A 131,213-nucleotide genomic window follows, 5' to 3' on the forward strand; every position below is an offset into this window, starting at 1 on the left:
TATGTATTTACATCTACCGCACATCTCAGTTTGAACTAGTCCCATTTCAAGTGCTCCATGGCCACCTAACTGGACGGTTCTAGTATGAGGCAGATCTAGGTTCAAATCCTCTCTCAGCCCAAATTTTCTCATCTGTGAAATGCATATCATGGCTATCTGCCATGTAGGGTAAAGTTCCTGGTGCATAGCAGGCCTCTAATCAATGGTGGTTTTTATGAAGGGAGGGGAGAGCTTTGGGTGGGAGGCAGTGGAGATGGTAAAGAATGGTCGAAGATTTTGTGTTTTCTTGAAAGATAGTAGAGGCTTGGTATGTTTTTAGGCTACAGGGAAGTTGCTGGTAAAGAGGGAGACAAATGGAAGAAGGGATAAAGCAATGCAAAAAGTTTGAGAAGATAACAGGGGGAGATGGAATTGAAAATTAGCCTTAAACCCTAGCTGGGCACTTTTTTTCTCTGAGAACAAAGGGAAGGAAGCCAGGGTGGTGCTAACCATTCCCCAGCGCGTCCCGTATGTAGGGCACTCTGCGTTGTGTGCATTTTCCCAGCCCGTCCTCCCAGCTCCCCTGAGAGGTGGGTTCTGCTAGTGATCCTGATTGCAGATGAGGAGATGGAGGCTGTGAGGGTAACTTTCCCACGGTCACAGAGCTAGTGGAGCTAGCGTTTGAGCCCAGGAATCTTTTTTTTGAGTGTATACGTTTTTATTTTTATTTATTTATTTATATTGTTATTGTTATGTTAAGCACCATATATTACATCATTAGTTTTTGATGTAGTGTTCCATGATTCATTGTTTGTGCATAACACCCAGTGCTCCACGCAGAACGTGCCCTCTTTAATACCCATCACCAGGCTAACCCATCCCCCCACCCCCCTCCCCTCTAGAACCCTCAGTTTGTTTCTCAGAGTCCATCGTCTCTCATGGTTCGTCTCCCCCTCCGATTTCCCCCCTTCATTCTTCCCCTCCTGCTATCTTCTTCTTTTTTTTTTCTTAACATATATTGCATTATTTGTTTCAGAGGTACAGATCTGTGATTCAACAGTCTTGCACAATTCACAGCGCTCGCCATAGCACATACCCTACCCAATGTCTATCACCCAGCCACCCCATCCCTCCCCCCCTCCTCCAGCAACCCTCAGTTTGTTTCCTGAGATTAAGAATTCCTCATATCAGTGATGTCATATGATACATGTCTTTCTCTGATTGACTTATTTCACTCAGCATAACACCTTCCAGTTCCATCCACGTCGTTGCAAATGGCAAGATCTCATTCCTTTTGATTGAGCCCAGGAATTCTGATGCCAGAGTCCATATCCTAATTTCTGGTAGAATGTTCTTTATTTTGGCTTTGCCTTATGTTTCTTCCTGATCAGATTCAGTGTATGCATTTCTGACCGGAATACTACATAAGTGACACATCTTTCTCAAGCATCACATCAGAAGGCACTTGATGTCTCTCTGCCCTTCAGTGGTCGCTCTGTCAAAGTGCATCCAATTTCCTCATTTCATAGTATCTTTTCCCTTTCAACTAACAAGCAATTTGAGTGGACACTTTAGATTTCATTTACCTATCTATCTAAGAGAGAGAGGGCGAGAGAGCATGGGGGTGGGGGGAGGGGCAGAGGGAGAAGCAGACCCCCTGCTGAGTGGGGAGCTTGACATGATGCAGGGCTCGATCCCAGGACCCTGAGACCATGACCTGAGCTGAAGTTAGACATTTAACCAATTGAGTCACCTAGGCGCCCCCTGAGTGGACACTTTAAAACCTTATCCTGAAAATAAATAAATAAATAAATAAATAAATAAATAAATAAATAAATAAATAAACAAACCTCATCCTGGGCACCTGGGTGGCTCAGTTGGTTAAGCAACTGCCTTCGGCTCAGGTCATGATCCTTTAGTTCTGGGATCGAGTCCCCTGTCGGGCTCCCTGCTCGGTGGGAAGCCTGCTTCTCCGTCTCTCACTCCCCCTCTCATGCTCTCTCTCTCCCTTTCTCAAATAAATAAATAAAATCTTAAAAAAAAAAAAAAGAAGAAGAAGGAAAACCTCATCCTGCTCCTCATCATGTTTCCTCCTAAATTTAGCCTCCATGGATGATTCTTGTCCATTTCACTGTGATGGCTACAAAACTCCCTCCTATACCCCCTGTTCGGCTCTCAGTGTCATTCCACTTGAGCCAGAGCCCTCCTTTCTCTCCTCTTTCAGGACATGAACTCATTGATTCTGATTTTTTTCAATGGGGTATAATTTATTAATGCCTTAATCATTTTGGTGCCTAATATCCCAGATTTGGCTCCGGGCAGCCCCTTCAAAGCTGGCTCCTTTATCCTGTGACATGCCTCCTACTTTTTTTTTTTTTAAGTACTTTTTTACTTTTTGGCATTAACACAATGTTCCAGGCTCCTCATCTCATATCTACAATGCCCCGGCCCTGGAATCAGCCATTTCTCTAAAAAAACCCTGATTCCAGGGCGCCTGGGTGGCTCGCTCAGTTAAGTGTCCGATTCTTGGTTTCAGCTCACGTCGTGATCTCAGGGTCATGGGATCAAGCCCTGCGTTGGGTTCTCTGCTCAGCACGGAATCTGCTTAAGACTCTTTCTCCCTCTCTCTGCCCTTCCCCACCTCTCTCTTGCTCTCTCTCTCTCAAATAAATAATCTTAAAAAAAAAAAACGTGATTCCTTTTAGGTGGGAGTGGTATTAGAGAACAAGATCTCAGGGCAAAATGTGCTTATTGCTAATGTAGTGGAATGTGATTTTAGGCCCTTTTAGCAGACAGAGCTGAATATACATGCATACATGTATATATACACATATGAATGTACTCACCTATACATATTCTAGAAATCGTGAGTCCGCACTGATGTCTCCAATTCCAATCCATTGTCACAGTTTTTCTTGTTTCCCTCCATGAAATTGTGTGTTTCTTCTTCCGGCTTGAGAACCCCCACTCTTTTTTTTTTTTAAAGATTTTATTTGTTTGACAGAGAGAGACACAGCGAGAGAGGGAACACAAGCAGGGGGCGTGGGAGAGGGAGAAGCAGGCTTCCCGCGGAGCAGGGAGCCCGATGCGGGGCTCGATCCCAGGACCCTGGGATCATGACCCGAGCCGAAGGCAGACACTTAACGACTGAGCCACCCAGGCACCCCGAGAGCCCCGACTCTTAACATCAACTCCTGTATTCATTTGCTCAGTCATATAATACATCTAAAAGAGTTTCAGAATCATTTTGCTAATACCAGCACATAAACAAACCTACTAAAGATAGTTCAGAACTTGGTTGAATCTCTCTTCCTACCCGCCCCCCCCTCCATCAGTGCCCCACCAGCACCTTCTTCACCATCACATCCTAGCAAGGTTGTTAGCTGGCAGGGTAATGGTAACAGGGAGGGGCAGAGCCCTTGAGGAAAAGGAGGGGGTGTAAAATAGCCCTGCAAGGAGGAAGCTGAGGGAACTTCAGTTTCAGAAGCAGGAAGTTAATTTCAGAGGCTGGAGGGGATCCATGAGCAGTGGCCCCAGTTCACTTGAGGGCATGTTTTCTTGCAGCCATCTTGACAGCCTGGGTGTAGGAGTAGAGAAGACAGATGGTTGGGATGGCTAGACTGATCCAACATTGGGGAACTACCAGGTGGATGTGGCAGAAGGACAGAGAGCAAGGACTCCGGGGTGCTGGCAAGAGAATGGTTGACATATGTGCCCTGCAGTCTGGGCTGAATGGGGGAGGAAGTGAAGCCAAGAGGGAGAAAGAGTCACTGGGATGTGGTCTGGGCTGCGAAGGGGTTTATTGAAGTAATTGCTGGTCACTGAATCCCACGGTCTAGGAGTAGCCAGTTCAGGGGACTGGGAGGAGAGATGGCTTGGACCAAATCTGGCTGGGGGCAAGATGGAAGGGGCTGGACTTCGAGCAACCAAAGAACCTTTGTTTCCCCAAGGAGCAGAGGCTGAGAGAGAAGACCACCCTGGCCCGGCCTGAAGAGGGAGGCTGTCTCGGGCACAATAGTGTCTGATCAACAGCTGTGAGAAGTGTTAAGATAAATGCGATTTTGTAAAAATGAAGAGACCTTGGAGATTATTTTCCCAGGACAGTCGCTTCACTTTAAGGGCAGGAAACAGGTCCACACCTCCTCCCCCCGCCCCAGCCTGGGTAGGGTTCAGACCAAGGGGCTTTAAATTTAAGTTGGTGGCTTTCTTTAACCCACCACCACGTTCTGAAGATAGCAGAATGTCTTCCCGACTGGTTTGTTGTAGCGCAGAACGAGTCTTGGTTTCCTACCTGGGTTTGAAGCACAGGGGCAGGAATGGTGTTCCCACGTGTTGGTCACTGCTTGGTGCATTCTTTTTGATGGATGAATCGGTGGGAAGAGTGCATATCTTAGGGAAGAAGGATCCCAGGGAGTCCGAATTTCCTGGTAGCATTCTTTCTTTTCTATATTCTTGGGGATCTTCCTTTCTTTTGACTCGTATTAAAGCAAGCATTGCTCTGGACATGTGGTGTATGCTTTGTCACCAGAGCTTTGTCTGTAAGATGTACTAATTAAAACAATGCTTTTCTCAACCCAGTTTCACAAGGAAGCTTGTTTCTTGAAGACCATGAGCTGCATAAAGTTAAGTTGGAACCCACTTAAAGGGGAAAATTAATTCAGAGCTTCCTTTTATTTGATCAGGCAGCATCAGGGTGAGGAAAAGGGGACAAAGATGCTGGGCCTCAGCAAGCATTAACAGAGGCGGGCTTATCTTCCCCAGGAATATTCCACTAAGAAATAGAAAGGTCCCTGATGGAATGTAGCTCAGCTAAACCTAGCCATGCCTTACAGTTTGCCTTTGTAGTTTAAAGGACAGAGTAAGCTTGTCGTGTCAAAGGCATCCTGTGCAGAAGGTGCCAAGTCTCTGAGCTCTGGAAACATCTCTGCTATTCTAGGTAATGAAAGCAGAACTAGTCTGAGAACAGCCTGGAAAACCAGAAGTAGCAGTTCTGTTTCTGTAAAGTAGAGCCTTTTGTGTGGCATTTTTGCTGAAAGCTGGGATCAGCATTGCTGACAACATAACTAAACCGGAGATCACTGGTACAATCGGAGTGGCCAGGTACTAGGAGATCTCCAAAATCCTTGCACCTTTTTATTTTTTTATTTTTTTTAAAGATTTTTTTATTTGAGAGAGAGAGAATGAGAGATAGAGAGCACGAGAGAGAAGAGGGTCAGAGGGAGAAGCAGACTCCCTGCTGAGCAGGGAGCCCAATGTGGGACTCGATCCAGGGACTCCAGGATCATGACCTGAGCCGAAGGCAGTCGCTTAACCAACTGAGCCACCCAGGCACCCTCCTTGCACCTTTTTAATCACCAAAAAAAAAAAAAAAACCCAAAAAACAAAAAACCTATTTTTTTTTTCAAGGAGACTATGTCCATACAGAGTTCCTATATCTAATGTTCCATCAGAAACTCACCTTACCTGTTTGGACGTGTTTCTGCCACTTTCAAGAGGTGTTGTCACTTCTCCAAAGACAGTGGAGGTGCTCTCCACTGAGGACAGCAGTTGTGACCACACGGTCCCAAAAGTAAGACTGCTAAAGAAAATATGTTCACCTGAAATCCATCTTGAATCTTAAAAAATGCTATCAGTGACCATGCATTTGATTTATAAAGAAAACAGAGTATGAAATACATTGTTTCGGGGCACCTGGGTGTCTCAGTGGTTGAGCGTCTGCCTTCTGCTCAGGTCATGATCCCGGGGTCCTGGGATCGAGCCCCGCATCGGGCTCCCTGCTTGACGGGAAGCCTGCTTCTCCCTCTCACGCTCGCCCTGCTTGTGTTCCCTCTCTCGCTGTGTCTCTCTGTCAAATAAATAAAATCTTAAAAAAAAATTTTCATTATTTTTCCCTTTTCCCTTTAAAAATATGTATACATTTTAAGTAATCTCTATGCCCAATGTGGGGCTCAAACTCAGGACCCTGAGGTCAAGAGTCGCATGGTCTACCGACTGAGCCAGCCAGGCACTGCCCCCGACCCTAACCTTTGTCGACAACTGTTGAATGTCAAGTTGATCTTGGCCTCTGACCTGACTAAAATGCTTTTTTCCCCTTTTCCCTGATTCCATTCTCACGATTCACTCTTAGTGATCAAGATGCTTTGGGTTGTTTGTCCTGCAGCAGGAGATTTGTTATGTCTACACAGAATCAATTATCTTAGTTTGTCATTTTTAAAAAAAATTTTTAAACTATTTTTTTAAAGATTTTATTTATTTATTTGAGAGAGAGAAAGCACATAAGGGGAGGGAGGCTCAGAGGGAGAAGCAGACTCCCCGCTGAGCAGGGAGCTCGCCGTGGGACTCGATCCCGGGACTCCAGGATCATGACCTGAGCCGAAGGCAGTCGCTCAACCACTGAGCCACCCAGGCGCCCTTAGTTTGTCATTTTAAAGTTTCCAGCTAGAGGCACCCCTCTCAGCCTCCTACCAATAGCACAATGAGGGGCACCTGAGTGGCTCAGTCGGTTAAGCATCTGCTTTCAGGTCCTGGGATCGAGCCCCGCATCAGGCTCTCTGCTCCGCAGGGAGCCTGCTTCTCTCTCTCTCTCTCTCTCTCTCTCTCTCTCTCTCTCTCTCTCTCTCTCTCTCTCTCTCCCTCCCTCTGCCTGCCACTCCCCCTGCTTGTGCTCTCTGTCAAACAAATAAATAAAATATTTTTTAAAAAAAAAGCACAATGAGAAATGACAGGCACTCTGACTGCTAGACGCTGTAGCATGTAAATGCGGGGTGGGGCACTTCTCCCTAATCCCCGGAGCAGGAAAGCTTGCCTCTCTTCTAAGGAAAACATACAGCTGCTCCTTTGCAGGTCTGTGAGCTGAGCAGGGCTCAACTTGAGCCACACCACGTTTGGGCGACTACCAGATGTGGAGGCTGTGCCTGGACTGCGTGGATTCTCTCCCTTTTGCCCCTTCAATATCTGAGCATCCAAACTACATCTCAGGAAGCTTCCCCCCTGCCCCCATCTCAGGAAGTTTTTTACTTTCAAAAAGTACTTAAAGGGGCACCTGGGTGACAGTGAGTTAAGCGTCTGACTCTTGATTTCAGCTCAGGTCATGATCCCAGGGTCCTGAGATCAAGTCCCGTGTTGGGCTCTGTGCTGAGCGTGGAGTCTGCTTGAGATTCTCTCCCTCCCCCTCTGCCTATGATCATAACCCCACAGATCTTGATTGCTTAAGCAGGCAAAATTTTATCAATCCATCACTCCAAAGAGTTTAATGGGTGAAGTACAATAACCATTTTATGATTCTTTTCTATACATTGTCGCCAACTCTTACCAATCATCTCAGACCATAAATCCTCAGTGTTGAATATAAAAGGGCATGTTTTATGAAAAATCTCGTAAATTTGGGGGAAGAATCTGATCACATATTGATTTTTTTAAAGATTAACTTATTTATGTTTTAAGATTTAATTTTTAAATTTTAGAGATAGAGAGTGCATGTGAGATGGGGGGAGAAGCAGAGGGAGAGGGACAAGCAGACTCTGAGCTGAGCGCAGAACCCGAAACAGGGCTCAATCCTACGACCCTGAGATCACGACTTGAGCTGAAATCAAGAGTTGGAGGCTTAACCAACTGAGCCACCCAGGTGCCCCTGCATATTCTGATTTTTTATTCCAAAAATATCATCATACTGGGGTACTTTTTATAAACTTTATCCAAAATTATTTGAAGCAAAAACAAGTATTTCCGAACAACTTTCAAAGGTTTGCCCTCAGCAGTAAACCTTTGAAACAGTAACTGTTTAGGGATTTGTCTTTGAAAGATATCCTCTTTGGGACAAAAAGTGGGGTTTTGGCTGTGTGCTTTCTAGATACTTAAAATGCTGAGTTTTCTGGTGTGAGTTTAGGTTTTAGGGTGTGAGTAAGGTATGGAATAGGGGAAGGGCAGAGGCTCGCTTTGGCAGCACATACACTAAAGTAGTTACAGATACTGAGAAAATTTAGCATGGCCCCTGCAGAAGGAAGACACGGAAGTTCATGAAGTATTCCCTATTAGAAACCAAACCAAACAAACAAAAAAGAGCTCAGGCAGGTATCATCACCTTTAAAAAGACTCATGCAGTGTGTGAGGCAGGATGTGGGGTGGGCAGTATTTGGGAATTCTCTGTACTGTGTCCTCAATTTCTCTATAAATCTGAGACTGTTCTCAAAATAAAGTCTATTAAAAAAAAAAAAAAGGGACACCTGGGTGGCTCAGCTGGTTAAGTGTCTGCCTTCTGCTCCGGTCATGATCCCAGGGTACTGGGATCAAGCCCTGCATCAGGCTCCCCGCTCGGCCAGGAGCCTGCTTCTCCCTCTCCCTCTGCCCTTCCCCCTCACCCCCGCTTGTGATCTCTCTCTCTGTGTCAAATAAATAAATAAAATATTAAAAAAAAAAAGCACAGATGCTGGACTTGTACTAAAATTTGTGTTGCCATGTGGTTCTAATCATTAGTCATCCAGGTCATGGTGGTGGCTGACGGAGTTTACAAGTGATAGTGAAAAATACACCGGGAAACTTTCAGTTCGATGTGATAGGAAGAGGGGAAAGTGAAAACAGGAGGCCTGGCATGAACTCAAGTGACCCTTCTTCAACATGACCCCAGCATGTGGACATGGCAGGCTGCAGTTGCTGCTCGAGAGAAAGCTAAAAATACAAAACACCTGTTCACGTAAGGTGATGCAGTTAACCGATCAAAGGAAACAACTGGCTAGAGAGAAAGAATTTTAATCAGTGGGTTAAAAAATGTACGTAACCGTGTTGAACATAATATATGTCATACTAAACTCCGGCTAATACATGAATTGTTTTCTCTATGTGGTAACACCTTAGCATGAGCAAACCTGAGAAATCATTGACCATTCATTGCTAGAAAGCTTTGACAGAAGACTTTTTTTGAACAAAGCACACTCCCAGAATATGTTTAAAATAGAATTTGAACTCTTAAAATTGATTTGCACATAATTTTAGAGAGAATGTCTACTGGTTAAAATGTATATCTGGGCTCTAGGTTCAGGAGCACACACTTCAATTTCTGACAAAGGAAGCTTTTCTATACATCATAATAAAATTTTACTTTGTGAAAAAAAGTAATCTAATTCATGAGGTATGTATCGTGAGGGCTTGCACGCAATGTGAGCACACAGTGTAAGGTCAGTGCACGATGAACACACAACACAGTACACCGCAAGTGAACGTAGCTCCCAATCATACAACTCCCCTCATTACAGAATGTGTCTGACCCAAAACACGGCAGCCTACGGGTATGTGTATATGTGCAAGAATGGGTACACCGTCATGGTGGTGCGGCCTCTCCTTGTGGCAGGATATCTGTTCCTGGACCAGTTTGGCTTCATATCTGGAACCGGCTCTTGGCTGGGATTTGTGCTTCTCTTTGGAGAGCATGACACTATGAATCCTGGCTTCTCTGTCTGTGCAAACAAGATATAAAAGTTGAATCATTTTAGGTTGCAATTTCTAAAGTTATAGTTAGGGTTGGGGTTGGTTTTACAAGGAGTTAGAAGTATTTGCATTTCCCCCCAAATACCAAAGTACAAAGTAGTTGATGTGGTTCCAGGGCAGAGGTGAATCAAGCATTTGCCCTAGGCCTTCAGAGAGCTGAAGAAAGGTCCTTAATGGCCCTGAGTTCAAACACTGCATTTCATAAACTCTCTAGAGACCTTACACAAAGAGAACTTAATCTACAAGATTGGAGACTGCCCCACTGTTTGTGACTCTGCTTATCTATGCCTGTGAGTTAAATGCCTATGTCTCTGCTAGAGAAATGTTCCGCCCGAAAATGGAGGTGGGGGTGCCTGGGTAGCTCAGTTGGTTAAGCGTCTGCCTTCGTCTGCCTTCAGCTCAGGTCATGGTTCCGGGATCCTGGGATCGAGCCCCATGTCAGGTTCCCTGCTCAGCGAGAGTCTGCTTCTCTCTCTGACCCTCCCCCTGCTCATGCTCTCTCTCTCTTAAACAAATAAATAAAATATTAAAAAAAAAAAGAAGAAGAAGAAGAGGAAGAAAATGGAGGCAAAGGTAAAAGCCTGGATGGCATTCACCTGCTACATTGGGTTTAACTGAATCCCTGGTTACATGTTGCAGCCTAAGAGGTTCCAACTGTGGCATGTGGCTTGAGCAAACTGGGGATGTCCTGCAGTGAATACCTCCGAGGAGAGGGGGCAGCTCGTGGCTCACCTGCCTGTCAGGACAGAAATCCTCTTTGATTTGAATTTACCTACACCTGTCTTCCCACTGCTCTCCAAGCTCTGCAGTGTCATGGTGAGTGGACTCTATCTTGCCACCCCTCCTAGAGGACTGCTGCTTAAGGGAGGGATCATGTCTTACAGTCCTCAAGGGGCCCCGCATCTTGTAGGGTCTCCCTAAGATACGGATGGGTAAATGGGAGCACCGATCTGAGAAGTCCCGAACAACAGCCTTGGGAAAACAGCAGGGACCTCCCCTTGGGAGAACCATCCATTCTCTCTAGTATACCCATGTTAGTCCAGTGGTTCTTAATCTTTGTTCGCCCTAGGCGCATGTGAGCAGCACCCTTCCATAGACTCCCCAGGGCTGACACGACAGCTGACTAGCTGTTTCTCCACCTCTTTTTCCTCCTTCTCAGGAAAGAAAATGCAAATGCAAATGAGCAAGAGAGATGTTATTAGAGGGATAAATACTAACTCATTCTAACTCCTTTAAAAAAGCAAACCATTCACAACATTCACAAACCTTGGTATTGAACAGTCTCTGGGACCTCTGGACGTGAGGTACCTCACTACTGATGGCGGCACCCCGGTTTGTTGTTAACATCTCCGAGGGCTGAGAACCGCTGCATTATTCACTATCACTGTTACCTCAGCTGCTGCCACAGACTTACAAAATAACAGCTGCCTAACAAATGCCTGCTAAAATGAAACTAAATTCTCCAGGGTAAGCTTTTAGCTCAAGGTGGGATTCCTCCCATCCTGCGGCACCTTGTGGGGCTGTGTCCCTTGGTAGTCAGGTGGCTTAGACATGCTCCTGAGCGGAGCAAATCCTAGAAGGTGAAACTGTGGACTGTGGATCACTACCCCTCCAGATCACGTCATACCCTTGAAAGCCAAATCAAATTAGTTGCTGGCATACATGTATACATCGTAGGTGAAATACCTGCATTCTCTCTTTATTCTTCGTCAGGATCAAGGAGGCCATTTTTGATGGGTCCAGGGAGGTGCCCTTGTCTCTCCCACGTAGCTGTGACGGAGATAAACGAACACATTCTCACTAAAGTTCCCACTTGCACAAGTGTGATTACACAGAATAGACACTGAGGGTTTTTTATTCCTGCATGTTAAGTCATTACGGTACTGTAACACGGAAAGAGGCAAGCCACAAATAAATAATAACTTGAAGAAAAGACGGAAACTAATATTCATGGAGTGCCTACCATATGCCAGGCACTTTACACAGTTTCACATCTAATTTTCTCAACAATGTTTATGATGCATGTATTATTACCCAGAAACTAAGTCCCAGAGTGGTTAAGTAACTCATGAAAAATGATAGTGAGGCTGGAATTTGAACTCAAGACGGACTTGAAAGCTGTGCTCTTGCAGTCATCACACTAGACCCCAAATGACGCTCACTGTGGGCCGTGCTCTGTGGGGGTTCTTCAGTGTAACACAGTGGTACCGCATTATATCACTGCTAACCACAGGGTAGCATTCTGCATGAGAAGGGCCTATTACGCACCCTATCCACTAAGAGTTATCTTAAGATATTTATTTTTAAGATACTTATTTTTAAGATACAAAACTTATTTTTAAATTTTTTTAAACTTTATTTTTATTTTTAGTAATCTCTACACCCAATGTGGGGCTTGAACTCATGACCCCAAGATCAAGAGTGGCATGCTCTTCTGACTGAGCCAGCCAGGTGCCCCACCAAAACTTATTTTTATACATAAAAAAACCAAAGGGGCACCTGGGTGGCTCAGTCGATTGAGCGTCCAACTCTTGATTTCAGCTCAGGTCACGACCTCAGGGTTGTGAGATCAAGCCCCACATCAAGCTCTGCGCTCAGCAGGGAATTTGTTTGAGATTCTCTCTCTCCCTCTCCTTCTGCACCTCCCCTTGCCTCTCTCTCTCTCTTAATCTAAAATAAATAAATCTTAAAAAACCCAACCAAAGATTTTATAGCCACACAATTCCAAAGTACTAAAAAATGACTGGGCACATTTCCTCTGTGTTCCTACTTCATCCTACTCTGTGATGTAATTTCCTGCTTCCTTGTTAAAATCCCCAGTAGACTCTAAGGTCCCTAAGGCAGAGATAGTGTTTTGTTCAATGTTGCATTCCCAGCACGCAGTAGAGGGTGTAGCCTGTAGTGGTTGCATAGTTCAATTTGTTGAATGGAGGGATGTGCCGTGATCGTATAGTGGTTAGTACTCTGCGTTGTGTTGAATGGAGGGATGGACAGATGATGCAGCCCCTGTTCTTATGTTCTAGGTGTAAAATCACAAATCAATGGTTGTCAGACTTCAGTAGTGTCTAATCCAAAATAGTGTCAATGTCCCCAGTAATTTTAAGGTTCCCCTGCTCCTGGTGGCACCAAGAGGAGGGTGACACAGATAGAGGCCTATTGTATTCTTCAGCCTATGGAAGAGACATATTAATTGGAAAAATCAGAGAATCTGCAACAAAGAGTCAAAGATGGAACAGGATAGAGAGCTCAGAAATAAACTCATGCATATATGATCCATTAATTTTTTACAAAAGAGTCAACATATACAATGGGGAAAAGATCGTCTCTTCAATAAATGGTATTAGAAAAACTAGATATCCACATGCAAAGGAATGAAACCATACCCCATCTTGTACCACACACTAAAGTCAACTCAAAATGGATCAACAACTTAAACTTAAGACCTGAAACCATAAAACTCTGAAAATAAAACATAGGGGATAAGCTCCTTGACACTGGTCTTGGCAATGATTTTTTGGATTTGACACCAAAAGCAAAAATAAATAAGTGGGACTAGATCAAACTAAAAAGCTTCTGCACGGCAAAGGAAATCATTAACAAAGTCAGAAGGCAGGGGTACCTGGCTGGCTCAGTTGGTAGAGCATATGACTCTGTGAGCTCAAGCCCCATGGTGGGGGTAGAGATTACTTAAAAAACATCAGAAGAAAACCTATGGAATGAGAGAAAATATCTGCAAATAATGTTATTCAGTCTTAAAAAGAAGGAAATCTTGCCATTTGTGACAACATGGATGAACCCGGAGGGCATCATGTTGAGTGAAAGGAGGCAGAGAGAGAAAGACAAATACTGCATGGTATCACTTAAATGTGGAACCTAAAATAAAAGATCAAATTCGTAGATACAGAGAGCAGAATGGTGGTTGCTGGGGAGTGGGGAAATAAGGAGAAGATGGCAAAAGGGTATAAACTTTCAGTTATTAAAGAAAAAAAAGTAACTACCTGAGGTGGTAAATGTGTTAATTAACTCAGTGCTGGGAACCCTCTCACTGTGTGTAAATATATCAAATACCACGTTGCACACTTTAAATATATTACCCAAAAAAAGTTCTGATAAATTTTCTATGAATGAGTTAAAAAAAAAAAAAAAGGCAAGCAAAACTACTACCTCATTCAACCTTGGTTTGTCATTTCGCATCGTGGAAGAACTGGCATTCTCTGAATTTCTGAAAAAGGTAGGCTGTTTTTGCAGAGTAGAAGCAAACCCTGCCCTTTCCTGGAAGGAATGAGTGCAAAGAGAATATTTTTCAATTGATCCATTGCAATTACTCTACTCATAATTGACCCAATTCGCTCAACAGTAAAATCTCTACGTCTGAAAGCATTTTCATCATTAGGAAGCAGGGGGCATGGAGTGGGGATGGCAGCTGGGAGGAGACTGGGAAGGAGCCCAGCATCCCTATACTGGACAAGGCCGGACACCTGAGCTACCCAGCAAACCTGGACTGGCTCCAGCCACCACTTCTCCAGTAACCACCATGATCAAAACCCATGCCAGAGTGTAGAACAGAATTGGTGGGCCAAGGCTGAGATCTGCTCAGAGATGTCCAGAGGACTCACGGAAGAGCTAAAAACTCAAAATAGCTTCCTTCTACCCCATTCCCCATTCCCTTTCTGGTTTAGAGTAAACTTTATCCCCTTGTCCTGCTCCGTCCATGGAATGCTCTTTGACCAGAGCCTTCTTACCGGGACATCTTCCATTAACTTTAACTCCCTCATCAAATTATTTTTCTGATACTGTTCATTTCGCTGTTTCCTCGTCTGAAGTGGCTTCTTTTTTTTCTTCTTATACATCTTCTTCTTTTGATTCACCTATTCCAGAAAGCACAGAGAAAGTCATCATTGGGGATTCCAGAGGTACACCCACCCACATGGAGCCCTTTTCCATAGGACACTCAAGCCACAATGGCTAACCCAGTACATGGGCCCCATGGTGCTGACCTCCTGCTGGTTTGGGGAATAAACAGTTCAGGTACCTCCATAGCAGAATCTACTCCCCATTTAACATCCCCAAATCCCACTACTATAGGTATACTGCCAAAGGGGCAACTACACCAATAACCAAGTATCTGTGTTTCAAAATATAAAACCAGGTAAGTCGTGGCAATAATGTCAGGTACAGATAATACTGATCATCAGGTGTGTGGTTAAAAGATGCAGTTTGGCTGGGGCACCCAGGCGGTTCAGTCAGTTAAGCGTCTGACTCCTTTGGCTCTAGTCATGATCTCAGGGTTGTGGGACTGAGCCCCTCATTAGGCTCTGTGCTGTGGTGTGGAGGAGCCTGCTTAAGATTCTCTCTCGGGCGCCTGGGTGGCTCAGTTGGTTAAGCGACTGCCTTCGGCTCAGGTCATGATCCCGGAGTCCCGGGATTGAGTCCCACATCGGGCTCCTGGCTCAGCGGGGAGCCTGCTTCTCCCTCTGACCTTCTCCCCTCTCATGCTGTTTCTCTCTCTCTCTCTCTCTCTCAAATAAATAAATAAAATCTTAAAAAAAAAAAAAAAGATTCTCTCTCTCCCGCTCCCTCTGGCACTCCCCTAACCCCTGCAACCTGCTCACCCTCTCTCTTTCTAAAAAAAAAAAAGACAATTTTTTAAAAAATTTAGAAGATTCAGTTTGGCTATTACCACAAGGTGGTTTTAATAATTAAGCAAATGAGGGCGCCTGGGTGGCTCAGTTGGTTGGGCGACTGCCTTCGGCTCAGGTCATGATCCTGGAGTCCCTGGATCGAGTCCCGCATCGGGCTCCCTGCTTGGCAGGGAGTCTACTTCTCCCTCTGACCCTCCCCCTTCTCATGTGCTCTCTCTCTCTCTCATTCTCTCTGTCTCAAATAAATAAATAAGATCTTTAAAAAAAATAATTAAGCAAATGAAGTTCAGGACTAATTATCCAGGGACCTATGGTGTGGTGAAGCTTATACCAATGTAAATCCAGCTGAAAAACTTATATGGTCCAATCTCATTTGGCTGGCTCCACCTGGCACAGCCTTAAGCTCAACTTATGATGGAGATATTTCTTAATGCAACTAGGAAATCATGTGCATAATGAATTATAACAAATATTTTGTTGTTCCTAAAGCTTTTATATCATCTACATATGAAAAAGTCTGTGAACAAGATGAGGCAAAAAAAACACTTAATATATGGAAATACAAAAAACTATGACTACATGAATAAAGAAACACTTTTTAAAAACGTATGGGTCAGGGTGCCTGGATGGCTCAGTCGGTGGAGCATGCAATTCTTTTTTTTTTTAAAGATTTTATTTATTTATTTGAGAGAGAGAGAATGAGAGACAGAGAGCATGAGAGGGAAGAGGGTCAGAGGGAGAAGCAGACCCCCCGCTGAGCAGGGAGCCCGATGTGGGACTCGATCCCGGGACTCCAGGATCATGACCTGAGCCGCAGGCAGTCGCTTAACCAACTGAGCCACCCAGGCGCCCTGGAGCATGCAATTCTTGATCTTGGGGTCGTGATTTCGAGCCCCATGTTGGGTGTAGAGACATAAGTATAAAAATAAAGTCTTAAATAAATAAATAAGTATGGGTCATTTTTAACAACCTCTATCTCTTAAGATGGTTTTCACTTTTTTTTAAAGATTGTATTTACTGGGGCACCTGGGTGGCTCAGAGGTTAAGCGTCTGCCTTCAGCTCAGGTCACGATCCCAGGGTCCTGGGATCGAGCTCCGCGTCGGGCTCCCTGCTGAGGGGAATCTGCTTCTCCCTCTCTCTCTCTCTGCCCCTCTCCCCTCTCATGCTTGCTCTCTCTCAAATAAATAAAATCTTTAAAAAAGTAAAAAAAATAAAGATTGTATTTATTCATTTGACAGAGAGAGAGAGAGCACAAGCAGGGGGAGTGGCAGACAGAGACAGAGGGAGAAGCAGGCTCCTCACTGAGCAGGGAGCCTGATGCGGGGCTCCATCCAGGACCCCAGGATCATGACCTGAGGCGAAGGCAGATGCTTAACCGACTGAGCCACCCAGGCGCCCCTTTTCTACAGATTTTAGCTGGAACGTTCCACCAAATTATCCAGGAGGGTCATACTTTCCTTAAGGCTGCTACTTCCTGGGGCTGAGGCTATCCCATCTTACCTCATGTGCTATGTTCAGTAGGTGAAGAGGGAGACCGTCTGAGAGGGAACTGTCAGAACCACTGGTGCTGTTTCCAGAAGGAAAGAAGAAAGGGAAACAGCTGTTATTAATGTCTAGGAAGGGGAACATTTACCAGACCAGCAGCATGGGATTAGGATATTCAGGCTGCTACTTGCCCCCAATGCCTGCATTTCGATGACCAAGAATTCTTTTTTTTTTTTTAAGATTTTATTTATTTACTTATTTGAGAGAGAGAGCACGCATGAGAGAGGGGAGGGTCAGAGGGAGAAGCAGACTCCCTGCTGAGCAGGGAGCCCGATGTGGGACTCGATCTCAGCACTCCAGGATCATGACCTGAGCCGAAGGCAGTAGCTTAACCAACTGAGCCACCCAGGCGCCCCAATGACTAAGAATTCTTGACAAGCACATTCATTCATTCATCCTGAACATGTACTGCACGCTAGGCAGTGCATCAAGCACAGAGATGAATGTGGCAGAGCCCCTGACCCCACGGAGTTTGCAATCCATGTGGCAAAATAAATACTGGCCAGGTGGGCCAAGCTGCCCTTGGCAGCAACCGTGACAGGCTGGAAGATTCTTAGTGTGCAGCCCTGGACAAGACCAGGGGACTGTGATTTGTTTGAAAGCAGGGTTTGTTTCATTCATTCCTGTCTGGCCAGTACCAGTTCAGACAGCAAGGATCCTACCAGGTACTCTTTAAAACTGCGTTGAATATACACATAAACATATTTGATAACAAGTATTCTGTAGGTCGGAGACCAGAAATACTACTTTCATTATCCCAATTCCTGCTTCAAAAGTTGTGGATGCGTGCCTAGACTGATCTAAAGTCTTCCCCCACAAACGGGCAGCCCTCCTGCAAGGGCTAGGATGAACTAGGGCTGAACAAGGGCTCAGATAATCCACCCTTGCTGCTTCCATCACATCCATCGTTCAAGTGTTACATTGTATTTTCCCCTTTCCTGGAGTGTGGGGGCTAGAACTGGGAACTGTGCTCCACCACATGGCCACATGGCCTCCATATATAAACAAATGTCTCAGGCACAAAACTCAGATCTCCTGGGAAAAGATGGCATTTCAAACCATTCTTTTGCTTACGCCTTTCATCCTGTTGTGAACTCCACCTCCCTTCCTTTGGCGCACAATGAGGAACCCCACAGTAAGACAGCAGGAAGAAAGCCCTCTCTTCTCTGATCTAATTCCCAATTCCCTGTTCTCAAAAGGCTTTTCTAGTCTGAAGAGTAGCTTTTGAGGCCATTGGATAAGAGTCTCTGAAGTCCCTTTCGGAGATAACGGAAGACTTTAATAAACAGGATAAAAGCATTAGATGCAGTATGCCCCAGAAAATGTTGGAGACCATGTAGGTGCACACACAGGGCACACTCAAACTCAGCTTGGACACTCACAGTCTGCTTTTCTGCGTCACGGTGGGAGTGGACAGGTGGAGCCCCATGGAGGCTTGTGACAGCCGGCTTCCTAATGCAGATGCTGGCAAGCTGGTTTCGGTAATTCTTACCTCACGGTGTCAGGGTACCCCTAGATACTAGAATTCAGTCTCCCTGTTTCTGAGGTGACTTCCCCTGGGCGCTATCCTAATGGGTTGACATTCAGGGGCATTTTGTTGTTGAGGCTGAAAGTGAAGCATGGTTCCTGCAGTGGTCCTGGAGAGCTAGGCAGAGAATTCTGGGAGAGTGGAGGAGGAAAAATGGTAAATGGGCACACTGCCTGGCCTGATGCTCTGATTTAAGGTTCTTAAGGAGACATTTGGGAGACTCAGAACTGCAGAACGGCTTCAGGGCGCAGATACCGATGTGCCACTTAGAGTAGGAGGGAGACCAGCCCCTTCGCCCTGTCCACCGCGGTCTACAGTGCCACCTCTGGCCGAGGACTGCCATGTCCAGCCCAGAAACCTGACTGAGGGCAGCTGGGGCAGGCTTGAGGCACCTTGGCCAGTAAGCTGGAGTAGAAGGTGTTCTCGCACACCTGTAGAGACACCCACCCACCTGCGGGCTTCCTAAAATACTTGTGGAGATTATGAGTGTGGGGCTGAGATCCTACCCACTAAGTTAATTCAACAAATATGTACTGAGCTCTCCCTATAGGCTGGGAACTGTTCTAGGTGCATGAGATACAGAGGTGAACAAAATAAAGATCTCTGACCTTGTGGAACCCATATCTTTGTAGGGGGAAACAGACAATAGATAATAAACACAATAAAGATGTAAATGACATAGAAGGACAGAGGTGATGAAATGCTTTGGGAAAAAGGAGAGCACCTCAGAGGGACAGGGACTGAATGGCAGGGAGGCCAAGGCTGGGGAACAAGTGGTAGTAGTAGAGTAACAAGGGTAGGCCATATTGAAAACGTTGACATTTAAACAAAGACTTGAAGGAGGTGAGGGATGAGCCATGTAGATATCTAGGGGAAGAGCATTCTCAGCAGCTGGGACTGTTAGTGCAAAGGCCCTGAGGTAGAAGAGGGCCTGGCAAATCTGAAGAAGAGGAGACCAGTGTAGCCATAGCGGTGTGTGAGAGGGTGAGGGTGGAGGTTATAAGGTTATCAGGTGGCTAGATCCTATAGCCTGGACTTTTTACCTCATTTCCTGGCTCCTCCTTACCTCTGTGACCTCTTAGAGCTGTGGTACCCAGCTTAGACTTGGACCTTCTCTTTACTCTAGCTGCACTTGCTCCCTTGGGATCTCATCTAGTCTTAAGGTTTATTTATCTTTTTATTTATTTTTTTAAAAGATTTTATTTATTTATTTGAGAGAGAGAGTGCATGCATGTGAGTGGAGAAAGGGGCAGAGGGAGAGGGAGAGAATCTCAAGCCAACTCCATGCTGAGCATGGAGCCCAATGTGGGGCTTGATCTCACAACCCTGAGATCATGACCTGAGCCAAAACCAAGAGTCAGATGCTTAAATGACTGAGACACCCAGGTATCCCTAGTCTCTAGGTTTAAACATCATCTATCCAATGATGACCCTATTTGACCTCTCCACTGAACTCCAGACTCATATATTCAACTGCCCATCCACTATCTCCATTTAGATGTCTAATAGACATCTCAGAATGAATGTGCCTAACACTAGCCTCTGGATCTTCATCATTCCCCTAACCTTCTCCATCCCCTTGATCTTCCCCATCTCAGTAAAAGCCAACTCCATTCAACCAATTATGGACTCATTCTCTTTCTCTCAGGCTCCATATCCAATCCACAAGAAAGTCCTAATGTTTGAGACTTCAGAATATATCTAGAATCCAACCAATTCATACACTCCCAACCACTACAACTACTCAGGTCTAGACCACCGTCTGTATTTACCTGTATTATTGCAAGAGCCTCCTAATGAATGTTCCTGTTTACACACCTTCCCTCTCTACAATCTATTTTCCACATAGCAGCCAGGCTATTCCTACTGAAACTAAAACCCAAGTCAGAACATGACACTTCTCTCCTTAAAACCTTCCAAAGGCTTTCCACCTCCCTTGGAGTAAAAGACAAAGGCTTTACAATTGCCTAAAGGCCCCACACATACTGCCTGCCCAACTCCGTAACTTAGAAATGAGGCTGTCAAAGAACAGGCACTCAATACACAGTTGTTGAAGAAATGAAATATATTTAAGTGTGCCATGATTTATTCAATATTTTGCACCTGAGGTTCAAAACCAATGAAACAACAAGAGCAAACAAAAATAATAATAATAAAATAGAACTTCTCTGGTTTTTCTTTGAAATGAAGTTTGTTACCTGGATTCAATGTCAGACAAAGAGATGTCACTCCAACTTCCTTCTAAATCCATATCTTGTCCAAGTTCATTGAATTTCTTATGGATCTCCTGTTGTAAGAGCTCTTTAAGCTCTGCTAAACACTGCATGAACTATGGAAGTGAAAAAAAAAGAACATTTTTTATTATTCATTTATTTACTTATTTATTTATCAAATATTTACTAAGTATATACCGAAAGGCAATTTATTTATTGCTGGGGACATAAAGATGAGTGGGCTGTCACCTCTGCTAGTAAGGACGTATTAACATATAAATTACATGAGCTGTAGTAAGAGTCTGTAGGGCAGAATATCACTGAACACTGCTTTAGGCACTTTTCTCTGGCTAAAGGCAATAATAAACTTCTTAAATAATGCAAAGGTCTGATTTATTTTGTTTTTTTGAATAGCAAGGAAGGAAATGTTAGAGTGGGGTTGTTCAGATTTTGGCCCACGGCAGATGTGATTTAACAGGCCACGTTGTGGTCGCATTCTCCTTTAAATATGTTTTATTAAGCAGTTGCATCCAGAGCAGTCTGTATCAGTATCCCCAGGGCCATCTGAGAGGGGGCATGAGAGAGGAGCGAGATTGAGCCCATGAGCACAGACTCCCTTTTGAGAAGCTAAGCGATGAAGGGAAATAGAACTATCCTCCTGACTCTGCTGAAGAAACAAGGCCGAAGGAGACCCGTGTACGAGTCAGGACGGGGGCAGCTAAGAGCACGTGCAGTTGAGAAGTAAGAGGACGAAAAAACTGAGGACACAGAAAAGGAGGAGGGAATGAATGAGGCCAGACCTTAGGGAGGCCATGGAGTCGGGGGCTGGCAGGTGCGCAAAGGGGTTCGTTTTGGAAAAGAGAGAGGACTCCTGCTTTTCTGAAAAGCAAAGTGAGGGAGAAGTGTGCTGACAGAGAGTCGGCATGAAGGCTTCTACCTTCTTGGCAAGTTATGAGGTCTTGCCATTTGCGGAGAGCGTGCAGCCTGGGGGCTTTCTTACTTTATTGATAATAAAAACTTCTGAACAATATTAAGAGGAAAATAAAGACCACCTATAATCTCACTGGGCTGACCCTGACCCCATGTGAAACTGATCCCAGTAGCATCACACTGTTCCTGAAAGCCCACTCTTACCTTGGTTCGGTCAGGATCACAGAAATCCAGAAGGGTGTCACAAACATGGTAACCTAGAGACTTTAGATCCTCAGTGGTAAAGTGAGTATCTCTTTTATGGCCTGGAAAACAAATCCATAAACATTTATTATTAAATCCTAATGAGCAAATGCAATCTAATTTATGAAGAATTCCTTACCACCACCACCTCTGATTCTAGAATATTGTGCTTCTGGACAGGGTCTTTCTCCCTCTAGTTCTGGTTTGGTTTAGAAGAATCTTTGGCAATGAATAAGTCTGCAGTCATATGGCTATAGTTACTGAAGTTTTACTCTATGGTAGGTGCTATGCCAAGGGCTTTATGTGCATTATCTCATTAGGTGGGACCTACAAGGCGGGTACTACTGTTATTGTCGGTTTAAAAAAAAAAATGAGGTTCGCAGAGTTAAGTAACTTAGCCAGGATCACACCACTTGGAAATGGAGCTGAAAGTCAAACCCAGATCTGCCTGATTCCAGGTCTTGAGCAACAGCCATGCTATATTGCCCTGTAAAGTATAACATTTCACCCTGAAATTGAGCTTGGTCAAATTCAGCAGAAGGCACAGTTAGGAATATCCTCTAGGTCAATCATCTCTCCAGCCTTCAAAGGGATTTCATGTCCTCCGTGCTTTGCTTGGCCTCCCCTTGCCATGCTGACCTATGATACACAAACAAGAGCTTACCCAGGGTGGACCCCCCAAAGGTAGACTCCATGGTGTAGCTGTTGAGGATCCCCATGCGCCACATCACAACTCGGCCCGTTCCTTCCTTGCACTTTTGCACCTTAAAGTTACAGCTATGAAAAGAGAACTAAAGAGAAACCCAAATCCTCTGTTAAACATAAACTGGCAAACGTTAAGATGCCTAAGATTCATTACTACAATACAAGAATGGTTTGCTGGGGGGTCTATATATTATTTCCCAACATATGTTCCATAAAATAGTAATTTTACAGGATGTTAACAGGTATTACAGAGGAGAAAATGAGTTCTGTGGTCATGCTGGTCAGAAGAAGGAAGGACTAATAAAATTACACAGACTTCCTATGCAGGATCTCTCAGAGCATTTATGTTACTGTCGACTGTGAGTCTCCAAAGGGGAGAGAGTAGATTCTGTTTCTTACTGCCTGTGACCTTTTCTTCCCTTTCCCACCCTTCCTGGGGACATTTTGCAGGACGAGGGTGCCTTGAACTCCTGGTTGTGAATGCTGGCTTACTTTGCATTCAAGACACTTTTCTAAGGTTTATTTCTACCCCTCCCCAACTTGAGCCCTTGGATCCAGTTGGGTTTATCCTCTATCTGTGATTCAGGTATGCCTCACCCCTGTAATCTCTGCCTGGAATTCTCACTCCCTCTTACTTAATGTTCTTGGCTTGGAGTTCAATATCCTCCATTGTCTTTCATGACCACCCCAACCCTCTTTCCTTACTTGGGGTTTGTAACATACACTTGGCACCCATCCAAACCTACCATATCCTGCTGAAAATGCATTACAGTTGGAAGGTATCTCACCACTTAGCAGTTTTTAAGTTGTGCACCCTGGAATCCAGGGGTTCTATTGAGGAGCCTCAGGCATTCCTGCCACAAAGGACTGAAGGAGGCAGAATGGGCAAGGTTCCAAGCCCAAGCCCTCTATCTGTCTTCAATTAGTGTAGCTCTGCTTTTAACTGTTTTAGATACTGAGTTCTGGATATCATTTTTTTTAAGATTTTTTATTTATTTATTTGACAGAGAGAGATACAGCGAGAGAGGGCACAAAAGCAGGGGGAGTGGGAGAGGGAGAAGCAGGCTTCCCGCCGAGCCGGGAGCCCAATGTGGGGCTCGATCCCAGGACCCTGGGATCATGACCTGAGCTGAAGGCAGACGCTTAACGACTGAGCCACTCAGGTGACCCTGGATATCATTTTTTTAAAAGATTTTATTTATAGAGCACCTGGGTGGCTCAGTCGTTAAGTGTCTGCCTTCGGCTCAGGTCATGATCCCAGGGTCCTGGGTTCAAACCCCACATTGGGCTCCCTGCTTGGTGGGAAGCCTGCTTCTCCCTCTCCCACTCCCCTGCTTGTGTTCCCTCTTTACTGTGTCTCTCTCTGTCAAATAAATAAATAAAATCTTAAAAAAAAAAGATTTTATTTATTTATTTATTTACTTATTTATTTATTTATTTAAGAGGGGGAGAGAGAGAGAGAGAGAGAACACAAGCTGGGGGAGGGGCAGAGGGAGATGGAGAAGCAGACTCCCCGCTGAGCAGAGAGCCCAACTCAGGGCTTGATCTTGAGACTCCAGAACCATGACCTGAGCTGAAGGCAGGTGCTCAACTGACTGAGCCATCCAAGAACCCCTGGATGTCACTTAAAAATGTTTTTAGGGGCGCCTGGGTGGCTCAGTTGGTTAAGCGACTGCCTTCGGCTCAGGTCATGATCCTGGAGTCCCGGGATCGAGTCCCACATCGGGCTCCCTACTCAGCGGGGAGTCTGCTTCTCCCTCTGACCCTCTTCCCTCTCATGCTCTCTATCTCTCATTCTCTCTCTCAAATAAATAAATAAATAAATAAATCTTAAAAAAAAAAAAAAGATTATCTACTAAGAGTTTGAACCTGTGCCCAAACAAAGCAGCCAGGCAATTTTTAAAAATCATCTTTATTGAAGGGCACCTCAGTGGCTCAGTCGGTTGAGCACCTGACTCTTGATTTCGGCTCAGGTCATGATCTCAGAGTCATGAGATCTAGCCCGTGATGGGCTCCACGCTGGGAATGGAGCCTGCTTAAGATTCTCTCTCTCCCTCTGCCCAGCCCCCTCTAAAAAAATCATCTTTATTGAGATATAATTCACATATCATAAAACTCATTTATTTAAAGTACACAATTCAATGATTTCAGTATATTTACAGAGTTGAGCAGCCATCACCATAATCTAAGTTTCGAACATTTTCATTACCTCCAAAAAGAAACCCAGCACCTAAAAGCAGTCATGCCACCCTCCTCCTCCCTGCCCCAGGCAATCACTAAACAACGTTCTGTCTCTACAGATTTGCCTCTTCTGAAGATTTCATACAATGGAATCATATAGGGGCGCCTGGGTGGCTCAGTCGGTTAAGCGTCTGCCTTTGCCTCAGGTCATGATCCCAGGGTCCCGGATCGAGCCCCACATCGGGCGCCCCGCTCAGCAGGGAGTCTGTTTCTCCCTCTCCCTGTCCCTCTGCCCCTCCTCCCACTTGTGGGCATGTACTCTCTCTCTAAGACATAAATAAAATTTAAAAAAAGATGGAATCACACAAAATGTGGCCTTCTGGGTCTGGCTTCTTTTGCATAGCATGCTTTCATGGTTTACCCATGTCTTAGCATATTCATACTTTTTTTTTTTTTGCCCAATAACATTCCATTGTGTGTATATACCATGTTTTATTTATCTGTTTCTCTGTGGATATACAGAGTAATTATTTTTTTATTTGACAGAGAGAGACACAGCGAGAGAAGGAACACATACAGGGCGAGTGGGAGAGGGAGAAGCAGGCTTCCCGCTGAGCAGGAAGCCCGACGCGGGGCTCGATCCCAGGACCCTGGGATCATGACCTGAGCTGAAGGCACACACTTAACTGACTGAGCCAACCAGGCACCCCAGTAATTTTTTTTTTAAGATTTATTTATTTTACAGAGAGTGAGAGAGGGCACAAGTGGGGGTAGGAGCAGAGGGAGAGGGAGAGAATCTCAAGCAGACTCCCTTCTGAGCATGGAGCTCAATGCAAGGCCTGATCTCATGACCCTGAGATCATGACCTGAGCCAAAATCAAGAGTTGGACGCTTAACTGATTGAGCCACCCAGGCGCCCCTACACAGAGTAATTCTTAAAGCCACACCTTTCTAAATTCTTGAAGTCCCTTTCCAAAGAAGACATACAAATGGCCAAAAGACATATAAAGAGATCCTCTATATGTTAAGAAAAAAAAAAGAAGAAGATAGCAGGAGGGGAAGAATGAAGGGGGGGAATCGGAGGGGGAGACGAACCATGAGAGACGATGGACTCTGAGAAACAAACTGAGGGTTCTAGAGGGGAGGGGGGTGGGGGGATGGGTTAGCCTGGTGATGGGTATTAAAGAGGGCACGTTCTGCACGGAGCACTGTGTGTTATGCACGAACAATGAATCATGGAACACTACATCAAAAACTAATGATGTAATGTACAGTGATTAACATAACAATAAAAATTTAAAGAATTAAAAAAAAGGATGTAAATAAAGAACGAAGGCTTAATGTAAAGAAAAAAAAAGATCCTCAACATCACTCATCATCAGGGAAATACAAATCAAAACCACAATGAGATATCACCTTACACCCACCAGAATGGCTAGAATCAAACACAAGAAATAACAAGTGTTAGGGAGGATGTGGAGAAAAAGGAACCCTCTTGCAGTGTTGGTGGGAATGTAAATTGGTCCAGCCACTGTGGAAAGCAGTATGGAGGTTCCTCAAAAAATTAAAAATAGAATTACCATATGATCCAGTAATTCCACTACTGGGTATTTACCCAATGAAAACAAAAACACTCATTCAAAAAGATATGTGCACCTATATGGTTATTGTAGCATTACTTATAATAGCCAAGACATGGAAGCAACCCAAGTGTCCATTAACAGATGAATGGATAAAGCTGTGGTACAGATCTACAATGGAATAAGACTCAGCCATAAAAATGAATGAGATCTTGCCATTTGCAACAACATGGATGGATCTAGAAGGTATAATGCTATGTGAAATAGACAGAGAAAGGCAAGTACCATATGATTTCACTCATATGTGGAATTTAAGAAACAAAACAAAGAAAAAAGAGACAAACAAAAAAAGTAGAGTCTTAAGCACAGAGAACAAACTGGTGGTTACCAGAGGGGGGGGGATGGGTGAGATAGATAAAGGGGAGTAAGGGTACACTTATCACGATGAGCACTGAATAATGTATAGAACTGCTGAATCATTATACTGTAAAAACAAAAACAAAACCAGAGTAAATTCTGGAGGTCCAGGTTGCTGGGATTTACCTAAGAATGAAAAGAGATGCAAAGTGGCATATAGGATGCAGTGAGTTCTTTTCTTCCTTAGTCAATGGATGAGAAATTACCTTATGTGCTTACCTTGTCTGGTGCATTTTTGCTTAACATTAAAGGAAAGACGCGCTCGTGAAGCCAGTACTTGCGATCGTTGCTATTACAGCCATACAAGAAGATATTATTTTTGCGGCTGTGGCCATGGAAATCACAATACAAGAGAACCTCCCTTTCTTCCAGAAGCCTATTGAGGGGGGCAAACAAAGGACTCAGTGGACATCCAAATGATTGACAATAATCTTTTATAGTCTCTTCCTTAAGTATGTCTGTTGCTACCGTCCCTCTAAAGAAAAGGTCAACCCCTTCAAAGGACCCGATGCCCATCCTTAGCCACTGCTGTAAACACGCTACCAGCACTCCTCGCCCCTGCCAGTCGCAGGGACTTGAGATGAAAATGTGCGGATGTGGAAGGGGATTGTGGGTACACCTTGTGTAAGCTGACAAGGAAGCGGAGGAAATCTGTGGAAAGAAAGCCCACCCGGAGGCAGCCCTGGGGAAAGAAGGACGGAAGTAGAGAGGCTGTAAGTGTTGGGTTGAAACTGAGAAAGAAAGCCTGGGTCCCTGACTTTCCAGGGCCAGTTCCTGTAAGGCTCAGCTCCTCTGTTTCCTCCTCACCCAGGCATCTACTCAGTCTTCCAAACATTGTCACCTTCTCCATGATGATGATGACAGGATGAAGAGGAGGGCAGTAATGCCACACACTCACATCGTGCAGGGCACTGTGCTAAACAGATGATGTGGATCCTCCCATTTTCCTCACACCTAACCACCTGAAGCAGGCCAGCTTAGCCCCACTCTACAGATGGGAAAACTGAAGCACAGAGAGGTACAATCACTTCAAGGTCACAGAACCGGCCCGTAGCAACACCAGGTCTCAAAGTCAGGCCTGTCTGACTCCCACGCACATGCTCTTAGCCATTTTGCCTGCCAGCCCCACATGACTCCCACCCCCTCACACAGATACGGTTACGAAGTGTGTGCGTCCACATATTCTTCTGTGCTGTGGCCCCATTTCTGGTAAAGTGGTTGCCATTACACCATAGACTTCAACTGCTTTCACAGAAGCTTGGAAAATATTAACTGATTTATTTACTATTCTTTCCTTACGAGAGGCAATATAAGAGGTAATAAAGAACTCAGACTCTGGAACCTGAGAGCCTGTTTTCAAATATCTACTCTGTCGCTTTTTAGCTCTATGACCTTGGGCAAGTTGCTTGACCTTTTGGGGCCTTAATTTCCTCACCATTTACAGACTGGAGATACTGATTGTGCCAACGCCAGAGGGTTAATATGAAGACTACATGGGCCCCATGTGGAAAGCACTGAGAGTACTACCTGTCCCCTCTACACAAACACTACCTAATTGTTAGGTACTGTTATTATTACTACACAGGCCTCATGACGAAGGCCTAGGAACTTCTCTGACTTCTGAACTCTCTATTCCATTGTTTCACTAATAAGTGAAATGCCTCTAGCTGAAATGTTGCCTGTTCAGGTTCAACCCAAAGATAAAACAGGACTTGGGACACCTGGGTGGCTCAGTCGGTTAAGCATCTGCCTTCGGCTCAGGTCATGATCCCAGGGTCTTGGGATCGAGCCCTGCGTCGGGCTCCCTGCTCAGCAGGGAGTCTGCTTCTCCCTCTGTAGTATTATTCCCCTGCTCGTGTTCTCTCTCTCTAATAAATAAATAAAATCTTTAAAAAAAAAAAAACAGGACTTAAAAGTTTGGAACTGACCACACCCACGTGACTGCAAAAATGAGGGTAAAGATAGTCTCCAAAGCCACGCCCAAGTCCCACATAAGCAGAGCCCTTGCACCCATCAGACAGTGCGCACAGCATTCGGAGGAAGATCAGCAGATAAAGGGGCTCACCTTTTGATCATGTTCCTGGTGTACCAGATGCAAGGGAAAGACTCCTTCAGAATGGTTTTATAATGCCTGTTCAAGTCCCGTCCCGCCAGTGAACACCGGTAATTCCCCACGATCACTCCATCTGGATTTAACATAGGAACCACTTTGAAGACGAAGATATCTCTGAGGAGCTGGGCATCTGGAGAGTTGCTAAGGATGAAGTCCAAAAAGCCCTTCATGATCCACGAGCCATTACTTTCTCCGGGGTGGACGCGGGCGCTCAAGACCACGGCTTTCTTGGCAGCTGCCTCCTGCGGGGTCCGGGCTGGGTTGGTGATGGTGAGCAGGTATACAGTATTTCCTGCTAGGCTCCTGCATAAAGTTCGGAGTTTGCAGAACTGAGACTGGACGGGGTTGTTCGCCACTGACAGCAGGTAGCATTGCAAGTCAGTGTACGTATATGGGTAGAAGTGTGCAAAGAAGCAAGTGTCCTGGTCGTGTGGAAACTGAATGGTCCATGTGAGACAGTAAAAGAGCTGCTGTCCATCATCCCTGTTGTTCTTATAGTACCTGATTTCATTCCCTTCTCTCCTCCAGCCAATGTTGTGGGTGCTGGCATCCAACTGGGAGTACATGAGTGGCTTCATCCCTATAGTGTAAAGACTCTTGGGTTTGAGCAAGTTGACGATGGTGAAGCGGTAGGTGGCATCTTTTCTAGTGTTCTGAACACGAAAATAAAACCACTGAGTGTGTTTGTTTGTGTAGAGGTCAGTTCGCAAGGTGAGTTCATACTCATAGGTATCTCTGTAATGGAGAAAATAGAAGAGTATCTCTGTCACCTCACACCCCCCACCCCGCAAAAAAGAAATCTAAAAAAGTGTTGTTTCCCCCTGGCAAAAACAGATCTTATTACAACAGGAAAGTCTGCTACTTCAAGCCTTAATTTTCTAATTTACATAGTTCCCCAACTCATACTATTAGGCTGGCAGAAATTTGGGTAAAGAAAGTTTATTTGGGGGGCGCCTGGGTGGCTCAGTTGGTTAAGCATCTGCCTTGGGTTCGGGTCGTAATCCCGGGGTCCTGGGATCGAGCCCTGTGTCAGGCTCCTTGCTCAGCCAAGAGCCTGATTCTCCCTCTCCCTCTGCTTGCCACTCCCCCTGCTTATGCTCGCTCTCTCTCTCTGTCAAATAAAATGACTGAGACACCAGGGCGCCTGGGTGGCTCAGTTGGTTAAGTGTCTGCCTTCGGCTCAGGTCATGATCCTAGGGTCCTGGGATCGAACCCCATGCCGGGCTCCCTGCTTGGTGGGGAGCCTGCTTCTCCCTCTCCCACTCCCCCTGCTTGTGTTGCCTCTCTCGCTGTCTCTCTCTGTCAAATAAATAAATAAAAATCTTAAAAAAAAAATGACTGAGCCACCCAGTTGTCCCTAAATAAAATCTTTAAAAAGAAAGAAAGAAAAAGAATAATATGAATTATTAAAAATAAGGAGATAAATCTGTGGTACTTCCATAGGAAAACATCTAAAATTTATTAAGTGGCAAAAAGCAATTTGTAAAACAGTATGTATACTGTTATCCTATAAAAATAAATAATTTCTGGGGCACCTGGGTGGCTCAGTTGGTTAAGCGTCTGCCTTCGGCTCAGTTCATGATCCCAGGGTCCTGGGATCAAGCCCCGCGTCCAGCTCTCTGCCTGGCAGGGAGCCTGCTTCTCCCTCTCCCTCTGCTGCTCTACCTGCTTGTTCTCTCTCTGTCAAATAAATAAATAAAATCTTTTTAAAAAATAATAAATAAATAAATAAATAAATTTTGTATATTATACATACACAGAAAAAAGAGGGGGAAAATTATCGCACATATACTGAACTGTTAACAGTTGCTGTATCTGGGGAGGTATGATTATAAGACTTCATTTTTTTAATGTTATGCATTTTTATTAATACAAAAAAATTTTTAAAGGGTTTTGATTTTTTAAAGATTTTTATTTATTTGTCAGAGAGAGAAAGAGAGCACAAGCAGGGGGAGCAGCAGGCAAAAGGAGAAGCAGGCTTCCCACTGAGCAGGGAGCCTGATGTGGGACTCGATCCCAGGACCCTGAGATCATGACCTGAGCCAAAGGCAGACACGGAACCGACTGAGCCACCCAGGCGTCCCTAAAGGGTTTTATTTATTTAAGTAATTGCTACCCGCAAGGTGGGGCTTGAACTCACAACTCCAAGATCAAGAGCCACATGCTCTACTGATTGAGCCAGCCAGGTGCCCCTATTAATACAAATTTTAAATGAGCACTAAAATCATTCACAAGCAAAAAAAAACCAGTGTAGATAAATTTTGCCCTGGGGGAAAATAAGTCCCAGTTATTCCATTCTTCTTCATCCTCATGACCATTTCTCACCACTTCTCTCTTTTTCAAAAGCACTCCTGACTCCTAACATGACTCCTGAAGACATGGGTCAGTCCCTCCAGTTACCGCCTCTTCGGGAATTCCCGTTACTCACACTCTGACAGCTTTTTGCAGATTCCCGCTCTCAAACCTTGACTCAAACAGGAGAGTATTATCCTCGGGTCCCTGCAGCGTGACAGCAAGCTCCCTGATAATCCCTCGCTTACCTCCCACTCTGGAACTGGTGAAATAGGAACCTTCAGTGGGCACTGCGGATGAGACAGACATATTTAGGGCGGGTTCCACTTAGAATCCATTCATCCAGCCAATATTTATTGAGCTCCTCTGTGTGTTCGATGCCATTCTAGGTTAACAATAATGAATATTCAGATTTTCAACTGTCCTTGCTGAGATTTTTAAATTTTATTTATTATTTTTTTTTAAAGATTTTATTTATTTATTTGACAGAGACACAGTGAGAGAGGGAACACAAGCAGGGGGAGTGGGAGAGGGGGAAGCAGGCTTCCCGCCGAGCAGGGAGCCTGATGCGGGACTCGATCCCACTGGGATCACGACCCGAGCCGAAGGCAGACGCTTAACGACTGAGCCACCCAGGCGCCCCGAGATTTTTTAATTTAAACATCGGATTTCTTTGAAGACCTTTAAAGGTGGTGTAGAGCACTTCCTTTTGCTGCATGGCTGTGCCTTTGGCATCTCAGATACTGTTTGTACCCACTTAAGCCCTAATTTTAAAGCATGTGGACAAATGATTTACATATAGAGCATCTGAAAACATTTACAATCTAAATTCTAAAAAAAAAAGCACGTATTTATTAATTTTAAAAAAGGGTAAAGGAGAAAACAAAAAAGAGAGAATAAAGTATACTCCATATAATTTTTTGGTATATCCTTCCAGATTTAAATATAAAAAAATTAGAAGTTTGAGAAGAATTGGCATGGGTGAATATGGGTGAATGGAACAAAAATAGTAATTAGAGAAAAGAAAAGGTTATGATTGAAATTTTATCTTTAAAGTGATGCTAAAACAAAAAAATATAAAATTCATTTTATTTAATAAAAATTAGATTATAATCACCTCTATCTATCCTATTGGTGGGGTTGCAACTTAAAAAAATATATTTATTTGGGGAGGGGGAAGAGAGAGAGCCCTGCAGGAGGGGCAGAGAGAGAATCTTTAAGCAGACTCCCTGCTGAGTGCAGAGCCCCACATGCGGGCTCAACCCCAGGACGCTGAGATCACAACCTGAGCGGAAACCAAGAGTCAGACACTCTACCAACTGAGCCACCAGATGCCCTTGTAATTTGTTCTTAAAGATTTTATTTTAAGTAATCTCTACTCCCAACATGAGGCTTGAAATTATAACCCCAAGATCAAGAATCACATGCTCCACTGATGAGCCAGCCAGGCAAATTCAATGAGACTCCTATATGACATCTTTGATTTTTACAGTTACTTTTGCAAAACTATTTTAGGGCTTCATAGTTTTCCCAAGGACTTTGTACCACAATATTCTTATCATTGTGTCTAGAAGAACCTGTTTTGTCATCTTTTGTTGATTTTCTCTTTGTTAACTGAAAATAAAATTTCTAGATTCTCATTTGTCAGTGGCTTTGCAAGTGATTCAAGCCAATTCTTCAACATTCATCAACTTCATAAAATCCTGCATGTCTTGTAAGGATAATTTCACTTTGCAACTGATTTTTACTGTACTTGCATTATATTGTCAGATATTAATAATATCCACCAATGAGCAAGTGACTGATATCAACAAAGATGCTGACCATGGGGCAGGGTAGATGCCAGCATGAAAGAGTAATATGCATGGGGGCTTATTTTATTAGTCAGTTCATTAGCAAATATCTTCATTTATGATGACTTTTGCTTTGATAGGCAAGTCTGTCACTGTCGAGACTCAGGTAACAAACATAATAAAGGAGAGCAAAAGAGAAAGCAAACATGTAAGGAAGCACATAATAGAAGAAAGCAAACACAGAGCAGAAGAGGTCCCAAGTATACACATAATCGGGGCGCCTGGGTGGCTCAGTCAGTTAAGTGTCTGACTTCGGCTCAGGTCATGATCCTGGGGTCCTGGGATGGAGCCCCAGGTCTGGCTCCCTGCTCTGCGGGGAGTCCGCTTGTCCCTCTCCCTCCCCCTGCTCATGCTCTCTCTCTCAAATAAATAAATAAAATCTTTTTTACAAAAAGAAAGAGTACACATAATCCAATTAAAAGCTGGGGACCCACATGGGCGCCTGGGTGGCTCAGTTGGTTAAGCGACTGCCTTCAGTTCAGGTCATGATCCCAGAGTCCCGGGATCGAGTCCCGCATCGGGCTCCCAGCTCAGCAGGGAGCCTGCTTCTCCCTCTGACCCTCACCCCTCTCATGCTGTTTCTCTCTCTCAAATTAATTAATTAATTAAAATCTTAAAAAAAAAAAGCTGGGGACCCACATGGTCCAGTCTCTTCACAGAACCACAAAGTATAGACCAGCAACCAGATACAATTAATATAGGAGTTTTGACATTCCTTTGAGTCTCTCAGGCAACATTAAAGATGATCCGATTCATAGCCCACAGTAACATTTGCTAGTATTTGGGGTTTTTAAAAAGATTTTATTTATTCATTTGAGACAGAGAGATACAGAAAGAGAGAGAGCAAGCACAAGTAGGGGGAGAGGCAGAGGGAGAGGGAGAAGCTGACTCCCCACTGAGCAGGGAGCCTGACACGGGGCTCCATCCCAAGACCCACAGACCATGACTTGAGCAGAAGGCAGACACCTAACCATCTGAGCCACCCAGGCGCCCCTCTTTGCTAGTATTTGGTTGAGGACTTTTGTATTTATATTCATAAGGAATACAGTTTTCCTGTGATGTCTTTGTCAGCTTTGAATACTGGCTTTGTAAACAGCTGGAAATGTTTCCTCCTGCTACTATTTTCAGAGTTTATGAAGGATTAGTACTATTTCATCTTTAAATGTTTGATACAATTCAAACAAACCCTAACCCCATCTGGGCAAGTAATTTCTTTGCAGGAAGATTTTTTTTTAATTAATTTATTTATTTTAGAGAAAGAGAGAGAGAGAAAAATCCAAGCACAAGTGGGGGAAGGGGCAGAGAGAGAGAAGCTCAAGCAAATGCCCCACTGAGTGTGGAGCCTCAGGTGGGGCATAATCATATGATCCATGAGAACATGACCTGCACAGAAACCACAGTTGGACACTAGCTGACTGAGCCACCCAGGCACCCTTTTGCAGGAAGATTTTTAATTACTAATTCAATGTCTTTGTTTTAGTCTATTCAGACTTTTAAACTTTCTCCCTGAGTCAGTTGTGGTAATTTGTGTTTTCCTAACAGCTTTTCCCGTCCATCTATGTTGTTTAATTTGTTGGCATTAAGTTGCACCTTGTAATTCTTTTGATTTTTGTAGATTTGCTGTTTCTGTCCCCTCTCAATCCTGATTTTGATAATTTGTATCTCCTCTTCTTTTTTCATGGTTGGGCTAGCTAAAGTTTTGTCAATTTTGTTGCTGTTTCCAAAGAACCAACTTTTGGTTTGATTTTCCAGATTATTTTCCTGTTTTCTATTTCACTGATTTCCATTCTTATCTTTTTTATGTCCTTCCCTCTGGTTACTTTGGACTTAGTTTGTGCTTATTTTTCTAATTTATTAATGTGAAAGCTCAGGTAATTGATTCGAGATCTTTCTTCCTTTCAAATATAGGCATTCAAAGCCATACATTTATCTTGCAGTGCTTAGCTGCATCCTTTAAATTTTGATATGTTGTTTTATTTTCACTCAGTTTAAAACATTTTTTAACTCTTCTTATGATTTCTTTAACCCATGGGTTACTTAGAAATGTGCTGTTCAATTTCCAAATATTTGTATATTTCCCAGATTTCATTCTGCTGATTTTTTTTTTTAATTTTTAATTTTAAGTAGGCTCCATCCCCAGCATGGAACCCAACGTGGGGCTCAAACCCATGATCCTGAGATCAAGACCTGAGCTGAGACCAAGAGTAGGATATTGAACTGACTGAGCCACCTAGGCGCCCCCTGTTGTTGATTTCTAATTCAATTTTGTCATGGTCAAAGAATATATTTTGTATGACTTCAATCTTTTTAAATGTATTAAGACTTGCTTTACAACCTAGCATATAGTGTATCCTGGGGAATGTACCATGTGCCTTTGAAAAGAATGTGTATTTTGCTATTGTTGTTGGGTACAGGGTTCTACAAATTTTTTAAAAAGACATGTATTCTACCTGTAGGAAGCTTACAAATTAATGGAAATCAATTAAACCACATAGTAAATGATAGTCATTGCACATACTACAAAGTACTCACTAAAGTACATACAGAGATGGAGAAAAGAAGAGCAAGTTCCCCGAATATCCAATATCGGATTTTTAGGAAGGAGAATGACACAGAAGAAGCTCTAAAATGGGCTTAGAACTATTAAGACAAAGTACCATCATTTAAAAAAAAACAACTGAAATTTTAAAGCTGATTGGCCATGAATATCAGGGTTCCTATTCAGGTTGGTCTAGAAAGACAGTTTATCACTAAACTACAGATTTTTTAAAAAACACTGTTATTATAGAAAATATGTTTATTATAATTTTATCATGATTAATCACCAACTGTTTAGTATAATAACGATACCTGAATCTAATTGATAGACAACTGTGCCTTTTTCTTCTCCTACAATTTCTGGTAACTTTTCATTTCCTGTAGGTTGATAGAAATATTCTGGTTGAGGTGGAACCCACTCTGAAAGAAAACATTAAACAAGCATAAAATAAGAAATAATATAAAAGGTTCTTTATCCAAAAGTAATATACAATTATAATAATTATTATTCAAGTGACTAGTTTGGTTGAATCACATCAAATTCCCACTCTAAGTTTCCAATTTGTTTGTAAATTAATTATGTCTTCCTTCTTTCCATAAAGACTATCAGATTTTTAACAAAAAGCATATATAACAGAAGTATAAACTTTAAATAGAAGACTTAAAAATAATCCAGAAAGGTCAATATAGTTGCTATAACAACTCTTCAAAATTTAGCCCTGAGCTTCTTTTTATTTATTTTTATTTTTTATTTTTTATTTTTTTTAAGATTGTATTTTTAAGTAATTGCTATATCCATCATGGGCCTTGAACTCACAACCCCAAGATCAAGAGTCGCATACTCCACTGACTAAGCCAGCCAGGTGTGCCAAGCTTCTTTTTAAAGTCAGGAAAATATGTTTAGCTATGTACTTTTTTTATTACCATAGAGGAAAAAGTATATCAATTATTTCGGGGGAAACAAAACTTTTGCATTAACACTCAATTCTAAAAGATTTTTTTTAATTTATTTTTTTTATTTGAAAGAGAGAGAATGAGAGAGAGAGAGAGCATGAGAGGGGGGAGGGTCAGAGGGAGAAGCAGACTCCCTGCTGAGCAGGGAGCCCGATGCGGGACTTGATCCCAGGACTCCAGGATCATGACCTGAGCTGAAGGCAGTCACTCAACCAACTGAGCCACTGGGCGCCCCTAAAAGATTTCTTATATGGGACTTGGGCAACTTCTCAGTATCATTTTAAGTATAGGAGCCATTGATGAACACCAGGGGCACAGAAAGACACAAGGGAAATTCAACAGTACATTAAAAGGATCATATACCTGATCAAGTGGGATTTATTCCAGGGATGCAAAGATGGTTCAACCTCTGCAAATTAGTTAATGTGATATACCACATTCACAAAACGAAGGGTAGAAATCATATAATCATTTTAATAGATGCAAAAAAAAGCATTTGGGAAAATTCAACATCCATTTATGATAAAAATTCAACACAGCGAGTACAGAAGGAACCTCAACATAATAAAGGCCATATATGATAAGACCACAGCTAAAATCATACTCAAATGTGAAAAGCTGTGAGATGCCTGGGTGGCTCAGTCAGTTAAGCATCTGCCTTCAGGTCAGGTCATGATCCCAGGGTCCTGGGATTGAGTCCTGCATCTTTCTCTTTCTCTGACAAATAAATAAATAAAATCTCAAAAATAAAATGTAAAAGCTGAAAGCCTTTCTTCTAAGATCAGGAACAAGGCAAAGATGCATCAACTCTTGCCACTTTTATTCAACATAGTATTGTAAGTCCTTGCTAGAGCAATTAGGCAAGAAAAAGAAATAAAAGGCATCCAAATTGGAAAGGAAAAAGTAACACTGTTGGGGGCGCCTGGGTGGCTCAGTCATTGAGTGTCTGCCTTTGGCTCAGGTCATGATCCCCGCGTCAGGCTCCCTTCTCCACAGGAAGCCTGCTTCTCCTTCTTCCACTCCCCTTGCTTGTGTTCCCTCTCTCGCTGTGTCTCTCTCTGTCAAATAAATAAATCAAATCTTAAAACAAAACAAAAAGAACCACTTAAAAAAAAAAAGTAATACTGTCAAACTGTTACTATTTGCAGATGACTATATGTAAAAAACACTAAAGACTTGATCAAAAAACTGTTAGAACTAATAAATAAACTCAGTAAAGTTGCAGGATACAAAATCAATACACAAATATATGTTGCATGTTTATACACTAGTCATGAACTATCAGAAAGAAATTAAGAAAACAATCTCATTTACAATTGTATCAAAAGAATAAATACCTAGGAATAATTTAACCAAGGAGGTGAAAGACTTGTATATTGAAAACTATAAGACATTAATGAAAGAAATTAAAGAGGACACAAATAAGTGAAAAGATATTCCATGCTCATAGGATTGGAAGAATTAATATTTTTTAAATGTCCAATATCATTTTTCACAGAAATAGAACAAATAATCCTAAAACTTCTATGGAGCCATAAAGACTCTGAATAGCCAAAGAAATCTTGAGAGAAGAACAAAGCTGGAGACTTCATGCTCCCTGATTTTTTTGGAATTTATTTTTTTTCTTTTTTTTTTTAATATTTTATTTATTTATTTATTTATTTGAGAGAGAGAATGAGAGAGAGTACATGAGAAGGGGGAGGGTCAGAGGGAGAAGCAGACTCCCCACTGAGCAGGGAGCCCAAGGTGAGACTCGATCCAGGGACTCCAGGATCATGACCTGAGCCGAAGGCAGTCGCTTAACCAACTGAGCCACCCAGGCACCCTTTTTTTTCATTTTTTTAAAAAAGATTTTCTTTATTTATTTGTCAGAGAGAGAGAGCACAGGCAGGGGGAGTGGCAGGTAGAGGCAGAGGGAGAAGAGGGCTCCTTGCTGAGAGGGGAGCCCAACGTGGGACTCGATCCCGGGACTCTGGGATCATGACCTGAGCTGAAGGCAGATGCTTAACCAACTGAGCCACCCAGGTGCCCCTGATTTTTTTTTTTTTTATGTAGGCTCCATGCCCAGCATGGAGCCCAACACAGAGCTCCAACTCACAACCCTGAGATCAATAAAAGAAACTAAATGAAAAAAAAATCTATAAAAAAAATTACCCCCCCCAAAAAAGACTAGAAATAACAAGTGTTAGCGAGGATGTGGAGAAAAGGGAACCCTTCTGTTGGTGGAAATGTAAATTAGTGCAGTCACTATGGAAAAATAGTATGGAGGTTCCTTAAAAAAATTAAAAATTGAACTACCCGACCACCAATTCTACTTGTGGGTATTGATCCGAAGAAAATGAAAATACTAACTCAAAAAGATAAGTGTACTCCCATTGCAGCATTATTTACAATAGCAAAGATATAGAAATAACCTAAGTGTTCATCAATGAATGAATGGATAAGGAAATTGTGGTATAAATATACAATGAAATATTATTCATCCATAAAAAAGAATGAAATCTTGTCATTTGTAACAACATGGACAGGCCTTGAGGACATTATGATAAGTGAAATAAATCAGAGAAAGACAAATACTGTATGATCTCTCTTACACGCTGGATTAAAAAACAAACAACAAGGCCAAAAAAACAAGCTCATTGGTAGTTGCCAGAGGTGGGTGGGAGAAATGGGTAAATTGTTTTTATCTTTTCAGTTTAAAGATTTATTTATTATTTTGGGGGGGAGGGGCAGAGGGAGAAAGAGAATCTCAGATTCCCTGCTGAGCACAGAGCCTCATGTGGGGATCAACCCCACAATCCAGATCATGATCTGAGCCAAAATCAAGAGTCGGACACTCAGCTGATTGAGCCACAGAAGCACCCCTGTTTTTTCAGTTTAAATAAACTTGAATTTAAAAAAAATAACTAGCTCAAGGTCATACAGCTAGTAGGTGGTGGATCTGGGCCTAGAACCTCATTGGAATTACTCCAACATCTGTCCTTAAAATTTTCTTTACTCCTTCTAATATTATCTTCTGATTGGTTGAACTTAAAAAAAAAAGAAAGAAAAAATAATAAAGGCACAGCTCAGTAATAAAACAATGCTAATTTCTTATCTTTAAGGTGATAGGAAGTGATGAGGCTGTCAATTTGGTCGAAACAATAAGGTGCTTGTTATTAAATTTCCTTGAAATTAAAAAAAAAAACTTTTTAAAAGATCTAGCGCTGGGGTGACTGGCTGGCTCCATCAGTAGAGAATGCAACTCTTCATCTTGGGGTGGTGAGTTCAAGCCCCACGTTGGGCATAGAGCTTACTTAAAAAAAAAAAAATCTTGTGCTTTACCATTACTACTGGTTTTAAATTCCAGTTTCCCACTTTTTTTCCTCTCTTGGAACTGAGTCCAAAATCCTCACGGGAATTTTCTTTGCCTATCAACTTGGACTTTTATCTAAAAATTGTACAGGGCAGGGACAAACGCTCTTAGGACTTCTCAGCTATTGTGCCAACTCAAAATGCCACCCCTCCCCCACATTTCCAATCACCTGAAGAGCAGTTCTGTGCCCAGTTAAGGCATTGAGCACATCCCTATATTTTCAGCTTTAGCTCTTGTCTTTCATGTTCCATGCTCCCTGGTTGCCCAGACATGCCATGCTCTTTTTCCACGTCCTCTAACTGGAATACTTTCTTTGACCCTCTCAGATGGATCACTTGTAACTTATCATCAGACCTCAGCTTACATGTCAACTCCTCTTGGAAACCCTCCCTAAACTTCCAGGCTCGGGTTAAGTGTTCGCAGAGGGACCAAACTCTATGCAATTGCCTTGTTATATCAGTATCCCTACCAGTATGTGAATTCTGGGTGTCTCCATCTTGTTCATCATTATATCTGAACCAAGTACTGTACTTACCATATGGCAGAGGCTTAGTAAATACATACTGAATGAATATTGTAAGAGCGAAGTGTGAAAGTAAGAAACATCCAGTTGTTTATCTAGCAGTCTAAAACAGAGACACAATGCCTGATAGACACAAGCATTCCAGCCATTAGAAAAGTCCCCATTTTTCAATGGAACCCACTTCTGAAATGCCTCATGTAATGAATGCTAAAGATTGTATCTGCACCACCAATAGCTCAAAGATAAAACCAGCAATCTCACAAAAATAGTCCCCACGATTCCAATAAAAAAACTCCAACAAACTCAAAATACAATTAAAAACATTAAACACTATGTTCTGGTACATATAGTGTTCATCAATTATACCAAGGCTGGTAAAAATACAACTCATAAAACTCAACCAAGCATATTAATACTGAGACAGGAATACTAGAAAACAGATTTAAGTATTGATATATTTTGGCCCCTAGAAAGATATCCTCGCATTCCAATGACCTCAGAAGCATTTGAGTTTACACAGTACTGTAACTTTTTACCTTGACCAGTATGTATCAGTTTCTCAGGGCTTAATCAGTTCAGGATGAGCTAATATACATTGTCCTCCTTTGTACTCCAGTATGCTGGACTTCAAAAGTTCTCATAACAATGTCTGTCAGGGGGCACCTGGGTGGCACCTCGGTGGCTCAGTCATTAAGTGTCAGACGCCTTCGGCTCAGGGTCATGATCCCAGGGTCCTGGGATCGAGCCCCGCATCGGGCTCCCTGCTCAGCGGGAAGCCTGCTTCTCCCTCTCCCACTCCCTGCTGCTCCCCCTGCTTGTGCTCTCTCTCTCTCTGTCAACTAAATAAATAACATCTTTAAAAAAAAAGACAGTCTCTGTCAGAACAGCAGAACCACGACACATAAGTCACATTACCAATATGATGAAGGTTTTCCTTGATGACCTCACATTCTATTGGCCACCTGGGAGCCTGCAGGGGCCCACTGCTGGAGAAGGCAGCAAAGAGATCTCGGGGTTCTCGAAGACATGGGTTTACTTCACCAAATTCATCATGAAGAAGTTGTCTGCTCTTAAGAAGTGGTGAACCAAGCATGAGGGAATCTGCAGAGGGAAAGGGAATGAGTGAACAGCTTTCTTTTCCTCCTTGGGGACTTTGCAGCTCGATGTGATGACTAACTTGAAGCACTGTATTAGAATATGAGCACAGGGGCACGATCCTAGACACATGTCTCCTTCAAAAAGAAGATTCAGTCCAGGACAATAGCATCAAAATTACGAAAAGTTGGGGCACCTGGGTGGCTCAGTCGTTAAGCGTCTGCCTTCGGCTCAGGTCATGATCCCAGGATCCTGGGACTGAGCCCCACATCAGGCTCCCTGCTCAGCAGGAGGCCTGCTTCTCCCTCTCCCACTCCCCCTGCTTGTGTTCCCTCTCTCACTGTGCCTCTATCTCTGTCAAATAAATAAATAAAATCTTTAAAAAAAATTACGAAAAGTTACATTAAGATTCTGTGTAATCTATTAGTTAAATGTAAAGCTTTTTTTTTTTTTTTTAAAGATTTTATTTATTTATTTGAGAGAGAGAGAGAGAATGAGAGATAGAAAGCACGAAGGGAAGAGGGTCAGAGGGAGAAGCAGACTCCCTGCCGAGCAGGAAGCCCGATGTGGGACTCGATCCTGGGACTCCAGGATCATGACCTGAGCCGAAGGCAGTCGCTTAACCAACTGAGCCACCCAGGCGCCCCTAAATGTAAAGCTTGAAGGAAACTGTCTTTTACATCAAATTATGTCATAGTTTTGCTTAGAGAGAGGCAAAAGAGGAAACTTTCATTTCACCCATTAGCATTTTAGAGAAAAGTACCTAAGGCTTTATTAACTACAGTGAAACAATCTACAAATCAACTTTCAAGATCAAAAAACCGTGACTGGGAGGACAGAGACACTAATGAGGGGACCAAGGGGAGGGCAGAGGAGTGAGTAGGGCAGGAGAAAGAGATGAGCTCTTGGGAAACAGAATGAGAAAAAAGGGAGGAAAAGAGGCTTGCAGGGCAGAGAACAAGAAGGGAAATGAGAGGAAGAAGGAAAAGAAAGGAAAGGCAAAAAAAAAAAGAAAAAAAGAAAGAAAGAAAGGAAAGGCGGAAGGCCCCTGGGTGTGGTGAGCGCGCCACGTCTGGCAGGGAGAGCAGTGAGTGAAGACACCTCCTGGAAAGCAGTTTGAGTTTTCAGGTCTGGAAGGACGCCGAATACCTCTGCTCACAGCCTCTAACTGTCTGTGCACCGTTGAACATAGACAGGTGGGCCCTGGAAAGAGGAAGGAGAAGGCTTGGTTTGTCCTGGGGATCTGTGACTTTCTTTTCTCTGCTCTCTTTCCCTGTCCCTTTCACCGCCCCCCCAACCCCCAGTTAGGGCCCCATTTTTCCTTCTTTCCTTTTTTTTTTTTTTTTAAGATTTTGTTTATTTATTTGAGAGAAAGAGAAAGGTAGAGAGTGAGAGAGAGAGCGGGGGGTGGGGTGGGCAGAGGGAGAGGGAGAAGCAGACTCCCTACTAAGCAGGACCCTGGGATCATGATCTGAGCCAAAGGCAGATGCTTAACGGACTGAGCCACCCAGGCGCCCTCTTTCCTTCTTTGTTTTTCTTTTAAGATTTCATTTATTTATTTATTATAGAGAGAGAGAGAGAGTGTGTGCTGGGGGGGGGGGAGGAGCAGAGGGAGAGGGACAAGCTGACTCCATACTGAGGGCAGAGCCCAAGGCGGGGCTTGATCTCATGACCCTGAGATCATGACTTGAGCCAAAATCAAGAGTCGGAGGCTCAACCAACTGAGCCACCCAGACACCTGTCTTTTCTTTAAAGAAACTTTTTTTTTTTTTTAATTTCAGGGCCCTATTTTTTTTTAACTCTTAATCTTTTCCCTAGATTAATGGCGGGAGGGGACAATAAACATTTGAAAAGATGGTAAAGCTGCTCAATCTCACTCATAAAGAACTAGAAACCAGTATGACAAGGAGATACTAATTTTGTACCTGACAGGAAAAACATTTATGTGTTTTCACATTCATCCTGGCACAGGTGTAAGTAAACAGGTACTCTCAGAACCTTCTGGCAAGAAGGCAAACTGGTGGGGCATCTGGGTGTCTCAGTCAATTAGGCCACTGACTCTGGATTTTGGCTCAGGTCATGATCTCAGGGTTGTGGGATCAGGCTCCATGATCAGTGGGGAGTCTGTATGAGATTCTCTCTCTCCCACTGCCCCTTGTGCTCCTGCTCTCTCTCTCTCTCTCTCTAAAATAAATAAATAAATCTTTTTAAAAAAATGCTTTGCTGGGGCGCCTGGGTGGCTCAGTCAGTTGAGCGTTGGACTCCTGGTTTCAGCTCAGGTCATGATCTCAGGGTCCTGGGATCGAGCCCCACATCAGGCTCCATGCTGGGCATGCAGTCTGCTTGAGATTTTCTCTCTCCCTCTCCCTCTGCCCCTCCTCCTGCTCATGTTCTCTCTCTAAAATAAAAAAAAAATCTTTAAAAAAAAATGCTTTGCTACAAAGATGATGAAAACATGTCTTCTTCACGCCAATGATCAAAACAGGAATAAAAGAAGTCCTATCATCAATTACATGCTAAAATTCATTCACATTGTGTTACCTCTACCAGCAGATTTTGAATTTCCTGGTGTTTATGATATTGAGGCTGGCAATTGCTTCTTACTATCTTAAGCATCAGTAAATGGGGCACGAGGAAATGGAAGGGGGCATTCATAAGCCATCCCACTCAGATGAGTTTCCTTTGCTCAACCCCTGCCTTTCTATTCCCTGCCAGGAGCTGTGGGACACAGAATGGAAGAGTCTTCAGGGCACTGGGGTGTGAGCAAACATCTATCTGAAAATGGAATTATTGCACCAAGGGTTATGCACTGTATTAAATTTCCCAAATATCACCAAATTGCCTTCCTAAAATAGTCTACCTATTCACAGCCCTAACAGCAGTTAGGAGAGTGTTTCCCCCATACCCTGACCTATATGTACTAGGTGTAATTAAAAAGTTTTTTTTGCCCAAATCCCATTAATTTAAAAAATGGTACCTTGACATTTTGATTTGTATCTTTAATTAAAGGTGAAATTGAACATCTTTTCATAGGCTTATTGACTTGTCTTTTTTTAAATACTTATTTATTTTAGAGAGCGAGCTCCCACTCATGCACATGCACATGCAGAAGGGGCAGAGGGAGAGAATCCCAAGCTGACTCCCCATCCAGCATGGAGCCTGTCTCAGGGCTCAATCCCATGACCCATGAGATCATGACGTGGGCCGAAACCAAGAGTCAGACACCGAACCAACTGAGCGACCCAGGCACCCTGACTGTGTTTGTTTTTATGAAAGGCTTGCTCATGTCTTTTGCCCATTTTTGTATTTGGCCATCTTTTACATATTGATTTTTAAGAGTTACTATGTTAAAGAAAGTAATCCTTAGAGATATTTGTCATAATCTTTTTTTTTTAAGTTTGTTATTTTGCTTTATTAACGGTATTTTATGGCTTTTGGGTTTTGTGTCATTCAAAGGTTTTAACTAGAAAAAGGACACAATCAGATTTGCATATAAAAAAGAATAATGCTGTGTGAAAAATGGATTGAGAGGGGTTAGCATGAAACAAGAGAAGAATTCAGAAGACCAATTATTAAGGCTCTTTCAATAGTGAAAAATGAGGGGCGCCTGGGTGGCTCAGTTGGTTAAGCGACTGCCTTCAGCTCAGGTCATGATCCTGGAGTCCCGGGATCGAGTCCCGCATCGGGCTCCCTGCTCAGCGGGGAGTCTGCTTCTCCCTCTGACCCTCCCCCCTCTCATGCTCTCTCTCATTCTCTCTCTCAAATAAATAAATAAAATCTTTAAAAAAATACTTCTTGGGGGCGCCTGGGTGGCTCAGTCGTTAAGCGTCTGCCTTCAGCTCGGGTCAGGATCCCAGGGTCCTGGGATCGAGCCCCGCATCGGGCTCCCTGCTCAGCGGGAAGCCTGCTTCTCCCTCTCCCACTCCCCCTGCTTGTGTTCCTGCTCTCGCTCTCTCTCTCTCTCTCTGTCAAATAAATAAATCAAATCTTTAAAAAAAAAATACTTCTTAAGCACCATTATTAAAAAAAAATAGAAATGATGGTAGCTTGAACTGGGATCAGGGAGGATATGGGGAAAAGTGAATTGATGTTTGGTTGGTTATGTAGTGAGGGAAAAATTCATCTGTACTCCTGACCTGAGATTCCAGAAGGAACATGTGAAATCCTTATGAAAAATTATTTTTTGGGGGGGTTGCCTGGATGGCTGAGTTGGTTGAGCGTCCAACTCTGTTTCAGCTCAAATCATGATCTCAGAATTGTGGAATCGAGCCCTGCTTCGAACTCCAATCCCAGCAGGGAGTCTGCCTGTCCCTCTCCCTCTGCTCCTCCTCTCTCTCTGTCTTTAAATAAATAAATAAATTTTACAAAATTATTTTTGCTTAAGCTAGCTAAAATTAATTTCCACCACTCTTACATAAAGTGCCTTAACAATATACCTGCCAAAACTGTGTAAAAATCAATGTGTTAGTCTTAACCACAGAGTCTTAACAAATTTTCCAAGAATTTGAAGAAAAGTAATCCAGAATGTATAGTATTTTAATTTAAACCTATAATCCAAAGTGGATCTAGATATAAGCTTTTTGAGTGATGTCAGAAACTGGCCAAGGCTGTTCCTCTGGCTTTTGCCGTGTTAGGCCATGTTCTCCTGAATACCCCAAGGAGTGGCTCAAGGCAGTGAGGTTTCTGGGGTTCACACACACTGATCATTACTCACAGAGTAGCTTCTCCTTTTGCAGCGGATCTGGTATCACATCCTCTCTTTCCCCAAAAGAGCCACTCAGCAGGTAGCGAGGATTATTCTTCCAAACATGCTGGTGCGTGGCTGAGTTTGGTAAACTGCCTCTCTGAGCTACAAATATGCAATGTAATGAAAGGTGCTGGAAGGCCGGTTCATCTCCTGTAACATCTAGGTCAATACCAAAACCACTAGTACTACCCAAATTGCCAGTACTTCTGTTAACCACCCATCACCACCACAGGCCTTTCCAATGAATATATCCCATTTTCCAAAGAGCTTTCATATTCCAATTTCCATGAGTTAAGCCTCATTTTCCCCATTTACAGTGAGGAGAGACTTGAGAAGCAGCATGGTAGGGTGGAAAGAGAAAGGCGCCCAAAGCTGCTTTGTCTTGAAGGCTCTGTTGAATCTGGCAAACTGGAAATTCAGTTTTCAACAAATTAGGAATGACTTTAAAAATGAAATAGTTAGTAAGAAAATTTAATAAGGTTGATAGAAAATCAATATTGAAACTTAATTTTATTTCTAAATACCAGGACAAAGTTAGAAAATCAAAATATAAAGAGATACCATTTATGGTAACATGACAATATGAAGTTCCATGAAAAAATTATAAATCTTTATTGGGAGACATTAAGCAAGATCTATGAGAATGAAGAAACAGAGTATATTCCTAGGTTGCAGAACACTCCCCCAAAATAAAAATAAAAATAAAAATAAAAAAGAGATTGCAGAACCCAGTATTGGAAAACTCTCATTTCTTGTGACATTTGATCTATAGATACAATGCAATCCCAATTTTTTAAACATCACAAGCTAATTCTAAAATTACATGGAAAAAGCAAGAATAGCCAAGACACTTCTGAAGAACACAATGGAGGACATGTCTTCCCAGATTATCAAGACTATTTTAATGCCATATAGTGTAATTAAAAAATATTGGTACAAGGATAGACAGACCCTGTATACACAGGCACTCAAAAGAGGTGACATAGCAGGTCAATGGGGAAAGGAAGTACTTTTCACTTCCCTTCATCTTTCCCTCATGGTGCTAGAAAAATCTGTCATTAATTTATCCAAGTGTAACTCTCCAGTTAATCTAACCATTTACTCCATGAAGGCAGGAAAGGTGATGCTAGGTAAGAATGTGCTATTACCTTTAAAGTAGCCATAGTATTGAAGATGATGGTACATAAAGTCTTCATAGGGATCAGGAAGAGTCTGTGAAAGGAAAAGCCCTATCGATTAGGAAAGTCCTTTCAAATAATACTGACCTCTCAACAAAAGGCACACAAGAATTGTTGCAAAGGACAACAGTTCTTGAGTTCCTGAGCACTTCTGTAAACAAACCAAGTGAAAGACATTCATGCAAATTATTCTATCTTGGGGATCAAGATCTCCTGCCAGAAAAAGGTGCCACCGGAATATACCTTCTGATCTAGTAGTATTGGATTTCTGTGGAGTTCCTGGAGAGGGGAATGTACCGACCTCCTGCTTTAGTTCTGTTTCCAATGCTGGGAACATGTTACTTCCGCATGGTATGCTGAAGACAAGTCAGTGACACCGGCATCCAGCCACAACCCCTGCCCAGTTTCCAAAAGGGCAGCTGATTACACAGAAGCTAAAAACCAGAACAGGACAACTGAAAAACACTGCCGATTTCACCCCACCCTCCTCCACTTGCACGGCTCTCACGCTCCCTCTTCCCCGCCAATCCAGCCTCTCAAACATGCAAGCACTTGGCTGCTGGTTCCTACTCTGAGGCCCAGAGGCACACCTGAGGAATGAGGGAGGGCGGCTTGTCTTCCAGTCTGGGCCTCCCGAGGCACCTGGACCCTTGGGGCTCCCATGCTTCCCTCTCGGAGGGAGATGCCCACCACCAGGACGCAACAAAAAAGTGAAAGAACTGGCGATGGAGGGATCCAACGGAGTTGCCTCGGAGTAGATAAGAAAGGTCAGGGGCCCGGAGAGTGGACCCTGAAAATGGAATTCAGGGGTTCAGGGCTTCCTGGTGCCGGGGAAGGTGATGAGAGGTAGTTACCCTGAAGAGTCGGAGAGGGGGCGTAGAGATTTCCTAGCAGGGCAGAGGGAAGGGTGCGATTCCCATCCGCTCCCCGGCCCGTCTGGGGCAGCAGGGGTGTGCGCGGCGCCTGCGGCGGCAGAGAGCCTAAGCGAGGCTGGAGGCCACCGCACTGCAGGGACAGCAGCCGAGCCTCGCAGCCGGCAGAGAACACGCTCCCTGCGCTCGCCTGCCACCGCTTTCTGCGGGGGCTCCGGTAGCCTAGCAACCGCGAGGCGGAAACGGGAGGGCAGGGAGGCAGGACGCTTCCGGGGAACGAGGCCCCGCCTCTCGGGCACGGGTGGGACCCTGGGAAATGTTCCCGGGTGCGGCCCGCCTCCGGTTTTTCAGACGCATTGCTCCTTTCGTCCGATGTTGCAGCCCCGCTTCTGGGGCACCGAAACTGGATTGGTGAATACAATGCCAGTTAGTGGTCCTCAAAAATATTCCTAACTTCCTTAAGCATCCGATTCTTGGCTTGGGCTCAGGTCGTGATCTCAAGCCCTGCCTTGGCTCGGGCTCCCAGAGGAGTGTGCTTAGAATTTTCTCTCCCTCCCTTTTGTGGTCTCACTAAAATAAATGTTGGGACGCCTGGGTGGCTCAGCCTTTGGCTCAGGTCATGATCCCAGAGTCCTGGGATTGAGTCCCAAGTAGGGTTCCTTCCACGCTGGGTGCCTGCTTCTCCCTCTACCTGTCACTCCCCCTGCTTGTGCTCACTGACAGATAAAATCTGTAAAAAAAAAATAAATCTTAAAATTCCAAACTTCTTTGCCATTCCTTAGCTTTAGGTTAACTGTCAGGTATTGCTCAAAGGGAGCTGTTTCCCCTCTCTGACCTTGTATCTCACCACCCCATAGCGATTGGAAAAATTACAAGAAAACTGAAACCACACTTTTTGACCATCAAATTGTCAGACTCCAAAGCGCTCCATTCTGTTAAGATGGTAACAAAGGGTGGCTCAGTCATCATCCCAGGGTCCTGGGATGGAGCCCCACATCCTGCTCAGCCAGGAGTCTGCTTCTCCCTCTCCCACTGCATCTCCCTCCCTCAGTGTTCTCTCTCGTTCACTCTGCTAATAAAAAAAGGAGAGAAGACAGACAGTGACAAAGGTACTGGTGCTCTGCAATTCCTACAAGTCTAGAAAACGGCTAGACAGTTAAAGCAAAAGCTTTAATTGCTAGTTGGTATTTCTACAAATTTCCTCTAGGCAAATTACAAGAAAAAGTTTGCATACAAAATGTCACCCCAACCTGTATAATGGGTAAATAAAATTGAACACATTGGTATACATGACAGCGAGAGTAGGTAAAACTTCTCAATTACATGCATATAAATAGATTAAATAAAATTCAAACTATTGTTATCTTTGGTTAGCTTTCTATGAATGGAACCAAGGTAGAGATTACCTTTATAATCAGAGAAAAAAGCTATCTTCAAAACCACATTACATCATTTCCAGGATTTTAGGTCAAACCTAATATTATAGAGTACAAGCTCCAAAATTTAAGTCATAGAACCTTCTGGTGCTGGAAACCTGTTTTCTCACCCTGTCCCCACCCCCACATTCACCCCCACTGCTGCTCTTCTTTTTCCTGAGAGCTGTTCTTCAATGTTTACACATGCCTTATGCTGTATATGGTAAGAAAAAACAAGACTGGCCTTAAAACAAGTCTTGATGACACAATCATGAAATAACAGCCTTAGAAGAGTAAAAGGATAACCAATCAGAAGTATAAAAAAAGCTTTATTAGAGCATATATACAAATTTACAAGGCCAGAAACTGGAGAAATACAAACAGCTTTAAAACACAATTTGCCATTTCTTCAGTTTAAAGTGACTTTTACCTGATTGTGATACAATAGAAAGTACAGAACAGTAAACTGCTTTTTAAATACTGGAATTTTATGGAGAGTACATTCACATAAAAGGGAGCTGAATTTTGGAACAAGGTTAAGACAATGGAGACACATTAATACATACAGTGGCTCTTGTTGTATTTCCTGCCACATAGATGAGGGGAAATCCTCAAACTTAAAGATAGGATCACCTGCCGCTGCCTGTACGGAAATTTGAATCCGCCACTAGTGTGTGAAATGACTGAGCTACCGGTTCTAGAAGGTGTGAGAAAGAGCTCTCCAGAGTGTGTGGCTGTCTGTCAGCACAAGGGAAACGCCTCACTATACCTCAGCACTTGAGGGATGGCAGGCTGAAGAGGTCAGAGATTCCGATAGTCCCAGTTAAGCGAAACAATACAGAGCTGCCTTCTTAATTGCACTTGTTCTGGAGTAGAAGTTAATGAGAGCAGCACTAGGAACTAGGTGAGCCTCTATGAGACAGAAAATCCTTCACTTTTTGTCAGTGAGTCCTCTGCCGAGGTATCATACTCCTGAATCACACGTTCCAGATCAATGAGGTTAATGTACCTGATACGTTGAGTTTGCCAGTGTGAGAATAAAGGCAGCCATGTAAAAGCATTCGGTCAACCTCATCCTTCAGCAAAACAGAAAAATTACATTTCACAAATGTGAAAACTCTGTACGTGTATGCTTTTGCCCAGGAAATTCATATGCTCTCCCTCATAACATTTATAGTTTATTGACAACAGTAAAACTGGTGAAGACTCTGAACTGAATGCAAAGAAGAAAAAAATCAGTAATAAAAAACCCCCCAACCCCCCACAAAACTATGTGTTTGGAGCCATTTTCCTCCTCTTCAGTCTTGCTCGCCAATCCTCAGGAAGTGCTTCAAAATTAGCATTCCTCTCTGCCATGCCACTGTGAAAACAACATACAGATTACTTCACTGGGAAGAAAAAGGAGGAAACGGTTCACAAAAACCAGTACCTGACCCTGAAACTCTGATCTTTGTTCATGAATGTACTTCAAAGTTTCTCAACTACCAATATACTCATCAAATTTAATTCTGACGCATCAAAGACACACATGCTCTCTCTACAGTTGTATGAACACGTAAATGCATATTTTCTTTTATCTATCTCCTGTAACCATTAAAGCCACACTGAAGGAATACAATTCTTTTTTTTTTTTTAATTTATTTATTTGAGAGAGACAAATAGTGACAGAGAGCACAGCAGGGAGAGCAGCAGACGGAGAGGGAGAAGAAAGCTCCCCGCTGATCAGAGAGCCCGACGCGACACAGGGCTCCATCCCAGGACCCTGAGATCATGACCTGAGCCGAAGGCAGACGCTTAACCCACTGAACCACCCAGGTGTTCCAGGAATACAACAAGTCTTGTGAAAGTTTATCTTGGTCCCGAAGAGTTCTAATTCTTTAGGAAAGATATATTTTAACCCTCAACTTACTGTCAGGAAGCTTTGATTTTTGAAATTCTCTTTTGAACAGTTCTATTTGTAAGGACTGATACCTCATGGCTTATTCAATTATCATTTTTTTAAAGATTTTATTTATTTGAGAGAGAGAGAATGAGAGAGAGAGAGCACGAGAGGGAAGAGGGTCAGAGGGAGAAGCAGACTCCCTGCTGAGCAGGGAGCCCGATGTAGGACTCGATCCCAGGACTCCAGGATCATGACCTGATCAGAAGGCAGTGGCTTAACCAGCTGAGCCACCCAGGTGCCCCTCAATTATTTTCAAGATAGATTAAGCTCAGATTCTATCTTACAATAACTAGAATGGATGCATTGGACCCTTTTATAAATCTAAAATAATCTAATTACAGAATCTTTGTGATTCCCCACCTATCATCTTGAAATGGTTTGCTATTTCATTATAGGAATCAATCATTACTCAATTCCCAGCAATACTAAAAAAGACAAAAAATAATAAGAAAACCAAACAATGGAATCACCTACAAGGATGAGGCAAAAGTGCAATAAACTGTCACTAATAGTACCCCTCAGTTATTTATTTATTTATTTATTTATTTGACAGAGAGAGACAGCAAGAGAGGGAACACAAGCAGGGGGAGTGGGAGAGGGAGAAGCAGGCTTCCTGTGGAGCAGGGAGCCCGATGTGGGGCTCGATCCCAGGACCCTGGGATCATGACCTGAGCTGAAGGCAGACGCTTAACGACTGAGCCACCCAGGCGCCCCACCCCTCCGTTTTCTTATTGTGCTGCCCCAAATAAAGAGTATACAACCTTTCAAGGTAGTTAAAAAGTCTGGAGACAACATCTTCATAGTCCCCTCCCATTCCAATATTATTATTACTATTTTTTAAGTAAGCTCTATGGCTTGAACTCACAACTCCAACATCAAGAGTTGCATGCTATAGCAACTGAGCCAGCCGGGTGCCCCCACCCCACAAATATTAGACAAGCCAAAAGATAAATGCAAACAGACAAACAGTGGCATTGTACATTCTAATTATGATGGTAAAACTTACTGGGTAAGTAAAATTTCAGACTATGGGTATTAAGAGGACCATATCCTAGAAGAATTTTCTCAAATTTGAGATTGATGAGTGAAGAGTATATATTTTTTTAATTAAAGATTTTATTTATTTATTTGACAGAAATACAGGGAGAGAGGGAACACAAGCAGAGGGAGTGGGAGAGGGAGAAGCAGGCTTCCCGCTGAGCAGGGAGCCCGATGCGGGGCTCGATCTCAGGACCCTGGGATCATGACCTGAGCCGAAGGCAGACGCTTAACAACTGAGTCACCCAGGCACCCCTCACCTCTTTCTTCTTAATACCAAAGCTAATTAGCCCCCCTGACAAAGCACTGCAACACATTTCCCAAACTGTCAGGCTCAAGTCTGTGGTTCTCCAGTCCAGTGCTTCTCAGGCTTCACTGCACATGACAGCTTTAAAAATTCTAATGCCCAGGCCATAACCTAAAACCATTAAATCAGAATTGGGGGAGGACGGAGTCCAAGCATCTTTTAAAGATCCTTTAGTGGTTCCCATGTGCAGCGAGACTGATGCTGCTCTAGTCCGTCCCCCTATTTTACTTATTTATTTGACAGAGATAGAGACAGTGAGAGAAGGAACACAAGCAGGGGGAGAGGGAAAGAGAGAAGGCTTCCCGCTGAGCAGGGAGCCCGATGCGGGGCTCGATTCCAGGACCCTGGGATCATGACCCGAGCCGAAGGCAGACACTTAACGACGGACCCACCCAGGCGCCCTGGAAGAGTGTATTTCTAAGAATTAAAAAGGAACAACATCAGGGCGCCTGGGTGGCTCAGTTGGTTAAGTGGCTGCCTTCAGCCCAGGTCATGATCCCAGGTCCTGGGATCGAGCCTTGCATTGGGCTCCTTGCTCAGCGGGAAGCCTGCTTCTCCCTCTTCCTCCCGCTCCCCTGCTTGTGCTCTTCTCTAATAAATAAATCTTTAAAAAAAAAAAAAAAGCCTTTAGGGGTGCCTGGGTGGCTCTGTCACTGGGCGTCTGCCTTCGGCTCAGGTCATGATCCTAGGGTCCTGGGATTAAGCCCCACATCGGGCTCCCTGCTCCGTGAAAAGCCTGCTTCTCCCTCTCCCAGTCCCCCTGCTTGTGTTCCCTCTCTGTGTCTCTATCTAAATAAAATTTTAAAAAATAAAAAAAAGGAACATCATCACCCAATTATTTTGTAATGAGAACGAGGACTATCTCATTTCCCTAAAATGACACATGATAGGAATCTTCCAGGTTTTACGATGCTGTATGCTACAATTTATTTCATAGGGTTCTGAGGTAGACAAACGCTAAAAGCAGGTATGTATGTAATAACTGGAGAAATGGACATTTTAGAAACAAAAAAATTCCTTACAATGACCATTCCAACTGGTATTTATATATCTAAAAATAAAAATGTTTTGAATTTTGAAACAAAAGATGGTGATCCTCTCCCAAATGTTTTCATTGATGTTGCAAGTGTGAGAACCAGAAGTAATGATAAGCTAGAACCTATCTGAGACAGATGTGAAATACAGTAGCACTACTTGTGAGTATGTTGCTCAGAGTTTACTCTATATACCTTCAAAACCAGGAAAATAAAGAAAAATATTTGAGTTAGCTATGTTTAAATTCTTAGCAGAATCTCTAATGGAGTTTTCTCCCCCTCCCTTTTTAAGTAAGCTCCGCAACGCAACGTGAACTCACAACCCCAAGATCAAGAGTCCCATTCTCCACGGACTGAGCCAGCTGCCCTCCTTTTAACTTCTGTAAATTATTGTAAAATAATTTTTTAAAAAGTTATGAAAGGGTCTATTGGATCTACATGGTAAAAGGGACATCTGTTTTTCCTGGTATGCTCAGAGTTAAAGACACTCCTTTGCTTAAGAGAAATAATTCGTAGGATAAAGTGTTAAAACTCTGGTATTACTAATTTTGAAAAAGGATAAATCATAATTTTTACAGGAAAATAAACATTACTGTGAGTTATAAACCTTTAGATAGGTTTGTAAAAAAAATACCAAACATTTAAGGATTGTGATTCAAAGACTATGACGAGGGTGCCTGCCTAGGTGGCTCAGTTGGTTAAGCGACTGCCTTCGGCTCAGGTCATGATCCTGGAGTTCCAGGATCGAGTCCCACATCGGGCTCCCTGCTCAGCAGGGAGTCTGCTTCTCCCTCTGACCCTCCCCCCTCTCATGTGCTCTCTCTCTCATTCTCTCTCAAATAAAATAAATAAAATCTTTAAAAAAACAAAAACAAAAACAAAGACTATGACGAGTGGTCTGAAGCCACCAGCACAACCCACTCATCTGTGGTCTCTGTACCTGACCAGCTGCTGCTGCTTCCACTCTTCGATTCGCTTCTGTGCGGTTGATTCCCGGTCCTCTTCACTGGAACTAGAGTTCTCCTCTTCATCTAACTCACGCTGGATACTCTGCCACTTCTTTACCAGAGATGGCATTTTGGTTTTACTCTTCTTTGTCTAGAGCAAAGGTTAAAGGTCAGAAAGAAGATAATACATAAAATATGGAAATGAAAGCCACGTAAGATCGAGATCCCTTCTTAGGTCTAAGGAATAAGGGGACTTTAAAATCAAAGGGACAGAAACACAGAAAATAAATATAAGTTCCTGCCAAAAATTTCTACCAACTATACACCTAATGCGTGGTTGAAAATCTAAAAACTGTAAAAGAGAAAAAAAAAATCTAAAACTTTAAACATATTTTTATTAAATCGGGTCAGAAAAATTTCCTTTTGCCTCATTATTCTATGGAATTCAAAACTGTTGCCCTTAGCTCAGCTCAGAATTACAGTGTTGCCTTTGGCAAATTTTAAATAGATGCCGTGTTCACATCAAGTGAAAAATAGAGCTGAGAAATAAATGGCCAGCTTTTCTGTAAAGAGCAACATAGTCAATGGCAACAAAATATAAAAAAACGCAAGGAGATGGACATCAAAATATTAGTAAAATCAGTTCTAAGAGGAGATTTTATTTTTGTTCTTTTGGCTCCTCTTCATTTTCTAAATTATCTATAATATGTACTTTCATAGTAAAAAAAAAAATGCTGGTGATACTTAGAAAAGTAGAATTATGTATGTCCAACATGGTTTGCTCTGTTATTACCCTCAGGCCTCTGTCCAAAGGCACTCTAGCCTCTTTGCTAGACCAACCTATCTGAAACAGCACCACCTCCCAAAGACCACTTTTTGTCCTCTAACACTGCTTGTTTTGTCTCATTTTTTTTTTTAAAGCACCAAACATGCACATACTTGCCTATTTGTCTCCCCATTCCCCCTTCTTGTCCAGCTCTCCAGAAGGGAATCTCCACAAAAACAGGATTTGTCTGACTCACTATCCCAAGCTTCTAAGGAGAACGCCTGACAAATTGTATGCGTTAAAAATATTTCATCCCTGTATTTTGAAGAGCAGAACTGTGTTTGAAGACCTGACCACGCCACACACCATAAGCACGACAAGCACGCACGCGAGTGGTCAGGTGTGATTAACTGCAGCTGTGCTCACGGTGGACTGGGTACAGGGGCCCAACCTGTTCTTCCTGCCTGCACGTGAGACATTCTTAAGCCTTCAAAAATCTGAGAAAACAAGTTTCATATTTTTAGTCTTTCTTCTGTTACTTATCTCCCTAACTCGATACCCTACTTTGACTTAATTCAGAGTTCTTAACTTTCTGGGGAAACAAGGGCCCTTCTGTTGTGCTTACACCTTTAGCTCCACACACCTTCCCACGACCTAGTCTGTCATTTCACCTGTGGTACAGCCTCACACACTGCATACACAGCCTTCCAGCAAGCTCTAAAACAGACCATTCTGGCTTAGCATGGAACCAACTGAATAAAAAGTAACATGAAGTAATAATGGTCACACGTGCACAGAGGGCTCACTGAGGTACAACCTTACACTGAACATTGGCAAATGTCATTAAAAAAAAAAAGGTCTGGGTAGTCACTGTGGTTTCATTTTGACTTCTATCGGGATTTGTGAAAAAAATCTTATCACATTTGATTCCTATCAGTCATGGGAAAATTAGTTATGCTTTAGAAGTTATTTATTGCCAATCACATTCAAAACCATGGATATAGAGTTGCACTGGCTGTTATGCACGTTTTCATAGGGGAACACTGCAGTCAGATGAATAAAAACTGAATGGTTAGGACTTATTTTCTAGTTTATTTTCTAGTAAGCTGCACACAAAACTCTTCAGCAAAAAGACTGAAAACACGTATTTCAAGTATTCCTGAACATGAGGCATTAAGTATACTATTTTATATTTTTTTTAAAAAAAGATTTTATCGGGGCGCCTGGGTGGCTCAGTCAGTTAAGCATCTGCCTTCGGCTCAGGTCATGATCCCAGGGTCCTGGGATCAAGCCCTGCATCGGGCTCCCTACTCCGCGGGAAGCCTGCTTCTCCCTCTCCCACTTCCCCTGCTTGTGTTCCCTCTCTGTCTCTCTCTGTCAAATAAATAAAATCTTTTTATTTTTATTTTTATTTTTTAAAAATATTTTATTTATTTATTTTAGAGATAGTGTGTGGTGTGGGGGAAGGAGCAGAGGGAGAGGGACAAGCAGACTCCACGCTGAGGGCAGAGCCCAAGGCAGGGCTTGAACTCATGACCCTGAGATCATGACCTGAGCCGAAATCAAGAGTCAGAGGCTTAACCAACTAAGCCACCCAGGCCCCCCTTCTTTTTTAAGTAGGCTCCATGCTGGGCATGGAGCCCAATGTGGGGCTTGAACTCATAACCCTGAGCAAGACCTGAGCTGAGATTAAGAGTTGGACGCTTAACCAACTGAGCCACCCAGGTGCCCCTATTTTTTTTAAAAGATTTTATTTATTATTTTTTTAAACAATTTTTTAAAAGATTCTATTCGTTTATTTGACAGAGACACAGCGAGAGCAGGAACACAAGCAGAGGGAGTGGGAGAGGGAGAAGCAAGCTTCCCGAGGAGTAGGGAGCCCAATGCGGGGCTTGATCCCAGGACCCTGGGATCATGACCTGAGCCGAAGGCAGATGCTTAACTGACTGAGCCACCTAGGCACCCCTATATTTATTTTAGAGAGAGAGAAAGAGCACATGCATGGGGGGAGGGGGAGAGGGAGAGGAGGAAGAATCCCAAGCAGAGCACGAAGCCCCATGTAGGGCTTGATCTCATGACACTGAGATCATGACCTGAGCTGAAACAGAGTCAGACACAAGTGACTGAACCACTCAGGCACCCCTATTTTATATTCTTTTGAAATGGCCTGTATACAACACAGAGATAGGCCATCATTTGTTTTAACATCAAGTATGTAAAAATGGTATATTACCAAGTTAGAATTCTGGATTTTCCAAACTATAAGACCATAAAAGCATGACTAGCTAAAAAATTACTTACTGCATGAAAAGAGGAGGAAGGAATTATCTCTGGCAGGTTGGAAGAAAAGGTCAAGGAAGGCTTTGAAAAGAAATGATTCCCACGAATTGGCTGTCCTAACATTTAACTGTGTAAAGAACAAGTATTGGGACTGGTGGACAAAGTAAAGAAATGGAGAAGGTAAACAGTATTTTAACTCAAGAGAACTGTGTATACTTTGGTATACAGCTTCACATTAGTCTACTTTACACATTATCTTGTTTTTTTTTTTCTTGTTATTATTGACTTCTATGATATTCGCTTCATTTCCAGATAATTTCTGAAATCATGGTATCAACTTGGACAAGTGGTTTAACCTGGAAACACTGTCTATTTGGTGTGAATGCATAATCCATTCAAGAAGATTCCTTGAAACACGGTAAGGCAAATGAATTTGCCCTGCTGACCCCCAGGCCAAAAGATTACAGTTGAGGCAAAAGATGAAGTGCTAACACAGAGGAGAAAAGCTTTTGTGGGTGATCAAGACATTCAAAAGTGCCCATGAGTGTGACATGACGTCAGAATGATGGCAGACTATGAAGCTCCAGGCCCTGTTTCCTCACAGAAACATTATTGTGAATACAGACTTGACTAAAATGACTTTATGGGAACTCTGGAAATGAGCTGAAGAGCTACAGCAACCAAGAGAACACTCAATCAAGAAGCCACACTTGGGGCGTGGCTCAGTAGATAGAGGATGAGACTTTTGATCTCGGAGTTCTAAGTCTGAGCCCCAAAGTCGGTGTAGATTATGTAAAAATAAAATCTTGGGAAAAAAAGTAGTAAGAAATAGCAGCCCCACTCAAAACAGCAAGAAATTCTGTGGCATGTCTGCTTGCCCTTGCACCACCCTCTCCCACGTGGTTGGGGTGAAACAGCCAATTCTCAGTTCCCTCCTTCAGGAGGGAAGGAAAAGGGTGACATGTTCCACCCTGTCTGTGGCTGCCTGAAGGACTGGTTTCTGTATACTGCCTAACTTGGAGCTCAAGCAGGAATGGCAGTATGTTTTGGATCTCAGGTTGGAAACCATGAAAGGCAATGGAAGGCACTGTGGCATGTGAAAACCATAGGGAAACTGCAGTCATGTGGATAACTGGGAGCAAGAGATTACGGGCAGAGGAATACTATACAGCATGTAAGGCTCCTAGGAGAAAAACAGGCGTAAGACTCAGGAAAATTAAAATTAAATGTATACAGGGGAATGGGAAAAAAAGAAAAGCACAAATCCAAGGAATACAAATGCCCAGAAAAAGCCAAAGTAAAGATCCTGAGCCTTCATGCGGGGCTCATTAATGAAGCTCTTTCTACAAATACAGCCCGGCTGCAAAGACCAGGAGAGAAAGTTGTTTTCTCAAATGCCTAATTTTCAACAAAGAAAAAACAAAATACACAAAGAAACTGGGAAACACACCCATTCAAAGGACAAAAAAAAATCTCTAGAAACCAACCATAAACACATGCTGAAGACATCCTAAAGACTTCAAAACAGTTGTCTTTAAAAAGAAAAAAAAAAAGATTTTATTTATTTATTAGACAGAGAGCGCAAGAGCAGGAACACAAGCAGGGGGAGTGGGAGAGGGAGAAGCAGGCTTTTCGCCGAGCAGGGAGCCCAGTGTGGGGCTCCATCCCAGAACCCTGGGAGCATGACCTGAGCTGATGGCAGACGCTTAACTGACTGAGCCACCCAGGAGCCCCTAAAACAGTTGTCTTAAATGTGCTCAAGGAAAATATCAGCAAAGAACTAAAGAAAATCAGGAAAATTATACATGAACAAGATGAGATTAACAAAGAGATAGAAAAAAATCCAAACCAGACAGAAATTCTGAAGTTGAAAAATGTGAACTGAAAAACTCATTAGTTCAAGAGCAGACTGATAGGCAGAAGAAAGGATCAGTAAAATTCATGGTAGGTCATTTGAAATTATTGAGTATACAGAGGAAAAAGAATGAAGTAAAGTGAACAGGGTGTAAGTGACTTATAATACACCATTAAGTGGCCCAATATATGCATTATGGGAGTCCCAGGAGGATGGAAAGAAAAGAGCAGAGCTTATTTTAAGAACGGCCATGGGGTGCCTAGGTGGCTCAGTCACTTAAGTGTCTAACTCTTGATATCATCTCAGGTCTTGATCTCAGGGTCACGAGTTCAAGTCCTGCTCTGGGCTCCAAGCTGGGTGTGGAGACTACTTCAAAAAGGGGGGGGGGGGTTGCACCTGGGTAAGTCAGTCGTTAAGCGTCTGCCTTCAGCTCAGGTCATGATCCCAGGGTCCCGGGATCGAGCCCTGCATCAGGCTCCCTGCTCAGGGCAGACTGCTTCTCCCTCTCCACCTCCCTGCTGTGTTCTCTGTCAAATAAACAAACAAAATCTTTAAAAATATATGTATATTTTTAAAAAATTTTAAAAATAAAGAGAAAGAAATAATAGCCAAAAACTTCCCAAATTTAAGGAAGACATGGATATACATACCCAAGAGGCCTAACAAACTCCATGTAGGATCAAAAGACCACACTGTGACATAACCTGTCAAAAGCCAAAGGGGGGCGCCTGGGTGTCTCAGTCGCTAAGCGTCTGCCTTCGGCTCAGGTCATGATCCCAGGGTCCTGGGAATGAGCCCCGCATCGGGCTCCCTGCTCCGCGGGAAGCCTGCTTCTCCTTCTCCCACTCCCCCTGCTTGTGTTCCCTTCCCTCTCTGTGTCTCTCTCTGTCAAATAAATAAAATCTTAAAAAAAAAAAAAAAGCCAAAGAGAATCTACAAAGCAGGAAAAAAAAAGTGACTTGTCATGTAAGGGATCCTCAATAAGATTATCAGAGGATTTCTGGCAGAAATGGCGTAGGCCAAAAGACAATAGGATAATATATTTAAAGTTGTTAAAGTTAAAAGAAAAGAAAAAATAAGAGAGCCAATTGAGAATGCTATACCAGGCAACATTTTCCTCCAGAAATGAGGAAAAAATTAAAATGTTCCCAAATAAACAAAAGCTGACGGAGTTCATTACTGCCTGACTTGCCTTATAAGAAACACTTAAGGGAGTGGAGTCCTTCAAGTTGAAATGAAAAGATGCTAGAAAGTAACTTGTCATACAAAAATATAAAGTTCTGGGGCGCCTGGGTGGCTCAGTTGGTTGAGCGACTGCCTTTGGCTCAGGTCATGATCCTGGAGTCCCAGGATCAAGTCCCACATCAGGCTCCCTGCTCGGCGGGGAGTCTGCTTCTCCCTCTGACCCTATTCCCTCTCGTGCTCTCATTCTCTCTCTCTCTCTCTCAAATAAATAAATAAATAAATAAAATCTTAAAAAAATAAAGTAAGTTCTCTGATAAAGATAAATACATGGACAAATATAAAAACCAGTACGATTATGATTTTGGTTTGTAACTCTACTCTTTCTACAAACTGAAAAGACAAAAGCATAAAAATAATTATAAATCTATATTAATAGGTACAAAATATATAAAGATGTAATTTATAACACCAATAATGGAGTGGGGTGCAGCTGTATAGCTTTTGTCTGCAATGGAGTGTGTAAAAGTTTAAAACAGATTATTATAGCTTTAGCACATTATATACAATACCCACAGTAACCAGAAAGAAATAAGCATAGAAGGTGACAAGGGAATCAAAATGTGTCACTGAAAAAATTCAATACAAAAGGCAGCAGTAAGGGAAAAAATGAGAACAAAAAAAGCCTTTTAAAATATACATAAAACAAGTAACAAAATGGTAACAGTAAGTCCATCCCTATTAGTAATTACTGATAATAAATTTAGTAATTTACTGATATAAATGAAACTATCCAATTAAAAGTCGTACACTGCCAGAATGGATTAAAAAAAATAAAATTGTGGGGCGCCTAGGTGGCTCAGTCGGTTAACATCGTGACCTAAAGACAGATGTTTAACCGACTGAACCACCCAGGCGCTCTAAAAAAATTTTTTAAATAGAAACTTAGACAGATTTACTATACCTTATCTTTCTTTCCTTTTTTGGTCTTCTCAGGTGGTGCCATTTTGGGAACTGGTGGTGGTGGTGGAGGAGGAGGAGGAGGAGGTGGTGGTGGTGGTTCAATAATGGCAGTGGTAGGCACAGCACCTCGGGCCTGGACTGGCTGCAATGTGGGAGCAGTCACTGTCATTGGGACAGAACATTCAGCATAGCTCATAATTGCAGGAGCTGAGGCCAGTCCTAGGTAATTTGACTGTAGGCTCATTCCTCTAGCTTGATGACCCATTCCTGTTGCTGGATGGCTAACCGATATTGCCTGGTGTCCAATCCCTGCAGACTGGTGTCCAATCCCTGCTGCTTGGTGACCTAACATGGAAAACATAAAATGAAACTATAAGAAGGACCTTGTAAGGGGCGCCTGGGTGGCTCAGTCATTAAGCATCTGCCTTCGGCTCAGGTCACAGTCCCAGGGTCCTGGGATCAAGCCCGCATCAGGCTCCCTGCTCGGTGGGAAGCCTGCTTCTCCCTCTCCCACTCCCCCTGCTTGTGTTCCCTCTCTTGCTGTGTCTGTCAAATAAATAAAACCTTAAAAAAAGAAGGACCTTGTGACAAAGCAAAAACAAGGAAAAGACGGAAAAGAGACATGGGGGTTAGATCACCTACAAAATGTCAGTACACCTTTTCCTCAAAAAATACAGCCACGGGGCACCTGGGTGGCTCAGTCAGTTAAACGTCTGACTCAGGTCATGACCTCTGGATGGTGAGATGGAGCCCTCCACTGGGCTCCACGCTCAGCAAGGAGTCTGCCTGAGGATTTCTCTCACTCCCCACTCCACTCTAAATAAATAAATCTTTAAAAAAATATATAGGGGCGTCTGGGTGGCTCAGTCGTTAGGCATCTGCCTTCGGCTCAGGTCATGATCCCAGGGTCCTGGGATCGAGCCCCACATCAGGATCCCTGCTCCACGGAAAGCCTGCTTCTTCCTCTCCCACTCCCCCCTGCTTGTGTTCCCTCTCTCGCTGTCTCTTCTCTGTCAAAATAAAGTCTTAAAAAAATATATATATGTATATATATAGATAGAGAGAGAGAGAGAGAGAGAGAGAGAGGGAGAGAGAGAGGGAGAGAGACAGAGAGACAGGGGCGCCTGGGTGGCTCAGTCAGTTAAGCATCCTTTGGCTGAGGTCATGATCCCAGGGTCCTGGGATGGAGTCCCACATTGGGTTCCCTGCTCATCGGGGTGTCTGCTTCTCCCTCTGCCCCTCCCATCACTTGTGCTCTCTCTCGTTTGCGCGGGATCTAAGAAATAAAACCCTTAAATGTAGATAGATAGACAGACAGACAGACAGATAGATAGATAGAGACACATTTTCTGGGAGCAAAACGTTTCTGAATACTTTAGCAATAAGGTACTTTTTTTTTTTCTCCCCTATTTCTTTAAAGTAAGCCCTACACCCAACATGGGGTTTAAATTCATGATCCTGGAACACGTGGGTGGATCATTTGGTTAAGCATCTGCCTTCGGCTCAGGTCATGATCCCAGGGTCCTGGGATCGAGTCCCGCATCCTGCTCCTTGCTCAGCGAGGAGCCTGCTTCTCTGCCTGCCGCTCCCCCTGCTTGTGCTCTCTCTCTGACAAATAAATAAAATCTTAAAAAATAAATAAATAAATAAACTCATGATCCTGAGTTCAAGAGTTGTATGCTCTACTAAGCTAGCCAGGCGCTCCAGCATTAAGGTACTTAAACATTAAAATTACTGAAATCATGTAAGTGCACAGAAAACAATTTGGAAGGATACATAGTAGTTTTTAGTAACTGGAAGAAACATGTATTTTAAAATGAAAAGCTTTTGGGGCGCCTGGGTAGCTCAGTGGTTAAGTGTTGGACTCTTGATCTCAAGGTTGTCGAGCTGAAGAACCACACTGGGCTCCACACTGGGTGTGGCACCTACTTAAAATAATGAAGAGCCTTTACATGACATCTAAAAGCCTTTTATGAAATCTAGTTCTGAAAACAAAGATGTAACACACTGAGGAAAACATTTTAATCACAGTGTTTACCTGTAGCTAGGGCTGACTGGCTGTAGAGTACCGGAGAACTACCAATGGTAGCTGATCTCTGAACTACTGCAGTACTAAGTTCTGTAGCTTTTCTTTTTATCGCTTTAGTGGAAGGAGAACTAGAGACGGTAGAATCAACTGAACTCTGAAACACAGAGAATCTAGTTAGTGGCTGAAAGCCCTGATTAAACATCCTCTTCTAAAATAAAACACAGTGTCAAATCATGCCCCAGTCCCCAGAAAGTCTTCAAAATCCCCAACAGTATTTCTCACCTGGCTAGTTACAACTGTGGTTTGTGTCGAGGGTTTCAATGGAGTATCCTCCTCTGTTCCTGGGGCAGGAGGCTCCTCACTTCCCTCATCCTCCATCTCTACCTCCTGGATCTCACCATCTTCTACAGGAGGAGGGGGAGGGGGAGGGGGAGGAGGGGATTCTGGGGGTGGAGGTGGGGGTGGTGGCATTTCCAAAGGTAATGGAGGTTGAAGCACAGGCACATTTGACTGAAGGAGGGTCCAGAATGGAGTAAGTGGCATGAGCGATGAAGAAGAAACTTGGCCAGAAAAGGACTCTTTACAAAGAGAACCTATGAAAACAAATAGGAGTCAGAGAAAAGGCAAGACAAAAACTCTGTGGCTTACATTCACAGCAATGTTCAAGTGACTAGTGAGACAAAATCTGACCCACAGGCATCATCTACTCTACATTGAGGTCATTGAAATAAGCAATTCAGTTCAAAAATGACTACCATGGAAAGATGAATTTATGAACCTCACAGTTAGCACTTGCCCCAGCTATGTTATATACTAGTCTTGTTCTTTGGGTCCAGATTTATGGATGAATAAATGAAGCACACCACATCAACTCAATGAGAAATTTGGTCATTTGAACCTGAAGTTTTTTATTTCAAATATTCACAGTTTTAACACACAACTAGAAGGCAACACTGTGGGTCTTTTTTATTTCAAAAGAGAAGAGGGGAATGAATAATGTGCATCTGCAATACTGATTCCATGTTATTTTATTTTTTAGTGAGCTAGATGACTGACTGGGGATGACCCAGAGAGTACTCATTCACACCTATTTCGAATTCTACCTATTTTAATTAATTTGAGTTACTACGTTTTAAAAATCCATTTGCAAGGTGCTCTTGTCAACTCTATCATTCCTTTGCACCTTTGTATAAATTACATTTGCTAAATCACAGCAACACAAATCAGGAAGGTAATTTTTTTATTTCTGTAATGAGAAAAGGGAAATTTAGAATAACAAATCTTCAAGGTAAATGATAATGAAGACACACACAAAAGAGGTGTTTGAAGATGCAGAGGATGTGAACTGATGCTGGAGTCTGAGTTAAGAAATTATAGCTAAAAGGTTGCAGAATCAGTTTTCCTCAAATTCTGCAGAACCCAGTTAATTACTGTCCTTTCTCTCCTGGGAAAAGCTTTAAGGATTAGAGAAAATAGGAGCATATACTTACTTGTAGCCTTCCCCATCCCTCTTTATCGTCAAAAGGGAAGTTTCACAATATATGGGACTATTAGATATATATCCCAGGAATGTTGAAGGGAATTTTCTCCCTAAAAATCATAGAATTTAGGAGTAGAAGAGACATGAGAAATCATCTAGTTCAACTCCCTCATTTCAAAGGTAATGAAACCCAGGAGGGAAATGATTTGCCCAAGATCACACAGCTCTCAGTGGCCAGGTCTGAATCCTAGTCTAGTGCTATTTTACCAAGTAGTCCTGGTGAAATGCCAGGGGTCTAAGACCTTTAGAAATTACAGTTGAATAAATCTCACTTCTCATGGAGCAGAGATCCAAATGCAATCACCTATTAAATTTCATGGTCAAAAGTGGTGGATTAAATAAGGGTGCTATTATAAAAGGCTCTCAACAATGATACAACCGTTTACCTTGGTTGCTTCAAAAGACACCACACTGGTTCTCGACAAGGTAAAACCAAAGCTACCATAAACCATTTGGCTTTTAGGATAGCTTTAGTTTTTATGGAGCAGATATATACTACTGTAAAAGACTTTAAGAGGATTCATTCACATGGTTACTATAATTATTTTGAAAAATTGCTTATTAAAGGCAAAGAGCACTGAAAAAATATTCACCAGAAAACAAGAATGCCGTTTTCCAGCTAAAAGACTTCAACTGCCTCATTTAACTTTTGTATTTGGTCATATCTAATATGAATTTACACACTAACTTTTAGATGAATAAAGTCTGGGTATGACCAAGCAGTCTACTTCATTACATAATAATAGAACATCAAGATTACATCAGAACTAAGGTAATAAATACCAAGAATTAATAACTTCTCAAACTTTCTTCTACTAAACTTTCAACAACATTTGGTAGGTAAATTAGTAAGTTGAATTTTACATAATCTCATCTAGAAGCATAATGCAATACAGATGTTTATGATGCTGATGTGCTGCTATGCAAAGCAACTCAAGGAAATATACGTTCAAGGTTAATAATGTGGTTTACAACTTCCAACAAAGATAATCAGAATTCTAGCTAAACTAGACTTGATAAATTTAGCAGCAAACAAGAAGCATTTCTGGGGCGCCAGGGTGGCTCAGATGGTTAAGTATTTGCCTTTGGCTCAGGTCATGATCCCAGAGTCCTGGGATCGAGTCCCAGGCTCCCTGCTCCTTGGGAGCCTGCTTCTCCCTCTGCCTCTCTCTCTCTGTCTCTCATGAATAAATAAAATCTTTAAAAAAAGAAAGAAAGAAAGAAAACTTAAAAAAAAAAAAAAAGCATTTCTGGTTAATATCTCAATTCCATACTAAGTTTGCTCAAAACACAAAAGCTGTGTCTTAATACTGATAATTATCTCCTTTGGCTTAAACACAAAGAACTTAAGAAATCTCTGAGTATCCATGGATGTCCTATTATGCTTCTCTTTGTTTCTAAATATAACCCCGTTGGTGGTATTATTTTGCCACTTAAGACAACATTTAATTCTGAAGTCAAGAGATTAAAGGTAAACACAGCTTTTATTATACGCTAATAAATTTGAAAACTACAGGCTTAGGGCGCCTGGGTGGCTCAGTCGGTTAAGCCACTGCCTTCGGCTCAGGTCATGATCCTGGAGTCCCGGGATCAAGTCCCGCATCGGGCTCCCTGCTCGGCAGGGAGTCTGCCTCTCCCTCTGACCCTCCCCTCTCTCATATGCTCTCTCTCTCTCTTTCATTCTCTCTCAAATAAATAAATAAAAATCTTTAAAAAAAAAAACTACAGGCTTAGAATAGTGTGGGGACACAAATTTTGAGCTCTTCACGAACCTATTTTTTCTATGCATTTTTGTTTTTATTTGAAGGCAGGCTTCCTTTACTGTTTTCCTATATTCCTCCAAAGAGAAAACTTTTTTGAACCAAGAGGCCAGTTTAGCAATTTAAAGCAAGAACTTACTATACAAAAAATAGCTTCACAGACTTTTGAAAAGCAGCTAAATTTAACCTAAGTGACAAAGTCTAATAAGACAGACATATTAGGTTCTTCAAATATCACTTGTCTTTAGAGACATGATGTTAAATTCGAACAATGAACAAGGATTAAAAATGAACAGAACTTGGAAACTTCCCAGCTCCGCACAATGTAGTAACTTTTCGTCTTTAAAAGATGGTTATTAACCATTGCTGAGATAACAAATGGAATATATTAAATAAACTTTCTTTATAGGCTTAAAATAGTGATCAGAAATACTCTTAAATCCCAAAGACCTTAGTACAAGATTTGGGTTTTATTTAAATCAAGTTTTAGTGGCTCTCATTAAAGAGGCTTAAGAATATATAAGCAGGGGCGCCTGGGTGGCTCAGTCGTTAAGCGTCTGCCTTCGGCTAGGGTCATGATCCCGGGGTCCTGGGATCGAGTCCCGCATTGGGCTCCCTGCTCGGCGGGGAGTCTGCTTCTCCCTCTCCCACACCCCCCCGCTTGTGTTCCCTCTCTTGCTGTCTCTCTCTCTCTCTCTCTCTGTCAAATAAATAAATAAATAATCTTAAAAAAAAAAAAGATTAAATACACTTAAAAAAAAAAAAGAATATATAAGCAGGTTTATCAGTGGCTTTTTCCTACAGCATAATTAGTTTTGTTTTAATCAGACAGGAATGTCTCCAAGTCTTCCCTTTGAGGAATCTAGTTCAACTCTCTCATTTCAAAGGCAATGAAACCCAGGAGGGAAATGACTTGCCCAAGACCATACAGCTCTCAGTGGCCAGGTACCCTTTACCACACAGTACCCAACTGTGTTTGTCATCAACAAACGGAAAAAATAACTTTAAGGTGTTCACAGAACACTTAAAGAGTTGGTATTTCTAGAATATTCAGCTCTGTAACATACAAGGGACATTAGACAGTGGTCAGGTCCAGGGTGGAGCCTCCTTCCCAGAACCACCATCAAGCCTCTTCAGTTCACTAACTACTGAAAAGCAAACAAATGATAAAACCAACTTATGAGATATATTTATCATTACTACCAAAAGGATGAGGGGGGAAAAAAAAATCAAAAGAAAATCTCTTCGTGAAAATGTCAAGTAAAATACCCTATAACTTGAGAAAATATATTTCTGAAATATAAAATAGAATAAAAACATCCTTTTGCTATGTGCAAAATTATCACTGCAGCCAAATATGGTTTTTTATTCAGTGATCTGATAATTATCCCTAGGCTATTTAAGAAATGAACAAATCATTTGGCAACATGACCACCTTCATTTGGTACATTATCAAAACTTTTTGATTGGTTCAGGGAGCCAAATGAATACAAAGTATCATTTTTGATAAGCAGAGGACAAAAAAAAAATTCAGCTCCTCACTTCCTACATTACCAACAAATTCCATGTCTTTATCTTCAAAGGTTTTTTCTTTTAAAAGCCTATGGCGGGGCGCCTGGGTGGCTCAGATGGTTGAGCGTCTGCCTTCGGCTCGGGTCATGATCCCAGGGTCCTGGGATCGAGTCCCGCATCGGGCTCCCTGCTCCTTGGGAGCCTGCTTCTCCCTCTGCTTCTCTCTCTCTCTCTCTCCTCCTCTGTCTCTCATGAATAGATAACTAAAATCTTTAAAAAAAAAAAAAAAAAAAAAAAGCCTATGGCGCCTGGGTGGCTCAGTCGGTTAAGCGACTGCCTTCGGCTCAGGTCATGATCCTGGAGTCCCGGGATCGAGTCCCGCATCGGGCTCCCTGCTCGGCAGGGAGTCTGCTTCTCCCTCTGACCCTCTTCCCTCTCGTGCTATCTCTCCTCTCTCTCTCTCAAATAAATAAAATCTTTAAAAAAAACAAAAACAAAAACAAACCATAGGCTCTTGCTTTATCTATCATTTTAACAAATAGCTACCAGTTTTTTTTAGATCAAAACAGGTGCTGATCATAGTCTTGACTATGCTTCACTATTCACTTATTTTTGTTATTTCAAGAATGGTGGATTTAGAGGGGGAAAAATGCATCTTCCATAATGTGGAAATCAAACCACTTCTTAGAGAAGCTCTCAGATTCTCAAGAGTAACTGAGGAACTATGAAAGCCTTTTTGTAAATGTATACAACTAAAGACCTCTATGAAAACTTTAAATACGCTGAGAGCCATCCTGATTGTTTTATACTAGAGTATTGTTGGCAATTTCCACCCCATCAATTATTCTCTTCTCTGAAATAATGGTCATAGTTTCATGCCATTTCTTCCAAACATTTTAATTTGTAGCAACCATACGTCTTTAAGACGAGTGGGGTGAAAAATGAGGCTGCAGTATCAACAAGGTTTTCTGTAGAAAGGCAGAACAAATCTCCTATTATCACCCCACACAGACATTGACAATTCAGCTACTAGTTCCTTAACTTTAATTTGCATTCCTGTTAGTGGACACACAGCTTTGTCTGTAGCATAAGAGTGGTTACAGGACAATCCTTATGTTGTTGTTGTTAAGATCTAATTGGCTTTATTAAATGATGCATGAATCGGGAAGCATCCCATCTAACAAGTAGATGGGAGCACCTATGGGACACTCTTTTAAAATCAAAATATATTGGCTCATCATTTCACATTTTAGCAAAGTCTGATATTAATAGTATGCTGATTTCCAAGCAGTCACTGCCTTAGTCTTCTTCAGTATTAACTTGCAATTTTATGTCAAGCCACTATTTTTTAACTAGAAATTTATATTATGATTTGAATTATTTTCTTTTAGGATATCAAGTCTTTTTTTCTCCAAAATTATTTCTCTCCAATTAGTACAGGGTAAATTGTCCCACCTGTGGAATTCTCAGAGGACTCTGTAGAATTTGAATCAGTGCCAGTTTTGTCTTTCAAGGTCTGTTTAGGAAGAGTCTCGTCTCTACTTTCTTGTGCTTGGCTTTCTTCCTCCTCCTCCTCACCATCTGGAAACTCCCACTGAGACTCGCCCGACTGTTCGTTTACATAGAAATATCGTCTATGATCCCTAAATTACAAGAAAGAAAACACAGGTTTTAAGACCCATTCTCCTACAAAGACACTTCCATTTGGTCCTGTCCCAGGACAGCAGTCTGCTCTCACAGGGACGAACCTCTTCTTAATGGACTGCTATTCACAAAGGCAACAAAGAGCTTTGACAATTGAGGATGAAGAACCAAGGATAATTCAAAGCTATTTGCACTGCCAGCAGCTCTGTGAATACAGCCCTTAGCCCTCTCATTCCAACAGATGACTTAGGAAACACCTCTCACACTTTTTTTTTTTTTGCCAATGCTTAACAGGGTTTCAAGTTTCATTAACGGAGGGACTCAATCTCCTAGAACACTAATTTCCCTTCCAAAGAAGAGAACAACGAAGTTTGCGAAAGGTGACTCTTCCCCTCTTGGACCGTGGAATTCACATTTCATACTCTTGATATCAAACACAGTGAAAGCTAAAGAGAGGGAGAGGTTCTGGGAGCTGAAAAATAAAAGAGCAAAGATTTCAAATAACGAAAAAAAAAATCAAGAAAAGCCAAATATAAAAAGAAATGTTTTCATCTGACCTGCTGGCAGAAGATAGTAATCTTGTTCTTCATTCACATCTTCAGGCACGAAGCTTTCCTTAACTTCACCGAGGTTAATCAGGAGTAGTTGCTTCCAGAGGTCCTGTAAAGCGCACAGAGCTCTCGCATGCGCTTAACCCCCAAGCCCGCCCTACTCCGTGCAACAACACTCTGGAGAGTAAAAACCAGCTTTGTCCATCTTGGAAAAAAATCCGTTACATGGAACACTTTAAACATTGCTTTTTGTTTCTCCGTGTGGCTGGCCCAAACTCTGTAAGTGCTTGCGGTGCTTTGCCTGCCCAGCACCGCTAACCGCAGCTGCTCTCAGTCTCCAGACAGGCTGTCATGTCGTCAGGTGGTGGTGATCACAAATCATGTCTGAGATGTCAAAGGTGAAAGGTGAAAAGGGGAGAAGAGTGCGTACCTGTCCCAGTGGCAGGACCAGCCTTTAGGAGTGGCGTTTATTTCATACTGTTTTAGTTGTTCTGCTGCATCCTGAAGCTTTCGTTTAAGGTAGTTTCCATTAAGAGCCCCTTCCCTCCAGTCTGCAATCCGAGTCTAGAATCAAGAAATGGAGAAATAAGTTAAAGACTTCTTGTTATGTCAGGAAAGAGAAGTAAAAGGAACATATCTTCTGGTCCATACTGTATTACTGTATCCATTACGGTATTCTCACAAAAAGAGAGTAGACTCTCCCCCCCGAAAAAAGAAAGAAAAGAGAAAAAAGAAATCCCATTTTAATTTCATAAAAAATCTTGTTTGCTCTGCAGAATTCTGAAAAACTAGACTGGACTCCAGTACTTTATACGCTGCCAACTCTCCAGTACCTGTGAAAATGAGCAGCAGTTTTGTTTTCCCTTTTGGACTATATTAATTCCCTAGCAATTTTACCTTCGCTTGGTAGATAGTTCATTCAGTTCAGTAATGTTCTTCATCAAAAACAAAGGTTCGGTCCTTAGGGAAGTCAGTTTCCTACAGGAGATTCCTACTCAATTGTAACCTGCCATGCTGTAAACTATGCAGGTTACAAATAGGACTCAGAACTTTTTTTTTTTAAACATTCTATTCATTTACTTGGGGGTGAGGGGGGAGCAAGCGAGCACAAGCAGGGAGAGGTGCAGAGGAAGAAGCAGACTTCCTGCGGAACAGGGAGCCCAATGAAGGACTCGATCCCAGGACCCTGAGATCACAGAGCCAAAGGCAGATGCCCAACCAACTAAGCCACCCAGGTGCCCTCAGAACTTTTCTTTTTAAATAGATTTATAATCCTGTAGCACTTACAAAGTCTTTCAACATTACATGGCCTCATCTGATCACTATCAATAGAATTTTGTTAGAAAACAGGTCTACATTAAAATATATGCCCATTCATAGCCCGTGGGGCATGCAACTCTTGATCACAGGGCCTTGCGTTTGAGCTCCACGTTGGGCACAGAGCTTACATTTAAAAGAAAGATTTTCTTTCTTTCTTCCTGTCTTTCTTTCTCTCTTCCTCTCTCTTTCTTTCTTTCAGGGAGAGGAGGAGAGAGACAACAAGTGGAAGAAGGGAGAGGGACAAGCAGACTTGATGCTGAACGCTGAGCCTGATGTGGGTCTCAATCTCACCACCCTGAGTTCATGACCTGAGCCAAAATCAAGAGTCAGATGCTTAACTGACTGAGCCACCCAGGTGCCCCCTCCAAATTTTTTTTTTAATAAAATATATGCCCACTGAAGGTGGTATCAACACACACAGAATCTCAGTATTTATCTTCATAATTTATATTTTGTTTTAGCTAATACAGTTTTATTTCGTGGGCTGGTGGTTCAAATATGCACCAATGTTAAAAATTTAAATTTAGCATCAAAACAAATAAGACAGGGTGCCTGGGTGGCTCAGTCAGTTAAGTATCTGCCTTTGGCTCAGGTTGTGATCCCGGGGTCCAGGGTCCTGGAATCGAGTCCCGCATCGGGCTCCATGCTCAGCAGGGAGTCTGCTTCTCCCTCTGCCCCTCCTCCCTGCTCGTGATCTCTCTAATAAATAAAATCTTTAAAAAATAAAACTAATACATTATACGTTAACAAAAAATAAACAAAATGAAGCCTCAAAAAAAAAAAAAAAACAAAACCCAAGTAAAACAAATGCCTCACACATACAGCATTTTACTCAAAAACCAACTATACCAAAAATGGCTAAATTACCTCAGTCTGTAGGAGCAGCACATGAAAGTTGGAGATGGACTGTCTATTAATGCCTAGGAATTCAAATTTACTTGTCAGGGTATTTGCCAGTTCTCCAATCTGAAACTGTAATGCAAGGAAAAAATAAAATTGAATCAGCAATATTTTCTGTATTATGTTAAAATCTTTAATTTATTCTTAAATATGCTAAAAAAAAAAAGGGTCTGCCTAGAAACAGCCCTTCTTGAACAGCTGCATCTAAACAGTTATGTAGAGAAGACAAGATTCTAAGTAAACTAATTCATATAACAGGGGATAAATAATGACAAGTCTAGAGAAATTAAATGCATATGTACTCTGAGACAACACAGGATTCAACAGGTGTAAACAGATGTTAAATGATACAACTCCCAATAGTGTCCAAACTATCATTTATGCATTACTAATTCCTTTTACTACCTACACACTGAGCAAAATTAATTCTCCCAGTCCCTTTCACATGGTTGTAAACTAGTCAGTGACTGAGTAAACTCTTTCAGGTCAAAAAAAATGTGCTAAATAGTTTTTCCAACAGACCATCCTTAAAGAGCCTCATACTTACATGGTCCAATTCTTACAATATTAGGCTTGAAATAAAACTGGAACCAAATTTACTTTTGTGTTAGGACAAGTAGTTCACAGAGGAATTAAATTTGTGACTTTTAGGCTCTTCAGTACTTCCAAACTAGAACTACATTTGATAAGCTGTTATTGCTTTCCAATGAAGGCTTAACTTTTAAGAAAGCAATTAAAGCATTTAGAATTCTAGGTAATTTCTCTGAAACGAGTCTCATAATTCAATGTTTCAGCCTGAAATATGACCTTTTCACCTAACTATATACATAAATAGTTTATAGATGGAGATAAGTAAAGATCACTGTACTTGAAGAACGGTTGCCCCCTTTAAAGCCCGTATTAAAGAATATACATACTTTCAAATCCTGCTCTTCTTCTTTAGGTGCTGTTTGTACTTTTAGCTTCTCTGGAGATTCTTCTACTTCCATCTCTTTGTCTGAATTCTCATCTATTTTTTCTGAAGTGTCAGCACCAATTACTACAAAAGAAACCATGTGAAACTAAAGGACCAATAATAACCTAGCATCCCCATATATATTTTCTTACCCCTGTAGCAGAGATATGTGAAAAGTTATTAGTTCTTTTCCCTTTGCCTGCTTTCCTTATTAAAAAAACCATAAAGACTTATCTATCTACTGTCTTTATAAAGCCAAAGAACTTTATTCTTTATCATTACCTTTCTTAAAATGTCTATAAATAACTGTTTTACATTACCCTGTAGTCTCTGCTTTCCCTTTCTCCTTCATCTATTTTTTCTAATCTTCTATTCCAGAACACCATCGCTTTAATTACTTTTTTTTTTTTAAGATTTTATTTATTTGAGAGAGGGAGAGAGAGAAACAGCATGAGAGGAGAGAAGGTCAGAGGGAGAAGCAGGCTCCCCGCTGAGCTGGGAGCCCGATGCGGAACTCGATCCCAGGACTCCGGGATCATGACCTGAGCCAAAAGCAGTTGCTTAACCAACTGAATTACTTTTAAAGGCTACATATCGGGGGGCACCTGGGTGGCTCAGATGGTTAAGCATCTGCCTTCTGCTCAGGTCCTGATCCCAGGGTCCTGGGATCGAGCCCCACATCTGGCTCCTGGCTCAGCGGGGAGCCTGCTTCTTCCTCTCCCTGTCTCTCTCCCTGCAGCTCTGTGTCTCAAATGAATAAATAAAACCTTTAAAAAAATAATAATAAAGGCTATATATTGGGCGCCTGGGTGGCTGAGTTGGTTGAGCGACTACCTTTGGCTCAGGTCATGATCCTGGAGTCCCAGGATTGAGTCCCACATCGGGCTCCCTGTTCAGCGGGGAGTCTACTTCTCCCTCTCATTCTCCCCCTCTCATGCTCTCTCTCTCTCACTCTTTCTCAAATAATAAAATCTTAAAAAAAAAAAAAAAGGCTACATATCAAACTAGAATATATAAGGGTTCTTTATGAATTGGGTTTTGAAAAAAAAGACTTTCAAAATCAGAGGAACATTAATTTTAAACTAACTGATAACCTTATTTCTAAACTGGTTAAGACCTGCGGACAATCTTTAGTGGACCCACCTACTCTTCTGGTTGGTGATGTCTGCTAGTGGGAATCTTCAAAAGAGAAGAGGCTTACCATCAACTTAAATGGAGTACAGATATGAACTGTTATGTCTGCTTACCACCTGCTTACCAAACTAATCCACATATACAATGTAAATCATTCTGTCATGAGGTTATCAGTCATTTTTTAACAAAAATAACCAAATTTAAGTTTTTTCTTGACTCTGGTTAAGCCTTGATCTAAAGAAGTAATGTGACTTTTTAATATCACTTTCAATAGCTTTTATTAGCCTAAAAGTTTATCTTATACTTAACCTCATCATATAATGGCCTTGCTCTTAATCATTAATATTCCTTCTGCATTTTCAAATTGAAACCAACTTCTCTCTCACTTATTAGTTTGTAATTAATTGGTATATTAGACATCTGACATTTGGTGCTAGGTACAAGAATTTAACAATTTATAGCACCACTAGAGCTCTAAGACTAGAATATATATATATTTTTAAAATTTTTATTTATTTGAGAAAGAGAGAGCATGAGCAGGTGGAGGGGCAGAGGTAGAAGGAGAAGCAGACTCCCCATTGAGCAGGGAGCCCGATGCGGGGCTTGATCCCAGGGCCCTGAAATCATGACCTGATCCGAAGTCAGATGACCAACCAACCACCACCCAGACACCCCTAAGACTAAAATATTTTATTTTTTTAAGGATTTTTTATTTATTTGATAGACACAGCGAGAGAGGGAACACAACCAGGGGGAGAGGGAGAGGGAGAAGCAGGCCTCCCATTTAGCAGGGAGCCCAATGCGGAGCTCGATCCCAGGACTCTGGGATCATGACCTGAGCCACCCAAGCGCCCCAAGACTAGAATATTTTAGAGGGCAATTAGGATCTACCAAATTAAATTGTACATACCCCCCCAAAATAAATAAATAATAAAATAAAATGTACATACCCCTTGACCTAGCAATGTATCTCTAGGCATCTATACTATAATGACGTTAAAATCTACAAAAAGATATATATATACCAGGATGTTTGTGTTTACTATTAAGTATCATAACAAATATAAAGAATGAAGTAAGCACTCAGGTAACTACAACCCAGCATTATGGAGGACTATCGCTGGCACTTCTGAAATTCACAGTGCCTCTGCTTTCACATCTACACCAGACATAATCTCTACCCTAATGGTTTAAGTACCTTCCTTTAGTTTCATCATGGATAGATCTTCTAAGCACAGTATTTCTGTAGCTTTTTAAATTCAACACTACTGTTTGTTAAAATCATGTTGATGCATATTAACTGTAGATCATATCATGTTTAGTGTTCAATTGCAAGAATACATTAGAATTGGGGCACCTGGGTGGCTCAATTGGTTGGGCATCTGCCTTTGGCTCGGGTCATGACTCCAGGGTCCTGGGATTAAGCCCTGCATCTGGTTCCCTGCTCAGTGGGGAGCCTGCTTCTCCCCCTCCCTCTGCCCACCCACTCTCTGCTTGTGCTCTCTCTGAAATAAATAAAATCTTAAAAAAAAAAAAAGAATACACATTTGAATGGCTTATAGGTATTACTGGGTAACAGAAAGGCAGTATTATTTTATTTTACTTTTTTAAAGATTTTATTTATTTGACAGAGAGAGACACAGGGAGAGAGGGAACACAAGCAGGGGGAGCAGGAGAGGGAGAAGCAGGCTTCCCGCGGAGCAGGGAGCCCGATGTGGGGCTCGATCTCAGGACTCTGGGATCATGACCTGAGCCGAAGGCACACGCTCAATGACTGAGCCACCCAGGTGCCCCAAGGCAGTATTATTTTAAAGAGTTAAACATGAACACAACTTAAATCCCATTGATGAGAAGAATTAAATGAAAATATATATACCATTTAGTAGTTAAAACAATAATTTTAAACGCTTTAAGTGAATAAAGCATGTCACCTAACAACCATATGGTTAATCTCGTCTATGGCAAAAATTACATATGCACATGTATACATTACACATACATACACAACTAGAAAATGAATATAGAGGAAAAGGTCTAGAAAAACATAGTTAAATAAAGGACAGAGAAAATAGACTTCAGGGGTAGGGAATGAGAATAGGGAAAAGACGAAGGGGGACTTCTAGATTTCTACTTCATATTCTTCTATATTGTTGATTGAAAAGAAAAAATTCGGGCGCCTGGGTGGCTCAGATGGTTAAGCATCTGCCTTCGGCTCAGGTCATGATCCCAGAGTCCTGGGATCGAGTCCCATGTCGGGCTCCTCCCTGCTCCTTGGGAGCCTGCTTCTCCCTCTGCCTCTCTCTCATGAATAAATAAATAAAATCTTTAAAAATAAATAAATAAAAGCTATAAATAAAAAAATTAAAAAATTCAAACAAGGATGTTACATTTACTTATTTCTCTGTTTTTTATTTGTTTTTTTTTAACCATAGCTATAAAGATATCTTCTGTTAGGTATGCACAACTAAGGTTTGGTGCTCAAATCTTATTGCTAATTTTCCACTACAGAATTAGGGACAAATAGAGATTAAGGTCTTAGTTCCTTTTTTTTTTTTTTTTTTTTTAAAGATTTCATTTATTTGAGAGAGAAAGTACAACCCGGGAAGAGACAGAAGCAGACTCCCCGCTGAGCAGGGAACCCCATCTGGAGCTTGATCCCAGCACCCTGGGATCATGATCTCAGCAGAAAGCAGATGCTACCCAACTGAGCCACCCAGGTATCCCAAGATATTAGTTCTAATAGACTGGAAAGATGCATCAGGGTCTCTTCTACATTACCATGAACAGAGATAAGTTGGGTCCTTATGAAAGGACCTATCCATCTAAATTAACCAGAGGCTGGGCAACTTGTACACAAAGAGAGAGCAGAGATGAGGCTGGGCTTGACAGAGGTGGTCCTTGCCTGCCTTGCTTACCAAGTGTAAACAATAAGCTAAGGAGAGCCCATGGGCTTAATACAGATCAAGACTACTGTAGCAGGATTTTTTAAAAAAGAGGAGTCAATCTTGCTTTTCTGCTTTTGAGGGAGAGGTAGTCCCCAATCAGTAGTGAATCTACAACCCAATTGATGGCAAATCTTAACTCTTACTCCTCCATTAGAGGTGAAGTAGGAAAAGGAGAGAAATGAAAGGAAGCTTCCTTTCCAGCATTTTTGCTGAAGAGGGAACCAAAAAAGGGAAAGGTTCCACTCTCTATCTTTCATCCCTGAAAGTTTAAAGTAAAACACGAATTACCAGTTTCTCCATTTTCTGGAGTCTCCCGTCCAGTTTTGCTAGAACTCCGACTGGTAGATTCTGGACTTGTAGCTCGAACGAACATCTTCCATTTTCCCCTTTTAGACATAAGTCTACGCATTCCATCCTGAGACGCTGGCTGGCTGATGTCAGAACATGGACTAGACCCTGACACACTACCATCTCCTTCCTCCAAGGCTCGTAACTCTGCCTAGGATGAACACGACAAAAAAGTTAGAGTGTCATTAGCTGTTTATCAACATTTAAGCATTTGTGAATACCAAGAGTGATAACCACATATTATGAGAATTAAAAACCTTTGAGGACAGGAAGTTTTTCTTAATACATTTCCCCATCACAGCCAAGCATTTTGCTTGTATTTTTTATCAGTATCCAGTAAATGCTTATTCATGATTGTAGTTAACAAATACTGATTTGAAGGGGATAAGTCTTAGAGATCCACCAAGAGAAAAATTTTCCAATATATGAACACAGCAGATAAAGTCTAAATTAGCTTGTCCCTCTCCATAGCTTCAAATTTTTCAAAATGGGGAAAACTTCAAGAAGATACTGCTGTTATTTGTAACACCCATTAAGATTTTGTTTCATATTCAAAGTAGCAGTAGATGAAACTGTTCCAAGAAAAATCAGGGCAGAAAATAGGTAAACATCAATTTCTCAATCAGGAAAGTTTCCTGTGGACCATCTTTTTTGAAACGAAAGCACATGACATTATTAGTTCCTCTTAATCTTACAAAACCCATTTAACTATGTGATCAATCCCACAGGTGCTCAGTGGAAGTCAACCCGTACTTTAACTGTTGGGTTAAAAACCAAGTTATCACCAAGAATTTACAATGCTCATTTGTTAAGAAGCTAAATAAAAGAAAAGTTATTCACTGTATTCAGCTATCTTTAAATCAGAGCAGTATCAATCCTTATTAGTTGTCAACTATCAAAAGCACCGTCAGAAACCAAAAGAACTGTAACTCCACAGTTCAAGTTTTTATTGCATAAGCTTAAACATATCTAGACAAAAGATTAAGAAAAACAAAATCCCAATAATGGCAGTTAACTGAGCACAATGATCCCAGAGTCTAATAGTATGCAAGGGAGAAAAGGCATATAACAAAAGCTTCAAGACCTTACTTTTTTTCTTTCCAAAACAAGTTCCAGCTCAAGGGTATCTTGTTCCTCTTCTTCTTCACTTTCTCCAGATTGAACAACACTGCAAAGATCCTCCTGAGAAGGGTCTTCCATGTTGTCCAGTGTAATTTCCTGTGGTTTTACTATAGTTGCTGCTTCTTCTGCTGCTGTACTTGTTTCTTTCACTTCTGAAACTGGCTCTGCTTCTTTACAAATTACTTTTCTTCTCCATCTCTCTTCTTCCTCTTTTATTCCTTCAGGCAACAAAGGAGCAAGCAGTGATGCTGCCACCCCTTTCTTCTCCTCCTCACTATTTGAGAGAGCCTGAATTCCTTCATTTACTTCCTATAAAGAATAAAATAATCTTTTAACTAAAAAAAAAAAAACCCTCACCTGAATATATATTCAATTTGTTCATGCCAAAAAGGACTATATTTTTCAATCACTGGATATTCTTTTTTTAAAAGATTTTATTTATTTATTTGAGAGAGCAAGACAGAGCATGAGCAGGGGGGAGGGGTAGATGGAGAGGGAGAAGCGGACTCCCTGCTCAGCAGGGAGCCTGATGCAGGACTCAATCCCAGAACCCTGGGATCGTGACCTGAGCCAAAGGCAGACGCTTAACCAAATGAGCCACCCAGGCACCCCTAATCACTGACTACCAACAGATTAGTACATAATGGTTGTATCATTTTTCTTACGTGAACATAATGCAAACATTGTTACTTTAGAAAAGCAGCATTTGAACTAGAACCTAGTTCTGGGTGGAATTCACACATATCCTCCCCCCTATTCTCAAAGTCTAAAGGCACGTTAGCAGAAGCAGAATTTAAAAATTAAATAAGATCGGGGCACCTGGGTGGCTCAGTCGTTAAGCGTCTGCCTTCGGCTCAGGTCATGATCCCGCGGTCCTGGGATCAAGCCCCGCATCGGGCTCCCTGCTCAGTGGGAAGCCTGCTTCTCCCTCTCCCACTCCCCCTGCTTGTGTTCCCTCTCTGGCTGTCTCTCTCTCTCTGTCAAATAAATAAAATCTTAAAAAAAAAAAAAATTAGAATTAAAATTAAATAAGATCTGAATTTTGTCAACTCAACATACGACTGAATAAATCTCCACTCTTCTGTAGTATGCTAGAAAGGTGATTTAGAGGAAAGAGAAATAATTCTAAAATGAAATGTGTGATTAAACTTAAAGTGCTTCTTTACAAAATACTTTTGTAAAGTAATTGGGGTAATAGTTGCTCTACTTCCCTCCTAGAGTTATAAAGACCAAATAATTCTATATGTGTGTATGTGTGTGTATTTTTAAGTAGGCTCCACACCCAACGTGGAGCTTGAACTCACAACCCTGGGATCAGGAGGTGAATGCTCTACCTACTGACTTGAGTCAGTCAAGCGCCTCCTGAAAGTACGTTTTACTATACTCCCCATTTAAACCCATCACTTAGGGGCGCCTGGGTGGCTCAGTTGGTTAAGCGACTGCCTTTGGCTCAGGTCATGATCCTGGAGTCCCGGGATCGAGTCCCACATCGGGCTCCCTGCTCGGCGGGGAGTCTGCTTCTCCCTCTGACCCTCTTCCCTCTCGTGCTCTCTATCTCTCATTCTCTCTCTCTCAAATAAGTAAATAAATAAATCTTAAAAAAAAATAAACCCATCACTTAAAATTCAAGATAAATTAAAATTCAACACACACACACTATAGAATACAACTTTGTCTTACTAATGAGACTACAGAAATGCTCATTTTACTAATAATAGTTTTTAATTTTTAAGGTAGCTTATTTTTTTCCAAAAAAAAAAAAAATCTTACGTGGGGGTCCCAAAGTAGAGCTATTCTGAAGTGGAGAAGAAGATCTGAAGCCCTGCCTGCTGCTCCCCCATCCTTCACAATGACCCAAATGAGCCTCTGTGGCATCCAAAAGAACCAACGAACTGGATAACTATTATAAATGCTACATATTAAACATAAACATTAAATTAAATTAAAGCTTTCACAATCAGCGTTTATCCTATTTCACATCTGGTTAAAGACAGTAACAGAAAGCATCTATACCTGTGCCAGAGTAACAGTCAAGTTCTTTAGATCTGAAATAAGCAAATGAGAGAAGTTGTAAAACTGACCTTTTTAACTTCTCGCTTGGCTATGACTGGTCCACTTTTACTACTGGAAACAGAAATGTTTTTCTCCTTAGTATACACGTCTGTATTCACCACAAAATTACCTTCAGCACCTGTCACAGAACTAAAAACAAAACAAAATCTATATATATATATACACACACTCACATATATACTTAGCAAAAAAAACAGAAGGCAAATATTAAAAACAAAAGATAAGATTCTAACTTCCTTCTTAGGTAGTTTCTTTTTCAAGTCTATTCTTACCTGGGCTGATAATGTTGCAATCCCTGTACCTGGGTGGCAAGATACTGGGGTAACTCCCAAGTCACTTCATTTGTTTGTGTGTTCCAATAATAATAGCATCCTGTGTTCTCATCCCAGACTTCTTGCCAATCTCCCATCTCAATTTCAACTAGAAGAAAATAAAATTTTAAAATACAAAATTCTCATCAACAGAACTAAAAACAACCTACTAAATGGGGGGAGATGTTTGCAAATGACATATTTGATAAAGGGTTAGTACCCAAAATATATTAAAAAAAAACTTCTACAACTCAACACCCAAAACCCCAATAATCCAATTAAAAATGGGCAGAAAGGGCGCCTGGGTGGCTCAGTTGGTTAAGTGACTGCCTTCGGCTCAGGTCATGATCCTGGAGTCCCGGGATCAAGTCCCACATCGGGCTCCCTGCTCGGCGGGGAGTCTGCTTCTCCCTCTGACCCTCTTCCCTCTCGTGCTATCTCTCATTCTCTCTCTAATAAATAAAATCTTAAAAAAAAAAAAAGATGGGCAGAAGACATATGAGCAGACATTTCTCCAAAGATGACATACAGATGGCCAACACATAAAAAGATGCTCAACATCACTCATCATCAGGGAAATGCAAATCAAAACTACAACAAGGTATTACCCCACACATGTAAGAATGGCTAAAATAAAAAACACAAGAAACAGGTGCTGGTGAGGATGTGGAGAAAAAAGAACCCTCTTACACTGTTGGTAGGAATGCAACTGGTGTAGCCACTGTGGAAAACAGTACGGAGGCTCCTCAAAAAATTAAAAAATAGAACTACCCTATGATTTAGTAATCACACTACTGGGTATTTATCCAAAGCATACAAAAACACTAATTTGAAAGGATAATATGCACCCCTATGTTTATAGCAGCATTATTTATAATAGCCAAATTACGGAAACAGCCCAAGTATCCATCAAAAGATAAAGAAGATGGTATACATACACTATGGAATATTATTCAGCCATAAAAAAGAATGAAATCTTGCCATTTCCAACAACATAGACAGAGCTAGAGAGTATAATGCTAAGCAAATAAGTCAGAGAAAGACAAATACCGTATGATTTTACTCATGTGGAATTTAAGAAACAAATGAGCAAAGGGAAAAAGGAGAGAAACAAACCAAGAAACAGACTCTTTAACTCCAGAGCACAATCTGCTGGTGACCAGAGGGGAGGAGGGTAGGGGACGGGTGAACTAGGTGATGGGGATGAAGGAGGGCACTTATCCTGATGGGCACAGAGTAATGGAGAGAACTGCTAAATCACTAGACTGTACACCTGAAACTAACAGAACACTGTATGTTAGCTATACTGGAATTAAAAACTTAAAAAAAAGAAAAAAAGCAGCACTAATTTCTCCACAATTCTGACCTCGTATCCCAAGTCAGCTCTAAAGCCATAACAATCTAACAAGGTTCCTCAACCTTAGCACTGTTAACATTTGGTCTAGATAATTCTTTGATATATTGGGGGCAGCCCTATGTAGTGTTTAGCATCCCAGATTTTACCCACTAGATGCACTAACAATTTCCCACCCCCTGCTGTGACAACCAAAAAACGTCTTCAGACACTGTCAAGTGTCTCCTGGGGGTCCAACTCCTCTTTGCACCATGGCTTAAAAAAGCAGTTTGATAGTCCAAAAATGTATCTTGAAGCCCAAAAGAATTTCTAAAATAATGGCTTTTGTTATTCACTTGGCATAAACTGCAACCAGTTAAAAGGGCAATTTTTTTTTGCAATTATTTTTCAAAAGATACAACTATTATCCTACTAATTCTCAGAGAAAACAGTCTTCCTTATCATCTTCTAAACATGTACTTAAAAGGCCAGAATCCTCAAGTCTGGGGCTAAAGGATAGGGGTTTTCATCTTTGGGAATGTCAATGCCTAGAACACCTTTAAAGACTGCACTTTAGATTTCTTTAAAAATCAAAGGATCAAACTTACCTCCTGCTAGTGAACACTGAGTATCATATTGCCACCCTGTGGTCTGAGTTGAGTCTGTTCCATTTGAAGTAGCAGAAGAAAGGGCAGATGTTGCTGATTCCTTTGGCTCTGGTCGAGGTGGAGTTGGAGGTGGAGCAGAAGCTCCTACAGGAGCTGCAGGCTGAGGAGCTGTTATAGCATCAATCTCCTTTAGAATGAAAACATTAACAAATGCTTTAATAATCTCAAAACCAGAAAACTGAAGAAATGACAATAACCATAAAAAAATTCTAGGGGCACTGGGGTGGCTAAGTTAAGTGTCTGCATTTGGCTCAGGTCATGATCCCACGGTCCTGGGATTGAGCCCCACATCGAGCCCCACATCAGGCTCCCTGCTGGTCCCTCTGCCTGCCCTTCCCCCTGCTTGTGCACACATGCTCTGTCAAATAAAATCTTAAAAAGAAAAAAAATTCTACACAATCAGTTCTCAGCTTCTCCAATCAAAACTCTCACCTTCCAATTACATTAAAGTTCCCCAAACCCTTTAATTCTCCATTTTTCTCCTCCTTACAACCTTTACCAAAAGAGAAGAGAGCGATGGGGAGGGACTAAGGAAGAGAGATGGAAGGGGCAAAGAAGGTAGAGGGGGAAACACTGAGACTGACAAAAAAGTAGGCTAACCACTTGAGATCCAGGTCCCAAAGTGGCTCCAATAATTAAAAACCCAAACAAAAGCACCACTAACCGCTAAGAAGTTGGCCAATGTACTATCAATATCAGCTGACTGGTTTCCATTTGCTTCTTTAGACTGTGCTGGTTTTTCTGAAACATCACTCTCATCATCATCACTGTCAGCATATGCACCAAGCAAGCACAGACCTCCTAGAAACAAAATGGTAAACAATGTTAATAACAACAACGCCAGTATGCCCCAGGAAGTACTCAAGAAAAAATGTGACACGGTTCTTCAGAGTTTACATTTACTTTACTTACAGATTAGAACACAACCTCAAAATAAATCATCACTGAACCACCACAGAGATGTATAAATTACATTATGCACTTAGAGCTAATAAAATCATTCACATAGTTGCTTGACAGCCTTCTCAAAATACACATTCAATCTCATACTCTGTCAAAAGAGCACATGGTAAATCTTGATTTTAGAATTTGTTGCTTTGTGTCCATCTCAAATAAGCAAGCCAATTAGGGTTTAGGAGATGAAACAAAGATTTTTAAAACTAAAAATCTTTTTGGGGCACCTGGGTGGCTCAGTTGTTAAGCATCTGCCTTCGGCTCAGGTCATGATCCCAGGGTCCTGGGATCGAGCCCGGCATCAGGCTCCCTGCTCCACAGGAAGCCTGCTTCTCCCTCTCCAGCTCCCCCTGCTTGTGTTCCCTCTCTCGCTGTGTCTCTCTCTGTCAGATAAAGTCTTAAAAAAAAAAAAACTAAACTAAAAATCTTTTTGAATTTTTCCCTCAAATAAGCAACAAGTCATAATGGAATTCAAAGTGCTAGAATCAAAAAAAAACAACAAAAACCCAGCAACTAATCATCAATGTCTTCCTCAAACTCAAGCCATCAGGTATGGCCTCTGTGAGTTCCCATGTATGCTACTTCCTTTTGTACTACCTGTGACCATTCTAACGTTACAATTAAGCAAGCATATATATTTTTATAGATCATTTCATTATAATAAATACAATAAATGTTAAATTCCAGCTAAACTTTTCAGCTATCACTAAGACTAAATTTCCCAGTACCTGGCAACATTCTATGTTCTCAATAAATATTTGGTAAATGAACAGATTTATCAGCAAGTAATATGATAGTTTATCCTAATTCCATAAATGAATTCATGAGATCACCTAAAAATGAACATAAGTTGCTTCATTTATTATAGGAGTTCACACTCACTGCTTTACTCATAAAAATCTTGCCTTCGATATCTTCATTATATAGGTAAGTTCTTGTACTAAATACCAATTTCTAAAATATTTAAAACTGATTAGGAAGATTTTAACTTCTAATGTTTTTAATTCTTTTCTGATTAGGAAGATTTTTAAGTGGACATATGACAGTGTTCCATTTGCCAGTTACCAAGTATTTTATTTCTCATCGTTTTGGGGCATGCAGTTAACTTTTCTGATTTTCTGAATAAGAGTGAATAGCCTACTAAGAGTAGTAATACAAAAAGAGGCCTTTCTGCATGAAAAATACCTGCACTTTAGTATTCAGCACTGATGTGTTTGGGTGGTGGTGGGGAGGATGGGAAATTTATATTTTTAAATAAAAACACTTCTTACAGACAATTATATATATAATCATCCAGATCACTAGCCTTAATTCTACATCCTTTGGTAAAAGGTTCCAACCAGGTGAGCTGCACGGAATTTTGATTACAAAATTCCCCAAGCAGGGGTAGGTAGTTCCCTAGACTCAAAGTTAGTCTCACAGGCAACAGGTTTAGCCAAGGCCCACCTATTTTTTTTTTTTTTTTTTTACTTCAGAGCTTTTCACAGTACACACATCAAACCTCTTACAAGCTAATAACATAATGACTATTAAATAACATAAATGAAAACGATTAAACCCAGTATTTTGGGGAAACAGGAATACTTAAAATTGTAGAGACAACATAAATTATTTAAGAATAATCAGGTTAGGGGCGCCTGGCTGGCTCAGTCGTTAAGCGTCTGCCTTCAGCTCAGGTCATGGTCCCAGGGTCCTGGGATTGGGCCCCACAACAGGTTCCCTGCTTCTCCATCTCCCACTCTCCCTGCTTGTATTCCCTCTCTCACTGTGTCTCTGTCAAATAAATTTAAAAAATCTTAAAAAAAAAAAGAATAATCGATTACATATACCAAGACCCACAGAACTCTTCCAAGTTTCTTTCAGCTAGATAATCCCATCTTTGAGAATATACCCCTCAAAAGAATTCAAAAAATTTTTTTTCACACAGTGCGCCTGGGTGGCTCAGTCATTAAGCACCTGCCTTCAGCTCAGGTCATGATCCCAGAGTCCTGGGATTGAGTCCCGCATCGGGCTCCCTGCTCAGCAGGGAGTCAGCTTCTCCATCTCCCTTTGCCCCTCCCCTTGCTTATGCTTGCTCTTTCCAATAAATAAAATCTTTTAAAAAAATTTTTTTTTCGGGATGCCTGGGTGGCTCAGTCGGTTAAGCGTCTGCCTTCAGCTCAGGTCATGATCCCAGGGTCCTGGGATCGAGTCCCGCATCGCGCTCCCTGCTCAGCGGGAAGCCTTCTTCTCCCTCTGCCTCTGTCGCTCTCCCTGATTGTGCGCTCTGTCTCTTTCTGACAAATAAGATCTTTAAAAAAAAATTTTTTTTTCACACAAAGCTTCTGGCAGCTTTATTTAAATGAAAGCTGTAAACAACTCAAATGCTCTCAAGTAAGGGACTGATAAAGCAAGTTACAGCACAGTACCTGATGCTATATTAATTTATGATTAATCACATCATTATAGGGGCGTCTGGGTGGCTCAGTCGTTAAGTGTCTGCCTTCGGCTCAGGTCATGATCCCAGGGACCTGGGATCGAGCCCCACATCGGGCTCCCTGCTCCATGGGAAGCCTGCTTCTCCCTCTCCCTCTCCCACTCCCTCTGCTTGTGTTTCCTCTCTCCTTGTGTGTCTGTCAAATAAATAAAATCTTAAAAAAAAAAAATCAGATTACAGAATTGCATGGAATAATGCTAAAGCGACAGAAAGTAACGCTAAAGGAATAAAAGCAAGATAAAAGCAAGTCATGAAATGCATATAAGTTCTATTCACATGAAAATTTAGATCATCAGTGATAAGAACAGGAATGAATTTAGAGTGAAACTGAAAATACATCAGGCTCCCTGCTCGGCAGGGAGTCTGCTTCTCCCTCTGACCCTCTTCCCTCTCATGCTCTCTATCTCTCATTCTCTCCCTCCCAAATAAATAAATAAAATCTTAAAAAATAAAAATAAAAATAAAAAAGTTTAAAAAAACCTGAAAATAAAGTCGTAAGTATTATGTAAAATTATTTAATTAAAAAAAATAAACAAAAGCCTCATAGGACCTACCCTAAACACTCCTGATATGTTTTTGCTACTTAAAACCAGAGGAAGCAAGGACATTCTTCAAAGGCGTAGTCCTTAGCAGTCTTTTTTTGAGAGATGCTGACTGTTCAAACCTCAATAAGCACCATTTGCAAATCAACTAGCTACATTAGGTAGAAAATCATTTTTTGGGTGTATACTTTACTCGTAAGTTTCAAATAGTACCTGTGTCCTATTGCTAGTAACTGAAACGTTTGAACAGTTTTAATCCTTTTGGTCATAGAAACTATTGACAATCAATAGGGTGAAGTATCATAGTAGTCGGGGCACCTGGGTGACTCAGTCCTTAAGCATTAAGCATCTGCCTTCAGCTCAGGTCATGATCCCAGGGTCCTGGGATCGAGCCCCGCATCAGGCTCCCTGCTCCACGGGAAGCCTGCTTCTCCCTCTCCCACTCGCCCCTGCTTGTGTTCCCTCTCTCACTCTGTCAAATAAATAAATAAAATCTTAAAAAAAAAAAAGTATCATAGTAGTCTGTTGATCTAATTTCAGAGGCTACTCTTGAATTTTTCCTTAGAGATTTCACATGCATATTACCATAATATTCTTCTGCATAAAAGTATTAGATACGCGGGGCGCCTGGGTGGCTCAGTCGTTAAGCATCTGCCTTCAGCTCAGGTCATGATCCCAGGATCCTGGGATCAAGCCCCGCATCGGGCTCCCTGCTCAGCGGAGAGCGTGCTTCTCCCTCTCCCACTCCCCCTGCTCGTGTTCCCTCTCTTGCTGTGTCTTTCTCTGTCAAAATAAATAAACTCTTAAAAAAAAAATAGATACATTTGCTCTACTATATTATAAAAACATATTTTAACAACTTTTTTTTTTTTTAAGATTTTATTCATTTGACAGAGAGCGAGAGCAGGAACGCAAGCGGAGGAGTGGGAGAGGGAGAAGCAGGCTTCCCGCAGAGCAGAGAGCCCGAAACGGAGCTGGATCCCTGAACCCTGGGATCATGACTGGAGCCGAAGGCAGACCTTAACGACTGAGCCACCCAGGCGCCCCATTAACAACTTTTGTTTGAAGTGGCAAATGGGAGGAGAGAACAAGCATCTATTATTTCAGGGGTATTGTTCAGTATGGAGAGAACTCCAAACTGAAAAGAATAAAATTAATATTAGTTATATTTAGTACAAAACATATTTTGATATTTCAAGATTATATAAAGAATAAAGAAAACATTTTTTTTAAAATTTTTTTTTTATTTATTCATGAGAGACAGAGAGAGAGAGAGAGAGAGAGAGAGGCAGAGGGAGAAGCAGGCTCCCAAGGAGCAGGGAGCCCGATGCGGGACTCGATCCCAGGACCCCGGGGACCATGAGCTGAGCCGAAGGCAGACGCCCAACCATCTGAGCCACCCAGGCACCCAAAAACTAACATTCTTGGCACTTACTGCATATCCAAATATTCCTTAATGCTTAAAAAATATTTAATAAGAGCAATTTTCAGCTCCACAAATATTCACTAGATACCATTCAAAGCACTGTGCTGGAAAAGAAATGCACAGAATGAAAGACATCCTTGATGTCTCGGGGCGCCTGGGTGGCTCAGTTGGTTAAGCAACTGCCTTCGGCTCAGGTCATGATCCTGGAGTCCCGGGATCGAGTCCCACATCGGGCTTCCTGCTCAGCGGGGAGTCTGCTTCTCCCTCTGACCCTCTTCCCTCTCGTGCTTTCTATCTCTCATTCTCTCTCTCTCTCTCAAATAAATAAATAAAATCTTAAAAAAAAAAAAAGAAAGACATCCTTGATGTCTCTACAAAACACCAAGCTAGTGAGGGAGCCAGAAAACTACAAAATAGTTTTAAAAGAAAAGTAGTACAAAGTATCTTGGGTACAGAGAAAAAGCAACAACAAATTTTACTTTGGTTAAAGTGTATATACCAGCAAGCCCTCAGACACAAAAATTTTATTTTTATTTTGAAAAATTTTAAATTTCCCTTTTATGGGAGAAATATGTTAGCAACATTGAAGCATTCAACAAAATATTTTATATACAAATCCAATTTGATCCTAATGAAAGAAAAGCCTTGTAGAAAACATGAAAAAAAAAATTGTACCTGTTGCTTTAACGGCTGTAGGTCTGGTGGTCATGACTGGTTTGGGAGGATTCTGAACTCTGGGAACCTCCACCACCACTTCCTGTTCATCTGGATTTAAAAAAGGAACAAAAGAAAACTAATGTGCCGGTGGACCAAAGAAAACACTACAGGTGACAAAACAATCTTCGATTTCACCTTCCAAGTCTAAATTTCACCAATTTGAAAACTGGGTGTGTAAATCCATCACTGACCCAAATTGGGAGATAATAAACAAACACGTGACTAGTGGCTTTAACATTAAGAATATGATTATGGTACGTAAAAGTACATCTGAAATAATTACACAATTTAAACACACACACACACACACACTCACTCTAAATCTCCGGGCTCCTGTAGGGCCTTTACAACACAGCTACAGCATTTTTTTTTTCCCCCGCATGAACTACCCAACGTGATTTTTTAGCGCCTGAAACGGTCACGGCTTCTCGGGCATCTGGCCCCCGTACCAACGCTGAACAGTTACTCTTAATCCAAGTACCATTCTGGGGACAAACAAGTACTTGGGAACCCACCAGTTCCACCTCTGCAGGAATTTTGGGGATATCTGCCAGTTTGGGGTTACGTTCGCTTTGGCTGGCATAATAAAATGGGGTTGCTCACTTCTAAAGGGTCCCTCTCGGTTTCAACAAAAACGAAGGGAAAAGCACATGACGTGTATTAAAGGCCAGGTTCCCGGTCACGAGGCCTCGGACGAGAAGCTCCTACTTTCACAAATATCCGGTAAGTTATGCAAAGCTGAAGGTGCACGTCGAGGAAACTCGGGATGCCAGGCCAAGCCCTGCACCAGAGATGGCGCCTCGGTCAGTGGGGCGGGCGCGCAGGGCGCCGCCGGCCCCTTCCGCCGCCCTGGGGCCCACAGCGGTACTCCCTTCGGGCCCCACGCAGCAGGCCTCGGATACGGAGGAAGCCCGCCCGCCCCGGTTTCTCTTCCTCCCACGGCCCTGCTGTAGGCCGCAAGCCCCGAGCTCAAGTTTCGGACGCCCCCACCTAAGTGTCGGGGCCCCTCGCGCACCTTTACCTTCTGAAGGCGAGTCGTCCGGGCCCGCGGCGGCAGTAGTCACCGTGGTCGTCGTCGTCGATGGCGCCGCCGGAGCTGGCTGGTTGGGCGCCGCCACCGTCGAGTCCGGTTCCGTGTCGGGTTCCGGCTCCGGATCCCTGCCCGGCGTGTTGCTTCGGGGCCCCGGCGGAGAGAGCTGCAGGATGGGCCTGCGGCCGGGTACCGCCCGGGACTTCTTCCCCATCGCGAGCCCGAGCGCGAGCCGCGAGCGTCGGCCAGCCGAGGGGGGCGGGCGCTCGGCGCGGCGCTGCGTAATCAATATTCATGCACCGCGACACCGCCTCCTGAGAGAATCTGCTTTTAACCGGCGGAGCGCGTGCCCGCGCAAGCGCCTTGTGTCCTCTACGCTATTCTGGTACTCCCCGACAGGGAGGAAGGGCGGGCTTTACCCATGGTGGTAGGCGATTGGCTCTTTTGATCCACTGAAGGAGCCAGTAGCCAATGGAAAAGGAAAAAGAGTGAGAGTCAGGCCAATAGCGCGGAAGAGCCTGAGTTAGTATGACTTCACATTACGTCGGACTCCACCCATGCGTCTTTTGCGGAGTCTTTTCTTTATCCCCTTGTCCTCCATCTTGCCCCTATTCTCGTGTGGCAGTTCGTTGTTTTTCTTTCTTTCATTTTCTTTGTTTTTGTTTTGGCCTTTGGGAAGCTGTGCTGCTTTTCAGGCCTTTCCCAGAGTTTTGTCCTCATTATTGTGGCTTGCTTTGGGTATGACGTTGAACACTAAATAAAATAGTAGGTCTTTTATGTCTTTGTAAATTTGTTTTAGAGCACAAATCTTATGTCCCCTTTTGGGTTGCTTATCAGCTGCAAAAAATCACTAGACGTTGTACTGCATACGAGGAAAAGCCCTAAATTGCTGCGATGGGATACAGGAGCTTACCCAATCTAGCCCATTGATATCCTCAACCTGCTTTATAAAGATTTATCTTCCTTTAGCTCTCTCCCCTCCCCGTCCCCTTTTTCCCTCCTCTGGAGCCAACCAGTTGAACACTAGCTGGAATACGGTTATCACATGACAAAACTCTCCATTCCTCAAGACCCGTTGCAGGCATTCTCTCTCAACCTTGTATCTCAGTGCTGAGCCCCTTCCCCGTGCTTGACATCTTACCGTTCTATCCATTATATGTTTCCCTCTTCTCAACTGATGTTAAGAAATTGAGTGGTATTTATTTTTATATCCCCAGCAGCTCAGTTCTTACTAGAACATACTAATAAAACCTAACATTTATTGAACCCTTACTATGTGTGAGGCACTAAGTGCTTTACAGTTGTAGGGGTGCCTGGGTGGCTCAGTCCTGATTAAGGGTCTGCCTTGGACTGACGTTATGATCCCAGAGTCCGGGGATCCAGCCCCACATCAGGTTCCCTGCTCAGCAGGGAGTCAGCTTCTCCCTCTCCGTCTGCCCCTCCCCCTGTTCCTGATGTAGGAAAGAGGTTATTAGGGTTAGAAGCCACAGCCAAGAGAGAATTCTTGAGATGTCTTTGGTGCAAAAAGGTGATTTTATTAAAGGACGGGGACAGGACCGGTGGGCAGAAAGAGCTGCAATAGGGTCATGAGGAGTGGCCCATCATATTCTTTCAAGTTGGGAGAGGGTTAGGGATAGTGTAAGTCTCTAAGGAATTTTGGAAGCAAGGTTTCCAGGACCTTGAGAGGGCTAGCTATTATTGGGAAAAGGTCATTTATTACCGTCTAATAAAACCGTAGTCATGAGACCCCTCGGATATATATTGGTGGGCCATATGCTTGGGGGATGATTGCCAACACGTATCTTGGAGGGTTTAGAGATAAAGGAGTTTCCAAAGGAATTCTTATACGTTAAAGTAGACTTACAGGATCCTGGGGGGATGGGGGGATGGGGGGGCGGTCAAGCTAGGATTGCCTTTTGCCCTTAGCAAAGTATTAACTTTGAGGCAGTTGAGTCCCTAGAGGAATGTCACTCTGCCTGTTTCAAGGACTTGTCAATGGGCTGTAGGTAGTAAGAAAATTTAACAATTTTTCTTCTGCCTTTGTTTCCCACATCATTCCTGCTCACTTTCTTCTCTCAAGATAAATAAAATCTTAAAAAAAACAATCAACCATAAGTGTATTTTATTCTCCCCACAACCTTGTATATCATTATCCATAGTGTATCGATGATCCCTCAGATTGTTTTTTAAGATTTTATTTTTTTTTAAGATTTTATTTATTTGTTTGAGAGAGACAAAGATAGTGAGAAGACAGCACGGTGGGAAGGAGAGGGAGAAAGACTCCCTGATGAGCAGGGAGCCAGAGGCGGGGATTTGAGGACCCCGGGATCATGACAGGAGCCACCCAGGCACCCCATTAGGATTTTATTTTTAAGTAATCTCTACACCCAAGTGGGGCTTTAATTTACAACCCTGAGATCAAGAGAACTTACAACCCAGAGATCACAAGTTGTATCCTCTATGGACTGAGCCACCAGGTGCCCCCAAATTGTTGTTGTTGTTTTAAGATTTATTTATTTGGGGCGCCTGGGTGGCTCAGTTGTTAAGTGTCTGCCTTAGGCTCTGGTCATGATTCCAGAGTCCTGGAATCTAGTCCTGCAGCGGGCCCCCTGTTCAGCGGGGAGCCTGCTTCTCCTCCCTCTGCCATTCACCCCCTCACTTGTGCTCTCTGGCTCTATCTCTCTGTCAAATAAATGAATGAATCTTAAAAAAAAAAAAAAAGATTTATTTATTTATTTTATATAGAGAGAGGACACGGAAGGGAAGAGAGGGAAGGAGGATCTCAAGGAGACTCAGTGTTGAGTGCAGGTCCTGACTTGGGGCTCAATATCTCCACCCTGAGATCAGGACCTAAGCAGAAACCAAGAGTCAGACGCTTAACTGACTATGCCACCTCGGGGTCCCTTAAGTTTATGTTTTTTTAATAATCTCTACACTCAATGTGGGGCTTAAACTCACGACCCCGAGATCAAAAGTTGCATGTTCTTATGAATGAACCAGCCAGTTTTGGGATGCAAAAGCCATGAAAACAGTGACTTGCCCATTTTGTTCCCTGTTTATGAAATGCACTTTCTGGAACATAAGCACTCAATTTTTGAATGAATATGGTGCATGAATATATACAGACTTGAAATAAGTAGTAAGAGTTCTTTTCTTGTCTATGGGAGAAATAGCTGGATTAGTGTCCTGAGTTTAGACTCCCAAGATTTCTAAAAAATTAGCAGCTAGACATGGGAGAATTTACTGTTTTGAAGTTTTCTGACTTATTTCTTACGGGAAGAGGCATTGAAATATAGTAGTTGTACATAGGAGTTCTGAAGCCAAATATCTGGGTTCAAAACTCAGCTTCAGCACCTTCCAGATGTGATGGTTTGTACAAGTTTCTTAACAACTGTAAACTTGTTTCAGCATTGTAAAATGTGCCAGGAACAGTATTCATAGGATTGTTGTGAAGTTTAAATTAGATCATAGTTTTAAGATCTTTGCCTTGTACCAGGAACAAAATAAGCAATCATTATATGGTAGCTATTATTACTATTTTTCCCATGGGTATTTATTTATTTATTTTTATTTTCTTAAAGATTTTATTTATTCAGCTGACAGAGAGACAGCGAGAGAAGGAACACAAGCAGGGGGAGCTGGAGAGGGAGAAGCAGGCTTCCCGCTGAGCAGGGAGCCCAATGCGGGACACAATCCCAGGACCCTGGGATCATGACCTGAGCCAAAGGCAGAGGCTCAATGACTGAGCCACCCAGGTGCCCAGCTATTATTACTCTTAATGAGTCTTTTGTTTATACAGAAATCTAGATGCTATTATATAACTGGCTGGAACTAAATTGAGATTATGAGCTAAACCAGAGTGCACAGAAATGGGAAAGGTTTTTTTCCTTGGGGGAAACTTACATTTCTGGAGGTGACAGAAATAACTGTAATATTTATAACCAAGGTTCTCAACCCTGACTGTTCATAGAACCATCTGGAGAGCAAGTGCTAAAGCAGTATAAAAATCTAAATCAGGATTAGGGGTGGGAGTACAGAGCCCATATCAATTTTTTTATTTTAAAGTAAGCTTTATGCCCACTGTGGACCCCAAAATCAAGAGCTGCAAGCCAACCAAGCATCCCAATATCAATTTTATTTATTTATTATTGTTTAAAAATTTATTTTAAAAAGTGTACTTATTTAAGGGCACCTGGGTGGCTTAGTCGATTAAGCATCTGCCTTCAGCTTAGGTCCAAACCTCAGGGTCCTGGGATCCAGCTTCTCCCTCTCCCTCTGCTTCCCCTCCCCACCCCTGCTCGTGCTCTCTCTCTCTTCTCTCAAATAAATAGGTAAACCTAAAAAAATCTTTAAAAAAAAGATTTTATTTATTTATTTGAGAGGGAGAGTAAGCAAGAGAGAGCATGAGCAGGGGGAAGAGGAGAGGGAGAGGGAGAAGCGGACTCCCCGCCGAGCAGGGAGCCCGAGGTGGGGCTCGATCCCAGGACCCTGGGGTTATGACCTGAGCCAGAGGCAGACGCCTAACCGACTGAGCCACCCAGGTGCCCTAAAACCTTTTTTTTTTAACTTCTATATTATTTTTTATTATTTTTGAGTATTTTATTTAAGTAATCTCTACACCCAAAGTGGGGCCAAAACTCACCACTCTGAGATCAAGAGTTGCAAGCTCTTCTGACTGAACCAGCCAGGTGCCCCTATTTTATTATTATTTTTTTTAATAATCTCTACACCCATCCTGGGGCTGGAACTCAGGATCCTGAGATCAAGAGTCATTCTCCTCTGACTAAGCCAGCCAGGCACCCCTATCAATTATTTTTCTAAAAGTTCTTTAGGGGCACCTGGGTGGCTCAGTCGGTTGAGCATCTGTCTTGCCTTGGGCTCAGGTGGTGACCCCAGGGTCCTGGGATCAAGGCCCAAATTGAGCCCACATCGGGCTCCCTGATTAGTGGGGAGCCTATTCTCTACCTCTGCCTCTCCCCCAGCTTGGGCTCTCTCTGTTACTCTCTCTTTCTCTTAAATAAAATCTTTAAAACAAATAAAAGCTCTTTAGGTTATTCTGGGGCGCCTGGGTGGCGCAGTCGGTTAAGCGACTGCCCTCGGCTCAGGTCCTGATCCTGGAGTCCCAGGATCGAGTCCCGCATCAGGCTCCCTGCTCAGCCGGGAGTCGGCTTCTCCCTCTGACCCTCCTGCCTCTCCAGCTCTCTCTCTCTCATTCTCTCTCTCAAATAAATAAATAAAATCTTTTTTAAAAATTAAAAAGTAAAAGCTCTTTAGGTTATTCTAATGTTTAGCCAGGGTTGAGAACCACTGGCTTTTGAAGGAGACATATTTTTCTATGATTGGCCTCAGAGAAGGCGTTAAGGATCTGGACGAGGGGTAGGTAAATTATAGCTAAATCAGGCATTTTAAAGGATTCTACAAATTTCAAAGAATATGTAAGAGAGACCATATGTAGACTACAAAGCCTGAACTATTATCTGGCTCTTTATAGGAAAGTTTGCATATATCTAGACTCAAAGTGGTCAGTCACTTCTTCTGAAGAAAAATCAGGCCTGATCCTTGTTTGCCAGGGACTTTAGCACCTCTGGATTTACTGAGATTTTTTGGTTGTGGTGATAATGTTGTTTTAGTAAAACCAAATGATCAGGGCTGACATTTGACAAGTGAAAGCTGGGAAGAACAAACATTTAAATAAACACGTATTTTCAAATATATTTAGTTATACCTGGTGTGCAGTGGGCAATGTCTTTACTTGGTATTTTGATGTTAACTTCAGAAGTTGACCTTCCTGAATGCATTTTACTATTTTGTAAGGATTTTATTTGTTTATTTAGAGAGAGAACATGTGCATGAGTAGGGGGAGGGGCAGAGGGACAGGGAGAGAGAACCTCAGACTTGCACTGAGCAGGGAGCCCGACACGGGGCACAATCCCATGACCCTGAGATCATGACCCAAGCTGAAATCAAGAGTCGGATGCTCAACCGACTGGGTGAGCCACCCCGGGGGCCCCATTCCTGAATTCATTTTAAAGCTCTAGGTTTTGGAACTTAAAGAGGCCACCTACAGAAGTGAACTGTCTCCAGAATTCCCAGCTTTAGTAGGGTAGATTGAAGCTTTGTGTGCGTTATCTAAATTTTATATTCAGTCTCACCCCCAAGTAGGTGCATTTTGATCAATTCTGATGACCCCCCCCAAGTTAGCATCAGATTCTATGGGTATTTTTTTAATTTTATTTTTTATTTTTTTAAAACTTTTATTAACATACAATGTCCTTTGTGTTTTGTAACAATTTTTTAAAAGATTTTATGTACTCACTTATTTGAGAGAGAGAATGAGATAGAGAGAGAGAGCATGAGAGTGGGGAGGGTCAGAAGGAGAATCAGACTCCCCGCTGAGCAGGGAGCCCGATGCGGAACTCGATCCAGGGACTCCAGGATCATGACCTGAGCCAAAAGCAGTCGCCTAACCAACTGAGCTACCCAGGCGCCCTGGGTATTTTTTTTTTTAAAGATTTTATTTATTTGACAGAGAGAGACACAGCGAGAGAGGGAACACAAGTAGGGGGAGTGGGAGAGGGAGAAGCAGGCCTCCTGAGGAGCAGGGAGCCCGATGTAGGGCTCCATCCCAGGACCCTGGGATCATGACCTGAGCCGAAGGCAGACGCTTAACAACTGAGCCACAGGTTCTATGGGTTTAAGGCCTCATTTCCCCCACAGGACTGCCCTTACTTCAGAAGCCAGCTCTAAGTGAGTGAGGTTCCCCAGGACACTCATGCTTTTGACTGGCTATAAAATTGGGGGTTCCCACAACCTCAAGTTTGATAATTCTCTTAGAACCACTCAGAGGACTCAGGAAAGCACCACACTTAGGATTACACTTTTATTATAAACATAGGTTGAAGTCTGGGAGGGAGCACAGAGCTCGCATGCATGCTGCCTGCCTGCCCCTCTGTGGAGTTAGGGCATGTCACCCTTCCAGCACAACAAAGTGTTCTCCAACTGGGAACCTCTGTTCAGCCTTGGTGTAGTTTTTACAGGGACTTCATTATATAGGTATGATTGACTAAATCATTGCCCAGTGTGACTGTAATTAAACTTAATCTCCAGTCTCTGTCCTCCCAGAAGGTTGGGCTGGACGAAAGTTCCAACCCTGTAATCACCGTCACAGGATTAGTCCTCTTGGAAACTGGCCCTATTCTGAATGGTCCTCCACTAGTCACCTGATTAGCCTAACAGAGACAGAATTCTATCACCCAGGAAATTCCAAGGGTTTTTGAAGCTCTCTGCTAGGAATCAGGGACAAAGATCATGTGTGTGTGTGTGTGTGTGTGTGTGTGTGTGTGTGTGTGTACATATACATATACATATGTCTCTTCATCCAGCATGGGGCTCAAACTTATGACCCCAACCAAGGTCAAGTTGCATGCTCTACTGAACCAGCAGCCAGGGGCCCCGATATATTATTATACTACATTATTTGATCTTGCATGTTTTATAGAAGTGACTTCATTTAACCACAAAACCTCATTTACTGGAATACCTACTTTTGGTTTATACAGACTGGCATGGGTCATTTGAACAATAAATTGGTCTTTTGATGGTGGAATTCCGTGCAAATGTGGAAAGGTATGTTCTTGTGGCTTGGGGTTAATGAGTTACTTATTACACTAAGGTCTCAATTTGTGAAAAAACAGTAATACAGGACTATCAGTTTCTAGATACAGACAAAATTGGAAAGAACTGTGAAGATTAAAGGACACTTTAGAACTTTCTGTTATACTGTGTTCTAGTAGAAAACAATGTACCAGGTTGAGGTAAATTGGGTAAATTCTGTTACCTAGCATGTGATAGACTTTTCATTTGTTGACTAACTAAATAGAAATCCCATTTATTTATTTCTATTTTAAAAAGATTTTATTTATTTGACAGAGAGAGACACAGCGAGAGAAGGAACACAGCAGGGGGAGTAGGAGAGGGAGAAGCAGGCTCCCCGCTGAGCAGGGAGCCCGATGTGGGGCTCGATCCCAGGACCCTGGGATCATGACCTGAGCCGAAGACAGATGCTTAATGACTGAGCCACCCAGGCGCCCCTAGAAATCCCATTTATATTTACATTCCCCTCTGTGAGAGAAATGTTGGTATCAGGCACACCAGAACAGGCTGGCAACTAAAAGGTGGCTGAAGAGTAGAATCTATGGGGATGGGCAGTCTATGGTTTCTATAAGCTTCCAGATCTTGTATCCGTTTTTTAAGCTTGTGTTTTTTGTTTTTTTTTTAAGATTTTATTTGACAGAGAGAGACACAGGGAGAGAGGGAACATAAGCAGGGGGAGCTGGAGGGGGAGAAGCAGGCTTCCTGCCGAGCAGGGAGCCTGATGCGGGGCTCGATCCCAGGACCCTGGGATCATGACCTGAGCTGAAGGCAGATGCTTAACGACTGAGCCACCCAGGCGCCCCTAAGCTTGTGTTTTTCTTTACCCCTAAGTGCTCAGTGGAGATGTAGGAGACAACACAGCATGGACTTTGGGAGGGAATCGGAATGCGGAGAGAAAAACCAGTAGCGAGCTGGTGAGAGCCAACCCTTAGGACTCTCAAGCGTGGCAGCAAGGACAACTGGCCGCAGTGGCAACACACTGTGGACACTGCACGAGATGGCTTGTAGAACACATTAGCTTTCTTGGCAGGTCACAAAAATCAGTGATAAACCTGGCAAGAACGGTCAAGATGAAACTCGTGTGTCATAAATTCTATTATTCACAGAAACGATGCCATTTTAGTCACAGGCTGGTAAGGTAGGGACCTTATCAGTTATATCTTGTTAAATTAAAAACTATTAAGTTTTCCTCTAAGAGTCACCCTTTATTTACTTAGTTTTAGGTAGGCTCCACACCCAGCGTGGAGCCCAACACAGGGCTTGAACTCGAAACCCTGAGATCAAGATCAAGAGTTGGACTCTTCACCGACTGCGCCACTGAGGCACCCCTAATGGTAGCTAAGTACTAAAAAAGGAGGGAGCTCTTTTTTTTTTTAGTGGACTGCTTCATGAATTTCCGTGTCATCCTTGAGCAGGCGCCATGCTAATCTACTCTGTATTGTTCCAATTTTTAGTTATGTGCTGCTGAAGTGACCACAGGAGGGAGTTCTTTTTTTTTTTTTTTTTAAAGATTTTATTTATTTGAGAGAGAATGAGAGAGAGCACGAGAGGGAAGAGGGTCAGAGGGAGAAGCAGACTCCCCGCTGAGCAGGGAGCCCGATGCGGGACTCGATCCCAGGACCCCAGGATCATGACCTGAGCCGAAGGCAGTCGCTTAACCAACTGAGCCACCCAGGCGCCCTGGAGGGAGTTCTTTTAATAACACTTTGCAATCAGAAAATTTTGGGGTGGAAAATAACAATGCTATTATGGACTATTAAAATACCACATGGTCCGGAACAACAAAAATGCAGACCCGAAGTGGAGACAGAAGTTTAGTGAAAGAATTTCCACTTTCTGCTCTGGTTGGGACCAGAGTGAAGAAGGCAGAAGAAAATGGACGGCAGAGCTGGGTTGGCTCCAGCACGGATTAGGTCTTGAACCAAAATACTGACAACAGGAAAAACTGGTCAGGGTCCTGTGAACTGGCACCATGGAAACCCCTGCTCTGATGAGCAACACAAGTGGGTAAGTTGCTGGAACAGGGCCAGTCTCAAGTTACGTTATGTTCTCCAAAATGGCTCAAAGAGGATTTGATATTTTTCAGACTATAGGTTATGATCCATTAGTCGCTCATGAAAACATCAGGGTACATGGTGAGTGAGGATACATATTCTGTGAGATCTTTCTCTTGGTTTTATATGTGTATATTTGGTTATATACGTGTATTTCTTGCTACAGCTGGAAGCTACAGGTTTATAGAGCTCTTGCAGGACAAGGGCTTTCCCAGTCCCTCATTACATCAAACGCTTCGTATTAATCATGGCAGAGCTAAAATGAAAGAAGAACCATACATCTCAGTATCTACCAGTAAATGGTACCACAGTGAAGCTCACATTGTTATTAAAATATATAATGTAAATATGGTATTGGCAGTATAAAAAGTAAAGGCTATGGAAAACTCTCAAGGGAGGTCAAAGGGCATACAAACAAATAATATACAGATCGTTTCCTTAAAAGATAAATTTTAATATACAGAATAAAATCCAAGATTTCGTTTTTCACCTTCCCCCAAATTTGTGGGCACGAATACTTCTGAATCTGACCAGGAAAGTTTATATTTTGGTCCAATACATTATTACACAAGTAGTATGATCAAGTCCGGCTTGATTATCATAAATCATAACAGTTAACAGAATTTACTTTCAAAATTGGTTATTCTTATAGATAAAATTTCCAATTTTTTTCTTAGCTAAGAGTTTACTCAACTTTAGCCTCAGAACCAGATTCAAAATAAGGTATCTTCTTTGACAGCTGGTCATCATTTTAGGTTTAATCTAGGCAAATTATTTAATACTTTATTGAAGATCATACAAAAACTCCACAATAAATAATGAAAAGAGTATGCAAAATCATTAGCCTCTGTTTGCAATACAGAAAATACATGTCAGTTCTGGACCAAAATAATTCCATTGAAATACAAAAAGTGATACGGAAGAATGGAAGGATTTGCAGGGACTGCTTCTGGTGGTTAGCTACAACCAACCAACCAACCACCATTGGCTATTTTGGAAAGTGAGGGTGGGCTTTAATTTGCAGATAAAGAATGTCTTCGGTAGTTTAAAAAAATAGAAACTCTAAAAAGGCTTGTGAATCATATACAAAAGCAGCTGTTTGAGACCAAGGTTGAAAACCAGAAATTGTGTGTTAGCACCGCCAGCAAGCACAGGTTCTGTGACTCATCTGCCCTCCTCTTTTGCGCAGAATGCAGACTTGATGTTGTATACATCATTTACAGGTATGAAAACTGTCCAGGAATACAGGGTTCCTGTAGGGTAAAGTCTTAAGCCCTAAGAGGCACCAAGCGGCTACAAAGGCTAGGCAACCGTTCGGATCACAAGTTCCGACGATATAATAAATCCCGTGTTGCCTTATCAACTTTTTGCTGGTAGTCCTCCAATTTATCAAGTATTTTCTGGGATAGCTGTAGGAGAAAAGAAGGGAATCATTACAGAACAGGTCAAGGACTAAAAAACAAAACAAAACAAAACAAACCCTGAAGTTTTTATTAAGCACTGTGACTTCACTAACCAGCCTCCCCCTGATAAAGATGTTTGCCACTCTGCCTCGTTTACTCAGTTCAGTACAGGAGTCTGCTGTGACTACTGATTAAATCAGACTTCTCTGTTACATGCAGTATCCCAATCCTGTCACCTACATGCAAATCACACCAGTATTTTTTTTTATTTAAATTCAATTAGCCACCATATAGAACATCATTAGTTTCAGAGGTAGAGGTCAGTGATTCATCAGTGGCCTATCAAACTCAGTGCTCGTCACATCACATACCCTCCTGCGTGCCCATCCCCCAGCGACCTCATCCCCCCACCCCAGTAATGCTGCTCAGAACCAGAGAGGCTACATCTGGCTTAACTAATCATTTTGTAAAGGGACTGGGCCAGCATGGTAAGGGCAACAAATGGCTTCTGCTCTCCCTTTAATCCTTGAGAACCGAAGAGGAAGCTTTAGGAGTAAGTGCTGGTGCAAGGGTTTATAAAAGATGGGTGCCTCATGAGAGGACTGACTTACAGCAATGTTATGACTATTGGCACTGTTTTCTCCCAGAGCCTGGAGAAGCTGGTCAATAGAAGAGTACGGGAGCCACACCATCGGAGCTGTTGCCGACAGTGGAAACTGAAACGGAAAATACCTATTTGAAGAAAATCTCAAAAGTAGACCATTTCTTCTGGGCAATTAGCTTCACAGGTTTGAATCACATAAAATTCTTATTTCTTTTTTACAATAAGAAATTGCACATACACACACACAGACACACATTTGTGCCACTCCCACCCCCTTGCTTCTCTTTTCAACTGGGAAACTTGTCCTTTTCTCAGTTAAATCAAATGTATTATCTATCCATCCATCCATCCATATGTATTTTTAAATTCATGTCAGCTCTTATCTTGAAGGAGCCCTAAGGCCTATTAAGGAAAAATGCACTCAAACTCTAAATTGTCAATGAATGAGACTATTTGCAGTCTGAAATTTAATTCAGATTATCTGGAAAAAAAGTTTAGAAAGGGAAAGCTCACCTTTCAAAGTTCTCAATACTTTCCTGAGAGCTTAAGAGCTTTGCTTTGAACTTAACTAGACCTAGATTTTAGACCTGGCTCTTCTCTTTACCATCTGTGTGAACTTTGGCAACTTACTTAACCTCTGAGCCTCTGTTTCTTCATGGGTTAAAACAAAGGGTTAAAACAATCTCTCAGAGTTGGCTGTAAGGACTAAATGAAAAAACAGTTGCAGAGACCCAGCACAGTCTTTGGCACACAGAAAAGAACATTTTGTTTGAAATTACCTCACTCCTCCAAATACTAACTAAAGCTACATTCTTTGATGGAGAAAAATGAAATGTATTCCCGTTTTATAAACAAGAAGCTGGAGACTCCTACAGTGCCAGTTCCTGATTGTGGAGAAAACCCAGTCGTATAACTACAAAGAGTAAAGGTTAAATCCACTGTCCTATAGTTCAATCTACTTTCACATCCTGACTTTATTAGGGTAATAATACAGAATTAAAAAGGAACATGCATACATGCCTACCTCAATTCCAAAGTATTGATGTCCTTTCCCCAGTACAGCATCTACATATTCTGAAACCAAATCCACAGCTTCTTCTAAAAGGTCATAGTTTAAGTACAAACGGAGCAACTCAGCAGCATCAACCTTCTGTAAAGAGTCAGAGATTACGAACATCTACCTAGGCAATGACCAAAGGATGCCGAGTGTCTAATTCCCTGGCATGAATACTTCTCAGTGTAAGTAAATGAGCATCTGGGTTCCCTTATCTTGGGTTAAGGGCTGGATTCCTCAGAGCCCAGTCATGTCTGGGTACCTTGTGAGACTTTATCTTGTTAAGTGGCCTATCTATCTATCTATCTAGTTATTTATCTATTTACTTATTTATTTATATGTTTTAAATTATTTTAAAACAGATTTTATTTGTCAGAGAGAGAGAAAGAGAGAGAAAAAGCACAAGCAGTGTGAGTGGCAGGCAGAGGGAGAAGCAAGCTCCCTGCTGAGCAAGGAGCCTGACTCGGGACTCGATCCCAGGACCCTGGGATCATGACCTGAGCCGAAGGCAGACGATTAACCGACTGAGCCACCCAGGCATCCCAGACACATTTTATTTAATACTTTTCTACAGTTTCAACATACCTTCTCAGAAATGCTGAACACTAGAGAGCAATATATTCACATTAATTTTCAGAAATATAGGAATGACAAATGCAAAAGAAGTTAAAAGAATTATCAACTTTAAATACCTGAGTTAAATTTGTTTGACTCAGAGTGAAACAAAAGTGATTACAACCTCAGTTTGGAAGGTCTCTACTAATTAGGAAATTATGCTTTCTATATTCTGATTTGACCACAGTCCTAACTTTCACCATCTTAACTGCTTTTTCTACTTTCTAACCTAAACAAAAAATAACGCCCCCCCAAAACAGACCAACTTTCCTGATTTTAAGCTTTACATTCTCTCTTTCCCTATTCCACCCAATGTATTTCAGATATAGTTTTCAAACCTAAGCATTCATCGTATCAAATTAGAAGCTTGGTAAAATATAGATCCCAGATTTTAGCTCCAGGTTAATTTGATTGTGTAAGTGTGGAAGGGTGGAATGGGGTTCAGGAATCTGTATTTGAAGAAGCCCGCTACCCAAATAAATTCTGATGCAGGCAGTCCAAAAACCCAATTTTGACAAAAACTTAAACCGTTTTGTAGTTTTGAAAACTACTCACTTCTGTGAATTTTTTGAGTAATAAACAGTAAATACTGTGTCACACGTATAGTCATTGTTCTAAATATATACTCATTGTTCAGTGAGAAAACAAGCAGGCATTAACTGAATCACTAACCCGCAGAACTTTAATTCTAAACACCCAGTACTTCATATGGAATTAAAGTTAAGCTGTTCTTAGTGTTTTTAACTAAGATTGAGACACTGCCCAAAGCATATGTCAGTATATTTCCATAAATTATCACCTTTTCTTTTTAATCATCTCATGAAGTTTATCCATAATGGTAAAGATCAGCTTCTTACTCTATATAAGTTAAGATACCACTTACCTTGTAACTGTTTATAAGCCAATTAGGCAGAGGCACTCCGTGAGACAAGAGCTTGTTGATTACACAGTGGTGATATAAGTTATTCTGGACTTTGTACCTTTCCAGGTAAGTTGATAATAGTCGCCATGCTTCATCTGTAGCACTTGAAAAAAGCAGAAAGGACTAATGAGTTCTAGATTCATAACAGATATTTACAGCACCATTCAAAGCATGTATTTACAAGGAAAAAGAATCTTTAGAAGCTCACAATTGAATTGATAATATAACTAAATGGCAACTAATATTAGGGTCAGTGTGGTTTAGGGGTAGTACTAGAAACGAAATGACATGGATTCTATTTCTCTCCCACTAAGCACATCTTTACTTGACTACACAATTCGATTAACTTCTTTGTTCCAGATCTCTAAAACAAGGAAACTGGCTCAGATCACTGTTTCCAAACCCAATCAAGCATTAGAATCATGTAGAAGTTCTGATTTAGAAGACAAGGGTGGTATATCTGTATTTTAGTAGTGATACTGGTGTGCTAACTTAGGGATTGAAAACTAATGTCAGAGCATTTTCAAACTGTAAAATGTTCCAATTCTAAAGTGCTGAGCTGTGCAACAGAAACTGTAAATTCGATTCAAGGAAGGGAAGTTTCCTGAAGGTCAGGGTTAGAGAAGGATTTTAAAGAGGCTGAAGTGCATTCAGTAGACACTAACTGAGTGCACGAGGGAAGAATTTGGAGGGTAAGCCCTTTTGGGGCGGATGAGCACTAGGGCTGTACCTAGACTCCTTAGTGGTGATGACTGATGAGAGCTGATTGGCTGCTAGCCAGGACCAGGCTTCTGCTTGCGCCGCCTCGCCTCCTAACTGCAACTTGATGCATCTGCAATGAAACAGTTCCACACATGGTAAACTAATTTGTGAAAAAGAACCACATTGTTTTCTTACTAAAATCAGAGATGAGATAACTTTAGCGCTAGTCCGCCACTGAATTCACTACTGGGGTGTTGGCTTTTCCTCACAGCCACACAACTGCATGATCTACAAGGCCATCGGTAAGTGTTAAGAGATCATTTACTTTCAAGGGGAAAATTCTGAAAGTTGAATATTTAGGTACAAAGAATTATTAAAAATGCTTACAGGGGCTGATGGCTGTCCTAAAGGACTGAAAAGAACACATGCCTTTTCTAAAACGGACACAATTTAGGCCACATATCCTACTGTCCCGTGGGAATGTGGGCCTAGAGATGCCAAATTTTTTGATTTCTCAAGAGAAGCCATGAATCAAGATTAAAAAAATTATAATTAACTAAAAGAAATTTTAAAAAGTCACTGTGGTGGACTAGAAAAAACATTTCTTTAAAGCGCAACTGGCTATGACCACTGGTTCACACCAGGCAGCAGTGCAATACTTCTGCATTAGAAAATGAAGACCACAGAAAGACAATTTCATACATACTTGAAAGCAAGTCCCTCGAAGACTGGCGTTAAGGGGAGCTTAAAAGTCTGACAGAGTGATATGGCAGTGTCAAAAAGGCCAGCCTGAACCAAGAGAGAGACCATCTCCTCTGCTGACGAACTTCCTGTGGAAATGGAAAAGAACTGTTTAGAGGCAAAGATGGTGTCTGTCAATGACCCAAAGCTGCCTCTGGCGACGAGCCTCTCCGAGTAGCAGTGAGAGGCGCCCAGCCCGTCTGGCATGCTGCTCTAGCATACTGCGCCGGCTGGCCGGCCCCAAAGCCTGCTGACAGTGTCCCCAGACTGCCACATTACTACCTGCAACCGCAACTGCCGATGGGTCATGCTGAGCGAGAGTGAGGCGAATGCGGGCCAAGGAACACTCTTTCTCCAGGTCGCCCAGTTCCAGAATTTCAATCTGCCGATTGGCTAGAAGCCAAAGAAAAATATTTTTGATTCCCAAAGTACAAAGGAAGTGCCTATCATCAGTGCCTATTAACTCAGCCTGTCAATTTCCACAAAACATTAAGTAATTCAACGTGAAGTCCAAGGGCACTGGAGGAAAAACGGGGCGCTCCATGAAAGCAAACTTAAAAATAAAGCAACAGCCCTGCTTCCAGCATGCAGCTCAGTCAGTCAAATCAAACTACAGTAACAACAGCTGCAGTTGAGGAGATGCTTACAAATGTATTTTACACAGAATTTCATTTAACTCTTACAACTATGAGATGCTGTTACTATATCAGAAAGAAAGGAACATGCCCACAGTGAGAGAGGCAGAATTAAAACCAGGTGTGTCCAAGTCTAGAGCCCAGCCTCTTTAGGGAGGAATATCATGTCTCCATGGTAATATCCAAGGGCCCTGATAAAACAAGTTTAATACTAAGCTGATTTAAATACAGCAAGCAACACTTTTTAAAGCATTTTCATTTCTCATACAGCCATACGAAGTTTTCAGAGAGCAACCAGACAACTTTTAGCAGATTAAAATACTGAACATAAGCTAAAAGAAACTTTACAATATTTTTACATTGCTATACATATTACAACTACTACATAAAAACACACATTTAATACAGATAATACTATAACACAACTACATAATTACTGTCTAACCCAAGAATCCAAGGGAGACCCCCCCCCTCACTTGGAGCAGCTGTGCATTCTCCGTCATGATTCCTCTTAGGGGATGCTCCAGGACGATCATACTGAGAAGACAAAACAAGTGATTAAAAGTTAGTGAAAAGTTGAAAAGTTAGTACAGTTGACCCTTGAACAACATGAGGGTTAGGGGTGCCAATGCCCTGCACAGTTGAAAATCTGCATATAACTTCTGACTCCTCCAAAACCTTAATAGCCTGCTGTTGTCTAAAAACCTCACCAAGAACATAAACTGTCATTAACATATATTTTTGTCATTTGTATTATATGCTGTATTCTCACAATAAAGGGAGGTAGAGAAAAGAACATGTTATTCAAAAAATCATAAGGAAGAGAAATACATTTACATTTTTAAAAAGATTCCTTAAAAATTATTTATTTTTAAAAATTTATTTATTTAGAGAGAGAACGTATGAGTGGGGGCAGGGGCAGAGGGAGAAGGAGAGAGAATCTCAAGAAGACTCCACTCTGAGCCCAACTTGGGGCTTGATCCCATAACCCTGAGATCATGACCTGAGCTGAAATCAAGAGGCCGGCGCCTGACCGAGCCACCCAGGCGCCCCTACATTATTATTATTATTATTTTTAAAGATTTTATTTATTTATTTGACAGAGAGAGACAGAGCGAGAGAGGGAACACAAGCAGGGGGAGCGGGAGAGGGAGAAGCAGGCTTCCTGCCGAGCAGGGATCCCAATGCGGGGCTCGATCCCAGGACCCCAATGCGGGGCTCAATCCCAGGACCCCGGGATCATGACCTGAGCCGAAGGCAGACGCTTAACGAATGAGCCACCCAGGCGCCCCGTGCCCCTACATTATTGCATTTATTGAAAACAACCGTGTATAAGTGGACCTGCGCAGTTCAAACTCGTGTTGCTCAAGAGTCAGCTGTATCTTATTTTGATATCACTAAGTGGGATCCAGAGCTTTCATGCTTCAGTTCTCTACACATAAATTATGCTTATTTCAACTAGCATGGCTCTTCTTACAAAGGTACTGTAACTATCAAAGGAATGGAGTTGTTTGCCAAGTTAGCCCACTTTGCTCTAACATGTTATTGGGTCTAAGGACGTGGACTTAACCTCCAATTAAACCACATGACTTTCCTTGGTTCCAGAGTTATATTCTCTACCCCAGACCCTTGGAAACAGCTAGTACATGCAGGAATGATATACAACACGAGAAGTTGCACATATATGACCCCATCACCATTTTTTTTTAAGTACACAGCCTTTAAAACGGTAATTGTAGATTGAATTAACAAAAATAAATGAAATAAAAGCAGCTGCCATTTACTGAGCACTTTTTGCAGGCCAGGCACTGTCACTGTTCTAAGCAATCTGTATGAATTACCTCATTTAGTACCCAAACAATCCTGTAGGGTGGACATTATCATCATCACCATCATCCCTATTTTATACAAGAGGATAATTCAGCAGCAAAAAATTAAGTAATTTGCTTGAAGTTAGGTCTAACTCAAAACCATATGCAATACTTCTTCCTAGAATAATTCTAAACTTGAGAACTAAAGGGGTGGTAATATATAACAATGAAATTGCTGCAAAAATAGATGAAGTTCACAAATATCCCAGTAGAAATTTTAAACAAAACGAAGCAATATAAGGCGATAGTTTCAAAAGGACCAAACCAAGTAAGTTAAATGATTCTTCCCAAACTGCAAGGTGGAAAGCTTTCATACCATTGCACCAGATGCTGGGTGTACAATCCATGCATATTCTGGACGAATAAGTCGTAAACAGTTGACAGCAGCCAAATAACAGTTGCCTTGCTTCTCAAGTCCCCGCAGAGTTCGAACCTCTCTGCCGAGACGCATTCCGTATTCAAACATCACCGTACCAGCTAGGAGGCAATAATAAATTAAACATCAGAACTTCAGAAATGTGTTTTAGAGGGTGCCTTGGCTGGCTCAGTCAGAACAGCATACGGCTTTTAAGTTTGAGCCCCATGTTGGGTGTAGATATTACTTAAAAATCTTTTTAAAAAATGTGTTTTAGAGAATTTGTTATACTTATCAAATATTAAAACTTAAAACAAAATTGAGTTTAACTTAAAACCACAAAAAATCATGTGTTGGTGAGGATGTGGAAAAACTGGAACCTCTGTACACTCCTGGTGGGAATGTAAACTGGTGTAGCTGCTATGGAAAACAGTATGGCAGTTCCTTAAAAAATTGAAAATGGGATTACCTTGTGATCCAGCAATTTCACTTGTGGGCATATAGCCTGAAAATTGAAAGCAGGGTCTTGAGGAAATATTTGTGTGCCCTTGTTCACACAGCCATTACTCAGGATAGCCAAGAGGAAGGCAATCCAAGTGTCCACTGATGGCTGGATGAACAAAATGTGACATACACATAATAGAGGAAGGAAGTTCTGACGCATTATATAACATGGATGAACCTTGAAGATATTAGACTAAGTGAAATAAGCCAGTCACAAAAAGACAAATACATTAGGATTCCGACAGCCAAATTCATAGAGACAGACACCCCTCCCGGGCTGCAGGAGGCGGAAATGGAAGTTGTTTAATGAGTATAGTGTTTCCATTTTGCAAGATGAAAAGTTCTGGACACTGGTTACACAGTAATGTGAATATACATAACACTACTGAATACTAAAAATTGGTTAAGTTAGTAGAGTTTATGTTATGTCTATTTTACTACAATTAAGAAAAAAAAGAAAAAAATCTGTAAATGTTACTTCTGACATTCATTCATTCATTTTAAAAGTGATTCTCTATGCCCAACATGGGGCGTGAACTCATGATCCTGAGATTAAGAGTCGTAAGCTCTACCAACTGAGCCAGCCAGGTGTCCCTACTTCTACCTTTTAGATACTACATTTCCAGATAGTACACAAGACTAGTTTAGAATGCTAGTTTCAGCCATTTTTACCTAATTCCACCCAGCGAGACCAAGAAATATTTGGATGCTCTGCTCAAGAATGGATTATCTTTATAATACTTTAGTCACACAAGCTGAATGAAATATTGAAAAACACCTTGTTCTGAGGCAGCATGAGACTCCAGAAACCAGAGTCTTTAACATTTTTTTTTAATTTGTTTGTTTGTTTGCCAGAGAGAGAGAGACAGTGAGAGGGGGAACACAAGCAGAGGGAGTGGGAGAGGGAGAAGCAGGCTTCCTGCTGAGCAGGGACCCCGATGTGGGGCTCAATCCCAGGACCCTGGGATCATGACCTGAGCCGAAGGCAGAGACTTAACGACTGAGCCGCCCAGGCGCCCCGCATTTAACATTTCTTTTAGTTTTCAAATGAAACTATTTTTCATTCCAACAGTTTAAAAATTCATATAATTTTATTTAAAATGAAAATGACTGACTTTAGCCCGCCAACAAATGTTTCTGAGTGCCTGCCATATTAAGACATTTTTTAGGATAGCAAGTCTTGCTCCAGAAAGATCTGAACATGAATTCAGGTAGAGTGGTCTTTTTTTTTTTTAAGGTTTTATTTATTTATTTGAGAGAGAGAAAGTGAGAGAGCACAAGCAGGGGCACAGGGAGAGGGAGAGAGGGAGAAGCAGACTCTCCACTGAGTGGGGAGCCCAATGTAGGGCTCGATCCCAGGACCCAGAGATCGTGACCTGAGCCATAGGCAGACGCTTTAACCGACTGAGCCACCCAGGGGCCCCCAGCTAAAGTGATCTTAACCAGGTTGATGTAATGGATATTGTCACTGTAAAAGCAAACAGTGAGAGATCTTTAATCATCTACATGTCCCTGTCTGTATGAGTCAAGAATATAAGGAATCCGCAAACGTTTCACCACTAGGAAAATTAACAGCATGTTTATGAATTACTTCCATCTATTCCTTCCAACGAAAATTAGCAAGAAACCTTATGAAAAGTTCTCTGAGGGGGAAAATGGTAAAAAATATTACCAGTTCCAAAAGAGAACCACAATGGTTATCTTGAAAAATGTGATCTTAAAACAGACATACAATTCCTTCTTAGCTGTTCTTTTTTTTTCTGTCTCAAAGATTTTGCTTTTTTTTCTTTTAAATCTTTTTGAGTATAGCTGACAATGCCACATTAGTTTCAGATGTACGACACAGTGATTCAATTTCCCTATGTGTTATGCTATGCTTACCACCATTTTAGCTGTTCTGATAAAGACTTCATTAGTCATCATACAAATCCAAACTAAGATACATTCTACAAAAACGACTGGCCTGTACTCTTCAAAAATATCAGCGACATCAAGGTAAAGTAAGGCAAAAAGAAGTGCTCCAGATTAAAGGAGACGAAAGAGACAAGACAAATAAATGCCATGTGTGATTCTAATCCGGGGGTAAGGACGGCATGGGAGGAATGTGCTATTAAAAAAATCACGATAGCATTATATTTACATTTAATTAATGACATTAGTTATATTTCCTTAATCTGATAATCGTATTGAGGTTATCTAAGAAAATGTCCTCAGCAGACGCATCTTAAGCATTTATACATTGAAACATGGCATCTACAACTTACTCTCAAAAGAATTAGCAAAAATAAGGGCAATAGCAAGCTGGCACAAGAACTCAAAACCAGCCACAAGAATTCAAGATGCCTCTAGTAAAAAAGTTAAAGTTTCTTTTAAAATCAGACAGAAGATATGGATAAATGACATCTCACTGGAAATGCCTCAAGAATGTTCTAGAAATTGCATGTCTTTAAGGCTAACAGTTGATCTTCAAAAGGGTGAAGCTAATCTTGTAATTAAACATAACTTCCCCAAATGCTTATAGAGAACACTCATTCATGGTGAAAATAAGGTAAAAATTACATAAGTCAAACAGTAGTTTTATAAAACACGATTAAACTGCTAAGGTTGCCCGTAACAAAGACTGTTGGCTTCAACTGCTCACCCTTTCGGTAATTGTGGCGAAAGACGTGAAAGGCATAGAGGAGCTCATAGTAATTGTGAGTCATAAGGTCCACAGCTCGCGCACGTGATTCAATTATTGCCACAACCTAACGAAGGGGAAGCAATTAGACACCAAAGTTAGTAGCGAGCATGACAACCACCACGGCTGTGTCCAGTCATCAGTGGACAAATAAAATTACCTCGTTATGCAGATTCACATAGGGAAACTCTACAAGATCCTGTAGCTGTGAGCGTTCGCAAAGAACTACCACCAGCTGCCGCAGACAATCTAACTGCCTAGGAGAAAAAAAAAGGGACGTGAGGGCAAATTGTCTCAGTGGATTAAACAGGGCTGGTAAACTGCCTTCTCTAAAAAAGACTGGGATTGACTACCTGCTGGAATCAGGAATTTGGGTTAAGGCTTCATATGCTTGGCTATTGTGACCCAAATCCAAATGATGTTTGAAAATGCATGTCCTTAAGGTAGCCTAAATGTCAAATACAGGGGGGAAAAAAATAGCAATTAAAATCCCACATCCAGGACAAACCTAAAGGGAAATAACTACATTATAGTTCATTCTTACCTGACTTTTCCAGTCACCACCTACTTCAGTTAATATTGACGAAGCCAACTGAATAACCAGCTCAGGCAAACCAACAACATCTAGTAGACGCAAAACCTGAGGAGAAATAGAGGGAGTTTCCATTAAAATTAATACGGTAGTGCACTTCAAACTGAAATAGGAATTATATCAATCAGAAAGATAACTAGTTAAGATGAAGACTGAATCAAAGATGTTGACTACAAGACAGGATTATTTGGTTAATATTTGACTTTCCTTTAGGGGCGCCTGGCTGGCTCAGCCGGAAGAGCACGTGACTCTTGATCTCCAGGTCGTGAGTCTGAGCCCCACATTGGGTGTAGAGATTACTTAAAATAAATAAATAAAATAAGACTTTCCTTTAGATTCTACTGTCAAATAACAGGCTTACTGTAAAATTTCCTATTGGTTTTTTTGTTCACGGCTGTATGTTCAGTGTTTAGTACACAGTGGGCTCTTAGTGAGTATTTGTTGAAGGAACACATGCAATTTCACTACTGACTTTTCCTAGTAACTGTTTAGGTCATAGATGAATTTAAAGCCCGGAAAATAAATTGCCAACATAGCCTTATAAAACCCTAAAGAGAATAATGTTTGACATAATCCATTTCTTTTTTTTTTAAAGATTTTATTTATTTATTTGAGACAGAGAGAATGAGAGATAGAGAGCACGAGAGGGAAGAGGATCAGAGGGAGAAGCAGACTCCCTGCTGACATAATCCATTTCTAATACAAGACAGAACAGTGCTCTTCAAACTTTTTTGACTGTCCACCCTATTAACGTCTGTGCGCACATGCACATGTATTTACTTATGTACACACAGCTCTCTAATTAATGTTTAACACACTCAACATATAAATTTATAGAGGATGAAATAAAGATAAAAAAGTTTTGAATTATTTTTATTAGTACTTATTCTTTTCTTTATTAACAGTATAAAACATCTTTTTGTTTTGGATGCTTAGTTTTTATTTTATTTTATTTATTTTATTTTATTTTATTTTTTTATTTATATTTATTTTATTTTTTTATTTTTTAGTTTTTATTTTATTTTATTTTTCTTGAACTATAACATATGTTTAGAAATGTACATAAATCCCAGGTAAACAGCTGACTGAATGTTCACAAAGTAAACATATCCATGTAACAAGCTCCTAAAATAAGAATTGTAACATAGCAGCATTCCAAAGCTCCCAGGTGACTCCTTCCAGCCTCTTTTGACTTTTACTGGTTCTGTTTTTAATTTCATGGAAATAGAATCTTATGGTATGTATTTTTGTGTGTGTCTGTCTTACTTTGCTTAACATGTTTATAAGACTGATCCGTTATTACATGCAGCATTTCCTTTCATTGCTATGGTATTCCATTCAAAGAATATACCATAATTTATGGATCCATTCTGTCAATGGACACTTGGGTTTCTAGTGTATGAGTTTTATGAATATGTTGCTTGGATCATGATTGTACATCTCTTTTGGTAAGTATGTATATGTTTATGGAAATATTTAGAATTGGAATAACCGGGTCATAGGGTATATCAATGATTGCAGCTAGTAAATACCAACAGTTTTTCAAAGTGGTTGTAACTAATTTATACTCCACTACAGGTGATTAGGATGCTTAATGCCTTGATAAATTTTTTTTTTAAAGATTTTATTTATTTATTTGAGAGAAAGTAGGAGCAGAGGGGAGGAGGAGCAAAGGGACAGGGAGAAGCAGAATCGCCGCTGAGCAGGGAGCCCGATGCGGGACTCCATCCCAGAACCCTGGGAATCATGGGATCATGACCTGAGCCGAAGGCGACGCTTAACCGACTGAGCCACCTAGGCGTCCAATAATTATCATGGTTTCTTATTATCCTGAGTTGACATTTTAATTCAAGATACACTTACTTAGATTTTAAAATAGCATTCCTGAGAAGTTCAACTGTTATCAGCTGATTCTTGTCAGATCTGATTATAGACTGTTACTGTTTTTACCTTGCAATATGGCTGACGAAGAGCCTGTATCAAAGGGAAAAGTATCAGCCCTATTTTGTCCTCATTTGCTTGTACTTTCTTAATCTGGCTTCTTTGCAGGAATTTTTTTAAAATTGTGGAGGTGATTTGTATTAAAATGAAGCAATATCATGTATACATCAATTTAAGCAGGCAAACATAATCTACTAAAATCAAATGGAGTAGTGTAGGTGCCCCTCTGAACCCCTGCCCTAGCTATGACAACTTCCCTCTTCCTTCAGATGCCTACCTTGAGACTAAATGACAAGTGACCACCTGGTAAAGGACCACATAAAAGCACCAGGGTTGATCCTTATATTAAACCTTAGCACATCTTAATTTATTTCTTCTGTGAGAGTTCTAGTATTTTCTTCAATGGCCCACCTTGGGGTCCATCGGGAGCAGTGATTTATCATGTTTTTTGAATCAGTAACTTTCTTCTGATGAAAGCTATGGAGCTTCTCCACAGAAAAAATACAAGCAACATTTTGCACACAATTTCAGGGGATTTACCAATTCCTCAAATCTAGCCAGCCTCAGATTACAAAATCCTTAGAATTCGGGGTGCCTGGTTAGCTCAGGTGGCAGTGTGTGCAACTCTTGCTTGGGGTGGTAAGTCTGAGCCCCACAATGCGTGTGGAGATTACTTAAAAACAAACAAACAAGCAAAAAACTGGGGCACCTGGGTGGCTCAGTCGGTTAAGTGACCGAGTCTTCATTTCAGTTCAGGTCATGATCTCAGGGTCGTGACATCAAGACCCTCAGTGAGCTCCATGCTGAGCTTGGAGCCTGCTTAAAATTCTCTCCCTCTCCCTACCCCACTCATGTGCTCTCTCTCTCCCTCAAATAAATAAATAATAAAATAAATCTTAAAAAAAAAAAAATCCTTAGAATTCAAAATAATTTTCTCATCAGAAGGATGGTGGAGGGTTATTAAGAGCTACAAATCTCTTTCAGTAGAAATTAATTTATCTTGGGGCACCCGGCTGGCTCAGTCAGTAGAGCATGCAACTCTTGATCGCGGGGTCATGAGCTCAAGCCCACACTGGGCATAGAGCTCAGTTAAAAAAAAAAATCATTTGTCCCTTTTACAAGCAATGAACAAAATGGTTAAGCCTGCCTTTGTCATTTACTTTTTGGTGGGAAATTCAGATGACAACAAATAGTTATCTAAAATCTAAACATCAAGCATGGTTAAATGTTACGGTGACAGAGGCACAGAGACTTCAATGAAATGAGGACTTGAGGCTTGACTATCTGGAAAAAGGGGAACAGCAGGTACAAAGGTCTTGAAGGGAACAGAGTGTATGCCTGGCTTGCATGAGACAGTAAGCAGGCCACTCTCTCTAGAACTGAATGATCAGAGAAAAGAGTGACAGGAAAAAAGGCCAGGAGAGACACCGAGGTCCAAATATTAAACTAAGGCTAAATACAGCATTCCAAGTTAATTCCTTGAGATTTAGGCAAGACTACTATCAGTAAAATTCTGATGACCAGGCTAACAAACTGGTATCATGATAGGAATTTCACTTAAGTTAAAAACATTACCAATTTCATTAAAATACACATTTTCTTTAATTTCTCCAGGGAATTAATTTCTCTTCTCTTGGAAGTTCAGGGAACAATTAAATTTTTACATTACTTTTCTCCCCAAACACAAAAGCAATGATTTCAGATACATTTTTACACAGGGTGGTGTATAAGAAGGACCAAACCACACCATAATATACCTTATCATAATACTGCATCTTGGGGGTGGACACAATCTCCCCATCTTCTGAGCGAATCAAGCGATCCAAGAACTCCTCTTTGCCCACTTCAGATGCTGCATGGCGGAAGCAATCCAGAGCCTGGAGAAATAAAAGAACACAAAATGACTTATAATGGACTGTTCTAATTCTAGGTGCTTAAAAGTTGGGGGCGGGGAGGGCAGGTGCTAAAGGAAAGCCAAAAAAGAAAAATTAAGACTGTTGACTACATTTACAATTTCTGCCATTCTAAATTCTGACACATATTTAATGTTTTTCTTAATTTATCTCATTTTTAACTTAAATAAGAAAACTGATGGATAAATATACAGTAGCATAGTAACCTGTTAACATTTGTAGAATTTGAGTGGTGAGTATATGATTGTTTAAGTCTTTAAACTTTCTGCATATTTGAAAATTCACATAAATAGGATGTCAGGGAACAACTTAGAAAGGTAAACTTCCATAATGGGGCGAGAAAGTAGCATAAAATTTAAAAAAAATTCGTCCTTAAAAACACCTACACAGGGGCAAAAGGGTTTTAACGTTTTCTTCTTCATGTTTTCCCATGTTCTAACTAATTTGCAAAGCACATGAAAGCTGAACAACCCCCACACGGCTCCTGCTGGCACTAATCGTCTTTACCCACATCTGGAGGATTCTGTGCCTTCCATCCCCCAACCTAGTTTAGATGGAGACCAAGTGCCCTCTTTGCACTGAAGTTGGTTCATCATTCAAATGCAATTTACCTTCTGTCCCTCTCCTGTAACCAGGTAACACCGTCCCAGCATAAATCGACAGGAACCAACATTGACTTGACACCAGGGACGTAGCAGTTGAATATAATCCTTAAAGGCATAAAAGTTGCTTTCTGATTAGAAAATAAATATAAGGAGATAACCATTCCCAAGTTTTTCAAAGAGGGAAAGAAGATAGTGGTCAATCAACACAAAAGGTGTATTTCCTGAAATCATCTGGAAATTAAAATCTAATCCTGTTAATCTACTCTAATACCACCAACACATGTAAAAACACATACACTTATCCAACTTAGCAATTTTCAACTTTTGGTCTTTACTGGTTTAATGACGAGATTCCTGTAAAGGATTTATATGAAGACAATGTTATGTTTGTTTTAGTATAAAGAGAACCAACAGGATTAAAAAAGCAAAACAAGATACCCTAGGAAAAAAACATTAGGAATGACATGTTAAGAGAGAAGTAAAGAAAATGTCTCTGGGGTATATTTTGGTGCAATCAAGTTTAAATTACTGTGGTTCTTATTATCAGCCAATTAAAATACAGGTAACATTTATAAAGGAAAAAATTCCAGAAATCCCATTCTTTACAAGAATGATTAAACTGTACTCACCTGCAATTGTACATACTGACAATTCCCCATCAAACATTCCAGAAAGAGACATCCGGGATTGCTAGGCCATCTAGTCACTGGATAAGGAGATTTTTCTACTTTTCTGGCAAACTTAAAATATATATACATATTGGGCATCAAACTCCATGCAGTGACTTGATTTTTAAAAAAGAAGGTAAGAGAGGGTGGCAGAGCACGTGTTCTTGTATTAGACAAACACGGTTTAAAGGTTATTCTTTTTTTAAAGATTTTATTTATTTATTTGACAGAGAAACAGCGAGAGAGGGAACACAAGCAGGGGGAGTGGGAGAGGGAGAAGCAGGCTTCCCGCCGAGCAGGGAGCCCGATGCGGGGCTCGATCCCAGGACCCCGGAGATCACGACCTGAGCCAAAGGCAGACGCTTAACGACTGAGCCACCCAGGCGCCCCATCGTTTAAACGTTATATATTAGAAGCCTAGTCACCTAGCTCAGAATTCAATCTATGGGCTAACCCATGTATTTCATCCCTGGGCGATCACTGCCAGTTCTGGTATACTATACAGACCTTTGGTGCCAGTGGACACCCAGCATCTACCATAGTGTCTGACATACAGAGCCATTCAATAAATACCTGATGAACATACAGTGTTTTAAGAGATCTAGGTATTAAGTATTTGTGTACCAAGAAAATCTGGCTAAGTCCGGAGGAAAATAAAACAAAATAAAATACAAATTGGGATATCTGAGAGTAAATATTATCATTTCCTGTTGGGGGAATAAGCACCCAATCTCATTGAGAATCTTCATTATCCAGGGAGAATAAGAGCCTTAGGCTGTTTAGACAGAAAACACCTTTTAACTGGCTTTCATTTTTTTAAAGATTTATTTATTTATTTGAGAGAGTGAGAGAGAGTGCATGCGCCATGAGTCGGGGGAGGAAGAGAGGGAGAGGGATGAGAGAATCCTCAAGCAGATTCCCTGCTGACCGCGGAGCCCAATGCAAGGCTTGATGCCAGGACCCAGAGATCATGACCTTAGGTGAAGTCAAGAGTCGTCCACTTAGCCAACTGACTGAGCCACCCAGGAGCCCCCTAACTGGCTTTTAAATAAAAGGATACAAAAGCTGCAACAAATAATTGGTAGTTGCAGTAATCATCTCAGGCCAATTCAACCCAGTTTGGCTCAGAGGTGCCTTTGGTTGAGAGAAGAGATGAGATATGATATGTTTTCTTGCAACTTCTTGGAAGAATAATTCCACAATTGTCTGAGGGCTAGATACTTAAAAAGAAAAAGTTATGACAATCATCAACTTGTGATAGTGCCAATTTTCAATTAAGATAGTCTAATTCATTTTATGCCTATAATAAAGAACATTATTTCAAAATATAAAATGCACCACGGGTGTCATCATTGGCAATATAAATAAAAGCAGCTTATTATAAAGTGTGAAGTACCATACAAATGCAATAAAAAAAACACTTAAATCAACAGTGTACTCATGTCCTTTTCTTTTCACTGATCTCACTACACCTAAGCGTCTTCCTTAGGGAGTGTTTACAGTAAATACGGTCTCCAGATTCCAAGTTTTATACCAAAATAATACAAAACAAATTTCCAGAATGGTTCTCAAGTATGAGAGACAATGCCTTTTAAATATGTGTTAAGACAAGATTACAAAAGCTACCATGAACTTAAATTTTAAAACTAATTTTGTTGAATTAATCACCAGAGTATCAATATACAATAGAAAAGCAGGAATACACACATACATATATGTTTATATATGCAACACCCTTAGTCTATGCCTGATTTGGGTTTCTCGGGGTTTCATGGACTCCCTGTCACAGGTCTCAGGCCACAGCTCACTTATGAACCTCCCAAAGTGAAAGCAGAGCCTACCCAATCTTTCCACAGTAGAGGTGGCATTTGCCATTACAATCAGATTTAATGAATATGCAATAAAAGCCAAATTTAAATCAAATGCATACAGTCTAGTCCTTACCAAACTTATTTGCCATTACAGCACCAGAGTCTGTCAGTTCCAGTACTGACAAGTGTTGTAAATTGGACTCCCTGGGAGAACAGAGAAAAAGACAGCAGTTCTTCTACACAAACATTACTACAAGTTCTTCTCCAAACACTGTCAATTTAATAAGTTACATATAAAAGCTCTATTGAAAGGACATTGCCAAACAGGACAGTTTATCTTATTGAAAATGTAATTCTTTTAAGTAAAGGATTCTTTTTCTTTTGGTTATAAAGCAGCTCAGCCTACCTTTCATAACTAGTATGTTTTTGTGCGTGGTCTAACTTGCCCTGTGACCTCATCTGACTATTTGGCCTTCAACAGGATTTATCTTTACATTAAACACACACACATATGTAATAATGGTACACCTGAAACTCAGGTAACATTGTATGTCAACTCTATTTCAATTTTAGAAAAAGCATAAAAAAACGCATGGTTAGTGAAAAACTACCTCTCTCAACAGTTTCTAAGAAAAGACAAATTTTAGAAATTATATATATTTTTCATTTCCACTCCAGAATAAACATTTTTTCTTTTCAAAAAACCACATATATAATAATGTATATCTAGTATTTTGATTCTTTTTATAAACTGCCTTCAACCTTTAGAAATTGAAGCAGCTAAATGCTCTCTGAATTTTATGGGCAAATCATGGAACCGCATAACATTTACAATTTTTAAGACAATGAAAAAAATAATCAAACTCGCATTTTAAAAATAACCAGAATACTGAAACTCACAGTGTGTCAACTGGAACATCAGTTGCCAAGCACTGACTTCCCCACTTAATGAGATAATAAGATAAGAGTAGAGGAGTTGTTCGATGTAGTAGGTCTTGCTGGTCTTGAACGAGCTGACCAGCTCCCAAGATAACCTATACATGATGAGTGGGTGGGTGAGACCATACACAGCGATTAGTGATAACTCTTAAGGTTCAGGTAGAGGTAAAATAAATAACAAACACAGTTACAAAGGGCATACAAAAAAAGCGACATATGTACATAAAGGCAACACACCTATTAAATTTTAGGGTAGCAAAAATATCTACCCAAAGATGTAACAGTACAAAAATGCTGATGGTGAAAGAGAAAACAAAAGTGTAATTTTCACTGAATCTGTGGGCTCAGAATTCAAGAACAGGAACAGGGAAATCTAAGCCCTTCCTTATGTTACTAGTCTTGGATAAAAATAGTTATCAACATTAGAGGAAATTTGGGCAATACCACCAAAAGCCTTAAAAATGTGCATAGCCTGGGACCAATCAATTCTGAGTTCTGAGAATTTATCTCAAAGATACAGTAGAGGTGTATGGATATTTATAGGTATGAGGAAAAAACTGGCAACAACCTGGATGGCCACAAATGGGACTGGTTGAATAAAACTGTGCTAGGTTAACTATAAAAATAGTTTTGTAGAATATATTTACTTGTTTTTTTTAAAAGATTTTATGTATTTATTTGACAGAGAGACACAGTGAGAGAGGGAACACAAGCAGGGGGAGTGGGAGAGGGAGAAGCAGGCTTCCCGCAGAGCAGGGAGCCCGATGCGGGGCTTGATCCCAGGACCCCGGGATCATGACCTGAGCCGAAGGCAGAAGCTTAACGAGCCACCCAGGCGCCCTAAGCTTATTTATTTTTTAAAAAGTAGGCTCCTCACCCAGCATGAACCCCAACACAGACCTTGAACTCAAACCCTGAGATCAAGACCTGAACTGAGATCAAGAGTCTGACACTTAATCAACTGAGCCACCCAGGTGCCCTTATTTATTTTTAAGTAATCTCTACACCCAACATGGGACTCAAACTCAAGAGTCACATGCTCTTCAGACTGAGTCAGCAGGTGCCCCATGTCATCTATGTTCTTTTTTTTCTAAGATTTTAATTAATTAATTAAAAAGATTTTATTTATTTGACAGAGAATGACCACACAAGTAGGGGGAGAGGCAGGCAGAGGGAGAGGGAAAAACAGGCTCCCTGCCAAATAGAGAGCCTGACATGGGGCCAGATCGCAGGATCTTGGCATCATGACCTGAGCCAAAGGCAGATGCTTAACCAACTGAGCCACCCAGGCGTCCCCATCATGTATGTTCTTAATCTGTGATTTTAGACACTCACTACAGGTCATACGTAGGTGATAGAGCAGTGAACAAAGACAAGTCTGCACTCATAGAGCCGACATTCTGCTCTGTGAGTAGATTTTATAGGTCTCCCCCAAGCAGTACTTACGGCATCTCCCAGCCTCATTAGCAGATGCTGCAATATCACAAGGTCTCGGCAGATGAGGAAGCGAGTGCTGGCAATTTTACACACACCTCTGCACACAATGCATGCTGCTGTGTTACCACCATACAGCTGGGAAAGATTCATTCGAATATTCAAAGGCTGAGCTATAATTAAGAGAAAAAAAAAAAAGGAAAAGAAGTTAAAAGGAGTTAAACTGTTTTCTCTAAATCAAAGAGACACGTTTGTTGTCATTCACCTGGATTGAACCCCTTTTCCATTTCCACTTCTGTCTCATAATCCATTTCCCGCACAAGCAGCCCAATGGCCTGGATTGGGTTCTTGATCTCCTGCAGCTTACTGCAAATATCTTCCATCACATTTTCTCTAGAAGGACAATCAGGGAACTATTACTACTGAGAATACGTAACACAGACTCTCTAAGTCCTATAAGCTAAATGCTCTATGAAACAGGAAGACCAGCTACACAATAAAGGAGTGGAGATAATCACTCTGGCATACAAGATACTTTTACTTCATATAGCAAATTTTTCCTCATTCTTTTAGAAATGACAGACAAAATGCATGTGAGCAAATACTTTTATGTTTTAGAATTTATAGCTCAGTTAGTAGTTAACTGAGAATAATTTATGAGTCTGCTTCCAGATCTGAATTCATGTGTTAGATTTTGTTTAAAAGCAGAGACACCTATTGAGAATTATAGCAACTCATTTTAACTTCAAACCACTACTTTGCATGGACTTGAATGTACATTAAAAACTTGATGCTGGCACTAAAATTTGCTAAATTTCTATTAGGAAATGCACTTTACCCTAAATTCTCCTTACACATCAATAGTGATCAAATCTTCCAGAATCTGTTCTGCAGCCTTTTCTGGAGACTGTAGGTTGTAACAGCTCATTTCCATCACTGCTGACATATCCATAGTTACTGACTCCCCAATCAGGCGAAGACATTTTATAAGACACATGACATCCCGAGCAACATCCACATCTGTGAGTAAGAGAAAATTAACATTCATGACTCAAGCCAATGAAGAGACACTGATTAATATTATACTAAAATAAAATATTAATAATTAAATGCCAAGGATCTATCTGAGGTCTTGGAGATGCTTAGGCCTCTTCAGGTTTCCTTACAGTATCTATATTGTGGTAAACTGACCAGGAAAGGTCATAGTGGCAATTAAAGTTTTTTTGCATCCCATTGAAACAAAGCACAGAGTTCATGTAGGAAGGGGCTTAAATATGGACACAGTAATTATTATTACCATCAGATATAGCTGCCTCATCCTCTGCCAAAAGGTTCTCATCAGGCAGGAGATACAAATGATCCACTAAGGAGGAAGGCACAAGGAAAGACAGGTACCCCTGGAAATACAAATCTTCCAATTACACTTTTTTCAATGAATGTTTACAGGTATAAAAAAATTGAAACCTGAATCTTATCACAAGGAAACACCAGACATATCCAAGCTGAGAGACACTCTATAAAACAACAGGTATAGTTTTCAAAAAATGTCAGTGTCATGGAAGACAAAGAAAGGCTGACAAAATCTCAAGATTAAGCTAAATAAACATGACAACCAAATATATCCAAGATCTTAGACTGGATCCTATATCAGGGGAAAAATTATGGGCACAACTGGTAAAATCAGAATGTAACAGTACAATATCATATCAATAACGAATTACCTGATCTTTAAATTGTGCTGTGGTTATGTAAGAATACACTGCTCTTAAGATACATAGTAAAATATTTAAGGATACAGGGGCATAATGTCTATGACTAACTGTCAAGCGGCTTAAGAAGAAAAATAAATATGTATAAAAAGAGGGAAAGCAAATGGAAGCTAACAAACAACGAATCTGGGTGAAGGGTATACAACAGTTCTTTGTGCAAAAAAAAAAAAAGTCCTTTGTGCTATCTTGTTAACTCTTTAAAGTTTGAAATCACTTCAAGACATAATAAGGTAAATAACGTAAAATGCAAGAAAATTATAAATAATGCAGAAGACTATCTAAATACAAATGAACTATAATTCTAAAAGAAAAAAAAGTCCTAAAAGCTAACTATAACATCTGACCTGGCTGATAGTCTGAAAGATCCGCAGACCCATCTAAAGGAGTTCTACATGCTTTAGCTCCCTTACTTTTTTCAGTAGGCACACCATGTTTGTGTGTGGATTCAAATGCAGGGCAAGAGGATGAGAGAGGGCTTCTTGGTACTGAAGACAACAGGCATAGAACTTGCACCAGAATTCCTGTTGTAAATTTCGAAACTCCTCCTGGGAAAATTCATATTCTGTTACACTTCCTTGGAGCTGGCAAAGAAGAAGGCGGCGGGGGGGGGGAGAGAAACTCTTAATACCATTTGGGATCTTTTTTCCCCAAAACATAACTGTCTAATATCATTTTACTAAGTTATAGCCAAATGAATATCCCTTATGCATTACATGCCATAGACTATATATATCTCTAATTTTCAAATTAAAAGGTTTAAACATTTATACTTCCTACTAACAAGATCCAGTGAACAACTTGAACAATTCCTCAGTACCAACCTACCCTGTACCAAGAAATTATCATTCTTTCTCTACCCAAACCTCACCTCACTTTCAACAGCTAAAGTGACTTCTTTCTTCAGTTCACTCCATGAAAGATCTAAATTCCTCTCAGTTCCTCTACAGAAAATCTAAAATTAAGAGAGACATTTTAGAGTATTATATATTACCCAAAACTGAATGAGAAATACTTCAATTTAGAAGGCTGAGCCAATACACAGCTTACAATAGAAACTGAAAATGCCTGAACAACCCATCTATGTCTAATACTGTGAATAATTCCTGTATGTAAAATCATAGCCAGTTTGAAATCATTTTTTTTTTTGAAATCATTTATATAGACCAGAACTACAGAAATCCATGAATCTGACAGAATGAGAACAGGGTACAACTGGATTACAAAAAGCAAAAAAAAACCCTGAAAGGCCATTGCTCAGCCAGAAGGAAGATATAAAATGATGCTAAATACACACACCCGACTGGCACAAAAGCAAGCTAGAGTAGTCTTGTGGCTGGTCACTCTACTAGGAATGACTCTCCTAAAGGAGAGCATTTATTTTATTTATTTTTAAAACATTTTATTTATTTTTTGACAGAGAGATAGAGTGAGAGAGCACAAGCAGGGGGAATGGCAGAGGGAGAGGAGAAGCAGGCTCCCCGCCGAGCAAGGAGCCCCACACGGGGCTCGATCCCAGCACCCTGGGATCATGACGTGAGCCAAAGGCAGACGCTCAACCAACTGAGCCACCCAGGTGTCCCTAAGGAGAGCATTCATGCCTTAGTGATTATTTACTATTTCAGTGTGCAAGAGATATCATAAGACAAATACACTTAATTGTTAACAAGGAAGAAGGCTGATGGGATGAAAAGAAAAAACACCTTAGAAGGGAGTGACCGTTTCACCCACACGTTTTCGCAGAGAGAAAACAGAAAACATGCAATAGCCAGATATTTAAGAATGTATGTAAAAGAAAAGGGTCTAGAAATGGTATCACCTGAGACAAAGTTAAGGAACTGGGTGTATTTAATCTGGAGAAAGATGGGAAAGATTCCTAAAATATTTGACTAGTTGCTTTGCAGAAGACAGGCATGTTCCATGAAGTCCCAAAAGAGAGAACCCACCAAAAGGATAGGGGCTAAATGTGATCTAATACTGGGAAGAGCTTTTAAATAACACAGCTTGGGAACAATAACTCACACAAGAGCCAGTGGGAAACTGATCACTGAAGGCAGAGACAACCAGGAGCTGAATGGTGGTTGGAAAAGCCTCAGAAGGTGTTTGTGTGGAAGGTCAGGTGAGGAGATTCTGAGGGACCTTTCAATTCTATGAGTGATTATTCTTTTTTTTTTTTTTAAGATTTTATTTATTTATTTGACAGAGAGAGAGACAGCGAGAGAGGGAACACAAGCAGGGGAGTGGGAGAGGGAGAAGCGGGCTTCCTGCTGAGCAGCGAGCCCGATGCAGGGCTTGATCCCAGGACCCTGGGATCATGACCCGAGCTGAAGGCAGATGCTTAGCAGATGGGTCCACCCAGGCAACCCTGATTATTCCATTTTTAATTCACGAAGTTAATGGCAATTTAAGGAAGCTGAAGTGACTTTAAAGTAAAGAATCCTTTTGTAAAGCATTAAGTATCTCTTAAGCCATGTGACTTTGAAGATTAGATTTTCAGAGGTTTTTTTTGAATCTGAACTAAGTCAGACCTTCGTTGTATTAACAAAAGGGTGAAAGAGAGTACCATCAAAACTAACCAAGAAAACATTTTAAATTTCTTTCAAGTACTGAGATTACATGCAGTACAGTATGGTATCTTTTTACAATAGTGTAGGCACAAATTTCTCTTTTTACTACTGGCACACTTCAGTAGTCATTGGGAAAGTACCCACAGCTCTACCTCCCTGTTGGGAGTCTTACTTAATGGAAAAAACATTTAAAAAATTACACTAACAAGCACAAGTATCTACAACTGCAAAAATACATTTGGTGTTTAGTGTATATAAAACAACAAAAATAGCAATTATTAATTATACAGTGATAGAGACAAAGTAAGAGATAGTCTTAAATAAACATTAAATCTTTTCTTGCTGACCTGTAAAGCTTTACATAAAGCTGCATTTATGAATCGTCCTGGTGTAAATAGATTCTGCAAATACATCTCCTGTTAGAACAGTAAAACAAAAATTAGTGTCATTCTAAATAGATAAAATCTGGAAAAATTTGAAGGAAGAATTAATCACATTAGCGCTAACATTTGAGTTTCCATTATATAAATATAGCCTTTCTATATTTGAGCAATACCAAGTACTAGGGCAGTTCTATCTTTTGACATTGAGAAGACTGCAGTATCTCTGAGTCAACTAGGTACACTATAATGAAATCAGTGTGTTCCTCATGGAGTACCTCATAGCGTTCCACTGGAAAACACAGCTTGTCAAATGCCAACCTTAAATGGAAAAGGCGAACCCAGTTTATTGGTGATACACACTGGGAAGAAAACAGTTAAACTAAACTGGTTTCTACACAATCCACAAAGTGGCTCACATATAAAAGAAAAGGAACCATGAATAGGCATTACATGTAAAAAACAAACAAAAACTTGCAATAAGCTGTCACTAGCAGGGGAATGAAGTAGAGAGAAAAAAAATGGGAAGTCCTATGTTGCCTAATTATTCTGCCCAAATTTTTAAATCAGATTTGCAGGAAGTAGCAAACCTGACTGACCTTCATTCAAATTTCCTTCCTCCTACTGAGGTTTTAGGGAATGACCTCAGGCCCATAATCTTCAACCTCATTTTAGCATGAAGGCATCATCTGAAAGCTTTTGCTTCTACTTATCCTGAAGGTATCTCTGAAAAACAGGGAGACTGGCCTGTTTTGCTCGCTATTGTATTACCTTTTAAAGTTATTTTCTTCGTAGTATATATACTACCAGAATTTATTTGATTTCTAGGTTATACATGTATGTACCAACACGGTTGGTATAGTGGACATATAGTGTTTATGCCTGCCCAGGATCAATTTCCCTTCTTTTACTAACAAGTCCCTATCTTTCTCCGGGGAACCATTCCTCCTCTACCCATATTCCCCATACTCAACTGACTTCACCATCTCCACAAGAGCAAGGTGCAGGTTGGACAGGTTTCTCCTGCCAAGCCATATTACCTATTCTTTCTGCTCAGAGTGACTATATCAGAAATCAGCACATGGTTCAAGCCAGGTAAATGAGAGTCTACTTCAGGACCAGGGACAGAGGTTCTTTCTTTCCTCTGGGGTTCCTAAGTTCATAGAATGCACAGGCTCAAGGAGCCTGCCTGAGAATAAACCCAACAAGGAGGAAAGCAGAATAGAGAAAAAGGAGAGATCAAGCCCTGAAAGCACTGTTCCAGCCATGGTTGAAGCCAGGTAACTCTCAGCTTCTCAGCTGCACAAATCAAAACATTTTCCTTTTAAGCTTAAGTCAGTTTGAGGTGGGTTTCTTTCACCTGCAGCTGAAAGAATTCAGACTAATACAACTGATTCTTCTCAAACTAATGATCAGAGTAAATCATCCCCTTACATAAGACTTCAATGTTGCTTACTCTGGGGTCTTGATCATCTCTGAGAATGATCTCTTCCTCTGGCAGAGAGTGCATAAAAACCGAATTCCATTGACCTGCAGCATTACTACAGGGAAACAAAAAAGACCATCAGTCTACATAAAAATGATAACTAAAAGCTTAGCTGTTGATCTAGTAAAAGTTTAAAAATAAATAAATGAAACTTATTTCAGCAGTCTGGCTTTAGAGAAGTGCTCTTAACAGATTAATAGGCATCTTCCTGAAATTAAAACTCTAACCACAAATCTATAAATAATAGCTATTAATGTGCATTTACTATATGTTAGACACTATGCTAAGTGCAGTTAAGGGTATTACTCATGTAAGCCTTATGGTAACTCTAAAGGATGTAATACCCCCATTATGCAGATGGGAAAAGTGAGGCTTAGGGTATCTCATATCTACTCAGTTTCACAACCGGACTCAAACTCTCATCTGATACCAGAGTTCTGCTTTTTACTATTTTGCTGGAATGCTATCTATAGGGGTATTTTCATATTTTGTGAGGTGTGGCTCAACCATCTGGGGCAACTATTCCTTTAATTCTGTTCTAGAATACAGGGTTATGAGGGATCGCTAAGGTTCAATTAGTTTAATTAGTTTAGTTCCAAGGACATTAAGCTGTATGCCAGGGAATCCTACCCAGGTCATTTCAGGGGTTACACAGTGTTTGATTCAAAATTATTTTTTTAATGTATTTTGTAACTACTAAAAAACATCTTTTATCATGTACATTAAAAATATTAGAGACCAAATATACCTAATATTAGAGATTATCAACACGTTAAATTGTGTTACAATTTTATACTCATACTAGTTTTACATACTGGAGTTCATGATCTTTCAAAAAAAGGGGTTTCCTGTTTTAAAAAAGTTTGAAAAGCACTATACTTGTGCAATCAATGTCTCTTCTTATGATGAGGAAATTGAGAACCCAAAGGGCTGTAGTATATCTTTTGGAAGTTGTGGCTGTCAGAAATAGTCTGCTCAGAAGCAAAGAAAACTCCCAAATTAGAATTATTTTGGGTATGTGCCATTTCTCCCAAGAAATACGGTATTTTCTTTATCTCATTCCTAAGTAATTCTTCAGTTTGTTCTAAAACCAAAAGGTAAGAAATAACACAAAATGCAAAAGGAGGAATTTCGGAAAATAGTTAACAACAGGCAAATCCAGGGCTGAATCCTTTCAATGCGAACACCTGACTTTGGTTCTACATAAAAAGCTCTGTTTTCTAAATATGAAACTCCTTGGGGTGAGGCAGGATGACAGAGGTAAGTGATCCATACTGTTCATAGTTGATGTATTTCACAACGGTTTGGTTTTCAGCATCATGCCACATGGCCCAGATATCTGTAGAGGTTATGGCAAAGTCAATCAGTGTCTCCTAGGGGGAAATATGAGGGAAAAAGAGGTTAAAATAAGAAAGGGTAATAGCTTATAGTGACTTAAATTTGTATCAATAGGAGGTAAAAGCATAAAAACAAAAGATGGTACCACAAGAACTTGGTAAAACCCAAATGAAATTTTGTTTGCACGTATCATTAAATATTCCATTTTAAGATTTCCATCCCTTTACAACATAGTTGAGTCAGTCAATACTTCTTTCCTGTACTTGTGTTTAGATAAGCCAAGGATGATCCAACCTACCTGAGAAGTGAATAGGGAGGAAATGTGATCTAGACTATAGCGGTTATTCTCAGTGCTCACCAGCTGGAAAATGCAGAACTGTTGAAACATAAGTTGATATTTTATTACTTGAAATAATCAACATGCTACTTTCTAAGAGTTATGAGCATCCAGAAACCAATTTTTTAAAAAATGTGGTAAAATACACATAACATTTATCATCTTAACCATTTTTAAGATACAGTCGAGTAGTGTTAAATACATTCATATTATCATGCAACCTATTTCCAGATATTTTCTCATCTTGTAAAACTGAAACTATACTCATTAAACAACTCCACACTCCCTTCTCCCTCCAGTCCCTGGCACCCACCATTCTACTTTCGGTCTCTATGAACTTGACTACTCTAGGCACTTTTTATATAAGTGGAATCTTTTTTAAATATAACTGGAATTTTTTAAAGATTTTATTTATTTATTTGACAGAGAGAGAAAGAGACAGCGAGAGCAGGAACACAAGCAGGGAGAGTGGGAGAGGGAGAAGCAGGCTTCCTGCCGAGCAGGGAGCCTGATGCGGGGCTCGATCCCAGGACCCTGGGATCATGACCTGAGCTGAAGGCAGACGCTTAATGACTGAGCCACCCAGGCGCCCCATATAATTGGAATCTTAACAGTATTTTCTTTTTTTGTAACTGGATTACTTCACTTAGCTTAACATCC

General features: G+C 41.4%; 3 protein-coding genes and 2 non-coding genes across 10 annotated transcripts; 1 reads left to right on the forward strand and 4 right to left on the reverse strand.

Moving 5' to 3' along the window:
* Nucleotides 1–7,909: 7,909 nt before the first annotated feature.
* Nucleotides 7,910–8,014, forward strand: LOC113915583. The gene has a single exon (XR_003517730.1). It is a non-coding gene; the product is annotated as a U6 spliceosomal RNA (small nuclear RNA).
* Nucleotides 8,015–8,710: 696 nt separating this feature from the next.
* Nucleotides 8,711–48,176, reverse strand: AGBL2 (ATP/GTP binding protein like 2). 5 transcript variants are annotated; one of them, XM_027577763.1, is made up of 18 exons: nt 47,947–48,176; nt 47,394–47,526; nt 47,063–47,126; nt 45,882–46,016; nt 42,269–42,370; nt 40,988–41,173; nt 35,553–35,660; nt 30,986–31,139; nt 28,510–29,292; nt 26,664–26,820; nt 22,226–22,352; nt 21,523–21,623; nt 20,374–20,504; nt 16,603–16,669; nt 14,202–14,327; nt 13,624–13,731; nt 11,146–11,229; nt 8,711–9,428 (listed from the first exon to the last, which is right to left on the reverse strand). In XM_027577763.1, exons 2-18 carry the CDS (start codon nt 47,427–47,429, stop codon nt 9,255–9,257), a joined length of 2,643 nt encoding a protein of 880 aa, XP_027433564.1. In that variant the 5' UTR covers nt 47,430–47,526; nt 47,947–48,176; the 3' UTR covers nt 8,711–9,254. The 5 variants fall into 5 exon arrangements, with proteins under 5 accessions (XP_027433564.1, XP_027433565.1, XP_027433566.1 ...); XM_027577764.1 differs by having other exon boundaries at nt 42,317–42,370; nt 47,683–48,176; XM_027577765.1 differs by lacking the exon at nt 47,394–47,526.
* A 1,512-nt stretch (nt 48,177–49,688) lies between these two features.
* On the reverse strand, nt 49,689–91,197 carry FNBP4 (formin binding protein 4). 2 transcript variants are annotated; one of them, XM_027578780.2, is made up of 17 exons: nt 90,969–91,197; nt 89,912–90,001; nt 84,503–84,639; nt 83,779–83,965; nt 81,799–81,946; nt 81,535–81,655; nt 79,421–79,762; nt 78,272–78,482; nt 73,867–73,988; nt 72,917–73,021; nt 71,160–71,293; nt 69,990–70,177; nt 64,005–64,315; nt 63,732–63,876; nt 61,695–62,038; nt 54,641–54,798; nt 49,689–50,739 (listed from the first exon to the last, which is right to left on the reverse strand). In XM_027578780.2, exons 1-17 carry the CDS (start codon nt 91,195–91,197, stop codon nt 50,649–50,651), a joined length of 3,063 nt encoding a protein of 1,020 aa, XP_027434581.1. In that variant the 3' UTR covers nt 49,689–50,648. The 2 variants fall into 2 exon arrangements, with proteins under 2 accessions (XP_027434581.1, XP_027434582.1); XM_027578781.2 differs by having other exon boundaries at nt 50,185–50,739; nt 90,975–91,197.
* Nucleotides 91,198–100,006: 8,809 nt separating this feature from the next.
* Nucleotides 100,007–100,113, reverse strand: LOC113915561. The gene has a single exon (XR_003517714.1). It is a non-coding gene; the product is annotated as a U6 spliceosomal RNA (small nuclear RNA).
* Nucleotides 100,114–101,146: 1,033 nt separating this feature from the next.
* On the reverse strand, nt 101,147–123,632 carry LOC113915001 (nuclear pore complex protein Nup160). The gene is made up of 22 exons (XM_027580648.2): nt 123,518–123,632; nt 122,945–123,072; nt 122,692–122,852; nt 121,207–121,340; nt 120,440–120,510; nt 119,556–119,715; nt 118,457–118,526; nt 117,834–117,932; nt 117,067–117,186; nt 113,321–113,416; nt 113,130–113,224; nt 112,937–113,033; nt 112,738–112,843; nt 109,554–109,714; nt 107,843–107,903; nt 107,014–107,124; nt 106,697–106,820; nt 106,019–106,120; nt 105,250–105,391; nt 103,722–103,847; nt 102,705–102,809; nt 101,147–102,099 (listed from the first exon to the last, which is right to left on the reverse strand). The coding sequence occupies exons 1-22, from the start codon at nt 123,535–123,537 to the stop codon at nt 102,010–102,012; spliced, it is 2,379 nt and encodes a 792-aa protein (XP_027436449.1). The 5' UTR covers nt 123,538–123,632; the 3' UTR covers nt 101,147–102,009.
* Between the last annotated feature and the right edge of the window lie 7,581 nt (nt 123,633–131,213).

Source organism: Zalophus californianus, chromosome 11 (assembly GCF_009762305.2).
Source record: "Zalophus californianus isolate mZalCal1 chromosome 11, mZalCal1.pri.v2, whole genome shotgun sequence".
Taxonomy (NCBI): Eukaryota; Metazoa; Chordata; class Mammalia; order Carnivora; family Otariidae; genus Zalophus; species Zalophus californianus.

Coding starts and splice junctions, on each gene's coding strand:
- AGBL2 (XM_027577763.1), bottom strand. CDS start 47,429: ATGTTCCCAGCATTGGAAACAGAACTAAAGCAGGAG. Junction 26,821..28,509: donor ACCAGGAACATGATCAAAAG/GTGAGCCCCTTT, acceptor CCCCCTCAATAG/GCTTCTGGAAGAAAGGGAGG. Junction 14,328..16,602: donor TACTGAACATAGCACATGAG/GTAAGATGGGAT, acceptor TTTCTGGAATAG/GTGAATCAAAAGAAGAAGAT.
- LOC113915001 (XM_027580648.2), bottom strand. CDS start 123,537: ATGTGTAAGGAGAATTTAGG. Junction 120,511..121,206: donor GATGTTCCAGTTGACACACT/GTGAGTTTCAGT, acceptor CTGTTCTCCCAG/GGAGTCCAATTTACAACACT. Junction 112,844..112,936: donor ATGTGAATCTGCATAACGAG/GTAATTTTATTT, acceptor CCCCTTCGTTAG/GTTGTGGCAATAATTGAATC.
- FNBP4 (XM_027578780.2), bottom strand. CDS start 91,197: ATGGGGAAGAAGTCCCGGGCGGTACCCGGCCGCAGGCCCATCCTGCAG. Junction 90,002..90,968: donor CTCGCCTTCAGAAGGTAAAG/GTGCGCGAGGGG, acceptor TTTTAAATCCAG/ATGAACAGGAAGTGGTGGTG. Junction 62,039..63,731: donor CCAGTCAGCCCTAGCTACAG/GTAAACACTGTG, acceptor TTTCCATGTTAG/GTCACCAAGCAGCAGGGATT.